A 144,179-nucleotide genomic window follows, 5' to 3' on the forward strand; every position below is an offset into this window, starting at 1 on the left:
CAGGGGAAGGTGTTATTTACTGAAGTGTGGGTAACTTACCACTCACTGGTCATGCCATAGAAGAAAGTGAGTCCTCCTCTCTCAGAAGCATTAAGTACCATTAACTGCTCGGGGCGGGGTGGGGCCTCATGACCCCCTCCCCCATCTGTGATAGAATGGATGGTATTTGGTCTCAAACTCTTGGCAAACGGCCGAGATGCCTATTAAAACTGAGGTGCATATCAAAGAGGACTCTGGCCACCAGGTTCTCCCAGCTTCCCTCAGTTCTCCTTGCCCCCTCCGTACCTTGCCCCCTGCTCTGAACTCCCCAGCTGCCTGTCCCCCAGCTGCTATTCCAACCATTTTGGCTATATTGGCCCTTTTTGGTCCCTTTAGCCTCTTGGCCTTTTGGTCTTTTGGCTCTCCCTCTCCCTCTCCCTTCCCCCTCTCATCACATGGCCCGGCTCAGTGTGCAGGTCATGTCCACTGTGGACTCTCCAAGACGTTGCTGCCTTTGCCTGTTTTCGTCCTTAAATCGATAATAAAGAATCTCAACCCCTGAGGGTCAGTCTTGTCCTCCCTTTATTTCTATTCTTTTCTTTTCATTCAGATGGAATGGTGGTGAGTTCAGTCTTGTGCAGAGAGAGAGAGCCATAGCTGTTGTGGGTTCATGGTTACAAAAGTGGCTTCACGACCGGAAGACAGTGGTTTTTGTAGAATTCCCTCCTATCTTTTGGCTTTGACGTTCTTTTTGCTCTCCTCCCCTGTCCCCCACCATGGTGTCAACTGGGACACAGAGGGGATGCTTCCAGATGTCTTGCTTAAGCCTGATGTGCCTTAGTCCCCTGGCTAATGACCACCCTCATCTGCCTAACACTTCTGCTCCCTAGACCCGATTCACCTCAAGTCTTTCTGATTTCATCTCCTCAGGAATACCACTTTCCCTTCCACTCAGGTTCTTTGGATTACAAATTTCCTCATTCTGGCCTTGCCCCGTTTAGGGGGTCCTGGGGCTTTCCGACATTAGTGCATAAAATGCATATTAGACCCTAATAATCTGTCCTCTGCTAATCACTTACTGAGATCAACAAAATTCTTCACAGCATAGTTGGTTAACACAGCATAAGTGTATTATCTTCCTGTTAAAGTTATTTTTATATAACTGTGTTTGGTTCTCTTAGTTTCTCCCTTAACCTGGCTATCACACATATAATTGAGACTCTTTAATGACTGTTTAAAAATAAGCTCCTGAGCAGTTTAGAATCTGTTCTTAACCCTCTGTATTGTCCTGGCTCCATCTTTGCCACAATCCCCAAGTTACTTGCCTTTTAGTTCTTTCTTTGTTCCAGCCGAATCTTTTTCATCTCTCCTGTAGCTCTGCCCGTGCCAGCCCTAGTTTCTCCCTTGCTCAGTGATTGGCTGTGAACTGCTTTATTGACGTATCAGGGGGACAGTTGGGGAGCAGTGCTTATAGGGCATTAGAACAGGAGGTTATCAGAACAAGGATTGCAACCAGATATGGGGGATAGAGAAATCAGCATTTGAATTACCCAGCGACCTATGCCTACATGTCCCAGTGTTCTGTAGGGCAGGAATCTAGGGGCAGCCTGGTTGGTGAGCGTGCTCTACAAGGCTGCCAGGACCATGTTTTGGTCTAAGGATTCAAGTGATAATGCTTCAGTCATTATTGTCAGACCTGGGTCTTTGCGAACCGTAAGGTCACTCATAATGGTCCCATAATTGTTAGCATCAGTGGCAGCTGGGGGGCACCATGATGGTGACCCATGTCAAAGTGTATCCCCCCACGCCATCCCCGTCCCAGGAGTTACACCATGCAACAGATCTGGTATAAAGGAGGTTTACTGGGGAGAAGGGAGGGGGCCTGGTGGAGAGTTAGAGACAGCAAGCGAGCTATGAGGGCAGATGGGGTGGGGAGAGGGAGAGCAAGAGAGAAACACTGGGAAGGGGGGGCTGGAACAGAGGAGGAGGCAGGGAGGGAGAGAAAGGGGGCACCCAGGACAGAAAGAGAGAGAGAGAGAGAGACAGAGACAGAGAGAGACAGAGAGAAACAGAGAGAGACAGAGAGGGGGGGAGAAGGGCTGGGGACAGGGGTGGGGGTGAGGTGGGGATGTGTTCTCATATCCTATACACACCCAGAAGGCAGGCCAGCTGGATTGTCTGTACACTAACAGCTGCTTCAGAGTATCCACAGCTGCAGCTGCACCCCCTCTTGGGGCTCTAGTATTTATACCTTCTCAAGAGTCCTCAGAATTCTAAGCATCATACACTTGTGGAAACTCTCTGCAACTGGCAAAATCAAGTTCCCTGTCAGAGTGTGAGGCAAATCACAGTCGGCTGCCATGGACAATCTGAGGTAGCCCCATATCCCACACCTGAGATGGAATAAAAGCGTATTCCTATAATATTTCTGTGTTTTTGGAGAAAACAAGATTCTCACGACAGGGATTGAGAGAAAGGAGACTTATTCAATGTTGGGAAAACATAGGAAGGAGGAACAAAGAGGTGACTCTCTAAGCCCACCTTTGAGGGCCTGGCATGAGGTTTGGCTTTAAATAGAAATCTAGAGGTATATGTCACTAGGTATAGGCACAGTGTCCCCTGGCCTCCATCACCTGCCCTCAGTGTCTCAGTGCCAATCTCTCCTGCAGAGTTGTCAGAACTATGACATCAGAGACAAATGCCTCCTCTACTGGCCCCAGGCTTTGGCGGTTTCTTTTTCTTGGTATGAGATTCCTGGGGAATCTGATTTCTTGAGACAGCCATTGTTTCAGCCAAAATGAAGGGCACAGACGCCTTGAGAATGTTTTGCTTCTGCCAGGCTGGCTCCAGGAGGGCAGTTGACAAGAGGCCAACACAAATCACATTCTTTGCAACCTAATCTTGGAAGTGCTCCCACCTCTATTTTTGAAGTGGTAGTTGTTCCATCCGACCCATATTTCTTTCAAGAACACGGCAGAGCTGCCCCAGGCCTTGCTTGCTGCCCAGTGTGCTCTGCCCTCCTCGCTGGCCTCTGTACAGCCAGTGTATTCTTGCTGGAAAATGCGTGTTGATGGCTCTAGGTAGACCTCAACCTCTTCTTTTTTTTTTTTTTTAAGGTTTTGTTTAAACCTTTACAAGCAATTGCCTTTTACAAGCCTAGGCTTGCTCTAGATAGCCCCTTCAAATTGCCTCCAGCAAACTGTTACGGTGTCGTGTGATTTTTCCTGGGGAGACATGAGCAACATCTGTTCACCTCAGATAGGGCACCCGGGCCTTCTGCAGCAGAAGTCTTGCTCAGTAAGCCGGTGACTCCCCTGGTGATACTTATGGGAACACGGGCGAAGGGTTATGTTGTTATCTACAAGAGCAGGAGAGGCTTGCAGGAGCTGCATCCCTGGAGCTTCCGGAACAGTCTACAGACAGCTGAGCTCATGGGAGAGTCTCCTTCACAGCAGTTGTGTGACCTTGTGGGTCTTGTGGCTTTGGGGCCTCCCTTCTCTAAAGAAGAGGGGAAGTCTTGGTTTGGAAGAAGATGGCTCTCAGCGCAGGGCCTGGCAGCTAGAAGGCACTCTGCAAGCACTGCAGTTACCTGAGTGGTGCCCTGGGTGTGGGTAGTGTGCACTGCAGGCCCAGTCATTGTATTGTAGAATGTTCTTTACTGACATTTCAACCTCCCAATGCTTCCTGAAATGGTCTGGTTAAGGCTTAACTGTTTAATTTTTATGTTTAAAAGGGTTGTCTTTTGTTTTTTTGAGACAGGGTCTCTCTGTGTAGCCTTGGCTGTCCTGCGCTCACTTTGTACACCAGGCTGGCCTCGAACTCACAGCGATCTGCCTGCCTCTGCCTCCAGAGTGCTGGGATTAAAGGCACCCACCACCACTGCCCGGCTTTATTGTTTTATTTATGTATCTGCGTCTGTGCACGAGCACATGCATGTGGTGCCCGCAGAGGCCAGAAGAGGGCAGCAGATCCTCCCAAGCTAGAGTTACAGGTAGAGGGGACCCACCCTACTGTGCGTGCGGAGAACTGAACTCTGGTTCCTTGTAAGAGCAACAACCTTAAAACCTCTGACCCACCTCTCCAATTAATCATTAATTGTGAAAAGAACAACTTGTAAAACAGGAAGCATGACAGCTGTGTGACAAGACAGAAACAACTTTTGTTTCCAGATTACGAGAGGCCCTGCCGCTTGCAGAAGACTGTTGGAGCACAAAGGATGTTGTGTTTGTATGGACCTAGATTCTGCTTCTGTCACATCCCCAGGAGACACAAGGAAGTTATCTGTCCTGCAGAGCATGACCACAGAGGGTGTTGACTGATATGGGGTGGGGGATGGTGGGAGGTGGGGATTGTTTAGCATTTAAATGGATTTTTTTTTTTTTGGTCTGCTCCTTTAATATACAAATTCACCTAAAGGCTTATCAGCCACTACCTCCAGTGTCTTTTTTTTTCCATTTATGTATTAATTTAATCTCTTTACAGCCTTGTCCCAGCCCCCTCCCTCTTCTCCTCCCAGTCACGCCCCCTCCCTCTTTGCCCCTGTCCTTTTTCTCAGAGACGGGGAGGCCCCCAAGGGGTGTTAACCCACCCAGGAACCTCAGGTCACAGCAGGACTAAGTGCATCTTCTCCCTCTGGGGCCTGACAAGGCAGCCCAGCTAGGGGGAAGGGATCCAGTGGCAGGCAACAGTCAGGGACAGCCTCTACTCCCATTGTTACGGGACCCACATGCTAGATAAGTCTTTAGTTGACAAACAAATTAGCTTGGACACTCCTGCATCCCTTTTAGAGAGCATCCAAGGAGCGGAAGGGTGAGCTTCAAAAATCCCAGAGGTGGCCCACCATAGCAACTACCCACCCCTTACACATAGAGGAGAGTTCTATTTGGCCTGGCTCCGAGTTTGTCTGGTGGCACAATGGTGTCTTGTTTGGAAACGCCAACTTAGTGTTGCCCTGGCAGAAGGTTAGGGAGGGACCAAATAGATTCTTAAGGGTCTGCCGTTCTTGCAGCATCTGAAAGATATTCCAGCCTGCGGAGACAAGACGTTCAGTAAACGCACATCCAGTTTTGTTGTGAGTGCCCCATGCTAGAAATGTAGACAAGACATGTTTGTGTCTGTCTGAGGCGTCAGAATTTACTGAATACCAAGTTTACAAGGCACCGCGGTTTCATTGGCAGCAACTTGCCAGATATTCCTGCTTTCCTTGACAGTCCTGGCTGAGGCAAGCGCAAGCCCTTTTATTCTAACATTAAGTAATAATATTAACTTTCAGATCACACAATGACACAGAAATGTATCTACCTCTATCTATCTATCTATCTATCCATCCATCCATCCATCTATCTATCCATCCATCTATCTATCTATCTATTGCGTATCAATCATCTCTATCATCTATCTAATCTATTTATCACCTATCTATCTCTATCATATGTGTATCTATGATCAGTGTAATCTAGCCATCTATATCTATTTATATCTAACTCTCTATTATCAGTCATCTATCATCTACTTATCATTATCTATTAACTATCTAATCTATCCATCTGTATCTATCTATCAATCAACGTCATCATCATCATCATCATCATCATCATCATCATCATCATCATCAATCTAAATAGGGTTACAGGGTGATTAAGAAGGGTTAAGAGCCCATGGCGTCATTCAAAATGTTTCAGGAGCCTTGAGATCACAGACGCTGGCAGAAATGCAAATGCAGCCTGTACTGACACAACAGACAGAGCCCAACCTCGCTGCAAACTGCTGGCTACCGACTCCATCGTGGTCAAGCTGCAAGCCAGAGCTGCGATTCGGACGTGGGGCGAGTAAAATGCAAGAGCACAATGAAGGGGCGATTGGATGGATGGCGCGGCCAGGCAGCGGAACAGGAGGGCTGCTCAGTAACTTAAGTAGGCTTGCCAGCCAGCCTGAGGTTCCTGGGGCAGCTCTTCCCACACACAACGGATGGCCAGGTCATGGGAAGCCGTTTCCACCACTGAGGACCACGTGAAAAAGGTGGGACCCTTCCTCAGTCTGGTGTGTCTGATAAATTCTTGGGCCTAGTTCTGCTGCTATGATTTTAATATAACTGTGTCTTAGCTGCTGTTCTATTGCTGTGCCAGACACCAGGACCAAGGCAGCCTATGAGAGAAACTATTTAATTGGGGGTTTGCTTACAGTTTCAGAGGGTGTCTTAGACAGTGTTCTGTTGCTGTGAAGAGACACCACGACCAGAGAAAGCATTTAATTGGGGTCTTGCCTAGAGTTGCAGAGGTTTAGTCCATTATGACTATGGCAGGGACCATGGCGGCGTGCAGGCCGACACAGTGTTGGAGAAGGAGCTGAGAGTTCTACATCCGGATCTGCAGACAGCAGGAAGAGCCACTAAGCCTGGCGTGAGCTCTTGAAACCTCAAAGCCCACTCCAAGGGACACACTTCCTCCGATAAGGCCACTCCTCCTCAGCCTCTCAAATACTGCTTCCCCCCACTCCCCTACCCCTTCCATGCCCCACACCAAGCATTCAAATCTAGGAGCCAATGGGGGTCATTTTTTTTTTTTTTTTTTTTTTTTTTTTTGGTTTTTCGAGACAGGGTTTCTCTGTGTAGCCTTGGCTGTCCTGGACTCACTTTGTAGACCAGGCTGGCCTCGAACTCACAGCGATCCGCCCGCCTCTGCCTCCCGAGTGCTGGAATTAAAGGCGCGCGCCACCACGCCCGGCTCATGGGGGCCATTCTTATTCAAACCACCACAGAGTGTTAGTCCATAATCACTATGATGGGGAAGATGGTGGCAGGCAGCCTTGGTGCTGGAAGCTCTGCCTGGTCTGAAATCCAGAACGTGAGATGGTCCTGGTGTGGGAGGTTGAAGCATAAAACAAAACAAAGCAACCCCCATCCCCAGTGGCTCCCCTTTTCCAACACTCGCTCCCACAAGGCCACACCTCCTAATCCATCCGGAAGACTCCACCAACTGGGAACCAAACATGCAAACACCTGCGCCTGTGGGGCCATCCATGTTCAAACCAGCAGAGCCCACCTGTTGTCACAGTGCCGAAACACCCCATAAGTACACGTGTCTAGCCAAGTGTGGCCGCCCTTCTTCCTCAAAATGGAGTCACAATTTGCTTGAACCATGGAGCCACTCAGGGCAACAGACAAGCCTGAAAAGCCACTGGTTTATACAATATGGAGTCACTTAAGACAAAGTAGCACCTGATCTCAACAGGCTTCAAAGCATCCGCTCCCTCTGGGGACTTTGAGATTTAAAAATCAGCTGGTTTGTCTTTCCATATTCTTCCAAATCCTTAGTGAACCCTTCCCGCCCCCTACCCCATCCGTCCCGTGTGTGTGTGTGTGTGTGTGTGTGTGTGTGTGTGTGTGTGTGTGTGTGGTGTTTGTGTTGTGGGGGGAGGGGGAGAGAGCATTGTGTGTCTTTTGGAAATCCAATCCTGCTCCCCTCACATTTACTAGTGAGCTATCTCCAATGCAGTCGTGAACATTTTGATGTGTCTATTTAACAGCATTCGTCATGTGCTTCTGATACACCCAATATAACACAATGCCATGCGCTGGGAATAGATAGTGCCTGCCTGGAGAGAAAGGTGCTGTAGGGGCAGAACATTCTTAATACTGCAGAGGAAGCTGGGCATAATGGCACAGCCTATACTCCCAGCTACTTAAGATGCTGAAGCCAGAGTAAGCTTGAGGGTTGCCTTGGCCTCTTTGTGACAGCCTCTCTCCAAACAGAAGGTGAAAACAGGCTTGGGGGTTAGAACTGTTTGGTCCAGCACTTCTCTAGCAGACCTGAGGCCAGAAGTTCAGTCTCCAGTCTCGACAATAATAACATTAATACTGATGACAATGATGAGAACAACAGAGAGAGAGAGAGAGAGAGAGAGAGAGAGAGAGAGAGAGAGAGGGAACTCGATCAAGACTTTGGGCAGCAACTGAGTTTAAACAAGATCCAGACTCAGGCGATCAAGGCCAAGGGACAGGACGGGGCAGCACAAAGGCAGACAGAGGGGAACAGCACACTGGCAGAAACAAAGCAATACATAGAGCAGGAGGGCTTTGGCGCCTCCCGGGGAGCTTCATTGTGAGCAGTTGTTAGAGAGCAATCTTTTCACAGCCCCTAGAGGCAGGTTTGGGAGGAAGATAGTCTGTGCTTGGGAACCTTTGAGATGCTGTTTAAAAAAAAAAAGCTATGCTGGTTAGTTTTTCATCAGCTTGACACAAGCTTAGGTCATTGCATCCCTTAGGAAGAGGAACCCTCAGCTGAGAAAATGCCTCAGTCAGACTGGCTTGTATGCAAGTCTATGGGAACATAGTCTTGATTGATGAATGATGTGGGCGGTGCCTCTCTGGGCAAGTGGTCCTGGGTCATTTAAGAAATCAGCTTGAAGAGCTGGAGAGATGGCTCAGAGGTTAAGAGCACTGACTGTTCTTCCAGAGGTCCCGAGTTCAATTCCCAGCAACCACATGGTGGCTCACAACCATCTATAATGTGATCTAAGGTTCACTGTATACATAATAAACAAATCCTAAAAAAAAAAAAAAAAAAAAAGAAAGAAAGAAAGAAAAGAAACCAGCTTGAGCAGGTCACAGAGAGCAAGCCCATGACTAGTGTTCTGTTTCAGTTCCTGTCATGACTTCCTTCTACGATGGTCTCTAACACAGATGTTTAAGATACAGTAAAGCCTTTCCATCCAGGCTGCTTCTGGCCAGTGTTTTATGACAGTGAGAGAAAGCAAACCAGGATGAAGACTAATACTGAGTGTCTGCAGTGAGCTAGGTACAGGGGCAGGTGGTTCAAGGAGCGGGACTGCTTCTGAGTCTAAAGATGCTGCTCTTGTCACGACACGGGAGCAAATGACGACTCCAAGTTGTGCGAATGGCCTTGCGGACCAGACTTCTTTCCTTCCTCACAGGCGGCCCACAGTTTAGCTGGACTGCGTTTGGAAACTTTTTGCCCTATGTCATCCCTGTGATGAGTTTAATACAACCAGCAGACAGATTGCTGGTGGCTTATTTATAACCGTGGTGCTTGGTTGCTTGGTTCAATTAAGTAACCAAAACCTGTTTTGTAACGACTCAGTCTATAAGTGTTCAGAGGCTTGGTAGACAAAGACAACTTAACATTAATCATAGACAAATAGGTACAGTGGGACAGGAACAAAATATCCAGCCATTCCCGTTTGAACCTAAAGATTCTAACCGTAGGATTATAGCCAAGTAGACAAGCTATCACCCTTGTCAAGGAAGAACTCTGACGGCTGGGCATCTGGCATCTTATGTCTTTGGATCACGCGCAGCTTGGCTATGGACAGCCCCATACAACAACAAACAAACAAACAAACACAAAACCCCACAAACACAAAACCCCCAAAACAAAACAAAACAAAAAATGGCACCAGTATGCTTCCTAGTTAGTACGATCTTGTAGTTCTAATAAAAGCAAGTGAAGTCATTTGTGTATGTGATATGGCTGGTACTGGAGGAAGTGTACAGACTGGAGTAGAAAATCTGAGAGTAAAACAGGTGGGTATACCCGTTGTTTAAATACTGGTTGCGGGGCTAGAGCAATGGCTCGGTGGTTAAGAGCACTAGCTGCTCCTCCAGAGGACGTGTGTTTGGTCCCCAGCATCCGAATGGCAGCTCACAACCATCTGTAACTCCAGTCCCAGGGAATCTGATGACCTCTTCTGCCCTGGAAGGTGCTGCTTGCTGGTGGTCCACAAACACACATGCAGGCAAAACATACACACGAAGTAATAAAATTTAGAAAAAAAAGTGACTTGATATCATAGCAACACTGCTGTGGTTTCCTTTGGTTTTCTCTTCATTTGCTGGACAATACTAACAGCCGGGATGCACGGATGCTATGAGTCAGCAGTGAACTGCTTTGGGTCTTAAGTGGGTGGACACCTGGGAAGTAGGCGAAGCAATGACACCTTGTGTTTACCCTCTGTTTCGGTGATAGGTTAACGAGAAACCAGAGTCTGTGACTTAGCAGGGACAGTTGTTGAAAACAGCCATTACCGTCTGAGTCTTCATCAGACCCTGACACGTGAAGATTTCAGAGTCAGACATATGCAAATTAGATTTCCCTTCCTAAGCCAAGGTTAAATAAAAGGGAAAATTATGACAGATTGTTTATGGCAGCAACGAGTTTTGAGGACTCGAGGATGAATTTCGTTTAAACCCAGGATAGATCACATTGCCAAATAAGCAAGGAATAAAGCGAAGGGGAACAGAGATGTGGGCACGTTCTAGCCCAGCATTTGTACTGTTCCCGACCCTCGGCAATTACAGGTATTTTCCTGGGCCGGGAAAAGCATTTGGCGAGGGAGCAGAAAGAGGGCGTTGCCGCTTTTCCGTGTTTCAGATTGACACTGGCCCGCGTTGCAGGTCGAGCCAATCCGCAGCTTTGGGAACGAATGATTTGGTTTCTCTTCGGTTCAGCCTGGGATGGAAAAACCTATTTGAAGCAAGTTGAGGCCAGGAGACACAACTGGACTAGGGGAGATGGGAGAGGAAGCTGCAGCCAGGGCAACCACACCCATTGGCCAGGCTGGGCCACACGGCAATCTGTGTACCCACGTTATGTGTCAACTCCACACATACACTCCACGAATAAGTTCACTACGCCATTCCAGCCCACCATACCGCCCCACACTCAGCCGATGCAGTTAATCACGCTCACACACTGTGGCGTCCACACGCACAATCCCCACACACTCGACTCTACGACTGGCTCATGGTGTCAATGGCCATACATAGACATTACAAGCTACTCAATGCGCCCGCTCACCCCCTCTCCTCTCCCCTACACGTATCAAAACACAAACCTAACACATCCTCCCACCCCAGCGACCCGACGACGACGACGACGACGCTCGCACACAGAACTAGTTTTGGGCAGCTGACGCTGGGAAGAACCCGCGAGGTCTCAGGTCCCCGCCGGCTATCGCCCGGCAGCTCTAAGACCGCTGCGTGGGGCGAGTGTGCGCTCCGCTGGATGCCAGGGCACGCCGGGGGAGGGGGTGCCAGGGCCAGGCTAGACCGTGCGCGGAAAGGCGGCGGGAGAAGGCCCGGCAGTAGCCCGAGCCATTCCCGGAGAGGGCGGGCGCGTGCGGGACGTGTGCGCGCCACACCAGGGACTCGGCTGGCCGTCCTCGCGGCCCTCCCACCGCTTCGAGGGGCGTGTGGCACCGACTCGCGGGGGCCAGAGGCGACGCGGGCAGCGCCAGCGCGAGGGGCTGGGCTCGCAGAGGGGCGCGGCGGCCGAAGTGTGCGCGTGCGCGTGCAGGCGTGGCGGCCCGAGTGGGGAGGGGGGGTGAGCAAGGAGGACGAAAGAGAGAGAAGGGAGGAGGGAGCAGAGAGGAGAAAGAAAGGAGGAGGGAGCAGGGAGGAGGGCGCAGAAGGGACCAGGGCACGGGGAGGTGGCAGGCCCGGCCCGGTCGCTGCGCCCTCCCCGGGCGACTCCTTGGCTAGCAGGTCCCCGCCGCGCCTCCAGCCCGCACTCCGCCCGCCTGCCCGCAGCCCGCCCGCCCGCGCCTTGCTCGTCCCGCTCCTCTGCTCCCAGGCTCCGGGACCAGCTCCGCGCCGGGAGAGATGAGTGCGGCCACGGCGCCCGAGCGCGGGTGGAAGAGCGAGAAAGTGGACGAGGCGCAGGCCCTGGCGCGGAGCTGCGCCGCCCGCAGACCCGACTTCCAGCCGTGCGACGGGCTGTCCATCTGTGCTACGCACAGCCACGGCAAGTGCTTCAAGCTGCACTGGTGCTGTCACCTGGGATGGTGTCACTGTAAGTGGAGCCGCGTTGGCCTGCTGTCGCGCGCCTGCGGGGCCCGGTGCTGCCGGGACGACGGGAGGAAATCCCCGAGGGGGGGGCCTAGCTGTAGTCACAAAAGGAGACCTCTCTGCCCAGGGGACCCCGGATCTAGTTAGCGTTTCTTTTCTTTTATACACTTCCTTAGAGGTGGAAGAGCCGCCAGAGTGAATGCCCACCGGCAGGGAAGCCTTTTTAGCGGTGGGGGTGGACACAGACATGCCCCTTTCACTTTGTTTCTGGCTGCTTTTTAACAGAGCTGGAAGAAATCCCATTTATTTACTGTATACAGACTGGGAAAGAACCAAAGTATGAAGGGTGGCATCTAAGAAGTTAAAAGGAACAGTTTGAAGAGCGAACTCCTTAGACACCCAGTTACAGCATTTGAGCCAAGCCAGGGCTAGCCTAGCCAGGCCCTTTCTATTTATCCTGCGAGTTTTAAATAGATTAAACTTAAGTAGCCATTTAATCAGAATTCCACAATTTGATTACTTCATGGCATTTAGCTTAATCTGACTGATGAATCATTTCTTTTAAGAAACATTCTAAAGTCTGTTTCTACATAGACTTAGATTAGGAGGGCTTTGGAGTGCTTAAAACACATTTTCCAAGTGAGCTTCAATCAAACATTTTTAACCCCTCTTATTTAGGAGGAGGAAATGGTTCCCAGGGAGAGATGCAATATGTAGCGAATGTTTATTTGCATTTAATCAAGAATATTTGAATATCTTAGTCAAATTTATTTTAAAGGGTAGGACATCCTTGCTTTTTTCCCCCTTATAGATTGAAGGTATTTGGAGAACAAACATCCGTTTTTGTTGTTCCCTCTGCTGATGGGGCCAAACAGAATGTTCTTGTTTCTCCTCACAAGCATGGCTTCAGTTTAGGAAATATGGGTGTCAAAGTACGCAAGTGGGATGGGGTTAGTGGGAGCCGCCTCCTGCACAAGTCCTGTTCACACTGAGGGATGTGAAGAGGTTAAGATGGTCCCAGCCATCTCCTTTCTTACTATCTCTTAGTAGGGGTGGGGGTGGGGTTGACTCCTGGGAAGTTTGCACCTAGTCAGACCGATTTTTTTCATTGATGAGCCTTGATTCTCACAGTAGTCTCCTTACAAGGGGACAGACTCGAGCTTACTTTCTCTATTCTTTCCTCGGCTCTTTACGTGTGCCTTATGAAATCGTGTGTGTGTGTGTGTGTGTGTGTGTGTGTGTGTGTGTGCGCGCGCGCGCGCGCGCGCGTGCACACGCATATGAGCCATGACTCACTTGTGAAGGTCAGAGGACAACGTTGTGGATTTTGGGGAATCCAACTTAGGTTGCCAGGCTCATGATGCTAATGCCTCCAACTCAGGGAGCCATCTTGCTATCTCCTTTCTTACTGTATCTTAAACCACAGTCTAATTCTTCTCAAACCATGCCAGAGATGCATATCTAAATATACTAAGAAGGGCTTACGTACAATGGCCATTACAATGGCCATTTCTTTCTCTCTTGGGTCAAGTAGGTTTTCCAAAACAGCTCTGAGATTTATGTTCATTGAGTGGCTGGAGAGAGATGGCTGCCATTTTCCACTGGGGCCACTGTTTTGTCCGGTTTCTGAACCGCCATTCCCTTCTGTCCTCCCTCTTATAGAATGGTGCCCGGGGACTTCGCTGTCCTGGCTAGCCAGTTTGTTCCGAACACATATATCCGTTGATGTTACGTGAGGTCCGGGCTGGCCAGTGTGGCCCGGGACGCTGCCTTTCACCTTTGCCTCTCGCCCTTTGCATAGCTGTGTTCTCACACCTCACCACACCAAGCTTGCTGCTGCCCCCTCCAACTCAGCTTGTCGTCTAAAGCCACTGAGTGAGCTTTAAACACTGTATGTGGCAATTAATCCACAGCTTGCCCTCCTCAAAGCTGTGTGTGTGGCTTGGGAGGCAAGTACTGACACCTTAGGGTTTTGTTTGTTTGTTTGTTTGTTTGTTTGCTTTTCCTGCTTTTTAGGTGAGTCGGCCTGAGTTACTGTGAGTTTGCTCTTGGCTCTTTTGTTGGGTGTGCATACTTTTTGTATATCTGCGTATTTACGTTATTCCTCCCGTGATCACGGCGTTGCGCCCGGTACAGTAGACTTCCGTCTCTTCACTCTAGTTACTGATGGAGCGGTTAACAGGAGAAGGCCACCGAGTCCTGAAGCCTGCTGCTGGGCCTGCCCTGGATGCTGACAGCAGTTCGTGACGGAGCGTTTGTGAAGGCTGTTCCACAGCTGCTTAAGTTCACTACTATCCATCCTGTGTTGTTTATGTCCCTCTGGGTAAATGAGGACTTGGCCAGCTAAATTGCTGCAGTCTCACCAACACAGGGGTCTTGCTGCTGCCTCTTGATTTGTGCTTTATCTATATGCAACCCCCCTTTAAAAAAATAAATTAGATTGAGCTCAGATACCCCAGATTGGTTTTACGAAGCTTTAGTGTTTTCTTCTCCAGGAGACCAGGGAATGATTTTAAATAATCCAAATTTAAGAAAAGATTGTTATCAGGTCTACTGATGTTGGTAGTTCTTTATGATTTCCCTCTCTCTCTCTCTGTCTCTCTCTGTCTCTCTCTCTCTCTCTCTCTCTCTCTCTCTCTCTCTCTCTCTGTGTGTGTGTGTGTGTGGTGTCTATGTCTATACACATGTGTGTGAGTGATAGTATATGTATGTATGGTATCTGTGTGTGCATTCATGTGTGTAATGCCTATGTCTGTACATTTGTATGTGTTTGTGTGAGAGTGAGGGTGTGTGTATAGTGTCTGTGTGTGTACCTACAGTGCGTGTATCTGTGTGTGTGCCCTTACATATGTGTAATGTTTATGTCTGTACATACGTGTGTGCTTGTGTGTGAGGATGTGTGTGTAGTATCTGTTTATGTGTGTGCATACATGTGTGTGGTATCTGTGTCTGTACATACCTATGTGTTTGTGTGTAAGTGAGGGTGTGTTTGTGGTATCTGTGTTTGTACATACTTGTGTGTATGTGTGGTGTCTCTGTATGTATGCACATGTGTACGTAATGTTTATGCCTGTATATATGTGTGTGTTGGTGTATGAGGGAGGGCATATGTGAGTCCCTGGGTCTGTCTTCGCTTTCCACTTTGTTTGGGTCTGAGTCTCTTCATTGTCTGCAGACTGGCTGGTCTGTGAGTGTCTGGGGACTCTGCCATCTGCACCTCCTGTCTCATGGTAGCAGATGCAGGCTTTCCCACTTGGCTTTTATGTGGTGCCTGAAGTTTTGAACTTGGGTCTCCTCACTTGCTCACTGAGTCACCTCCCCAGACCTTGGTGCATTCCTTCTGATCCGTGCCAGACGCCCACGCCTGCTCTGCCTCCTGTGCTGGCATTGGACCAGGGGTCTCATTCATGAGCAGCTGTGGCACTCAAAGCTGCCAGCTGCTCAATTTCTGTCTCCTCACTTGCTTGGGCATCATTTCTTCCTACATTTTTACCAAAGTATATTTTTTTTCCTTGAGTAGAAATGGTTAATGTATTTGAGAACCTTATTTTCTGGCAAGATTCTTTTAATCTGTTGTCTGTATCTCACACGTTTTCTCTTCATGACTACAGCTGCATCCCCCCCTTTACACAGAGTCTAAGGGCATGTATTTGTCTTTGTAATACCTTTAACATCACACGTGATAATGGAAGAGGGCAACATTGGTTTGTCACTGAAGCTGAGAATGCAAAAAAAAAAAAAAGGGGGGGGGGAGACATTCCGTCACTCTTGAGAAAGAGAGATGCAGAGCAGTTTAGCGAGTTCAGTGTGTACGGTAGATATTAAAACTAGGAACTTCATAACCACATAAAACAGAAAAGGCTGAAAATACATACATGTTTACAGCAGGCATGTGAAATATATACTCAGGGAGTGCACTCTTGAATAGTGTGTTTGGATAATGACTTAGCCTTTTCCTGTAAGAATGGTATTGAGTTAAATGAGTGAGTGAGTGAGTGAGTGAGTGAGTGAGTGAAGGTTTCTAAGATGTGCTTCTTTTGTTTTATTTTGGAGTTTTGGTTTTTAGTTATTTGACGCAGGGTTTCTCTGTGTAGCCTTGGCTGTCCTGGACTTGCTTTGTAGACCAGGCTGGCCTAGAATTCACAGAGATCCGTCTGCCTTTGCCTCCCAAGTGCTGGGATTACTGGCATGCATCACCATGCCCGGCTCTAAGAAAGGTTTTGACAGAGAGAGAGAGAGAGAGAGAGAGAGAGAGAGAGAGAGAGAGAGAGAGAGAGGGAGAGCGCTTGAGCTCAGGGCTTAGCCACAGAAGGGAGAGGGGAGAGAGTAAACCATATGGCGGATTTGAAAGTAGACTTTTGTCCTTGGAGATGGATATAGGTGGGTGAATTGGAGAGGAACTTGAGGTGACATTTATGGGTGTGGGAGGACGAATGGGAAGCTAGGCTTCTGTCCTTTCCAGCTGGCATGAGATGGGAGACGGTCATGAAGTTGGGTTTGGATCTGTTGAGTTTGTGCTCAGTCACCTCACAGTAACATCAGGAACCAGTTACACTACACACGGGGTTCCAGAACCCAAAGGGAAGGTTTTGGGCTCGGGAGTGTGTGAAAGTTTTCTGTATACTTACAGGCTGAGGTTGGAGCCATGGCGAAGGACGGTGATACCAAGGTGGAGAAGACAGCACAAGGAATTAAAAAAAAAACCCTTAGGCTTTCTATTCAGGCCAATGCTGAGAGTCCGTGCATGAGGATGCACTGCCAGAGGATCTGAGATGGCGAGAGAAGAAAAATCTTCCGAGTAGAGTACAGGAGGGGGCTGAGGGTGGTGAATACTGGAAGAAAGAACACGAAAGATGAAGCCAGTATTCGTCAGGCTGTTCCTTAGATACAGCTGGCTGCACTCATGGTTTCTTTCTTTCTTTCTTTTTCTGAAGAAGAGGATGAAAGATTGAGCCTTGGACCATTACTTCAGGAGTATACTGAAGTATTCATGACAGCCATTTGAAATGGATTCCTCAAGGCATAGACATCGGAGTCCCAGGAGCTAAGGATTAGGAGCCAAGGGTGATTGCTCACGGTGCTTCTGCAGTTACCTTGTGGTAGACTAATCGGACTATGCTGAGTGCACCCTGACTGTTAATGCCATTTATGCCCATTTTAAAGTTGACAAAGACCTAGCGAACTCCAGTAACTTCCCCATTGGTCAGGAATAGAGCTTGTAACTGGATCCAGGTATGCCTGATGCTGGAGTCTTGACTCAGAACCAAAAGAGAGACACTTAAAGTTAATAAGCAGAACCAACAGCCCTCGGGCCCGTTAGAGCCAGCGGTGGATGGCGAAAGCGTTTCAGAAGCCGGCTTCTGAGTGTCATTCACAGTAACGAATTCCAGAAGCGGGAGAGCAGTAAAGAGGCCACCGGAGAATAAAACCGAAGAGCAGGGTTATGAAAGAGAGAGTGATTAGGAGGTGACAGGCAGGGTTGAGTGGGTGTACGTGAGATGCTGTAGGTGCCACCAGCAGAACTGAGAGCTGCCTTCAGAAAGCCGCACAATAGATGAACTCCATCTCCTGCAGAGCGTATCTCAGAAGACGTCTGTTCCTTTCAGGTGGAGAGCAGCCGGAGTGGGACTTGGTGTCACCTGGGAGGGTATTAGCACGTCTAGGTGAAAGTGGAAAGATGGAGACGAGAGGCTGGGCTGAAAGTGCTTCTCAGGACTCTTTCGGGGAGGGGGTACCCTGCCTAAAAGGGTAGGCAGCCTTGTCTTCTGGCAAGCTATCTAAAGCACTTGGGTGTCATTTAATTCCTATGTATTGATTTCCTATAGAGATAAGGAGCTGATTTGAGAATTCAGCTGGGTAAACTTCAGGGCAAATACACTTTGCTAGTAAGGTGGCACTGGAGGTTTTTTTTGTGTTGTTCTAGTAGTCCTTTTCCCTATGTCCTTACCACTAACTCTAGGGAATCTTATAAAGCCACTTTCTGATGTCCCCAGTGCCCAGCTGCTTCTCCTGGCGGATAGCTCTGTCATACCCGCACTGTAGCTGCAGGGTGTATGTCCCAGAAGGTGGTAGTGAGACGTAGCCAGAGGAGAAGAGGGTAGGACAGTCCGTTTCAGGTCTTTCTGCCTAAGACTGAAGGTCCCGACCGTGACTGGTGGTTGAAGGAGAAAGCTCGGTCTTCAGGGGGAGCTGTGGACGGATGCTCTGCATGAGGAGGCTGTTTAGAGTTGTCAGAGCTGGACAAGGCTGTTAGGCGTCCTCACATCAGGCCTGTGCTCAGCAGTGTGTCAGCCCCACCCATAACCTAAAGTGCCTGTCTACTGCAGTCTCTCCTTTTGAGTCTCTGTGCTACCTCACCCACCACAAACAGTGCAAACTGAGCAATGCTGAGATCAGGCAGACCCATTTGGTACCATGCCCAGCTGGTAAAACAACAGAAGTAGGTTTTTCATACAGGGCCTATGACCTCTCTATGTTCTGAGCAGGTTTATAGTATATTGCTGTGCTAAATGCCTTGACAAAAGGGTGCTGGTTTGAATGAGATGTCACCCGTAAGTCTCAGGCATTTGAATGTTTGGTCCCCAGTTGGCTGGTGGCTGTCTGGGGAGGGTTAGGTGTGTTCTTACTGGAGGAAGTGGGTTACCAGGGACTTGGAGGCTTCAGGAGTCACTTGCCATTTTGAGTTAGCGCTCTCTGCTTCCTGTTTGCGGTTGGAAGTGCCTTTGCTCAACTATTGTAGACGCTAACCTTCTGGAACCATGTGCTCAATTAAATGCTTTATTTTATAAGTTGCCTTGGTCATGGGGCTTTATCACAGCAGCAGGAAAGTAACTAATAGGAAAAACAAGTGAAAGACGGAAGAATTAATTTTACCTCACAGTTCAAGGCCCAATCCATGGAAGTCAAAGAAACGGGGGGGGGGGGGGGGGAGGGGTTAGGACACGTGTTCCTGTCACGTCTAGACCAAGGAGACAAGAGCAGCCCTCTTTCTCAGTTTCATGTAGTCCGGAATCTACTGTCCAAACAATGATCCTACTCACAGTTAAAAGGAGTCCTTCCGCATCAATTAGTATAACCAAAATACTCGCTAGTCGCCATATCTAGAGGCCCATCTCCCAGATGATGCTAGATTCTGCCAAGTAGAAACTTAGCCATCACCCAGGTGTGGTTTCAGGTACGCATTTCCTCCCTCGGGCCTTTAATTCAATCACAGTGTGGTTGGTTTCTCCATAACCATCATGCCTTTATTATTGAAGTGGACACTTTTTGCCTGGCAGGTCAGTATATTAAATGCATAGGTCTGACAACAGGGTAAGACCATTGGTGACTTACATGGACCCTCCTGGCAGTGTGAAGCTGGCTAGCAGGAACGAAGCTTCCATCTCCTTTCCAGTGTGATTTTCCTAGGTCTTGTAACCAAAATGTGTGGCATCTTTATAGCAACATGGTCTCGTCGAGTTCTTATTGACAACCAAGAGCATTGGCAATAGCCTGTATTGTTTTGGGGACCTATGGGGCCTTCATGACCAGTACTCTATAGGGAACGTCTCACACCTGGCACTGGTAACTCATGACTCTTTGGGAGAAGCATTATCTACCCATGCTGTGTACTTCCATTCAAACCTTGTTGTTGTTGTTGTTGTTGTTGGAGTTTTTGTTTGTGTTGTAGACAGGATTTCACTTTATAGCTGGAGCTTCCTATGTCAAACAGGCTGGCATCAAACTCACCACAGTTGCCTTTAAATTGTATTTTTAAGTTAGTTTATAAAATATGTTTCCATGTGAGGTTTTTCACTCATCCCTAGTTTTGTCTAACTCTCCCAACCTCTCTTCTTGCCCATGCTCCTGTCTCAATATTCCTTCTCTGACCTTCATAGCACATGTGCTGTGCTGTCTCCCTTCCCCAGCTCCCAACAGTGGCCTCTTTCTAAAGTCAGTCCAAGATAAACACGCAAATCTGAAATCTGAAATATCTAGGGTCTGCATACGAACGGAGGCATGGAATTTGTCTTTCTGCACTGTGTTTACCTCACTCAGGATAATATTTTTCAGCTCCATCCATTTTCCTGCAGATTCATACTTTGGTTTCGTGAACCACATATTTATTATCCACTCTCCAGTTGGTGGCATCCAGCTAAACCAAGCTATTCTGAGCCGAGCAGCAACGAACACGATGTGCGAGTGTCTCTACAGTAGGAAGTGGGATCCTTCAGACGCATTCTCAGGAGCGGTATAGCTGAGTCATATGGTACTTCTATTTTTAACTTTTGAGAAACTTCCACACTGATTTCCATAGTGGCTACACAGTTTACACTCCTGCCAACAGTGAATAAGGATTTCCCCTCTCCACATCCTTGCCAGCATTTGCTCTCATTTGATTTCCTTATTTCAACTGAAAGCATTTTTAGTGAACACATGAAGACTGTGTTGACATCATTTTCATCTCTCTCCCAACTCCAACTTCTACTGTGGCCCCCCGCAACTTCATCTCAAATTAATGACCTCTTCTATAATTACACCCCCCCCAAACCAACCAAACCAAACCTAAAAGCCCCTCAAATCTACTGAGCCCACTTAGTGTTGTTCTCGTGGGATGACCAGTTGGGACTGGATAATTTTTTAGGTTGCTTGTAACGGAAGAAGATTGATTCTTTCCCAACTCAGAAGCCACTGCTTGTAGCTCCTCATCTGCGCGTGGGGTTTTATGACATCCCCCCTATCTGCACGGGCATCCTGACTGCTCTGCTATCCTGCAGATCTTGTTTGGGAAACCATATTGTTCAGACTCCCTGCCTTGTCTACAAGACACTGCACAGCCTCAGGCATCCCTGTCCTCTGGCTCTTACAACGTATCTGCCCCGTCTTCTGCCATGTCCCTTGAGCCTTCAGGGTAGGGGACGCATTGTAGATGTTCTACAGGGCAACCTATTGCAGGCATAGTTTTAAAATCTTTTTTTTTTTTTTTTTTTGGTTTCTTTCTTTCTCTCTTCTCTACCCCAATCCCTTCAAACACCCCAACATCAGACAGGAGAGAAAGAAGGTTAGTGGGGAGAAGGGGTGTAGTTCTCTTTGCCTACTTCCTGTTGTTTAGGGTTGTTGGGTTCTTTGGGGAAATACCAATCTCTGTTATCAGGGTATTCAGCCAGCGACAGCCTCCTCTTCCTTCTCTGACCGACTCGGTTTTCTCACATCTCCCGTTCCTCTTTCTCTCTGAGTTCTCATTTGTTTGTTTGTTTTTAAAGATTTATTTATTTATTATGTATACAGTGTTCTGTCTGCTTGTAATGACTGCACAGCAGAAGAGGATACCGGATCTCATTATAGATGGTTGTGAGCCACCGTGCGGTTGCTGGGAGTTGAACTCATGACCTTTGGAAGAGCAGCCAGTGCTCTTAAACATCTGAGCCATCTCTCCAGCCTGTTTGTTTGTTTTTGTAAACTGGCAAAAACCAGGTCTCTGCACGAGACAGTTTCCTGAGCAGCCCCATATCCCACACCTGGGGGTAAAACAAAAGCATGTTCACATAACTGAGTTTTTAAAGAAACCAAAACTCCCACAACACTCCACTGCCACGTCTCTAGATCCTGGCCAGGGTGTATGGTCTCTGTCCACTGCAAGTACAGGCTTCTTTGATGAGGGGTGGGGTCGATAAGTATAAGGATACATGCTTATAATCCAGTCAATCGTATTGGTTTATGAAAATGACAGTAGTAGTTTCTCCTCTAGGGTCTATATCATTACAGCAGTGGCTAGTTGTGTTGGTTTACAGTCCTGAGCAGGCTTTAAGTCTGGTTAGTCAGCTGTAGTCACTTACTCCCAAGATGACTGTGCCACTATTGCGCCCTAAGGATGCCTTGCCGAACTGGTTATTGCTGTAGATTTTTTAGGCTTTACAACTCAGTGGGACTCCTGGTTATTTGACTCCACTGGCAGCTTGTATGGCACCTTCTGATGCCATGAGAGACATTATTCAGTGTCCAAGTTAGTGTTCAGACTTCAAAGTCGGTTCCAGCTTAACTCCCCCAAGTCCTATGTCAGAAGTAGGTGATGTCTTCAGCAGTGGGCCTTACCTTCAAGTTCTGGGAAGGCCATGGCGATAGCTTATGTTGTTTGGGGAGTCTCTTGGACCCACTTTGGTGAACAACTTGAAGGGAGTTTCTAATGCCTGACACTAGGGTTGTTGATATTGTCTGTGACTCTTGGGGGGAGCATTATCACCTCCCCCAAGGCTTAACTCCATTGTATGTATGTATATGTGTTTGTATACATATATATGAATTTTTAAGTAAGCTTATAAAATAAAGGCTTCTTCCAAGCATCCTTCATGTTATTTATCTCTCCTTCCTCTTTTCCTTCTGTATTACCCTCCCTTCCTCCTCCTCAGTTGAAGACGTGCCCCCACTATTCCCCTCTCCCCCTCTATCTCCCTCTGGAGCTCCCCTGACCCCATCATCCCTTTCTACCTCCCTGGCTTCTGTATCACTTAGTTCAGGTTTGTACTTAAACCGAAAGGCTCAGAAATAGGACCAACAAATAAAGGAAAGCACATGGCATTGGTCTTTCTGGGTCTGGCTTAACTCAGTACAGTAGCTTCCATTTGCAGTTGTGGACATCTGAGTTGCTTCCCTTTCCAAGCTGTTGAGACTAGAGCAGCGGTGAGCATGGCTAAGCGAGTATCTGCATAGGAGGCTGCCACGCCTTTGGGACTGGCCCAGCTGGGTCACGTGGCTGATCTGCTTTGAGCTTTTGGAGAACTCCTCAGACTGATATCCATAGTGGCTTCTCCAGTTTGCAGTGTCACTAACAGAGAGGTTTGCCCGTTTCCCTTATTCTTGTCAATATTGTTATCATTTTCTTTATCTTAGCCATTCTGACTAGGCTAAGATGAGCTGTCCAAGTAGTTTTAATTCCCATTTCTCTAATTGCTAAACGATACAGACACTTTTTAAGGCAGGGCTGTCTGTATGAGTTTGGAGCCCACCATTGGCAACCGGTGGGCTAAAACAGGGGGTACACAACTGAAAACAGTGGTTCCCCCTTTCACAAGATAACAACAGCCGACAGTTCGGAAGCAAGGGCAGAACCTCATGAGCTTTTCCCCATGCTCAAGTGACTGTTGACGGGGCCAGTCTTGTGCTCGCCCCGTGGGGGTAACTACAGCTGTGGTGAGTTTATAATTGCAGTGGCCATGCCACGCCTAGAGGATGCATTCAGCGGCCCTTTCCCTATCTTCTGACTCTTCCAGTCTTCCTGCCTCCTTTTCTACAACACTCCCCGAGCTTTAGAGATGGTGGCTGTTGTACAAGAACTCCAAGCCACACTTCCACCATCTTCATGAGTTCAGCTGTGCCCACAGGCAAACAATCTTCACAGCTGGCCTTGGTCACTGTTTACCTTCGGTCATAGAGGGGGGATGGGGAGAGTGATGAGACCCCCCCCCCACCAGAGTACCCAGCTGCTCCTTCCAACCAGTTTCCCCTTAATTGCATGTGGTCTTGGGAAGGACCCGGGGGGCAGGCAGCATCCGTCTGGGTGTAAGCCTTCCAGAGTGGATGCTTTAAGGCCATCTACACTCCTGCCCTGTGACCCCTCACTATGCTCTGTAAGGAATCCTAATAAATGCATGGGTTCTTCTGAGTGAACGTAGGTGTAATCAGAACTCCATCTGTCACGAGACCTTAGGAAGAAGGGTAGATGTTATTTATGTCTTGCTGAGGGAAGGAATTGTAGCACCAATGTCTTGAGGCCAGGCCGTTGGCCATTATTGATGCTTAGCATCTCAGGCAGCCATGAGTCTGCGTTCACTGTCGTTTACAGCTTAGGGGAGCCTCTCTGATTAAGGCCGAGAGTTAAGTAATTTTTGTCTGTGGGTATAAACAGATATTTAGAAGGAAGTTTGATGTTATGTCAAGTTAAACAGAAAAAATAAGCTCCACCCCTTGGGCCTGTACCTCCCTAAGTGTGGGTTAAAAACAGTCTTAAAATTTATATGGAAGTGCAAAGCAATTCTGAACAGAAAGAACACTGTGGGAGGTATCACTATGCCTAATTTCAAGTTATATTACGGAGCCAAGTAATAAAAAACAGCATGGTGCTGGCATTAAAACAGACACATAGATGGATGGAACAGAAAACCTGGATAGACGTTCTTGTAGCTCTATAAGCTGCCTAACTTTTGGCCAGAAAAAGTTGCCAAATTATACACTGTAGAACGGACAGCATCTTTACCTGTGCTATATAAACATGTAGAAGAGTGAAAATAAATCACTCTCTCTCTCTCTCTCACCTTGCACAAAACTCAACTTGAAATGGGTCAAGGGCCTCAGCATAAGACCTGATACTCTGAAACTGCAGCGTAGAAAGTAGCAAGTAAGCCTCACACTGGACAGGGGCAGAGAGGGTTTCCAAATAGGACCCTGGTAGCTCAGGACGTCCTAACACTCAACAGTGAGAGCTCGTGTGTCAATCAAGTGAGGAGGCAGGCCACAGAGGGGGAGAAAACACCAGCGGAACGTCAGACAGAGGATTAGTGTTTAGACCATACAAAGAATCAAAACACATAACATTGTGGAAACAAGCAACCCAGTTTTAAAAATTGGCCATGCAGAGATCTCAAAAGAATAAAAGGAAATGGCTTAGGAAACACTTGGAAAGTATTCAGCCTCCCCAGCCACTGGGAAATGTGAGACGTTTCACAATATTAGCACCCCCAGTTCATGAGCACGAGAGGCCTTCCTGTCTTGGAGTGTCTTCCTCAGTTTCTTTCCGTAGGACTTTAACTTTTTTTATTGTATGGGTTTTTCACTACTTTTATATTAGGTTTAGCAAATGTACACTACTATTTAATTTTGAGGCTGTAGTAAGTGGCATTATTGTCTGGTTTCTTTCCCAGTGTGTTTGGTGACGGTAGATTGGAATGGTATTGATTTCTTTTTTCAAGGCATGGTTTCTCCTGGACTCACTCTGTAGAACCAGGCTGGTCTCGAACTCAGTGAGATCTGCCTGCCTCCACCTCCTGAGTGCTGGGATTACAGGCGGGTGCCGCCACACCTGGCTGGCATTGGTTTTTGTATGTTAAAGTTCTGTGCTGTACCCTGCTCTTTTCTGGAGGCATCTTCAGGGTTTCTCATGTGTGGGTCATATTACTAGGAAACACGGTACTTCCTGTGTCAACATGGGTACTTCCTTCTTCTGTCTTACTGATCTACCTAAGACTTCAATCACCACGTTGACCAGGAACAGGGAAAACTAACACCCTAGTCCTGTTCCTGGTCTTAGATGTTTTGAAGATTTATTTATTTATTTATTTATTTATTTATTATGTATACAGTGATGCCAGCATGTACACCTGCAGGCCAGAAGAGGGAATCAGATCTCATTATAGATGGTTGTGAGCCACCATGTGGTTGCTGGGAATTGAACTCAGGACCTTTGGAAGAGCAGCCAGTGGCCTTAACCTCTGAGTCATCTCTCCAGGCCCCTTAGATGTTTTGAGTCCCCGTCAACCTCCCCCCTTCCCATTTAGCACAATTTTAGCGATAGGATTGTCACATATAGCCGCCATTGTGTTGAGATGTGTCCCCTGCAGACATAGTCTCTCCAAGGCTTTCGTCGTAAGAAATGTTTAATTTTGTCAAACGGCTTTCCTATGTCTGTTGAGATGATCACACTTTCTGTCTTCAAGTCTATTTAAGTGATGGATTGCATATGTTGAGGCAGCCCTGGATCTCTGGAATGAAGCCTACTTGATAATAGTGAGTGATCTTTTTTCTCTTTTTGAATTCAGCTTGAAAGCCTTTTATTGAGAATTTCTGCATCTATACTCATCAGGGAGACTGCTCTGTAGTTTGGGGCTTCTGGCTGCCTTTATGTGGTTTTGGTATGGGGACAAGACTGGCTTTGCAGGAGGATTTAGACGTGCTCTGTTCTTATTTTACAGATCCAGCTTAAAGTTGCTGGTGTTATTTCTTTGCAGAGCGGGTTGAGCTCTTTAGCCCGTTCACCTGGTCTGGGATTTTCTTAGTTGGGAGGGTTTTTATTGCTGATTCATTCTTGCTTGCCAATGTTGCTTGCTTTGAATCTGTTTAGGTTATTTATCTCACTGTTGTTTAATTTGGCGAGTCATGGGTATCTTTAACATTCATCCACTTGTCTGGTTTGGTAGAAAATAGCTTTTAAAAGTACATCTCGGTTTTCTGAATTTAATTGGCACACATTTTACTGCCTCCCTTCAATCTCTAATTTTATTAATCTTGGTCCCTTTATTTCCTATCATTTTGCTAAGGGCCTGTCAGGTTTACTTATCTTTACAAAGAATAAAATCCTTCATGTCACTGATTCTTTTCAGTTTTAATTTCTCATTCCTAGCTCTTTGAATTTTACCCACTTCTAATTATCTCTTTCCATCCATTATTTTGGGGTCACTTGTTCTCATTTTATTTTCAAGGTATCAAAGCGCATCATTAGTTATTTGAGAACATGCCTGACTTGAGTTACCTTGATGTGGTGCGTGTGCATGTGTGTGTGTGTGCGCGCGCGCGTGTGTATTCTCTTCAGGCCTCTCTGCTCTGTTAGAGAGTGCTCCTGTGTTCGGCACACCATGTTGTCTGCTCCCTGGTGAGCATCAGCAAAACCTACCAACAACCCAACGCTGAAGCTCACACTTGCATGTTTGTGTTCAAACTGCGTCCTAGGAAGGATGGGTAGTCACAGTGTCACATGCAAATGTTCCTGGAAATGTCTTTCTGTGTGGGTACCGGCTACATTCAGTCATTTCTCATTCTGATCAAATTTTGGATTTGCCTTTTTCTTTTGTTTTGTTTTTGGGTTTTTGAGACAGGATTTTTCTGTGTAGCCCTGGCTGTCCTGGACTTGCTTTGTTGACCAGACTGGCCTCGAACTCACAGAGATCACCTGCCTCTGTCTCCCTGAGTGCTGGGATTACAGGCTCAGATTTGCCTTTTTAATTAAACTTTCATTTGGAGGCACTTTCACATGGGGTCACGAGAAACAATACAGAGACACCTTATGCTTTTCCTCCCACAGGTTGACACTGATACAATCAAGGTAAAGCTTGTGCCATTTATAACTCATCAGACCTTGTGAAGTGTTTTCATTATAAACCTCACTTAGTAATGTAAAAACATTATTTGAATAACAAAGAATCATTGAAGTCATTTCTTAGTGCAGCTCGAAGCTATGTTTTAGAATTAATGTATATTTCATACTGGCCTTGGAAAACAAGAGCTAGGCCTTTAATGCTTATCTTGATTTTTTTTTTAAAGCTGTGGTCATTATTTTGGATTCACTTTCACAATTCACATATGAGCCTCCACAAAAGGTTCTGTTTTCAATTTTGTCTCAATTAGAATGTAAAAGTGATTTTGTTTGTCACTTAATATTGCATTGCCCTCAAAATGCAATTTAAGGGTCAAGTTATATAATCAAAATGTTCTGTTAATGACGGCTAGAGATACGAAGTCAGAAGTTGTGATCCGTGAACTAGCACACAGTGGGCTTGTGTTAAGTAACTGAACTCAGGCAATATTGTCTGTAATTACTTGATTAAATAGTGTACGTTCAGATCTGTCCCAGTATTTGTGCCATGTTTTTTCAGCAAAACCAACCATATTAAGGACAGTCAGTAAACAGGTTGGTTTTGTAGCTTTGTCATATGTTGGATACAATCACATTCACTGTGATTTTTCGCCTCACACATTCATTTGTGATAGGAATATAGCCACTAGTGTATTTCTTTTCCCACGACCTGTTCTGGACCCCCTCGCTACTTCAGTATCTGTTTTACATAAAAAGAAAGTTAGGAAAATCATAAACTTCACTATTGTGTTTACTCTGTGTTCTTCACGGGGGAACTCAGACTCATTCATTTTCAGAAAAGAAGATAGAGAAATCAAACTCACTAATTATGATGTTTGATAAATAACACGAGCAGAAATCTCTCTAGAATGCATGAGTGTGTGTGAATGTGCATAAGTGTGTGTGTATGTGCATAGTGTGTGCTTGTGCATAGGTATGTGTGCATGTGTGTATACATAAGTGTGTGCTTGTGTGCATTTGTGCATAGGTGTGTGTATGTGCATAGATGTGTGTGTGCTTGTGCATAGGTATGTGTGCATAGGTGTGTGCTTGTGCATAAGTGTGTACATGTGTGTTCCTGCTTGTGCATAGGTGTGTGTACATGTGCATAGGTGGGGGGAGGTGTGCAAGTGCAGGCACACACATGCCTGTGGATTGTCACTGAGACAGAATAAGAAAGCCTTGACTTTCCTGAAAAGCATATGTGTGTTCCCTTCCAGCAAGACATTCTGGTAAGGGGTCAAGCATTGATGCAGTGTGAATGCATCTTAGGGGCAAGACACTAGAGACATGAATGGAAAGAGCTTACAACTGGGTGTGAGCTAGCCTGGTGCTGGTAGGTGTGAGCTAGCCTGGTGCTGGTGGGTGTGAGCTAGCCTGGTGCTGGTGGGTGTGAGCTAGCCTGGTGCTGGTGGGTGTGAGCTAGCCTAGTGCTGGTGGGTGTGAGCTAACCAGACGGGGCAGGTGGATAACCATGTGAGAAGGACAGGGCTCTGGGAAGACAATACACAGTCACCCTTTTACATATTTTTGCATCTAATATAGCTAAAAGCAATAGACTTCATTGTGTATAATGGTGACTTCTACCTGTTTGAGAAAGGAGACCACCCAGACCTCCCCGTTGACAAGGAACTGGGCATGAGCTAACCAGGACAGACAGTAGTTGCCTCTTGGTCGCTGTGATAGAGTAGTTCCCTGATGGGGTAAGCCACAAGCTGCTCATGCAAACGCGAGAACAAAGACAGCATAGCCCTGGTAACCGAGAGCAGACATGGGCAAGGTCAGCCCAACTCGAAGTGTTGGCCTGGGCTAACAGCCATCAAGGCACGCCAGAGGTGGACAGAAGGGCGTTGCCTAGGGCCCTACTAGGGGCAGGCAGGGAGTGAAGAAAGGACAGACACACAGACACAGCACAGTGAAGCTGGGATCAGACTAGCCCTATGGCTACTACGAAGAAATTGGAGGCTCAGAGTGCTTGTGTGTCCAGCACAGGGGAGGGGCCAGCCCTCTGGGTGGGAGGTCTCTTTAGGAGGAAGCCATGGTTGCTAGTCATACGATCAGTCGTTCATAAATCCTCATACGTGCACCCAATGCCGTTCCTCTTAAGCCAGGTCCATATAGGTAATGGCGTTGCCACATTGTTCCATGGGCCAGTTGGCCCACGACATGGTCATGCCAAGATCAAAACACGTGGTCACTGGGACCGTCACTCACTCAGGGCTTCCTCCGCCCCCGCAGGTGTCAAAGCACGCCAGCTCCCCTGATTGAACAGACAGAACACCAACATCTCCCTGGTTTGGTTAAGGTGACATAAATCAAGCACGTCAGCTTGATTTGCGAAATGCGCAAAGAATTAACCAAAGAGTTACTCATTAGAAATGACTTTGTCTGGTTCCGTCCTTAAGTCGGGTTTGCCGTCAGCTCTGCCAGCTCAGCGTGGTTTTCCTCTCTCTTCGAGCCCCCTCTGGAGCTTCGCTTAACTCTCTGGGGCTCTGTCTCCTGCCTTAGATCTTTCATCTTTCTGTAAGACTAAACCTCCTCTAAAACTTGCCCCTCCATCTTTGAATTCATGAGATGAGGACCCAGAACCATTTGCAACTTCACTTATGCACACCTTAGGCTGCCGCAGGGTGGGCAGGGACCGAGGTTGTATTGGAGTGTTACTATCATTTTCACAGTCCCTGAGCCTGGCATTTGTGGCTGTGAGTACCGTTTCTACCTGAAGTCCCTTCAGAGTCAATAGCAACCGTAGGAACTGTCGATCAAGAGCCCTTATCTTCCTGATCTGGCGAGTTGCTCCTTTTAAGTGCCCAACAACTGTTCGGTGAAACTGAGTTTCATCTGTAAACGTCCTGAGGAGACTTTACTCCAGTTATGGGAGCCCCAAGGAGACTTCACTGAAGCCACAGAGACCCCTGCTGCTGTCATGGCTGCCGCATCTGTCCCAGAGGCCGCCATCTTAATAATGACTACACTAGGCTTTGGCCATTGTCCCTGTAGCTGCTCTGCTGCAGCTCTGGAAGATGCTCTCGGGCCTTAACCACCTTTAAGGATCCTACCACTCCGCCTTCTATGTCTCCACCTATTGCAGAAGTCTCAGTACACCCCAGAAAGAGGACCCGCTCGCCCATGTCCCCAAGGACAAGCAGACCCAGTGCACCTTTGCAGAATAGGATGACTAAGCAAAATGTGGAGGCTGTGCCGAGCATGCTTGGCTACCTAAGCAGCCGGCTTCTAGTTGTCCTCAGGCTAATCCACGCACCTATGCGCTGCCCGCTGCGCTGCAGCATAGCCTTACAGCAGGTGGCGTGGCAAACCCGAGGACTTTCAGGTAGAGTGGACTGAGATGGTTGGACGATGGGAGAAGCTGCTGGATTTCCTGAGAGTGGCTGGGGCCAGAGACTGTTGCAAGGGATACAAGCCAAAGAGTCCTGAGACTGCAGAAGGCAAGGATTCTGGAAGAGCTGAAGGCCCCCAACCAAGGGAAGAGGTCCATCCAAAGCCTCTGAGAGTTCCCAGCCCCACCTGCGGAAGGGTCTGGAGGCCAGATGCTGGCACTCCGAGCATGCGCGGTAACACTGGGTGCTGAGGGCTGTTGGCACTCAGAAGTTTGGAGCAGTAGCTGCTAAGAGCTGAAGGCTATTGCTAATCCATGCGGGAGCCGCCAGCGCTGAGGGAGCCTTAATTTGCATATTCATGATTCAGTAAAGGGACCTTGGTGACACTGAGGGTCAAATTCAGGGTCTCCTGTGTCTGCTAGGCAAATTCTCTACCACTGAGTTAACCTTTCAGGGTTCTGGTTTATTAATTTGCCACATGGTAGTCATGTATGGTACAATTGGGAGAATTAGGAATTGTATTGCAGTATTTCCAACTGTCTTGATTTTTCTTGTCTTTCGGGTCTTGAAGCAGACTCTGAGCAATCAGTGACTTAGCAATAAGAACTTAGCGTCCAGGGCCCGTGGTTTGAGGGTTCTGGAACATGAGCTGAATTACTCCACTCTCCAGGAGAGGGCTAGATACTAAGAATAAAGGAGTTTCGGGAAGCTCGCAAGCCGTTGTAAGGACTCAGTTACCTCAAATGCCGCAGACACCCTAAACACAGTATCGTGTGGGCGTTTGTGTTCCAAGACAGAGCCTTGAGCCTTGAACTGTGTGCTCCAGGCTCGCCTCAGACTTACGGCTGTCTTCCCGCTTCAGCTGCCTGCATGCTGGCCTTACAGGTGTGCGCCCCGTGCCTAGTCAGCCAGCCCATACTCTGCCCTACAAGAACGGGAAGTTTTAGGTCTGAGCCTTTGATCTCAGCTCCTAATATTAGGCATCACCTTGCCAGTAAGAGATACAGCAGGAATATAAAGAGAAGAGTATGTGGTAAGCAAAAACCTCTGACATCATATAAATCTAAGCGTCGCTTACTCCTCTGGTCATAGAGGAGGTGAGGGAGCCAGTGTGAGAGGGAAGCATTTCTGGCTGGTGCTTTGGGTGTGCCTGCCTGGTGCGCAAGGGTTCCAATCTAACATACATCTACGGCCCCAGCACCTGGGAGGTGGAGGAAGAGGACCAGAGGTCCAAGGTGATCCTTGGCTACATTGTGAGTTCTATTCTAGGTAATCTGAGGCTCCTTGAGACTCTGCCTCCTAGAAAATGTTACTGAACATAAAAATCTTAATGATACCTTTTTTTTTTTTGGTTTAATTAAGGAATTCTTAGGGTAGGAATAGATAAATTATCAGCTCTCCTGTGGGTTTACTAACCCTTCTTAATATAAGAATTGACATAGTTTCTTCATGAACCTTTTTGAGTTCTGACAAAACTAGACTAGGCAAAACAGATACATATGTTAAAATGTTATAATTTATTTACAATAGAATGAAATTTAAAATGCATCTCTGGTTAGGTTCAGGAAACAGTTTTACATTCTGTGGGGGGGGAGCACGTGGAGGCTAGGTGCCCTCAATCTTATTTTATTGTTTAATGTGTGTGCTGCACATGCAATGCGCATGTGTCGGTGCACATACATCATGTGTGTGTGGGTGCACATGCTGTGCCATGCATACGGAGGCTGGAAGACAGCTTTGTGAACTTGGTTCGCTTTCACTTTCTCATCTTCAGCTTGCTCCTAGGTTCTGTGACTTAACCTCAAGTCACCAGGCTTACACAGCAGGTGCCTTTATCCACTGAACTATCTTGCCCACCTGTTCTGCCTATTTTATTTTATTTTTATTTTTTGAGACAGGCTCTCTCAACTGACTCTAGAGCCCCCGAGTTTGTCTAGTTTGGGGAAGTGCCAGGCATCCTACGATCTCTGCCTCCTGGCCCTGAGATTACAGACATGTGTTGGAGGGCCCTGCGTTTTTATTTTTTAACATGGTCTAGAAATTGAACTCAGGTCACCACGCTTGCATAGCAATAGATTTCCTGGCCCTGTCACCTCCCCAGCTCCTCATTATCTATTCTTACCTGTAGCTAACAGATGTCACAGAGTTGTAACGTCTGCTGTCACTGCCTAGAATCTCTTCGTGAACTTTAGCTGTTGTTTGGATCTTAAGTGTCTGTCAAAGGCTCCTGTGTTAAAGCTGTAGTGTGACCTTTAACAAATGTGGTCTAGCTGGAAGTCTTTGAGTCACTGAAAGTGTGCCTGAAAGGCTATTATGAGTCCCCGAGGTGGCTAATCTTGATTATCAATTTGATGGGATTTGGAATCGCTATGGAAACAAATCTCTAGGCATGTCTGCGAGCGATTGTCTAGATTGATTTAATTGAGGTGGGAAGAATCATTCTAAATGTAGTGCCATTACATGGGTTAAGGTCAGGTACCTTGTTGCAGCAACGGATACAGAAAAATTGGTGCTGAGAAGTGGGGCCATCTGCTAGGATAAACCTGGCCATGCGTCTTGCGGGACTTCGGAACTAGTTTGGATGGAGCAGGTAGTTTAGTTTGGAGCTTTGGGCTTGAAAACTCCTAGAGTGCTTACTGGGCCATTGCAACAGGAGTTTGGAAGAGCAGAATGCCAAGAGAAAATGGAGACAGTGGAGCCCAAGATCACAAGGTTTCAGAGGAGAACAGAGACTCTTATGAGGAGCTGGGCTAGGGCCATTGCTGTTGTATGCTGCCAAAGAGCCTGCCGCAACCTGCTGTCTCCTGAGAACCCTAGGCTGGATTGAAAGGTAACGTCCTACTGTGCTCGGTGTGTACAAGTCAGGATAGCGTACGGGCTGTCATGGTACTGCTTACTGCTCTCACCCGGGGCTGCAGTGAGAGCGAAAACGTGGAGCAGGTCTGGGTTGTTGCCTTGATGGTAAGATCTTGTTGCTGTAGATACCACACATGTGGACACAGGGCACGAGAGAGCAAGTTGGTACTGAGCAGACAGCTTGCTCCCTACTGGCCAGCATCCGTGGCATCAGAAGGTGCTGTGGGGGTACTTGAGGAAGGAAGTCACCAACAGCCTTACCCAGCTGTGAGCCCTATAAGCTACAATAACGACTGGCATGGCAGGGTATGCCCACGGGAGGGATAGCATCCTGAATGTTATGGGAGTGAGCAACCCTTTCCGGTTGGTGGTAGGACTCACCCCCATGGGAAGAAATGCATGCTTGGCTGGCCTTGTTCTTTCCAAAGCTGTCTTAACTGAAGTTCCTTTGCCTTCAACATGCATGTTAGAATCATAATCTAGATTTGGGATTTGATTTTGGTTTGAGTTGAGTCTGTAGGTCATTTGGAGGAGATCTGATTTTCATTTAGGTATCTTGAAGCTCTGCTGGTTGGTTTATGCACACAGAGGATGGTATATATTTCCTGGCTATTTGACCCTTATAGTCACATAATGAATTTATATTCTTGGGTAATAGTCTTTGCTCCAAAACTAATTTTACGTTAATTTGGTAACTCTGCCGTTCTTTGGAATAATGTCTGTGTGGTAAATTTCCCTTATAGCTTTACCTCTCAGCAGTTGGCGTCTTTATGTTTAACGTGGGTTTCTTGGAAAGAGCATACTATTGGGTCTTGCCTTTGTAGACATTCTCACATCATGACTCAAGATTGTGGTTGTAACTAAGGAAATAAGCATGATTCACATAAGGAGGGACTTTTCTGGCCAGGCAAAGGGCCCAGGCAAGAGATGATCCTGTAATTAAGAATGGGCTTGTAGAGCAGGAAGAGGAGTTAGGAGTGTATCACGTGAGGCGGGGCTGGTAGGAGAGGGAGGCTGCCCCCAGGGTACGGGATGTTCACAACAGGAACACCAGAAAAGACAGTGATCGGACAGAAAGGGTCTCATGTGTTCTACAAACGGAATCAAGGCTAATCTGATGGGAGAGCAGAGCTGATGAGGGAGAACGGAACTTGGGAAGTTACAGGAGAAAGGCCAGGACATGTCGGACATTCAGAGGGCGTTGTTGCGTGCTTGAGTATGAGATGACAGGCTACTGGAGTAGTTCACCTGAGCAGGCATGATGGACATGGGGGGAAAACCTGCAAAAATTACTATAAGTACAATATACTTTTTGTTATTAAGAAAAACAAACAAAAAACCCCAAGTGATCTGGCCATCGGTTATCTCTTCACATTTGTTTGAAAGACTGTGTTGCTTTCAGTGTTGCTTTGGTCCCTTGTGATGTCCCCTTTATTGGTTCCTATACCCGCCATTCCCATTTACCATTCAGTTCTCACTTTGTTCCGTTTAAAAGAAAGTTATGATGTAGACAAAGGGCAGTCTCTTGATTATAGAGGTATGATTATTAAACCTCATCAGCATGCGCATCATCTCACAACACCGACTTCATAAAAAGAATAAGGGACCGTAAGAATAAGGAGATGTAAACATGGTAAGGCTGGGCATGTAGAGCATGCCTTTAATCTCTGAGTTCCAAGCCAGCCTGGTCTACATAGTGAGTTCCAGGACAGCGAGAGCTACATAATAGAGAGACCCTGTCTCAAAAAGAAAGAAAGAAAGAAAGAAGAGGAGGAGGAGGAAGAGAAGGAGAATGGGGAAGAGGAGGAAGAGGAAGATGATGATGAAGAAGAAAAAAGAAGAAGAAGAAGAAGAAGAAGAAGAAGAAGAAGAAGAAGAAGAAACTGGTGTAAATATGTGCGCACTGAATGCTGTTGAACTCTATAAGATAAGCCGTAAAGGCATGAAATGACAGGTCCTGAAAACATTAGCGGGACCCCTCAGTACTCCACTGTCGTCTTTCAGCAGGTGTTCCAAACTAAAACTCAGGGCTAAATCACCACATAGATTAATTCGTTTTTAACAGATATCCACAAAACATTTCCTCTAAAAGATGTGAAATACACGTCCTTTTCAGTGGCCCACAGACTCTCCTCTAAAACTGATCACACTATAGGCCACAGAGGGAGCCTTAACAGATGCAAAAGTAACTGAAACAATCCCCTGTATTATCAAATTATAGTGAAATAGAAGTAGTAATCAACAGCAAGAGCAGTCACAGAAACGACACAAAGCTTAAGTACTGAACAGTATACACTGGAATGAACAGTGTCCTGGAATCAAATGAAAGTGAAAGAGCAACTCAGCGGAGCCTCTGGCTGCAGCTAAGCGGCTCCCAGAGAAGGGTTTGTGGCTAAGAGCCCTGTGCATTGCACAGTACAGGAAGCAAGTGCAGGATGCAACTCAAGGCTTCAGAAAAACGAAGCCAAGCTGAACAAAGCAGGAGGGAAGAAGTAATACCGACTAATAGAAGTAGGTGGAATAGAGACTAAAAGGATAATATAATCAAACGGAGTTGGCTATTCAAAAGATAGAGTTAGAGATCCTTACCTAAACTACCCAAAAGAAAGAGGGGACCTCGCTTCGTTACTCTTTTATTGCTATGAAGAGACACCATGACTAAGGCAACTTATAAAAGAAAAAGTTTAATGGGACTTACAGTTCCAGAGGGGTAGCGTCTGTGGACGTCATGGCAGGAACATGGCAGTAGGCGGGCAGACGCAGTGCTGTAGCGGTAGCTGAGACCTCACAGCTGAGTCACAAGCATGAGGTGGGGTGGGCAGGAGGAACTAACTGGGAACATTGTGGGCGTTTGGAACCTGAAGCCCACCTACCTGCAGTGACACACCTCCTCCAACAAGGCCACACCTCCTAATCCTTCCCAAACAGTTCCATTAACTGAGGACCAAACATTAAAACATGAGCGTATGGAGGCTATTTCATTCAGACAACCACAGGACCCAAGTAAGAGTATTAGAGATGCTAAAGGAGCTATTACAACAGACGGCAGTGAAGTCCTGAGGGGTCCTAGGGAATACTTTGAAACATACACTCAAAAAACTGGAAAATAGGAGAAATGAATAAATCCCTAAACATGTGTGACCTTCCAAATTTAAATTGAGAGTGTAAACAGTGCAAACACACCTTGATTGAAAAACCAGCATTGCCTTGATACCAAACCTGGATAATGACAGAGTCTCTCTCTCTCTCCATATATGTTTATTTTATAGCATATATATGTGTGTGTATACTAATTTCTCAGATGAACAGAGATTCAAAAATTATTTTAAAAAATACAAATACAATTCAAGACCACATTAATAGGTTCAAATGTCATGGCCAAATTGATTTCATCCCAGGAATTCAATGTGGTTCAACATACACAGATCAATAAATGCAATGCAACATACAGATAGACATGGAAAGAAGTCACATGATCATCTCAATAGACACAAAAAGGGCATTTGATGAAGTTTGTGTGAAAGTGAGTCTCCACTCTCCACTCAACTGTGGAGAATGTCCTGTCCATTGGCTAGATCTGGGTAGGGGTTTGAAGTTTACTGCATATATTGTCCTTGGCTGGTGCCATAGTTTGACCGGGACCCCTGGGCCCAAATCTGCCTATCATAATGTTCTACTTGTAGGTTTCTAGGACCCTCTGGATCCTTCTACTTTGCTATTCTCCCATGCTTCTCTCATCTAGAGTCCCAATAGGATGTCTTCCCCTCTGTTCCCGTTTCCTGGTAAGTGAAAACTTTCATGGGACATGCCCCTTGGGCTAGTATGCAGATATAAGTGAGTATATACCACTTGACTCTTTCTGCTTCTGGCTTAACTCACTCATTATGATCATTTCTAGTTCAATCCATTTGTCCACAAATTTTGGGAATTCCTTCTTTTTAATAGCTGAGTAGTGTTCCATAGTGTAAATGTACCACAGTTTCTTTATCCATTCTTCTACTGAGGGACACTTAGGCTGTTTCCATGATCTGGCTATTCTGTTCCTAAGCAGACTAGATGAGGCCTCTCCACACAGAAGCGTCTACCTATCAAAGGCCACCGGCTTGAGTGTCAATTATGTCCAAAACCATTTTCCAATCTGCCACAAAATTAACTTTCGTTAACTACCGAGCAGCAAGTGACTAGTTAGTTGTGTTTTTAAGAAAGTTACCTTTGAGAGAAAGTCCTCTCTGCCCTTATCACATTTTGTGAGTCTGGGTGATTTCATGAGAAAACTATAGATTTTTCAGAGTTATTAGCCATCACAATGAACTCTACGAGACAAATCGTTTTCAGCAGAATGAGGTCCACTTTTATCCAGCAAAACAACAAAAAGCCTCATTAATCTCTTCGCCTGGATCTGTCTTACAGTCTCACTTGCCGTGTAGATTCATGGCTGCTGTGGGAACTCGCGGAATCCTGCGTGGTCCTTCATTAGCGACTTAGTTTTTAATCCTCAGTTGGTGCCGCTTTCAAAAACAGCAGGAGACCGCTTAGGGCCTCATTTGTAGTCAGACTGTTCCCTGGGATGGCGTGATTTGCTTGGATTAACCCAGGCACATCCTGAGCAAATGCACCTGCTGGCACGCTTCGTCCTTTCTGTGGGGCCCGGGGCTTTGTTTCTCTGCGAGGTGTGCATTTGCTCCAGCACTCCACTTTCTCTTGTTCTTTCAAGTGATAATATTAACACGTACAAGAAAAAGATCTTATGTAGCTTTGAAAATCCTTGCGGTCACGTTCCCACATCGCTGGTGCATCCGCAGACCAGAACTCTGCAAATACTGCCGTGGTCACGCATTTTCTCAGGCCCAGTGTGGCCCTCCCAGGCCCACAGCCCGTCAATGCTGCTCCTGCTGCCTTTGTTGGGGCTCACATATAAGTCGGGGTGCTGTCTTTTGTGCGGGGGCCCTGTGTGTCACGCAGGAAGCTCTTCCCAGTCCTTCCTTGGGCCTGTCCTAGCCTCTGGGTAGAAGAGCTTTGCCAGCCTCGGCCCAGCCAGTGTTCTGTCATTCAGGAAGCAGCGGAACCCTACTTGGGCAGCATGCCAACACTTTTCACTCAGGAATACAGATAAATATATGCCAGTCTCCTATGAAGGATGAGTCCAGAACCCTACTTATTCAGGAAACATTTGTAGTTTCGTATGCCATTGTCTTAGAGGAGAGTAGTCTTCCATGTATTCAGTAAATGATTTCTTTGATTTTCTTAATTTTTTTGTCATTATTTGTTGATGGAGAAATAGCAAGGGCAGAGGCCATAGTCTTAAAATAGATTTTAGAATGCATTATCCTAAGTTCTTGCCCCATTAATGTTAAACTTAATTATTAAAACTATTGATTTATTATTTGTCATATTTAAGCACATAAAATATTATTTGTAGTTATTAAGTAACACCCAGCCCTCATTAGTATAGGTTCTACATACCTATACTAATGAGGTATACTAATGAGGTTGGTTTGGTTTTAAAATGCTGGCCTTGGAGTCCAGGGCTTTACACGTGGCAGGAGAGTGTCCTACCATTGAGCCGCATTCCCAGCCCAAACTGCTGCGTTTTTCCATAGACAGTCAGAAAATGGCTATTCTTCTAGAAACCCACCATTTCACAGCCATTGATTGAACCAGTTCACTTCCAATCAAGGGAGACTGTAGGCTGAACAAAGAGGCCATTCCAACTAACTAAAGGATCCAGCGGCCTACGAAGTGATTACAGTTATCTGTGCTTCCCAGGGACACAAGGACAGACTTGTGAGGAGGTTCCCTTCCCAAGGCTGGGGTCAGGCTTGGAGATGGTTAAGTTTAACCCTGGCATAGCTACAGAAAAAGTTGCAGCTTTGCTGTGGGGGTCCACAGTTCGAGCAGGTCTGCAGCTCGTGTGAGTCTGCAACTCGAGCGGGTCCGCAGCTCGTGGGGGTCTGCAGCTCGAGCGGGTCCGCAGCTTGTGTGGGTCCGCAGCTCGTGTGGGTCTGCACCTTGAGCGCATCTGCAGCTCGCGCAGGTGGCAGCTGACTGTATTGAGGCAGCAGAGGATTGGTGTGGACGGCAGGCTTGGGCATACTGCTTTCAACTGAGAGAGGGTCTTGGGAGGGCCACTGCTGGACCACGTTTCTTAGGTTGCCAAGGAACTGTATGGCCTGAGAACGTGGCTGCCGTATTTCTGTCAGACCCCTGGCATCAGCAGGAAAGCATCTTCTTCCTGTAGCAGTCATCTAGCTCTTTCTGAGAAAAACATCACATTGTGGGAGACAGAAAACCCTTCATGGAGTTCAGGGCACCTGCGGTCGAGCAGAGAGACCACACATTGACAGCTAGTGCGTCTGTCCTCACACTGGCCTTCGCACCAGGCTTTCCTGCTTAACGTGGCTGCGGAGTGACTCTGCATAGCCTTCTTGCTGCAGGAAAGGACATCCTCACACAAAGGCCCAGCCCCTTTGGCTTTTGGTGTCTCTGCCTGGCCTTCTTTGTCCTCATGTCATAGTGGTTAAATGGTTAGTGAAGTGGACACACTGTTTAGCTTTTAAGTACTAAACTTGTTACTTCTTGTCCCTAATTCTTGAGGTGCCTCCAGTGGCACCAATTTTTTTTTTTTGGTTTTTCGAGACAAGGTCTCTCTGTGTTAGCCTTGGCTGGCCTGGACTCACTTTGTAGACCAGGCTGGCCTCGAACTCACAGTGATCCACCTGCCTCTGCCTCCTGAGTGCTGGATTACAGGCATGCACCACCACGCCCAGCTCAGTGGCACCAATTTTTAAATTGGCTAACCTAACTACAGGTTTTAAGAGAAAAATACAGGTAATTATTACATCCTATTGAAAACACACACACACACAGCATGATGAATATATTTTCCTTATTTAGGGACTATATAATTTATGCACACAAATGGTAATAGTTTGGTTTTAAAACAATAACATGACCTTTTAATTTAAATTTTTATTTTTAATATTTAAAAATTTTAAATTAGATCTATACATGTTATTTTATATGTATGAGTATTTTCTTTTGCATACATGTATGCATGTGTACCACATGCATGCTTTGTGCCCGAGGAGGCCAGAAGAGGGTCTGGGATTGCATGGAACTGCAATTACGGATGGTTGTGTCCCACCAGGTGGGAACTACAAATAACCTCCTAGTCTTCTGCAAGGGTAACCAGTGTGTTTAACGGCTGAGCCGTCTCTCCAGCCCCTGAGTTTTAAAATCTAAAGTTCCAGAATGCTATATTAGTTTGTATAGTTTTGAAAATGAGGTTCATAAATAATGAACAGACGTGGCATCTATAAAAAAAAAATAACCTTTAACAGAGGTATATTTAAAATGCAGCACACACGCTCCCGGCGCCATGCCAAGCCACGGTAAGCACAGACCCTTCAGATCTTGCTGTTCCTGAGTCGGCCTGTCGAGTAAACGTCCTTTGCTCGTGAGTCTCTGCACTTCCCATCCCCAGATCAATAAAGAAACACAGCAGACATCTCGTGCCTGTTTCCCTGGGCTTCAGTTTGTCGGTAGCTTCTGTCTGTCGAGTGAATGGTTCCGGCGACATTGCTGGAGGTCTTGGAAGTCTACAGCCGTGTGCTGCTGGGGTGGCAGAGAGCTACCCCAGGACTGCCAGCCTTGGCTTCTGCCTTGCTTCCCACTGCGGGCGTTTCTTTGTTTCTAAATGGATTTTTCCAGACTATGGTCTTAGAAATCTTCTGTCCAATTCGAAGACTCGGGCTCTGAGGAGAGGGTTTGAACAGAATGTAAGAGGCAGAAATGGTCTTAGAAAAATGCCTGTAAGGTTGAGATATTATTTTAGAAGATGGGACAGTGCCTTTCTGCTTTAGGATTCCTAACATCACGCACACATCTTTTCTCACCCTCTTATATTTCTCTTTCCCTTCATCACATTCCTGAATGTGTCTTTATCCACTATAAACCGCCCTACTAGCTGCCCTTTCTCTGAACACATGCTTTTCATGCTCCTCACAGCCCCAGTGACCAATCCCGCAGACAGGACTCCCTCAGCTCTGTTTTCTAGCCCCTACTCTATTCCACAAGCTCTTCAGATAGGTAGGACTTCCCAGGATAAGTGGAGAGAGGCGGATGTAGTCAGTATACAAAACCCCTATCTCCCTGCTGTTCTGCGTTCGCTTCTTTTTGCTGTGTGGCATAGCCTAAACAAAGACAACTTCGGAAAAGGAAAATATTTCTTTGCCTTACAGTTCCAGGTTACAGCCTGTCGCTGAGGGGAAGTCAAGGCAGGACCCCAAGCAGCTAGCCACGACATATCCATAGCCAAGAGCAGAGAGAGGCTGCTGTGACTGTATTACCTGCCTGCTCATTCAGCTAGCCCTCTTCAGTCACACAGTTCAGAGCTCAGTCTAGGGAATGGTGCCGCCCATAATGGGCGGGGTCAGTTAACAATGAAGGTCATCCCCCCACAAGCTGACTTCAGCTAGATGCTTCCTTAAGTAAGACTCTTTTACCAAGAGATTCTAGGTTATGACAAGGTGACAATTAAAACTACCCTGCGTAGCTACCTAAGGAACTAGAAATGAGTTCTCACTCTGCTCCACCCATATATGGCCTGTTTTAGCCGAACTTACATAGTGTGGTGACTGTGCCCTCTTCTAACCGAATTGCCTGTGTCTATGTAGTACCAATTTATCCAGCAGAGCAGCTTTGTTGGGCATCCCACCCTTCACAGCAAGGAAGAGTTTTGTGCTTTCTCAATATTCTGTGTGGTAGGACTGGCCTTGGTCACAGGAGAGTCCACTGCCCTAGGCATGTTCTGCTCCTCACACCCCTTGTTCACCCACACTCCTCCCCCCCTGGGCATCCTGCATAAGGCATGCCACTGCCCTTCTTGATCTTAGATGCTAGCTTTCCTCCAGTTTGCGGTCTGTGTTTTCTGTGGGGCCCTTTCTAGGCCTTTCAGCCTTGGCTTTGCTCTCGACGCTGTACATAGTTTGTAGCCACACTCATTGCTTCCTCTTCTGCAGTGTGTGTGTGTGTGTGTGTGTGTGTGTGTGTGTGTGTGTGTGTGTGTGTGTGTGTGTCCATTGTATACCTCTGCTCCCGCTCCCCCCAAACTCAGCACACAAGTTTTTGGCATGCGTGTATTCCTTGAGTCCCAGAGGCCACACAATGCGCCTTCATGAAACCCTGAGCAGTCTGCTGACTTTAGCACACCTAGTCCCTGTCAGTCGGCTGCAGTGAATCCCCAAGTGAGCTGGGCAGCGCCTCCATATTTGGCTTGGGCAGGCCTCACTGGTTACTTTCGAGGGGTTGAATGTGGCCCAGAGTGGTGCGGGTTGCAGACATCCACAGCTAGGGGGCTTGCCCCCATGTAGGTTGCTTTGTGGTGCTTGCTTTTACCACCTCCATCTTCCTCTTGCCTATTTGACTGAAGGCCAGATCTCTCTCTAAGTTGGATCCTGGAGAAAGGATGTAGTTTGATGGCTGATGGGATTTTTGGTTATATCTGTCTGTGGCCTTTGGTGAGAGGCTGGAAGGTGGAGGAAGATGAAGGCACGTGGGGCTACTTCTCCTTAGAATGGATTCTCCAACTGTCGGTGTGGTCTGCACTGTCTGGCCTCCACCAGCCTCTTAGCCCAGCCACGGCAGTGCTCTGTCCTGAGGTGACATGCACTGAATTCTTTCTCCCCGATGTCCTCCCTGGCTGCGCAGGCCAATCAACGGCACAAGGGCCTCTCCATGTGGCTGAGCCTTCCTAAGGCTCCATGCTCGTCACTCTTAATAGTCTGCAATTATGTCTTTTCCTGTGGTGATTCGTTGAGTGGGATCTTTCCTAAATTGAATACACAGTGACTCACTGTGGCCACTCATAGCCTTGCTCTTTAGCCCCGTGTCCCCAGTGCCCCGCACACAATTAAGGTTCACTTTATTAGAATGAAAGGGGGGGGGAAAGGCAGCACAAGTGAAGAAAGAGGGGCGTCACAGCTCCGAGTCAGACAGTTGACTGGAAGACTGCACATGGGGTATAGCAGGGTCTCAGAGGACTGAGGCTGGTCAAATGGTGGCCTGGCAAGGTGGGCAGCGCTACCTTCTATAAACAGAAATGGCAGAGGTTTCCTGTGCTCTGGGCACTGAGCTGAGGCCTGGGGACATCTTCATGGTTACCCTGTGTGAGGTAAATATCATCACCAGGGAGTGTCAAACGTGAGAATACTAACTACTTCACGGAATCCAAGGACAGATGAAGAGCACAGTGGGACTCGCGTGGGCTGTCTTCAGTCTTTAATCACCCCCTGAGGGCGGCTACCTTCCCGGGGTACGTCTCCGGTTTTCTTTTTCTCCACAGCTTAGATGAGAACACCAGAGTCCGCCATCTGTTACTGCCCTTTCTTCGCTCCCGGCGGTTCCTGGATCATCAGCGCACATTTTCTCTGTGTCTGTGTGCCCTCCCTCACTGAGGCCTTCAGCGGTTCACCGTGGTTCCCACACTGGGTGCCCTGGCCTTGCGCTCCAGGACCCACCCAGCCATGCTGAACTGCTTGGTGTCGCTCAGCCACAGTCTCCCCAGCCTTGACAGAGATCCCCCCACCCCCTGAGCCCTGACATGTTCCTCAGCTGTGGCAGAACCCTTCTAATGGTCCTATGCTTTGTGTTGCCCTGATGTGGCTTTTCTTTCTTTCTTTCTTTCTTTCTTTCTTTCTTTCTTTCTTTCTCTCTCTCTCTCTCTCTCTCTTTCTTTCTTTCTTTCTTTCCTTTACATTCTATCTCAATCCAAATGCGTCCAGGAACACCACTGCCTCTTGTACTGCGCGTTCCTTCCCCTGTGGCGTTTGACTCAGCACAGACAGTGGCTGTTCGGTAGGCACCGACTCACTGAGTAGATAGGCCATGCCCCTGCTGGTCTGCCCATCATGGTAAGTGGGATCCACTGAAGGTGGCATGGGCCGTAAGTGAGGAAGCTAGAAACTTTCTTACGTTAGTCTGTGATCATCAGAATTATCCTAGAGCGAAGGATGAAAAAGCATACAGATGACTTCAGTGGGCAGGGTGGGAGTCTTCACTCACTCTTAGTGTGGGGTTCACTTCTCAACTCAATGACTGATACACACAGTAAAAAGCACTAGATGGCATTTTTTCCCCTTGAAAATACTGAGTAGACCAAGCTAACATAAATAACTGTGATTTGATGAAAAGCCGGGATCCGAGCTGGGCACGCAGCCTGCCTCAGGCCACCCTGGCTCTCCTCCACTTACTTACCTTCCTGATCGTATTTTGCTTGGGCTAATTTTAAAATTACTCTGCATTCACGAGAGCGGGGTGTTTCCTGTGCTACGGGAGAGGCACATTTAACAAGCATTAACTTATCTGCAAAGGCAAAATGCTTGTATTTCCTCCCCAGAAGATTGTGTTTAAAAAAAGTATCAAGTGTGCAGCCATGAACGCAAGGACATACATGTGACCAGGAGCAGACAGAAGGCTCATGGGACATGTCAACATATGTGGCTGACCTGGATTTGTTTTGTTTTGTTTTTCTTGCCTTGTGTATAACCAAGAAAAAAAGAAACAGCTTTAAAAAAATGCACTATTTCTGCCGTATGATCACACTGTGTTGTGGAGTGTCTGGGGAAGTGGGTGGTGCACTGACAGCCTGTACTAGCTCACAGTGAGCCCCTGAGGAGGAAGGGTCTGTGGCCTCACTCCCGACCGTCACCCACCTTACACATGAGTGGGCCTGGCAGTGTGCTGCGCTTTTGCTTCTGTTTACGCATAAGCTCACGCAAGTCTCTCCATGCACTTCTCAGTACCTCAGTGAGGTGTTGTGAGGAAAGTGTCCACAGGGTTATTGCCCAAATCAGAAATATTATCAACACAGACTTCCAAAGACTCACGGGAGTTGTGCAGTGGTTCTGATAGACCTTTGTGGGAATGTTGAAGGCGACTCCTCCCAAAGAAGTGAGATGTCTGAAATACATTTTTCACCTGTTGGTCACAGTTGCTTTTTTGTGCATTTAATCATGTCCCGTGTTTAATCAGTTTCATTATTTAAAAGAGATATCTCCAGTTTTTCTTTTAGAAATTATTAATAAAACTGTCTCCTGTTTTCTGGTCAGCCTTTAAATATATAAGTTTCTGGAGCCCAATGTGACGTTCGGTGTGCTAATCAGATTAGACTGACGGCTGCATCCGTCACCTCAGACATCTTCTTTCTCTCTGAGAACCCCACTAGGCATTTTGCAATGGTCAGTTCTTGTCAGCCACAGTGATTCCACTTTGAACATCAGAAGGTGCCACTCACTACCCATCCTCCATCTGGCTTCTCAGTTTTCTGCTACTGCTGTTAGCAGTCTCTGCTTCTGCGAAACCAGCTCTTTATCTTCCACATACAGGAGCGACTGGGCCACATCACCGTTCTATGCCTTTCTTTCTTTCTTTTTATTTTTTAAAATATTTTATTAATTTATTCGTATTACACCTAAATTGTTATCCCATCCCTTGTATCCTCCCATTCCTCCCCCCCTCCCATTTTCCCCCTACTCCCTTCCCCTATGACTGTGACTGAGGGGGACCTCCTCCCCCCTGTATATGCTCATAGGGTATCAAGTCTCTTCTTGGTAGCTGCTATCCTTTCTCTGAGTGCCGCCAGGCCTCCCCATCAAGGGGATGTGGTCAAATATGGGGCACCAGAGTTCGTGTGAAAGTCATTTCCCTCTCTCCACTCAACTGTGGAGAATGTCCTGTCCATTGGCTAGATCTGGGTAGGGGTTCGAGGTTTACTGCACGTATTGTCCTTGGCTGGTGCCATAGTTTGAGCAGGACCCCTGGGCCCAGACCCGCCCATCATAATGTTCTTTTTGTAGGTTTCTAGGACCCTCTGGATTCTATTTCCCCATTCTCCCATACTTCTCTCACCTAGAGTCCCAATAGGATGTCCTCCCCTCTGTCCCACTTTCCTGGGACATGCCCCTTGGGCTAGAGTGCAGATATAAGTAAGTATATACCATCTGACTCGCCTTTCTTTCTTTACTCAGCATCACCTCACCCCTTGCACTCTCTCACAGCTAAGAAATATGTCACTGGAAACACATGTCACACTTGCTTCCTTCGCTCACCTACCATTGGGGTCCCCAGTTCCATGTCTTGGCTGCTGTGATTTGGGCTGCGGTAACCATGCAAGTGCTGCTCTCTCTTCAGTTTGCCGATTCCCAGCCCGCTGGGTGTCTGCAGGCAGCAGTGGGGTTGCTGGGCCGTGCACAAGCTTATTTCTGCCAGGCATGGTGGTGTAACACCTCTAATCCCAGCACTCAGGGGCAGGAGCAGAGGCATGCACAGGCATCTCTGTGAGTTCGAGGCCAGCCTGGTCTTTGTAGTGAGTTTCAGGCTGGCCTGGCCTATACATTATGATTCTTTCTCAAAAACAAAATAAAACAAACAAACAACAAAAAAAAAACAAAAAGCAAAATAACCAAAACCAAACCAAAACAAAAAACCCACACACAAAGAAATAAGTTAATTTTCAGTTGGATTTTGTTCTTCCTTGCTAGTGATTGAACCCAGACTACCACACGGGCTGAGCATGCGTGCTTCCACAAACACGCTCCTTTGACGCACGGTTTTAAAGGAAAGACCGTCCCTTAACCAGTGTTTGAGTAACTAACCTCCATGCTGTCTTTGTGATGATTGTTTTAATTTTCATTCCTATTAGGAGTGTGGGAGAGTCTTGCTTTTCGGCATCCTCACCAGTGTTGGCTATATACCTGTTTTCTCCTTTGATAGCAGCCGTTGCAATCAGGGCGATGGGTCTTTGCCGTTGATCTGTGTGTCCCCAGTGAGGAGTGTCATCGGGCACTTGTCCTCACACATGTTGAACAGCCGTCACCACCTTCCATCCATCTCCGTATCGCTCTGCATCCTTTAGACTGAGATCACTTGCTACAATTCCTTCTTAGGCCCTGCCCCTGGAAACCACACATGGTCTAGTTTCCATCCCTATGACTTTGCAGTGGGCATCGCACGTGTGAGGAGTGATCCAGTCCTCTTCCTGCTGAGCCTGACTTACTTCCCTTGGCACAGTGCCCTTCAGAGCCCACCCATGTTTGGCATGCTGAATGTCCCATTAGACGTGTACAACGTGGCTTTCATTATCCGTCTGTGGACGAACACTTCTCCGGGTAGCACTGCATATGTAAAGATGTGTAGACGCTGCTCCGCGACACCTTGCTTCTGCTACTTTGCTGTGTGTGTGCAGAAGTGAGCTCTTCTTTAAGTCAGGACTTTCCTATGAGCTATTGAATTCTTCTTCTTTTTTTTCCTATGGGCTATTGAATTCTTCCCCCCCCCCCCCCCCACTTACTATTGTGGCTCTGAAGATGGAGCCCAGGGTCATGCGCCTGCCCAGTGGGCAATTTACCACTGTGCCACACCTCCAACCGTACTGGCATTGTTTCTGTAACGAAATCAAACAATGCAATGTTATGTGATAATTGGTCTTGGAGCTGCAGCCTCTTTCCCGTCCTTTTGTCTTTACATCTGTGTTCCCGGATCACGGACTTTGCCTTGCTGAGAGTGGGGCAGGGCCGCGCTCTGAAGCACAGCGCATCTCCCAGCTGGTTTCTTCCTGCCGTTGCACAGATAGGTCAGTTCGGACTGCTGTGATCCAATGCCATAGACTATGCACTGTCAATGCCATCACCTATGCTATGCAAGGTGAACACCTGAGTTTGGCTCTCCAGGACCCACAGGGAAAACCTGGGCACGGCTGGATGTGCCTGTAATCTCCCAGCATTGGGGAGTGGGCGGGGTGGGGTGGGGGTGGGGCTGGGGGGTGGAGACAGAAAGATTCTGAAAGCTCATTTGCCCGGCAGCTTACCTGACTGAAATGTTGATCTTCCATTTCAGTGAGACAACCCGTCTCAAAGCAGTGTGGCAGAGAGTGATAGAGCAAGACTCTTGGCCAACCACTCTGCCTCTGCATGCATATCCTGCCCACTCGTGCGCATGTACACACCCACACCCCAGCCCAGCCCACATACGCACCACAGAAACACATGTAGTACATAGCAACACACACACACACACACACACACACCCCACACCATAGACTGCATGACTTAACTAACATCTTTCTTCAGCCTGGCTGGGAGTCTAATGAAGGGTTAGTGCACTGTTGCGTCTGTTGCGGACACGCATCCCAGGTACAGAAGACAGAGCTGGCTCTGGGCTCATTCTCTTCTTTAAGGACACGAACCCCACTGTGGGTTCCGCCTTCACGGTCTCCTGTAGATCTGTTTATCTTGTGAAGATTGCGTTGGTTATTAGGACTTTTATTAACGTGGAGTTGGGGTGGGCAGCATTCATATTTCCTCAAGAAGGGAAAACAGCCTTGGAGGAAGGGAGACTAGACGGAAAGCTAGAACAGCCAAGAGGGAGAACACAGAAATGAACGAAGGCCACAAACGAGGGAAGGAAACAGAGGAAACTTTAATCCTAGTACTTGGGAGGTAGATGCAGGTGGCTCTCTGTGAGCTTGAGGCCAGCCCAGTCTACATAGCAAGTTCTAGGCAAGTCAGGACTACAGAGTGAGACCCTGTCTCTAATAATAACAACCACAACAGTATAACCATTATCATTTTAGACGTGCAAAGTGTATAGTTTTGATCTATTTCCTTAGCATTTGGCACTTGAAAGACTTCCTAAATGTATGAAAGAAATAAAGAGAACGGGGAAAGGGACACCTAAGGCTGCTTTGTACCAGGCTGGACTCTGCGGAGCAGCTGAGGGCTGAGAGCAGAGGAGAAGAATTGGAGATGAATGGCTGGGCTTGGTGTGTGCGTGTGTGTGTGTGTGTGTGTGTGTGTGTGTGTGTGTGTACGCGTGTGTGCGTGTGTGTGCACGTGTATGTGTGTTTATGTGTGATGTGTATGTGTGCACGTGTGTGCGTTCATGCGTGTGTGTATGTGGGGTGTGTGTGTGTGTGTGTGTGTATGTGGTGTGTGCGTGTGTGTGTGTGTGTGTGTACACTCGTGTGTGCGTGTGTGTGCACGTGTATGTGTGTTTATGTGTAATGTGTATGTGTGCACGTGTGTGCGTTCATGCGTGTGTGTATGTGGGGTGTGTGTGTGTGTGTGTGTGTGTATGTGGTGTGTGTGTGTGTGTGTGTGTGTGTGTGTGTGTGTGTGTGTGTGTGCCTGGCTTGCACCTGGCTTGGGTTATGGAGTAGCGTATAAAGTAGCACCGCAGCATCGCTGTCTGGGAGACATCTCCTCCTTATGCTGGTCCAATCACCTTGGGTCTTTAGACAGATTCAACCTCAGCCAGCTGATCAGGGTGGCCAGGACAGTCCGGTAGACTAGGACCTGCTAAATAAATGTACACATAGTTACTAACACAGACCATCCAGGGACTTGGCTGTAGTTCAGTGGTAGCACAGAGTCACCTCTGGGTTCCTTCCCTGGTGCTGTAAGTGAAACAAAGTCAAAACAGAGAACCCTAAAAAGGCAAGGCCCCCTATATTTTTGGCATTATATTAGTACCTCTAGTTTTTAAATATATTAGCATGTATTTGCCTATTGTCAGAGTTTTAATTAGTAGAGATAAAAATGAAGTTACAATTCTGTAGTATATTGTTTTCTTTTAAGCTTCTGTTGGCCGTATTGTTTCTAGGCACTGTTTCAGTGTTGCTGAAAATGAGGGCTACAGGCTTATCTTTCCACTACAGAGTCGTAGGAGCGGTTCTTTCTTACTTATTTATTTATTTATTTATTTATTTTAATAGCACCGGCGGCTGAATGCAGGGCCTCACGTGTGCTTGTTAGGCATTCTATGAGAGTGCCTCCTAAGTTAAATTCAGAATGTGTTTTGGGTTTCTTGCATGGAGTTACTATGACAGACTGGGTCTGAAGTGGCTATGACAGTGCCAGGTGGTGACGTGATACTCTTTCAATCGAGATGAGATGTCACCAAAATACTTAAAGAACACACACTTCAGAGCCAGACCGTTGTGGGTATGCTGACACGGTCTGCGCAGTGGGCTTAGATTTCAGCTGTGTCTTGTGTATCCCACAGGCAAATATGTGTATCAGCCTATGACCCCCGTGGAGCAGCTCCCCAGCACGGAGATCCCCGCAAGGCCACGGGAGCCCCCCAACACCATTCAGATCTCGGTCTCACTCACTGAACACTTTTTGAAATTTGCATCGGTCTTCCAGCCTCCGCTGCCTCCCGCCTCTCCAAGGTACTGTATGATTTCCGATCTCTTCATTGACAGCTATCAGGTTAAGTGCATCAACGGGAAGATGTGCTACGTGCAGAAGCAGCAGGCGCCCCCTTCCCAGAAGATGAGCCCCGAGGAGGTCTCTGCACATGATGCCTTAATTTCTAAAGAGGGTGACACGCCAAAACTGGGTCACTGCTCCTCCCCTTCCAGTTCTGAGGACTCGGGGATCAATGCAATTGGAGCTCACTATGTGGAGTCCTGCGACGAGGACACGGAAGAAGGGGCAGAACTGACTTCTGAGGAAGACTACAGCCCTGAGAGCAGCTGGGAGCCCGATGAGTGCACCCTTCTCTCGCCATCTCAGTCGGATCTGGAGGTGATCGAAACGATGGAAACCACTGTGTAGTCAGCGGGGAGCTGCTGCCAGCGGGACCCTAAGCCCCCACCCTCACCCCGAGCTTCTGTACTTTGATTTGATGCGTCCTTTTCCAATCCTTTTGGCATTTTCCAAGCCCTGTTACCAACCGTAGCAGTCCAGCAGCCTGCTACTGAGTGTTACACTTACAGTCCCTTGTAACATTGTTTCCTTTTGTATCTTGCTTTCTATGTAGTATCTGGTGTCACCAGTTGTGACCCAGCCTTAATTTCACTGAGAACTTTGAGAGTGGTGGTGATGACCACACAGAGTATCCGTGGGTCACATGGAGGGGCTACTCAGAGCTGAGGTGACCGCATTATGCCAGTAGCTCAGCTCCCCCTTTGGCACGTCATGTTATACCTCTGTCCTGTTGGCTTTAGGGTAGGGGAACACCTAGTTCTCTTCAGGAAACACTGCTGCTGGCAACGCTCCCTCCCTCCCTCCTTCCCTCCCTCCCTCTCCCCCCCCTTTCTCCATCCTTCCCTCCCTCCCTTCCTACCTCCCTCTTTTGCTTGCCACCCACACTGGCTCAGGACAAGAGAAGCCTCAGCTACTTCTAGGAGGCCCTCTTGGCCCCTGGTGACAGCCGTGTCACATCCTCTGTGACCGAGGAGAGATGGACCTCTCCAGTCTGTGTCCAGTCCCACTGTAGCTATGTATGAACCCCCGTGCTGCAGGGTGGTGGGAACACGGGAGGTCCCAGTCCTGGCTCTCCCCACGAAGGGGCCACATTGTAGTGCCGAACACAAGCCATGCCTCTCACAGTGCCGGGGCTCTGGGAACCTGGAGAAGGAGCGGTGGGCCTGGCCTGGGCGAGCTGAGAAAGTGGCCCAGGTGATCTTTCGCAGCATCCACTGCCCTTCTTGACTGTTTTCAGGTCAGGGAAAGGCACTTGAGTTTTGTAGGTATTATATTTAGGAGGCAGCACATCTGACATCTTAAGGGGGAAAAATACACAATAGTTTTAGTTAGCATGGAAATGCTAAGAGACAGACGTCCCTTGGGGCTTAGGGATGAATCTAATAGGTTTGGTTAATTCTGCTTCGTTTGGTTGTATGAAGCATTAGAATGGCTTAGATGAGAAATGAACGAGAATTTTTGTACGATGCATGGATTTTATGCAAATGCAAAAACAGTTGAGACAGCTCACTGCTGAGTCAGGAAGACGTTTTATGTAACACTTTCACTTTACTACACTGGAATTCATACACGTTGTGTGTATTCTTACACACACACACACACACACACACACACACACACACACACGAGTAATTTGTTCTTGGGTAGCTTTCTTCAAAACTCTGTTTCTAATTTGCTCTCTACTGTGTATTCTCATGTGATCTTATTTTCTGCCATTTCCCCAAATCTGTCTGTGAGGCGTGGTACAGATCTGGGAGCTTTATTATACACTGTCAAAAAACAAGAGTCACAGGGCTGCAGGCAAGACGCGCTCCGAGCTTGGCGGTCTGAGCATGCGCCGTGGCCTCGCTGTGTGGTCAGCACCTCCGCTCACCCCTTGTCTGGTTAGTGTGTACCCAAGGCAAGGAGCCGACTCCATTTGGGGTTCTTCACTGTGTACTCAAGGAAGAATCGGCTTCCCTAGTTGGGTATGGAGTCCCAACGATTTACTCCTAGAACCTTCTTTAGGCTGAGGAGCCCAAAACATCAACGCTGTTCAGAAGGCAGAATACGTGGCGTCCTTCGGGAAGTGTTAGTTAAAGCTTCCTGTGCTAGGTGAGATTGTAGCAAAAATCCCCACTTCCTGAAAGCGGAAGACTCAAACCAAGAAGACCCAGCAGGCACAATGGAGGGCAGGTGGGAGCAGCCTCGTCTTGGCTGGAGGGTCATTCTGCCGGCCTGGGGTGGCCTGGAGACCTCTCGTGAGCCCTGCCTGAGGTGGAAACCAAATACCACAAGCCACGTGTCTCTTAACCTGCCGTAGAGGCCGCGATGGCATCAGCGGCACCATCTTCAAATGTTGGCCGTGGGCGAGCTCCTTGGATCCTCAAGTGGAGCGGCAGGCACACAGTAGGGCTTCTTTCTGCTATGGGACCACTGCCACGAATACTAAACTAACTGGGGTCTACAACCCAGGCCCCAAAGCCATGGAACCACGTAGTCAGAGCCACAGTTCTGAAGCCTGGCTGGGCTCTTTTACAAGTCATATTTATGACTTTTGTCCAGGGTCCTGTTTCCTAAACCCGTGAGCTGCCTCTCAGATTTGCCACCAAATATGATGGAATTTTTTTTTTGGATTTAATACCAATTGATGATCACATTAAATATTTGCACAATATCTTTATAATTAAACTTACTAAGTTTCACTTGCCGTTTTATATAAAATTGGACACATCCCCTTGCATTCTTGGATCTAAAACAGCCTTTTCTAAAGCACAACCAAGAGGTTCTTGGTTTTTTTCTCCTAACACTGTTCATACTAGTAACTGTCTGACATACGATTAAGCCGGAATTCTTTCTCTATGCTTGCATTCTGAAATCAGCTGAAAAGAATATAAAAATGTATCGCTTAACTTCAATTCTAGGCCTATTCTGTTCTATGTTCTATGAAAGAATTTCTCTATAATCCTGATATTATAGTGCTGACTTGTACACGTGTATTCATAGGCACTTTAGAAATACTTAGCTGCAACGTGCACTGTAGACAGTAAGCGCAGTTGTGTTCAATAGGCTTCTGACTAACACTTGTACAGTGAGAGAGATGAAAGCCCACAATCCGGACCTTACAGAATGCTTGCCTGGAGCAAGGCTCGGACCTCGCGGCTGGTTTTCCATGGAAAAGTGGCCCTGCTGCCGCTTTTGAGAGGCTGTCAGGTCCCAGTGTAATCTTACTAATTGTGGAGCATAGTTTCCTTACCTAACCAAGATTTTAAGTTTCAAATGTGTCCATAACTTTTTGTGAGAAACAACAAAGCAATTAAAGTCCTATTTTGGTATAACTATTTGATATCTTTTTTAAAAAACAAGGCTTTACTTTAAAACCTAGGGTTTTGCCCCCTTGGAACATTTAAAGAATAAAATGGACATTTGAGGACAACCCTGAAGAAAAGTAGTTGCTTTCCTAGAAGAAAAGACATAGACATCGAGGCAACACAGTACAGAACAGACTAAAACCTGAACCACAGCGTCCAAACATAACAACATATTACAATACAGAGCAGACTGGTAGTCTCCTGGGAATACTCCTTTAATTCTTAACCTCACCTGCTTGTCTGTTTGAAATATCATACTTTTCTAGGGTTGGCCAGAACAAATTCTCATGCAAATTTGATTGCAACCAGACACTTTAGAAAGTCAAAATATCTGTATATACACGGTAGTGTAGATACTGCCATGTAAAGAAAAAAAAAAAGCACACATTTAAGCAAAATACTATTTATGTCACTTGCTCTTGATTGCCCCTGAATTGTATTTGCTGAACTTTATTGTCACGTTTTTGGCTTTTTTATTTGAGGGAAGTATTCCAATCGTTCTTTCTTTCCCCTTTATCCAGCGGTGCTGTGAACTAGAACAGTGGGGCCAAGGCTCGGTGCTGCAGGGTTTTGTGGGGAGTGTCACTGCGCTCCCCACGGAGGGGCAGGTGGGCCGAGAGGGGGCGCCACTCGCCCTTTCTGTACCATGCAGCCCTGAACGCCGCCGCCGTCTAAAACCTCAGTATAAACACAGGGGCCCTTCTCAAAATGAATTTGTTTCCAAATCTCGCCTTGCAGGAATTACGGTGCCTGAACACGGGTGTGCTGGAAGGGCGGGCGCAGTCCACGGAGGAGCTGTTTGCTGCTGAGGGCGGAGCAGCTGGAAGCCTGGTTGGGGGGTTTCTGTGTTTGCACACGGGTTAAGGCTGTCCGTACCTTGCAGTAGTCACGTACCGTGCTGGGTTCTTTTGAACCTATTTTGAAGTTTAAGCACAATGTTGACCCTTCTGTAATTTCCTAAACTTAGATTCTGTTTTCCTAAGACAGCTCAACTTTAGGAAAATATTGCTGTACAATAAATGTGGTTTTCTTTTGTACCAGAACAAAATCGCTTTGGGAGATTTTTTTTTTGTATTGAGTGTTTACTGAGTGCAGTTCATACCTATAGTGGATGTAAACATGTTTTTGTTTTGATCCCAAGTGTGAGATGGGGAACAGACTTGTGAGAGAACAGGTGGTGTTTATCCAACAGAAGATGAACCACCTCGTGTGGGGCCTTGGTTTTTGCCAGCTGAAACACATCCTAGTACAGACTCTGAGAGGGTGTGTGTGTGTGTGTGTGTGTGTGTGTGTGTGTGTGTGTGTGTGTGTGTGTGTGTACACACAACATGAGCCCAAACAGGAGCCTAGGGCTTTTTGGGTCTTGGTATTATTTGGTTGTTCATCACTCCACTTCGAGATGCTCCTACAGAGACTGCTCCAGAGAACGCTTCGGGGCTCCAGATTTCTGGCTGCTGTTCCAGGTTCCAGCAGCAACTTTGTTTGATTTGCTGGTCTGCTGAAATCCTGCCGACTACACTAGGGGAATCTCTCCCAGGAACTGAGTCCAAAAAGGTCTACTTCTGTTCCCATTAACCTCTTTTCTCTCCTATCTAGGGTAGGTGGGTTGGAAGGGAGGTATAAGCATTAAAGAATCTCAAATAAAGTAGGTTTGAAAAAGGCCAAAGCCTACAGGCGGCGCCCAATGTGCTTTGGGCATAATGGGTAACTTAACTTCCAGTGTTGTGGGGAGAGATAGGGGTTGTGAAGACATTGATAAGCTGTTTCAGGGTGTCAGCAAAATCACAGCTGCTGTTGCAGAGCTCTTTCCTGCTTTATGCCCAGAGGGAATTTTCTGTTTTTCCTTTGTCTTTTTACTGTGTTACATTTTTTAAAAGATTGGGAGAAAGACCAATAGGATACAAAAACTAGGAGGGTCAGTAAATTCTATCATTCTGGAAAGGATTTCAGAGTTGGCTGTACAACTAGAGAATATGCCTGTAGAGGTTGAAGCATTTGGAAAGCAAAAAGTGCCATTGGTAAAGCAAAAACACCTGGTAACTGAGAAACGTGTTTCCCACAATTGCTGCCCTGCCCTGCTCCACAGGACAGGTATCCCGAGCACAAGCGTGCGGAAGGGGGCGGAGAAATAAAAAAATGGGACGCCTGTAAAGATTTTAGTGGAACAGGAAAGCAGACAGGCCAAAAGGGCTTTGGAGCCAAGCGCTGCGACAGAGGAATTCTGTAGGGCTACACAGACACCATCAGCTTTTCCAGTCTTTGTGCAACATGTCCCTGCTAATGATGGTGATGAGGCTTATGATGAGAAGGCATGGCGTCCAGTAGATATGGTAGATTTAAAGCATTTTAAAGAGGCTATTGTATGATATGAAATGCATTCATCTTTTGTTAAACAAATGTTAACTGGGCTACGCAGCATAGACTTATTCCCCAAGATTGGAAGGGATTGATGTCAGCTGTGTTAGAAGCTGCTCAGCAGTTACAGTGGTTGTCCTGGTGGAGAAATGAAGCCACGCAAATAGAACAACAAAATATAACAAAGGGTATAAATGTTATGAAGATCAATTGCTTGGTGAAGGGTACTATGATGACTTAAGAGAACAAACCCAATCTGAAGATGTAGTAATTGAACAATGTCGTGTTGCAGCCTTAAGAGCTTGGGACATGGTTGAGGAGCCTGGTAACAAAACCACCTCATTTACTAAGGTATTTCAAGGCCTTGGAGAAGTCTTCCCAGAATTCTTACAGAGATTGGGTTCAGCTCTAGATAGAGCCCTACCAGATCCTGAGACCAGACGGACATTGACACTGATCATGTATGAGAATGCAAATACTGAATGTAAGAGAGCAATTAGACCACTAAAAGCACAACGATCCCAGTAGATGAATGGGTGAGAGAGGCAGTTAATATTAGCTCTCAGGAGCAACAAAACAACATCACAGGACAAGCTATAGCTGGAAGTCTCAGATATCAAAACATCTGGTGCTTTAGTTGGGGTAAATTTTGCCATTTACAAAGAAACTGTAAGGTTAATAGCTCCAGACCTCAAAATAACAGGCACACCAACTTTGGAGTAAATGGTACTTGTAGAAGAGTACACGGAGCTTCTGGCCATGATGGTAATGGTGTGCCAAGACTTCCAGGGTATTGTAGCCGCTGTGGGAAGGGAAAACATTGGTCTAGGGATTGTCAATCCAAGAGAGACATACAAGGTAATCTCTTGCCATTGGGAAATGAAAGGAGGGGCCCGTTAGCTCGAGACCCTGCAGCAAACAATATGAGCCGTCTGTCTTTGGTCAGCCAGGAGTTAATAAATTTGCAGGAAAATGAAGACTATGTATCAATAATTTAGTGCATGTTACTGAAGGCAGCACAGCTTTGGGTGTGGCCTCAGATAAATCTCTTACACTATCCCCACAGGCTGAATGTTACAAAATAACCACTGGTGTTTATGGTCCTTTACTTTTAGGGACAATGGGAATAATCTTGTGAAGAAGTGGATTAACTTCTCAAGGCTCTATTGTGCATCCCGGTATTAGATGAGGATTGTAAGGAAGAAATTAAAATTATGGCATATGTAAAGAAGGAGATACAAATGAATGTATGGGATACAATTGCTTAGCTGTTACTGTTTCCTTACATCAAGGGCAATGTCCCTCTAGTAGAAAGAACAGGTACCTTTGGGATTACTGGAAGACATGTGTTCTGGCAAACAATGGTTAATGATCAGAGACCTAAATTAATGGTATAAATGAATTGTATTTAAATAGAAAGTTTGGTGGATACAGGAGCAGATGTCATGATCCTTTCTCAAAAGTATTGGAATCCAGATTGGCCACTTCAGAAAGTTAGTACCCAATTTATAGGAATTTGTAAATTATCTCAAATAAGACAACGTGTACGGTGGATTAAGTGTGTGGGACCAGAAGGGCAAACAGGGAAGCTGAGACCCTATGTGGCTGACATGCCCATAAATTTATGGGGAAGGGATCTTTTGTAACAATGGGTATTCAAATTAATATTCCTGTAATCACAGAGACAGACAATGAGGAAATTAGGGTAGACGCTTCTGGGGAAGGTATTGACATGTCTAATCAAGAACAACCACAAGCTGTGCCCATTACCCAAACACAGAACTTCACAGGTGTTGAGTTTCCAAATTTATAAAAAGGGCCACTGCTAATATACCAACAGCCTTGCCCCTAAAATGGATATCAAACAGACCTGTGTGGCAAGAGCAGTGGCCCATAACAAAAGAAAAATTGCAGGCACTTCAACAACTGGTGCAAGAGCAGCTGGAGGCTCACATATAAAAGAGTCTACCAGCCCTTGGAATTCCCATGTTTGTTGTAAAAAAAAAAAAAACTCAGGAAAATAGAGGATGGTAACAATTTAAGAGCAATTCAACCAGTGGGTCCTTTACAGCCTGGAATTCCTTTGCCTTCTTTGTTACCTAGGTCATGGCCTATCATAGTAATTGCCTTAAAAGATTGTTTTTTCACAATACCTTTGCATGAGCAGGATAGGGAAAGGTTTGCTGTCTCCATGCCTACTCTAGACAGTAGTGGTCCAGTGAAGAGATAACATTGGAAGGTCCTTCCCAGGGAATGTTGAATAGTCCAACTTTATGTCAATACTTTGTGCAACAACCACTAGATATAACTCACAGGCAATTTCCTCAATCTATCGTTTATCATTACATGAATGATATTTTGTTGGCTGACTCTGATGCAGATACTTTAGGGAAAATGTTTAAGGAAACACAAAGAATTCTGCCATGCTGGGGGTTACAGATTGCTCCAGAAAAAATACAAATAGGAGAGTCAATGACCTATTTGGGCTATAAAGTAGCTCAAGAAAAAATTGGCCACAAAAGGTATAGATGGCTAAGGCCTATAATTGGATTAGCTACTTATGAGTTAAGTAACTTGTTTCAAACATTACAGGGGGATTCAGATTTAAACAGTCCAAGGTATCTAATGGCTGAATCAGAAAAAGAATTAATTCTGGCAGAGCAAAGATTACAAGATGCATATGTGGGTAGAATTGATCCTAAGCTTGATTGTATTTTGGTTATTTTTCCTTCAACTCATTCTCCTACTGGGCTCCTTATGCAAAATCACAGAATGGATTTTCTTACATAAGTAAAGTAAAAAATTGAAGACATACATAGAAAACATTTCTGAATTAATTATAAAAGGTAAAATAAGACTGCATCAACTGTCAGGAACAGACCCAGTGGAAACTGTAGTGCCTCTTACTAATGCTGAGATTATGTCATTATGGGTAATCAATGAAGATTGGCAAAGAGCTTGTAGTAACTACTTGGGAGAAACTAATAACAAATACCCAAAAAGCAAACATATTTAGTTTATACAAAGAACTAATTGGATCCCTCCTCAAATTGTACAGAGAACAGCAATTCCAGAAGCACCAACCTTCTACTGATGCAAACAGGATGGGAATGGCAGGTTGTGTAAGCTAGATAAAATAGCTAAGGTGATCAAAAGCCCATTTACTTCAGTACAAAAATCAGAACTGTATGCAATCCTTATGGTGTTGTTAGATTTACCTGATTCTCTTAATATAATTACTGACTCTCAATATGCAGAAAGAGCTGTTTTGCACATAGAAACTGCTGAATTTACTCCTGATAACTCAGAATTGACTTTGTTGTTTATGGGCTTGCAACAGGCCATCAGAAGCAGAAACCATCCCTTGTGTATTACTCACATTTGGTCACACACAGGTTTACCAGGTCCGCTGGCACAAGGAAATGAAGAATTTGACCAATTGCTACTAAGAAATGTGTTAGAAGCCTCAACATTTCATGAAAAGCATTATTCTAACAGTAAAGGTTTAAAGAAAAAAATTTTCTATTACTTGGCAACAAGCCAAAGACATAATTAAAACGTGTCCTACCTGATCTTTGTATAACCAAATTCCATTGCCTGCCACAAGTAACCCCAGGGTTACCAAAAGGAATGAAATCTGGCAGATGGGTGTATTTCATTTTGCAGAATTTGGAAGACTAAGGTACGTATATCATAACATTGATACATATTCAGGGTTTCAATGGGCAACTGTTGTAAGTTCTGAAAAGACGGATTGTGTAATTACTTACTGGAAATAATGGCAATCATGGGAACACCTGCACAAATTAACACTGACAGTGCTCCTGCTTATGTATCCAATGAGATGAAAAAATTCTTTACATAAAATAAAGCACATTACCGGTACACCACACAGTCCTACAGGGCAGGCAGTGGTAGAAAGAGCTAATCATACATTAAAATGTAAACTAAAAGGAAGGGTAAAGACCCCCAGGGACAGATGAAATAATGCTTTATTGACTTTACATTTTCGTAATGTTGGTAGAAAAAGGAACAACAGCAGCTGAGAGACATTGGATCATAGAAAAAACTGAGGAACTAGGACAATCAATATATTATAAGGATTTGTTTACAATGGACTGGAAACATGCAATAGTTTTGAGATGGGGGCGTAGTTATGTTTGTGTATTTACAGAGAGTGAAAAAAATATGGCTACTGACAAAACTTATAAAGATTAGGCCTGACCTGGGAAAACTTCCTATTACCTGAAACATGAATTTGTTCATATGGCAAGAGAATCTTAAGGGCCGCCTGGTCCTCATGGCATTCATTCTTTCATACAGCATGGATATTACAGCTCAAATGGATGTATAAAGTTGATGCCTTACAGCTGCTCAAAAATAGGGCATACATTTATCTTTAGATAATTTGTACACCTCACATATTCCATATATAATGTAGAAATGTACCTATACTAATACTTTTAAAAGTTTGCTTATTTTCAGAGCAAAAAACCAGATAATAATGAAAGCAAAGCAGGTAGCCCAAGTGATTCAGCCTAGAAATCTGCCTCAGCTACTGTTTCCTCATGCATGCATGTCAACTTTAAAAGGGCTAGCCCAAAGCATCGATCCCAAAAAGAAGGGACAGAAGCAGACATAGCTAGCTTTTCCAGCTGTTGGTCAATATCTTACTTTTATTTTTTCTTTTCTTTTTTTTTGGGGGGGGAGGGAGGAAGAGAGAGTTTATTTGTTGTACATATCCCAGGTCACAGTTCATCAAGAGAAGGCAGGAACTCAAGGCAGGAACATGGAGGCAGGAACTGAAGCAGACCTTACTAGGTTGGCTCTTTTGGCTTGCTCGGTTATTTTCTTAGACAAACCAGGACCACCTGCTCATGCTTGGCACTATCTGAGAGGGCTGGACCCTACTCTTTTTTTAATATATTTTTTTATTAATTTGTTCATATTACATCTTGATTGTTAGCCCTTCCCCTGTTTCCTCCCATTCTTCCCTCCCTCCCGTTTCCCCCCTTCTCCCCTCCCCTATGTCTGTGATTGAGGGAGACCTCCTCCTCCTATATATGCTCTAAGAATATCGAGTCTATTCTTGGTAACTTGCTATCCTTCCTCTGAGTGCCGCCAGGCCTCCCCATCCAGGGGATGTGGTCAGAAAAGGGGCACCAGAGTTCGTGTGAGAGTCAGATCTCACTCTCCACTCAACAGTGGAGAATATCATGTTCGTCGGCTAGGTCTTGGTAGGGGTTCGAAGTTTACTGCCTATATTCTCCTTGGCTGGTGCCTTAGTTTGAGGAGGACCCCAGGACCCAGATCTGCCTGTCATAAAGTTCTTCTTGTAGGTTTCCAGGACCCTGTGGGTCCTACTATTTCCCCATTCTTCCATGCTACTCTCGCCTAAAGTCTCAATAGGATGTCCTCTCCTCTGACTCACTTTCTTGGTAAGTAAAGTTTTTCATGGCACGTATCCCTTATTTTCTAAGGGTACCAAAAAGATGTTTTTACCCTAAGACAGCAAAAAGTAATTTTGAGTACATGACACCCCCATTCCCAATAGGTGGGAGGGTGGGTATTTTTGGTGAGTTACCAATGTTTGTGATTGTCTAGGGGGGTTGGTTATATGTTAGTAAAGGCTACATTTAGGGGTTCTTTTCTCCCCTCTATCCTTCTTTCTCTTCTATCTAGGGTAGGTGGGTCAGAAGGGAGGTATAACCATTAAAGAACCCCAAATAAAGTAGGTTTGGAAAAGCAAAGCCTACACATACCCTTTACTAATTTAAACTTTCTAAAACTTGATGAAGTACAGGTATTCCCATGCGCACACTGTGTTAATTCCCAGAACTTCATGTAAAAACTTTTGTGTTGATGTCTATCCGATTTATATGAGGTAGAAATAACATTTTTTCACACCATATTAGGCCCATTTTCCAGTTCACGCATGCTGTGCAGGAAAGCTATGACCATGGGTTGAGTAGTGAAGGGGGCTGCTACTCTGTGGGGTCCAGAGTTAAGCCTCAGCATGGCAAGTACGAAAACTTGTTTAAAAAAAATGATTTATTTTTATTTTATGTACACTGGTGTTCTGCCTGCATGGATGTCTGTGTAAGGGTACTGGATCTCTTGAAACTAGAGTTACAGATGATGAAGATGATGATGATGAAGAAGAGGAGGAGGAGGAGGAGTTGTTATCTCAGGTCTAAGGCAAACCCTATGTGAACTGCCACGTGGGTGCTGAGAATTGAACCTGGGTCCTCTGGAAGAGGAACCAGTGCTCCTAACTGCTGAGCCGCCATCTCTCCAGCCCCCAGAAGCTCTGGTTTGATTCAGCATACTAGCTTCTGGGACTGAGTCTGTGGGCCAGCCTCTCCAGGGACTGCTGTTAAAAACGCCATCAGTACTGCCTTCTCCGAGTTCCTGATGCCACCTTCCCACTTCCCATGCAATCCTCATAACCTGCCATGTGCAAACAGGAGCGGCACTATGGGATCTGAACCCAGAACCCTGGCCCAGGAGTCCACACCTGTGGCCCTTTGCTTGCTTTACCCCATGGCTGTCTGTGACCTAGTGGACACTGAGAGCCTAGTAGCTCTCCACACAGTGCCATAGACAGTGCTGGAGCAAGGCTGTGGTCTAGCCTCCCTTTTTTGTGCGCCAGATCACCTGCCGTGCATGGGTGCTCAAGTGCAGTGTTTCCTACGAGCTCAACATTTGGATTGGTCCATTGCTTTTTCCATTTCAGTCCTGCCTTGGCCTGTACTCCAGGCTGACCCTGCTTTCAAGCGTGCCAGCTTGTGTTCTTAGGGAATTCCTGCTGACACGGAATCTCTGCCACAGTCTGGAAGGCATCTTATTGTCTGTAGTCTTACAATTGCTGGCTGCCTACACTGTTCTGCAGTAAATTGGCCTAGCATCTTGTCCTCACTATAACCCGGGAACTCCCAGCAGCTCAGTGCTCAATGAAGAGGGTCAGATAGGACCTGTCTCTTGGCAGTTGAGTTGGAGGAGAGATGGTCAGGTGGAGGTCCTTAGGGACCGGGGAGACATGATGGAGGTGCATATAAGAAGCGAGACCTGGTAAGGATGCTGAGATATGCACGTGGTCTTTGTTACACTTTGGAGTTTTCTAAGATGAACCTGTACCTCCATGGCTATAAACCATTTAGTTTGAAAGTGAAAGACCTGGCCAACGAGGACAGGCAGAGCCTCATTTTACAGTGTCTGTGGTAGAGGTGGGGTGTGGCCCAGGCAATGGCCACATTACTGTGTATCTCAGTGTATCCGTTGCTGGGAGCCTGGAGCTAACTGACATCTGCTGAAGAATGAGCCTGTCTCAGGTGCTCCCACCATGGCTGGGCACTCGTGGGCCAGAGGAAGTCTTCCTGTGTTTCCAGCCAGAGAAATCTGAAGATGAAGAAATTAGAAAGCTTTGGCGTTGGGGACATGAGCTTGGTGGCATCTAGCCTGAAATTCCATACAACTCTCAGTGCGGAGATCCAGTTCCCTATAAGATGACAAACGTCAGCATTTGTAGACCTGTGGAACGCTACAGATTGTAGGTACCCATGCCTCACAAGCTTCTTGCCTCTTAGCAGCTTCCTCACTGTCCCTAACGGCTCTGGGGTGTGTGTGTGTGTGTGTGTGTGTGTGTGTGTGTGTGTGTGTGTGTGTGTGTGTGTGTGTGTGTGTATGTGTGTGTGCATTCATGCATGCATTTTGGCTGAAGCACAAGACTTAAATCAAATGTAAAGTTCACATGGCAGGCAAACAGTAGGGGTAGGGATCCCGATTCCCAGTGCAGCTCTCACTGTTCTCTCACCAGCAGACACCAACCAGGCAGTTCCCTATCCCCTCACCAGAGCCCAGCCCATGGCTGTTGTGACCTCACACTTGGGGCATCCTTGGGCACTTGGAGCAGCCCTGGTTGAATGTGGGGTATTGCAGGAACCTTGCACAGCCACCACTGTTGTTGCCAGGTTACTCTGGCTTCCTGCCAGGATGTCCAGGCCCGGGTCTGGTCTCAAGACTTGGATTGAGTTTCCTTTTGGGTGTGGCATCCGATCTAAGTGCTCCTTTTGGGAACAGAGCTTCAATCTTAGCATTGTGTGAACGAGCTGCTTGTGTTTGCCCCTTCTGCCCTCGCTGGGGCATTACCATTAGCTGCTTCCCTCCAATTACTCTCCAGTGTCACCACACTTCAGTGTCATTCAGGGTTAGGATGCTCCCGGGAGACTCCTCGCCTGCTTTGAGCACTTGCTGGAGCCTAGCCCTGTGCAGAAGAGCTGAGTTCTACCCTCAGTCTAGAATCTGCCCTTATAGACCGTGCTGCTGGCATTCACAGTACAAATGCCCAATGCCTCTCTCCATCTCTAGGGCCCAGAGAAGCCATGGAAGCCCATGTTAGCTTTTGTGATTTGCTTCATGGTTTCAGACATTCCAATCCAGGGCCGGATGGTTGTAATGACGCAGAGAGAGAGCTTCGTGGCAGAAGACTGTGGCAGAGGAAAAAGAGCTGTTCACCTTGTGGCGGCCAGGAAGCAGAGAGCCACAGGAAGGACCTGGGACAAGATACGTCTTTCTAGGCCATGCCCCCGCCTGCTAATAATGCTGTCACATGGGGAAATTATTCTATTCATTAGATCAGAGCTCCCAGAATCCAGCTGTTCCTCAGCTCTGCCCCCGAACATCCCTGCTTCAGAAACCAAGCTGCCAACACAGGGGATTTTAGAGGTTGTTCACAGCCAACTGTAACAGTATCAGCAAGGACACAGGCTGGACAGAGACCAAGAGCCCTTGGAAAGCCGCGGCCACATGGTATCTGGATGGCTTCAGAAAGGCCTGCAAGCCCAGGTGTGATGTGCACAGGGCATCTATTGTGCCTGTAAACCTGGGATAATGAGATGGCCCCAGCAGAATTTAGAGGCCACACTGAGTAGATGAAGAAGACGCCTACGATCTAGGTTTTTGAGCAACTTCAGACCTTAAGTGAATACATGGCCAGCAGCGGTGTCTGTGGACACCACAGTGCCAGGAGGGGTCAGTTGGGTCTAACTAGAATTTACTGTGGTTCCTTCGGGTTACTGGAAGTCTGGGAGGAGCTGGTGTACACCCCCAGTTTGTTCTTTCCCATAATCGACATGTCCAAGGGTCACCCAGAGGCCACGGATGCCTCATTGGTCCTGTTTCCCCTGGTCATCAGCGTGGACCCCAGCCTGTCTCAGCCCTGGAGGACCAGCAGTGGTAAATACGGCGATGGCAGGCAGGGAGTTGGCTGGTGAAGGGGAGTAGAGCATGGGGAGTGTTGAATGCTGGGCCACCTTACTCTTGTAGAGGAAGGGACCAGATTAGGCAAGCTACAAGGTCCTCAGGTCATGTGATGTCTCTTAGAACCATGTTCTCGTTCTAAGGGAGGAGATGCCAGCAAGGGTGCTGTAGTGTGAGGTTACCCAACCCCTCTGGTCCCAGCTGCTCTGAGCCCCAATCAGCAGCTTCACAGCGGATCCTGCCAGGCTCAGGGGCCAACCACTCCCTGGCTGATGACAGAGCCTTGTTGTTGGAGGTAAACTCAGGAAAGAAGTTTAGGGTAGATGGTGTGTGAACGATTTCCCCCGTCCATGCTTCCGAGGCTGTAACATCACATGGGCATTCAGAAAGCCACTCAGCTGATCACTCCCAAGTCCATGACTAATAGAGGTGCATGTATGTTCACAAAAGTCAGACACAGGAATGGTAATAGGCCAGCAGCACCTATTGCCCTAGGGGGCCCACCCACAATGGAATGAGTTAGCGGCCACGGAATGCTGTTCAGGAGTGAGTATATGGCATGGACAATACACCTACACATACACACAGAGAGACCGACAGAATCTGTGTATTATCCCCACTGATCATGCAAACATCTGTGCTGTGATGAGTCGGGATACTGGTCGACACAGGGGTGGAGAATCTGCCGTGCATGTCGCCTCTATGTGCTTGACCTGATCTGTTCGCACAGGGTTATACACAAGGTCTGTGAACATTTCTGTCCACGCCTGAGAAAAACGGTGACTTTAGGAAATGGGTAGTGACGCCTCCTGCTTGAAGCAGAGCCTGGCACATGCTGGCCACTCATCATCTACTGGCTGTGGTACACAACCAAAGCACCCCCCCTGCACTGACTGACAGCCCATGGGGAGCACTGCCAAGGTGAAAGCCAAACGCTGCTTTCCTGGGGTGGGGGTTGTGGGTGGCTGAGAACAGCTTCACAGAGGATGTGCTTCTTAGAAGCTGGGAGCAAAAAGGGGGGACCGGAGTGCCCCAGGGAGTAGGGGATGTGCACTTCCATGCTGGCGCGCCCCAGGAGCTCAGCTGCGTCCTGGCCTTACCCAGAAGGCCACACTGCAGGAGGCCTTTCTTGTGCTCTGGGCACAGCTGCAGCTTTGGGAACCATTTTCCACAGACAGAGCTGAGTGGAAACACTGCTCTAAAAGGATCTCTGAAGTTCTGAATTATTTATCCACCAGAGCAATCACCATGGATGAGTTGGCGTTCCTCTTGCAGCACCCCCTCCCATCCTGGAAGCCAAATTAGGCCATACCTTTGTTTAAAATTTTTTTCTTATGGGTCCCTGAGAGCTTTGCTATGGCTGGAGCTTTTCCGAGGTTCCAACAGCCTCCTTCAGCTTAAGGGAGCTGGGAGGGGCAGTATGGGGCTGAGCCTAAGCCTAGGTCCTGGCTGGCAACCCATTGCTGTCCCTGATGGTGTCTGTCTCTCTGTAGCAGCACTTTCTCTGTCTACCCTCAAGGCTGGAGCCTTACAACTGTCACAAGTTCTACAGAGGGGTCTCATGTGCCCCCAACAAAAGCTGTGACCAACACTGATGTTTCTGACCATGTGGCATGCCTTTGTCATCCCAGGTGCCACTGTGGCTTAAGTATAGACACAGCTAAGAGGCAGCAATGGTTCCCAGAAATGTGGCTGGGGGGTAGGTGTGGAGATGGCTCTGTGGGTGCCTGCTATGCAAGCGTGAGTCTGAATCTCCAGAGCCTATAGAAAATAGGTTTATGTGTGTATACATTTGTACACACATACACACACGGCATGGCTGCATGTACCTAACCCCACACGGATGGATCCTGGAAGCTCTCGGGTCAGTGAGCTTCACTGAGCTCTGCTTCAGGCAAAGCCCTGTCCTGAGGCAGTAAGACAAAGAGCAAAGCAATGGCTGCACTATAGAGAGATGGACAACTGGGAGTCAGCCCCACGGCTGCCTGCGCCACCTTCTGAGTTTGGCTTCACACCGCACGCCTTCCAGAAAGCTCCATCTTACCGTCCACAGAGGCAGCATTTGCCTGCTCCAGGACCTCCTGTTCTCAGCAACCTTTTAAATTGGAACCTCAAGACACCACTCAGTGGAACCTCTCTCTGGTTAAGTGCTAGGAGCAGGGACGGGGTGGACTTCCAGATGCCAGGGCCTGTGGCCTCATGTATGTCTGCTATGACATTAGCAAACCAGAGCATGGCACTCAGAGGCGACACCTCATCTATCCGAGATGCTCCATGGGGTGGGGAATCTTGAAACCCCACCCTACTGCTTCTGTGTGTCAGCTAGTTAAAGTACTTATCTCTGAACCCTGACTGCTTATCAGGGGATGTACTCCCCTCAGGCGGGAGGTACCACCCCACACCTTCTTCTGGGGACAGAGCCTTTGCAGCTCTTGGGAGCTACTATCCCACAAGCCTTGTTACCCAGGGCAGGAGCAGTGTCTGCTTCCTGTGTCCGCTCTGTCCACCTATTCCTCGTGGGTTGCTTAGCTGTCCCTGTGAGCTGAACCAACGGCACGGGCATCTGGGTCTCTGGGTATGGTGACCTGCCACGTCTGCTACATGATGACATAAATTCCAGGACCCAACATATCTAAGCCTTACTCTCCTTGGCTGCCCTGACGCAGCCACAGGAATGCCTGCGCGCTGAGGCCTGTGACAGAGTGCTGCTTGTCTCAACAGTGTGAGGGTCCCTGACTAGACAGAGTGACAGCTAGGAGACTGGCGGGCATGCAGGACTCAAACCTGAGACATTTATTGGTTTGAAGGGCAGCTCTTCTGCTTAGACGAGCTTTTCAGGAACACATCAACAGGCAGGCCTGTTTCCCAGACTGCTGCTCTCTCCTGGCCAAGCTTTGCTTTTCACACTGACAAGCTCGCTGCCCGTGTTACTTAACACCTAATGCCATTGGATAAATGCTATTATTATTTTTTTTTAAGACTGGGCAGAATGAAATATTATTCCAAGCAAAGTAAACCAGCCTGTCTGTTAGACTGATGCTGCAACAGGGACACTACATCGGGACGGAGTGTGGTGGTGAAGGGAGGGAGGGGGGGACCTCAAGGGGCCTCCTTGGGCCTCTGTGCAGGAGCGTCCAGGGGCCCTCTCCTGCCTCCTGCAGCACTGGGCTCTTCCAGGGAGGCCTCAGTCTTCAGTCACAGGTGGAGGCGCGAGCTGCAGCTGGAAGTTCTCATTCTGGAAGACGCTGTGGAAAGCAGGGCCGCTCTGGGAGCCGGCAAATGGCCTATAGCTGTCGCCGCTGCGGTTCTGGGAGAGTTCCATTAGGAGAGCCAGCTGCAAAGAGGAGACACACGTGAGGTGTGGGAGAACACTACCTTGCAGGAGGAGTGAGGAAGCTGAGTTTGGAGCCTAAGGTCATGTCTCATGAAAGGGGTGTGCCTCTGGGCTCACAGCAAGGCCCCGGGTGAGGACTACGCCAGGCACAGGGACCTCCCTGTGCACTGTCTCCCTGCAGACTCGACTCCCAGCACATCTCTCCCGTAGGCTTCAGAGTTCCCACTGGCTCCAACCTCTCTCTCTCTCTGGTAACCTGGACATCTGGCCACCAACACGGTTTGAGCTGTGGAGTAGCACTGGTAGGTCCCACCTCTCCTCGAAGCACAGCCTTCCTCCCTACAGCTGTATGTCCACCAGTGGCTTTAGTAATAGTCTGGAAAACCTGCCAGCCCACTAAAAAAGCCAGGCTGTATACTGCAGCTGCCTCCTGTCACCTAGCTGACTTTCTGCAAGTCAGGGCTTGGCAGCCGGGTTCTCAGATGCCTGTGACCATCAAAGGAGGTGAGTGTGTACCCGGATGAGACCTTGGCCTGCTACGCTCTCTCTCACAGTGCTAACCTGAGAGTGAAACTCAGGGCCGAGATACATGCTTCCTGAACAGTGGCTGGGGCCTGCAGACTGAGCATGGCGCCCCACTGCCACTCTTCTCAGGAGAGCCGCCAGAGCTGTACGGGAGTCTAATGGGGACTGCTGGGGTAAGTCAGCCCCGGGAATGCCTGCAAGGGCAGGACAGGCTGGGTGCTTTTCATGGACAGCATGCCTGGTGCTCCACAGAACCCTGAGGAGTGACTCTGGCCCGCTTGGCTATGAGCCACAGGGTGGGATGCAGGACTCAGCTTAACGTGGCAGTCTCTGTTCAGACAGGTTGCCTGTGGTTACATGCCCATCACCTGTGCCCTGCTTGTCTGCCCTGACTTCTCACTGGTCTGAATCTTCCAGGGCTCATGTTAGTGAAGCCCGCTAAGCTCTAAGGACCAGTTTATCAAAACTAACCCAGTTCTCAGTGGTGGCTCAGCAACAGAGCCACGGTTTCTCGCACACTCACTGTCATGGTCAGCTTCAGAAAGGGGGCAATGTTATCATTAGGACTACTTCCTGCTGATTAGGGGTGTCAAGCTCCTGCTCCCGGGATATCTAATTTCTTCTTGTTTTTCTTCTTTGTACATGACAACATAACAAGCCACAACCAATAAACAATCCACCAAAAATCTAAACCACCTCTTGGGCTCCCAGCATTTGTACCTGCTGAAAAGTTCCCAGAACTCCAAACACCACACAGGTGCAGAAACTATCTGCAGCTGGCAAAATCATGCCTCTGCCCGAGCATGAGGCAAATCATAGTTAGCACATTATTCTCATACCTGGGATTAAAATGAAAACATTGTTTTGTTTGTTTTTTGAGGTTTCCCTGAGTAGCCTTGGCTGTCCTGGACTCACTTTGTAGACCAGGCTGGCCTCGAACTCACAGAGATCCGCCTGCCTCTGCCCCCCGAGTGCTGGGATTAAAGGCGTGCGCCACCACATCCGGCTGAAAACATATTCTTGCAATGTTTCTATGTTTTTTTAAGAACCCAAAATTCTCACAACACCTGGGTGTGACCTGGAGTGGAGGCGCTGACAAGTTCTTGTTCCCTCCTTCAGGTGGCTGGGAGCCAGCATGCGCCTTGTAGAAGGGAAGGACCCAGAGAGGTGCTCACCAGTGAGACTGCGTGGCCTCTGTGGTCATGAGGAACGTTCCCCCAGAGCACAGGCAGCCTGAAGGGAAAATGCTTCCAGGGCCTCCTCAGGGTGAGGGCTGAGGCCAGGGTGCTGCCAGGCCTGCGCTCTCCATGACTGGATGGGAACACGAGCCATTCCTGAGGCAGCACTAGGCATGGAAGGGCAGGCTGGGAGCCCAGGGGAACACGCTAGCCCGCCATGGATGCCTGTGCGGTGCTGACTGCTAGTAGCCTCCAGGTCTGCACTCTCCTCCCAGTTTTAAAGACCAAGAGTCCAGCCCATTCCACTTCCCCCAGGCTGCACTGCAGCTAGCGAGGTGGCCACAGATCTGCCTTGCAGACAAGGGAAGTAAGTAGCATGTACAACTTCTAGCACAGGTCCTGAGGAGAGAGAGCTGGCCTCCCTTTGCTCGGCGTGCTGGCTGGCACGCAGAAGCAGTGCGCAGAGCTGGAGCAATTGTGCTGACCTGAGTGAGTTGAGCACAAGCTGCGGGTTTGGGGATGGTGCCCTGGCTTCCTGCATTTATGCTTCCATCTTGTTCAAGCCACTGTCGCTTAGTATTGATTGTTCAGGACCCAAGTAAATTCAACAAAAGCGGCTGTTGAGGGGGCCTGGCTGGAGGGCGGCCTTGGCAGTCTCAGGCATACACAAAGGCCTCCTGAAGGGGGAACAGGCTTCCGGCTTGCTCTCCACAGAGACAGGCCACACACACGGGCCTCTGTGTCCTCACAGCCTCTCTACTGCCTTTGTCCTTTTGCCAAATCCTGAGTGTTGCTGGGGCCAGGACTGGTGGGCCATGTGGTCAGAACAGGCATGACGGGCACCTTCCGAGCTGGAGCTGGGGGCAGGACTCTAAGAAAAAAGTGTCAACCACACAGACGTTACCCTAGAACTTCCTCGGTAGAGCCGGCAGAGCTGGTCAAAGGCTTGGAGTTGCTGTGGATCCAGAACCGGTTCGGAGTTTGCCTAAGAAACGAAAGAATGATCAGAGCAATAGTGACGCGTCCGTCCCTGAGCAGCCTCTGACCTTCCTCGCACGGATGACGAGAGGCACAGCAGTTCCCTGTGCGTCTGGAGAAAGTTGTGCTCCCAGCAACTGGGAGATTTGTTGAAGCACTGAGAAGGAACAGCCTGGCTTTCCAAAGGCCTGCTGGGATGCTCCTCCCAGCTTGGCCCTCTGTCTGTGGACCCTTTCCCTAGCACGACCTCTAATCTCCCCACACTCGTGACCTCCCTCATGGGCTTTGGTCCACCCATATCCACCACTTAATGTGGCCACTTCCTTCTTCATTATAACTCTGGCTGAAAGATCGGTCTGCTGCCGCTTGCAGCAGGGATGCTGAAGTGCTCCCCGCTCCCTCCACACACCCCCCCCACACTCCCCCCCCCCCACCCCCAGTGCAGGAGCCTGCCAGTGCTGCACTGGACCTTGCCTAGGAACTCCAGGGAACGAGCCTGGGAGTCGGCAGTGTATCAGAACACTAGCTCTTGTAGGGCGTGGCCCAGGAGGTGACCCTTGGGAGGTCACTGAGAGTTAAGCTAGATGGCACTCCGCGCCCTGTCAGGCAGGAGCTCAGCTATGCTAGCTGCTCTAACCACGCCTCAGAGCACTCTCGGTTAGAGCTGTCTGTCTTAAGTGCCCTGCATTTGTGCCTGCCTAAGACTTATAAACAGCTGTCTGCATTGCCGTGCACTATGAACCTCTCAGGCAGAAAGGAAAGGGGTTTCTCAAACACTCCCCCACCCATGGGCGACCAAAGGGCTTGAGTGTGGAAGCACATGGGTGTTGACGCATTGAGGCCTAGTGCAGATACGGCCTGAGCACAGGTAACCCTGGCTGCTGAGTGTCACCTGTGGGCCATCTCACCATGTCCTCAAAAGCACTCTGGGAAAGGTCCTGGGTGATGCACTTTCCCAGCAAGAAGGATATGAACTGTAGTTAATTAATTTGGGGAGTGTGTGCATGCCATGGTGCCTGAGTGAGGCCAGAGGACAGCTTATAGGAGTCACTTTTGTCCTTTTACTGTGTGACTTGTAGGGATGGAACCCAGCTTTGTCAGATAGTTCGATATACAGAAACTTTAAGAGATTTGCAAGTTACATTTGTCTTCTCGAAATGGCTGTTTCTTTCCCACCATTGGGAGATTTGGGCTGGGAACAGGCAGCACTGTGTGAGACCTGCCTTGCTGGCCTGGCCTGCAGGCACCACAGCGATCTTCTTCCGGTGGGAGGAAAGGAAGTCTGAAGCACCAGAAGGCAGCAGCTGAAGAGAAGGCGGCTCACAGGCCTGGGTTTCTAGGGTCCCATGTGACATAATGTCATAGCTGGTCTAGCTTATGGCTACCTCAGGTCTCGATGCACCTGACAGCATGTCTGGCTGAGGGGCGGCTCTGAGGAAGTGCAGAGCAGAGCCGGAGGACAAGAGGGAGGCCTCCTGGGCGCCTTCTCATTTGCCTATACTCACTTCGCCAGATCGAGCAGACAGAAGGAGCCCACTACAACCTGGGAGTGTTAATGTTGGATTGAGACTTTAAGAACTACTGGCCTTAGTATGTGAGAAAGTCATATCCCACTCTCCACTCTACTGTGGAGAATGTTTTGACCATTGGCTAGATCTGGGTAGGGGTTTAAAGTTTTACGGCCTGTATTGTCCTTGGCTTTGGCCATGTCCCCTGGAGGGGGAGACCTGGTGGTACTCAGAGGAAGGACAGCAGGTACCAAGAAGAGACTTGATACCCTATGAGCATATACAGGGGGAGGTAATCCCCCTCAGGAACAGTCATAGGGGAGGGGAATAAGGGGAAAATGGGAGGGAAGGAAGAATGGGAGGATACAAGGGATGAGATAACCATTGAGATGTAACAAGAATAAATTAATAAAAAAAGGAAAAAAAAAAGAACTACTGGCCTTGATACTATTTAGTGGGAAAGAGTATGTATCACATTTCTGACAGACTTTATAAGATGCTGAAGGAGGCTCTAGGATCTAAAGATCCAATAAATAACCAAGCCTGTGTACTTAAGCCCAAGAGGGAAATACCATCACTACTAAGACATACAACTGAAAAGCACAACCCAGCACCATTTTCACATCCCTTTAGCACTAGTGGCACAGGATGGGGTTAGAAGGCAGGGGGTGGGGGTAGGGAGGAGGCACACACCTTGCACTGGCCATTCTACACCCCTGCCAAATCCCATAAAAAGGATCAGCTCTGGTTACCCCGTGGCAAGGTGTCCTAGATTCATTTCTGTTGCTGTGGCAAACAGCCGACAAAAAGCCACTCAGGGCAAAAAGGTTATCAGGTTACAATCCAGGCTTCAGTCCATTACTTCAGCGAAGTCAAGGCAGGAAGCAGGACACAGCCAGGAGCAGGAAGCAGGACACAGCCAGGAGCAGGAAGCAGGAAGCAGCCAGGGGCAGGAAGCAGGAAGCAGGACGCAGCCAGGAGCAAGGAGCAGGAAGCAGCCAGGGGCAGGAAGCAGGAAGCAGCCAGGGGCAGTTAGCATAAATGTGTCATCCTTGCCTGTGCTAAGCTAACTTTCTCTTCTCTCACACAGCTCAGGAACTCTGGTCCACGGTGGGCAGGGCCTTCCTACATCAATTAACAATCAAGACAATCCCACACAGACCTGTCTGCAGGCTAACCTGATTGGGATTGACTCTTCATCAAGACTCTAGGTGGTGTCAAGATGAAAGTTAAAACTAACTAGCAGCAGTGGATGGGCTGAAGACACCAAGAGGTGTATCCATCTCAGCACGGTGGTGTGCTGGGGGGGTGCCACTATGATGAACAAGCATTTGGTAGATAGTTGAGAGAGAAAGAGAGGTAAAATGGTTTGTATACCATGAGAAAAGGAGGAACTGGAAACACGAGGGTGCTGAGGATTGGCCTGATGTGAGTAGCCCACAGTGCCACCTGAGGCCATGGTGAGGTTCCAGCCTGTGCTACTGCCAAGGGCTATGTCTGGGCCCGTGGCCCTGAAGCAGCAGGGTATGTGTCAATGTCTGTGGCCTATGTTACCACCAAAGGCCGTGCAGACCTCTGTGGTCTGGGCTTCTTCCTGGGATCATCTTGAGTTGGACGCACCCCTCACCCCACCCACACCTTTATTGCACAATGTGGGAGAGCTGACTACCCCATCCCCACCCCCTGCTCCTGCACCAGGGCTCGAAAGCTTCCTCTGCCCCTAGCTGGGGCAGTGCTGGAGAGCTGGCTTGGATGGCATGGGAGAAGGAGAGCCAGTTCCATCTCTTGGCCCCTGCCACAAGCAGGAGAGCTGGCCCTGCCCCTCACGTGGCCCTGGCGGTACATGCACTGGAGAGCTGGTGGGCTGAACAACACAGGCACCACCCAGGCCCAGATCCAGGACTCTCAATATCTACTCCATCTCATTATCTACTCCATGCACGAACTGTTGGAGTGTGTGAAGAGGTTGGCCCTACATATCCAAAACCACAGGATCTCCATGACACAAAGTAACCAAGGGTATCAGGGAGGAGCTAGACTGAGGATCCAATATTGACAGTGTAACAGAAGCCAGAGGCTTCAAACCACACCAATGACTCATTGCAATGGCCATTTCCAAGTAAAACTGTTGAGGCGAAAGGGTATACTGTGTGACACGCTGTGACTCACGCCACAGCTTCCACAGCAAGATTTTTTTAAAATTAAGTTAAATTATTTGTATTTTTTTCCTTCTGTGAGGGAGGTGTCAAGGGCTGAGGATGGATATGAAGGGACGAGGAGATGAGTGAGATTGGGGTGCATGATGTGAAATTCACAAAGAACCAATAAAAAGTTAAAAAAAAAAACAAACTTTGCAGAGGCCAAGCTAACACACAGCATAGCAGCAAGGCTAAGAAAAGCTGTTCCCTCATGGAGACACTTGTCTTTGGTCTTGAAGGGATATTAAATCATGCATCAAATCTCAGGAAACTGCACTTCATGTAGAATCATGAGATATCGTGATGGAAAATGCAGATGGTGTCGGCCACTTCCGAAGATCTACTGAGATTTCCCTCAGACCCTGTAATAAGAAAACCTATGTTGGACACTGTGATCTCTTTAAGTTTTGTTACTAATTGCGTTTCCTTCCTTCCTTCCTCTTCTATTCATCCCCCACCCCTCCTCAACTAGGTCTTACCGTGAAGCCAGCACTGACCTCAAACATACATTAGTCCCACCTTGGCCTCCTGAACAGCTGGGACTAGTGTGCGCCAGCTTGTATAGACTAGACTGCCTGCTGCCAGAGAAACAGTGACTGAACACAACTTGGTGGCTATTTCTGTCAGCTGTGATAAACATTGGTTGTTTTATATTATTTCTCACAGACAGGCAGTTTTTCAAAACCTAGATTTTTCTCATTTACTAGTTTTATTCTAGCAGATATATTTTGGATGCAATTAAGATCTTTTTTTTTTTTTTAAGGAAAGTGAAGGTCATGTCACAAGGTAGCAGAATGCTACTGCTACCAACAGAACCCCGCCATCACGCCCCTGGGAACCACTGGGCGGCATGTACGTCTATTCTGGGCACGGGATATCCCAGTGTGTGCCCTTGGGAGCTTGCTGGCCACGTCAGAAGCACAGAAATCTCAAATAAGGTTCATTTCTGACCAGCCCTTCTCAGACCTCAATGTGAAAGAGAATTGCTCACGGATGTTGTTAAATGCTGACTCCAGGGGAAAACCCCAGACTGTGGAAGCTAAGGCAGAAGGATACTTTGTTCTGGGATAGCCTGGGACACATGGTGAAACTTTCTTTTCAAAAAGTTTTTGTAATAAAAGCAGATTCTGGCTAGCAGGTATGAAGTGGGGTTTGAAGACCCACACCTCTGGCAAATGAGGGGCAGTGGTGGTGGTGACTGCACAGTCCCCTGAGGGTGACAAGACACTCTTAGATTACAGGTGTTTTATCTCCTGGTTCAACCGCGTCCAGCCAATTAATTAGCACTTGTTTTTTCCAAGGTGACTCAATTAGGTATGTTGCTTTCAGCATTTGCTAGGTTCACACGCACCTGGCAATCCTTGTTAGGAGTCTATAACCAGACCAGAGTGTAGTTACTACACAGTCTGTTTGCATCTTACTGGATAGAAGGCTTTATATTTTTGCCACATAAACAGGTTTATGTAAATTGAAGACAGTTGGGATGTTTGTCCAACAAATACATGTAACACACACATGCATGTGGAGGCCATTTTTCAAGTCACATAACATACCTAGGGGATCTGGCAGGGCTGGCACTGAGCTCTGGCCTTGCCAAGGTCCTTTTTCTCTATTAGGCCTTTACATTTACTGGAGATGCCAAGAGAAGGGGTTTTTAATAACGTATCTGTGGTGGCTGAACTGAGAATGGCCACACAGGCTCATATATCTGAATGCTTGGGCCCCAGTTAACGCGACTGTTTGGGAAGGATTAGGAGGTGTGGTCTTGAAGAAGATGTGTCACTGGGGTTGAGCTGTGAGATTTCAAAAGCCCACACCAAGCCCAGTCTGTCTGCTTGCCTGTCTGTCTGTCTCTGTCTCTCTGCCTGCAACTTTCAGATCAGATGTGACTTGTCAGTTACTGTCCCAGCACCTTCCTTCCAGGGACTAACCTCTGAAACTATAAGCAAGCTCCCAAGTAAAGGCTTTATCTTATAAACTGCCTTGGTCCACGTGTCTCCTCATGGTAATAGAACAGTAACTACGACAGCATCTTAGAACAGTGAAGAACACATAACTGAAAGTGATGGGCTCTTTCTCCTATCATGAGCCTGTCATTCCAGGTACCAAAAACCTGCCCTCCTGAGGTATTGCAGGTGCCCTGAGACCACCTAGAAGTAGAGCCACTGCAGGACAGTGATACCCTATGAATGACCAGAGTCACACACAGTGTTGGCGGACAAGCAGACAAGCGACTCCAGGGGAAAGGAGAGCTGTCTGTTGAAGCGCGTAGGACCTCTTAGGTGCTCGCCCGCCATCAAGCCCTTCCTGAGCTGAGCCACGAGCGTTTAAATGGTAGCAGCAGTAGTGCCCACAACTGCTGAGGTGAGGACCTGAACTCCATGCTCTAGTGGGAGGGCAGTGAGGGTAGACAGAGCCTCTGGCAAGCGGCTATGCACCAAAGGCTGCGGCTATGAGACTCCTGCGGTGCGGACTGGCTCCCCTGCCACTACCGCTGGCCTCATGAACTGGGATTCAGTTCTGTGGCTCAATAGATTGCTAGAGATCCTACCATGTCAGGCGCTGGGTACCAGGTCAGACAGTACTTTCTTTTGCAAGTTGCCTTAGTCCAATAGCTAGCTCCCTGGGCAGGATTTTTTATTTTTAAAATTAATTTTGTGTTTTAAATTTTATACAAGTACATAAAGCATTCTGATTCTTCTTCTCCTCACAGCCCTCTTGTCTCCCATCCCTATCGGCCCACCGGCTCTTTTCCTAGGCTATGGCACTGGTGTCTAGCCGGGGCCCTCTATGGGCACACCACTGAAGGCAACAGTTTCCTTACCCCTGAGCCAGCAGTGAGAAGGAGGCCTTTGACGGGGCCCACACCTGCCTCACCCTAGGCCTTACTTGTTCTATCCTTAGTGCTATGCACTCAAAAATGTGTTCAGCAAACATTTGCTAAACCCCCCTCATGACTTATTTTGAGCTGTCAGTTCCACAGCTGGGCTTCGGAAAGGTTCCTGTGGTTTTTGTCCTTGTGTGCTAGCCAAACCATCAATTTTATTTTATTTAATCAAGTTTGGGGAAAGTGTTATTTTTAAATACCAGGGGGGAAAAGTTACCAAACAAAGCCTGTGCCACCACTACAGAGGCCTGGGACTAAAGTCTATGCTGAACTGAAAACTGACTTTAACAACCACTAACCTCGCATCTTTGGGGAGTCACCCGCTCTCTCTAAGTGGATGGGTTGTTTTGACTTTTGGTAACACAGGGAAACTGATCAGAGCTTCCAATAGGAAATGGCTAAGAAGCTGGAAGGAAAGCCATGCCCAGGGCTCCAAGAGTTCTCTCCTGGCCACAGAAGACACAGAATGGCCTTCAGGCCCGGCATACAAAGTCTTCATTGTGCGACCTCATCCTAACATGACCAGAGACCCAGAAAGAAAGGGGGCACTGAAGAGCACTGCAGCGGCCACAGTGATGAGGCCAGGGAACGAGACGGGGGTGCTGCACGGGAAAGCGTGGACCAGGAGAATGAAAATGGAGGCCACACAAGGGCAGCCTGCTTGCTAGCACCGAGCTCAGCCTGGGCCGCCCATCTGCAGACCGGAGAGGTGGGGAAGGTGAGCAGCAGCATTTTCACTCCTTCCTCATTCAACAGCTTTCCATAATAAACCCTCTGCGATGCCGAGGGACATGGAACAGGGCTTCTGACAGCACACTCGGCTCATCCTAGAATCTAGCTGAGTTCTCTGGAGATACCTAGCTTTCCTCAGGCTGTTTTGATACTGTGAACCTCTACGTTGCAAAGTTATTGTGAAACTTACAGATCATATGGATCTGGTGCCCACTTAACGCTTAGTAAATGGTGACCGAGTGTCTTATGCTGGGAGTTGCCTGGTGGGAGGAACAGTGGGCTGGGGTCAGGACACCTGTGCTCTCGTCTGCTCATCAGCTTCCTGCATAACACAGTCAGCCCAAGCTCCAATCTGCTTCAGAGTATTGCTACAATGGACCACATCCCAGCATCCAAAGGATGGGGCCCAATGAGACAATGTGTATTTAGGGCAAGAGAGCTTCAAGGATCACAGTGGTATTTACTGAAGCCGATCGTGGCTTTTAGTGAGAATCAAAGGCAAACCAGGGCAGCCAACTAGAGGTGACAAAATGCCCCGAAGGGAAAGAAGATCTTGAGTAGAGATGATGCACAGAGAAAATGACTTGCCAAATCAGTGTTGTGCACAAAGGAGAAGTGAGAGCAACAAGAATTCCACCAGGAAACCTCTAGGAACGAGCAGCACGTCAGCAAGGGCAGGATACACACCCGTTCTACATGACAATAATAAGCCGTCTAAGGAACAGCCCACGGATGCACTTCCAGTCACAACAACCTCAAAGCTAAAACATCTATGGATGAACCTAACCGAAGAGGTAAAAAACATCTACAGGAAAAACTTTAAAACCTCTGAAGGAAGAGACCGAGAAGACATCGGAAGATGGAAAGACACTCCCCGCCCCAACCCATGTTCATTGATTGGTAGAATTGATCATCCATCCAAACACAGTGCACAGAATCAGCGCAGCCCCAACTAAAATACCTACAGCACTCTTCATAGAAGTACAAAACAAAAACAAAACAACATTCTAAAAATCTCCTACAACATAAAGGTGCAGGAAAAGACTTTCTAAACAGGACCCCATTTGCTGAGGAATTAAGGTTAACAGTTGACAAATGGGACTCCATAAAATTAAAATACTTCTGTCACAGCAAAGGAAGCAATCAAGTAGAGAGGACGGCCACAGAGCGTGAGGACCTTTGCCACCCATACATCTGACAGAGCGTTAACATCCAGACTACAAAGAACTGAAAAATAGTCAGGAACCAAACCAAAAAACACCCCCCCCCCCGCCCCGCAAAACCAAACAAGTCAGGAATGTGCTATGAATCTGAACAGAGAGGTCTCAAAAGAAGAAATAAAAATGGCTGTGAAATACCCTTGAAAATGTTCAGCGTGGGGGCATGGGGCACATGCCTTAATCTGTGAGTTAGGGGCCAGCCTGGTCTCTATATAGGGAGTTCCAGGCTGGTTAGGGCTACATAATGAGCTCCTGTCCTGACGATGCCCCCCTGCAAATGTTTAGCATCCTTAGCCATCAGGCAAATCCAAATAAAGACCCGTGTCCGGCCTGTTACCTCTCTGGAGGTCCTTCAACACGCTCTGTGGTTCCTTTCTGCTTTGCTGGCCTCTGTGGTTATTTTATAATATATACTCAAATCTAAAGATTCAGAGCTAGGATCCATATATGAGAGAGAGCACATGGCATTTGTATTCACTCAGTGCAATATTTTCCAGTTCCGTACATTTACCTACAGATTTCCTTTTTCTTTACAGCTGACTAGAGAGTATTCTGTAGAATAGATGTAGCACGTTTCTGTTATCTCAGCTGACAGGACCTTTAGGTTGTTTCCATTTCCTGCCTCTTGTGAGTACAGTGGGAATGAACACGTCAGAGCAAGTCTCTGTGGAGTCAGATGTTGAGTCTTTTGTATGCTGGGTCATATCTACTTTTGCATTTAAAAAAAAAAAAAAGAATTCACCACACTGACTTCCTCAGTGGCTACAGCAGTTTGTAACATGAGCAGCAGCAGATGAAGGTGTCTCTCCACATCCTCACCAACACTTGCTGCCACTTGTTTTATTGACTGGCTAACCATCCGGACTGTCCAATCGGACTGAAGGCCTCCTTAAGGAGGGAGTTCTTGCCCGGTACTAAAAACTTAGCCAGCTACCCACAGCTGGAGAGGTCACAGGCCCTGCAGGAGAACCTCCTGCTGCCATTTTCCTAAATCTGTATAACTTCTAACTGTATTGTTCAATGCCTAAGGCTCAGGGAAAATTAGCGAAGACGGTGTGGGAAGACTGTGGGAGCCAAAGACTCATGATGCCAGCTGTCAGCTGCAAGGCAGTATCTACTAGACATCTCGAGAAGGCTCCACCACCCCCCCCCACCCCTGCTCCCCGGTGAAATCCCAATAGTAAGGCTGCCTAAACAAGACCTGGTTAATGACAACTCCAGTTGGCATGCCAACATGGAAGGGGACAGCTCTACAAGACTGCACTGCAGATAAAAAGTTACAGGCAACCAATGGCTGCTGAGAAAGGAAGAATCAGTTTTCTCCAGTCCCTTGACAGGTTATAGAAAGTAGTGACCCCCTACACACATGGGCATACAATGACACTAAATGGCTTCTTCAGTAGGTTGTATGCGTGTGTGTGTGTGTGTGTGTGTGTGTGTGTGTGTGCGTGCGTGCATGCGCGCATCTATGTATACAGAGATTAAAGAAGAGGTCATAAATTTGAGAGGGAGTGGGATGCAGACGGAGTCAGAGGGGCGAGAGGGAATGGTGGAAGAAATGTAAATACTCATATGTGAAATTCTCAAAAAGAATTACAATTTAAATTACAAAGAAATTGGGAACAAAAAAGCCTGGGCAGTGTGGCAAGCCCTTCTTCATGTGGCCGAACCTTTTAGAGGAAGAAACACAGCAGCCCTGGAAATGACCTTGCAAAGCTCAGCATTAAAGTAAATCCAGTCGAAAATGAGGTTTTGGTGATCTGTGGGAGCCCTGGGGAGAGGCGCGTGGGGTGAGCACAGCGTGTCAGCATGCTGCAAAGCTGGGTGACTCACAGATGCAGTGTGAGTGAGAGCTGTAATTACATCCCCCAAAGACAACCAGCCAGGGCATTCCGGATCCACAGCCCTGCCAGCCACATACCCAGCCTCACTGCAGAAGCCACCCTGAGGGCCAGGCCCCCAGAAGAGCCGTGAGTGTGGGGGCCTTCATGTGAAACCTTCCACGCACACACAGGGGCCCTGGTGGGCACAGAAGGCTGCGCCCTGCTTGTCCATTTCGTGCTCACAATCCACATGCTAAGACTGCGCCTCCTAATCTGTCTTCCCACCTGACATTTCTTGGAGAGCCTTGGGTGCCTGGTGTACTGAACCAACAGAGCTGTGTCTTCATGGGTAGTTCCATAATTTGTTGGGAGTATGAACGCAACACAGACTGTATTTCTGCTTTTCTCCTGCCCGTCCTCATCTTCACTTTGAAATCTGTACAGTGAACGCTGTAATCTGCTGCAGTCCTCAGTCAGGCTTTTGCTACCATCTGAGCTGTTTCAAGCTGGAGGCCCTAACCATTCAAAGCTCTTTGTAAAAATAAAACCTTGTCCTCGGAGGAAGGAGCAAACTGCGGCTCCTGCTCTGCAAACAACAAGTGGCCTTCCTGCTGACCTGACCCTTCAGGCCATCTTCTGTCCTGGAGGCTCAGCTAATGATGAGTTAGATAATGAAATAGCAGCTTGCTGTTACGCTGCCCGAGAGAGGGATGGGCTGAACGTTTCCGAGAGGCAACCCAGGCTCTAGGGTGATGACCTTTCATAGCGGAAGGGGCAAACACTGGCAATGCTGGCTGAAGCTTCTGTGAAGTGACGAGCACAGCCAATACCAGCCATGGTGCAGGGTATTCTATGCATCCTCTCATCAGTCCCCACTGAACCCCAAGAGGGACTTCTGCTGCTGTCACTTTATAGTCAATAAAGCTAAGGTGCTGGGGTTCACGGATGCCAAGGGTCACTCTGGAAGTGGACTGCAGCTCTGAGCGGCGACCATCCAGATCCAGGGTTTGATTTTGCCTGTCATGGTCTCAGTGTCAGTCTGAAAGAAGCCTGACAAAAAAGTCACTTACAAGGAACACACACATAGTATCAAGAGCAGAAAGGGGCTGGTCTGGCTCAGTCAAACGGGTGATCTCTGATCTCTAGGGCGTCTGCTCTGGACCATCAGAGCTCATCCCATCGGACCCTTCACAGGAGGACTCGAGAGAAAGCTAGCTGGGAGGAAAGGAGCCTCACGTAAAGACAGCTGTGTGTGCACACTGGCGCTAACGATGACTCTTGCAGCCAGGGAGCGGCTCTGAACCTGGCTCTGACACTACACATTAGTGACACTAATTAGTTGCACTGCCGCCCTCGATAGTCATCACCTCATCTATAAAGCAGGAGGAATGTCTGCACAGCTGCTTCCCAAGCTGCACTGAGGCGAAGGGAAGGGAGGGAAAGGGCACAGGCTTCCTGTTGCCCAGAGGGCTCTTGGTCCCGTCAGATCCTTCCATGTTTAAGCATACAGTGGCAGCCCAAGGAGGAAACAGTTACTGTCTGTACACGGCAGGACACTGAGGATTGGATGTGCTAGTGTTTATACACAACAGAGTGTGCCACTAAAACACAACTGTGGCAGACATAAGGTGACATGAAGTTACAAGGTGCTATGGGTTTCCCACCAGTAAATTTGTCCAATTTGCTGGGGTGGGGATTCTGCCCCTGCCCAGTGTCTTCCATGTCACCAAGAGGCCAGTATCATTAAACGCTGTTGATTACAAAAAAAAAAAAAGCCCAGGCGTTTCTGTGTGGAATGCTGTATGGAAGCCTGGTCCTAATGTGGATTCTCTTAGCCTTTCTCCTCTTCTCAGCCTGCCACCCCCACACCCAGGCAGAGTCTCTTACTGCAGCCACTTCAGGGAACCACCTACTTCTGCCTCCCTGGAGCTGGGCCCGCAGACCTGCTCTGCTACTCGGCTTGCAAGTGTTTCTCGTCTGTTCTACCTACCCATGTTGTGCTCTCTCTTGCATACACTGAATGCCTCTGAATTAGTGTAATGCCTCTGAAACCCGTATGCCACCCATGCGCATGCTTGGCTACTCTTTGCCTAGCCTGCTGTGAAAGGCAACACCTGGGGAATGAACGCTCACAATCCTGTCACACCAGAGTGGATTTCTAAAGCTGTTTTTGACAATCTCGGAGCGTACTTGGAGGGTTTAGACATGGAATGCAGCACTTGGGTCACATTCATTAATGCCTGCCTGTCATCCTGGCATTAGGGAGGGCTGGCCACGACTGCTTCCTGGGTGTGGGGTGTGTCACCTTGCCACCATTCTGAAGGCAGTACTCAGTCACCACTACCAGTTATCATCAGCCAGCGTAACAGAAATGAAAAAGGCCATGGTGGCAGGGGGACTCACGGGGCTAGGACCCCAGGGCACTGTCTAAGCAGATGAGGTGTTTTGCCATGAGGTATATATGGCCTTTCCATAACCGCTTTCTGTTTCTGTCAGAAAGGGACATGTCTGAAAAAGATTTGTTTCTTTCTTTCTTTTTTTTTCTTTCTTTTTTTTTTTTTTTTTTTTTTTTTTTTGGTTTTTCGGAAACAGGGTTTCTCTGTGTAGCCTTGGCTGTCCTGGACTCACTTTGTAGACCAGGCTGGCCCTCGAACTCACAGAGATCCGCCTGCCTCTGCCTCCCGAGTGCTGGGATTAAAGGTGTGCGCCACCACGCCCGGCAAGATTTGTGTCTATGGGAAGCAGAGTTACAGAGAAGGCACCTTAGAGGACGGCGTTGTTCTACTCTTCAAAAGCCTTCTTTTTTCATCATTGGCCAAATGTTTGGTCTTGCTAGAGAAATGACTCAAAACAGGGAAGACTTAATTTTCATATACATAATTAAAGCCGGCTGTCCTCTGATCACTTCGCTGATTGTTTCTACTTTGGCTGGAAGAAGTCAGCCAGCTATCCTGATGGGCTGCTGAGGGCAGCGGCTGGGCAGGGCCTGAGCTCGGGAACACATTCAGCTCTAATATTCCTGCCCACCAGAACCAAACATCCCCCAAAGCAAGAGCTACAGAGAAGGACCCGGAATAATGGGCTTAGACCTAAAAATCAGTGTGGTGGTTTGAGTAAGGATGGCCCCCATAGGCTCATATAGTGGAATGCTTAGTTGTCAGGGAGTGGCACTGCTTGAGAAGGATTAGGAGGTGTGGCCTTGTTGGAGGAAGAGTGTTATTGGGGCTTTGAGGTTTCAAAAGCCCATGGAAGGCCCAGATCAAGATGTAACTCTCAACAACTACGCCAGCACCATGCCCGCCAAGCCTGCTACGCCTGCCATGCTGGCCACCCTGCTCCCTACTTTGATGTCAGTGGACTGAGAGTGGGGCTGTAAGTGAGCTTTCAATTAAATGTTTCTCTAATAAGAGCCGTCATGGCGAGGGTGTCTCTTCACAGCAACAGAAAAGGGATGAAGACAATTAGCAAAACCAAGTTAACAATCCAATTACAAATCAAAGGACAGTGCTCATCACAAGGCTATGGCACAGTTATTCTCAACAGGAATTTGCTGTCTGAAAGAGACAGAGGTGACTGAATTCTCTCTGTAGGACTTGGTTGTTGGCATGAGGGAAAGAAGTGAGTGCCCATCCACAAACAAACAAACAAACAAACACATGTAAAGAAGTAAAAGTAATTAAAAAAGGAACCAGGAGATCAGTACCAGCAGTGGCTAGAATTGAAGAGCAGAGAGTGGAGTTGAGCTCTCGAAATCAATACAGGATTTACTACTCCAGTCACTAGTGCAGGCGAGACTCCAGAGGTGTGGCAGAAAATGCTGCTTGGGACTCTGAAAGGCACGTGAAAGGCAACTCCAGATGTTGCACAGTGCCAGAAGACAAGGAGATACTAATGAACCAGACTGGAAAGAGTGTGGACTAACACTCGGTGATGGAGGAGAAGCCCAGGCCGAGGCACGTGTAGGATCTGGGATACTGTAAATCTACTCCCCAAACAGCTGAGAACAAATTCTCAAAAATAAATAAATAAATAATAAAATAACAGCAACTGACCAGCAAATTCAAAAGCCCCAAAATGAAGACAACAAAATACAGATGCTCAATAACACTGCTGTCGATGTACAGCGTGCAGCCCACAATTCCTAGACAGGAGGAGCAGAAAATGTGACTCACAGCCTAGAACACAGCAACTGTAACACCCAGAGATTCTGGAACTAGCACACAAAGAATTGGAAATTATTTTACAGCAGGGCAGTGGTGGCACACGCCTTTAATCCCAGCACTTGGGAGGCAGAGGAAGGCAAATCTTTGAGTTCAAGGCCAGCCTGGTCTGCAGAGGGAGTTCCAGAACAGTCAGGGCTACACAGAGAAACCCTGTCTTGGAAAAAAAATAATTTAAAAAAAATTTAAATATCTAAAAATTTAAATATTGTGTGTGTGTGTGTGTGAGAGAGAGAGAGAGAGAGGGAGGGGGAGATGGAAGTCAGAAGACAACAGAGGCATCCGTTCTTTCCTTTCATCACACAGGTCCAGCGGTGGAACTCCAATGGTCAGGCTTGAGGACAAAGAGGACAGAGCAGGAGGGCAGGGAGAGGCAGGCATGAGAGGCAGTCAAAGGAAGAATGGATGAAGAATGGGAGACCCACGACTTTGTAAGCTTTTTATTTTAAAGGGGCTAGCAAGATGTGTAGTAAGCTGAAGCATCTGCCCCAAGCCCACTGAGCCATCTCTCCAGACCAAAGGTTTTAAAGTATCTATTTTATAAATATATTTGAAGATTTAAAAGAAAAGATGGAATTAATAAAATACACTGTAAAAAATGCCACTAAATAAATGAAAACCATAAAAACAGAATTAACATGGGGGAGCTACTGAGGAGCTGTAAGATCAGAAGGTGGCATGGCCTGATAAGAGCTTATTCCTAAAGTGGTGGTGCACGCCTTTAACCCCAGCACTTGGAGGAGGCAGAGGCAGGCGGATCACTGTGAGTTCGAGGCCAGCCTGGTTTACAAAGTGAGTCCAGGATAACCAGGGCTACACAGAAAAACCCTGTCTTGAAAAACCAAAAAATAAAAATTAAATTGAATAAATAAAATTAAAAAATTGCTTCCTATAAACTCGCCCATGTATGCCGAGACATCTGGGCACATGGGCGTGTGAGAGCACATCAGAAGGCCAGGCCCAACAACGTATGAGACACAGCACGCCAACGAAGGGCATACATACCATCCTCGCCTGGACCGTTAGGCCTAAAGCAGACCCTGGCCACGCCCTGAAGGACAGCTTGGGCTCAGCTCGGCTGGAGTCTGACCAGGCAAGCAGGACTGCTGTGGGATAAACTGCATCTTACACTCAGCATTCCTCACCAACCTTGCAAAGTGAGTTCTGCCTTTTCTCCCTCACCTGCCCCACAGGTAACTACCTCCAGCAATGGCACCTAGCTCCCCATCACCTAAACCAAACCTGTGACAGACCACAGTCCCCACGCTGGTTCCCTGACTCTCCTTCTGCCTGTAACTCCCTCTGTTCCCCATTCTAACTCATGGGCTGTTCTGGCTTCCAGGCTCCCTCCCATCACAAGATGTGTCTTTAAAAACTGGCAAAGCTCTGTGGGAAAGATTAAGCTTTGTCACAGGTGGAAGTAGTCTTGGCGGGCTTTACCCTTGGGGCATACCATGAATACCTTGTGACAGACTGAGTGGAGCCATCCTGCGCCTGGAATTCAGGAAGCAGACCTGGGAACCCCACCTGGACTATTGTTTTTCTAAAGGACCCTCAACAGGAGAAGGAGACCGCCCTTCCCACGTGACTCAGGCAGGTGGGGAGGAGAGAGCAACAGGTTCAGCCCGGGCGGGAGTGCGTGTGGAGCAGCGGAGAGGCGGACCAGCACGCGGGCCAGAGAGACACCTAAGGACCCGTCCCGAGGAACGGATACCGGAAGGTTCGCTCTTTTGTCCCTTTAACCTTTTTTCCTTCTTCTATAAGCTAGTTGGGTTGTATGATAAAGTTTGGTTGTTAAGAAACAGAGCCAACCAAGCTCTCCCACCTGTTGCTGTTCTCTCCACTCCTCGTCCCTTGAGATAGCCGTGGCTGTTTGAATTTCCCCCAATACACCTTTCTTTCCACCCACAGCAGCCTAGTTTGATGGTTGACTATACCCTCTTATGGGCCACGCATCTAACACTGATAGTGATGGACGCCCTAGCCTGGCATCTGACCACCCAGTGTGTGAGGCAAGGAATCAGACCAACAAGGCAGAGAACTCCCAACTACCCCTGGGGCCTCAGCTTAGGCCTGCTCCCACTGCCCTCTCTGCACTCCTGCAGCAGCAGCGTTCCAGCTGAGTTAGCCAGCAACCCCAGAGTGACTCTTTGGACCTGCCTTAGCTCTCCGTCTCTATTCCAGCAAAGCCTCTTGGCATCTTTAATTGTTTTGCAGCCATTCTGCAAGGTACACATACGTACAATTATGTGATGCCGAATATGTGACCTGACATTTAATATTAATAACTGAGATGGAAATAAAAAGAAATCTGTGCTTACCAACAGCCAGCTAGAAAGAGAAGTCAAGACTGCTCAGCAAATGAAATGGAACCAATGTAACTTGTGAACTTCATGTCATTTGATACATTCTGACACTGTGCAAGACACAGATGCGTCTGTCTATGTTTTAGGGGTGGTGAGGTAAAGGATTAACAGTGGAGGAAAATAAGCTTTGACAAATTACTCTAACCCATCACTAAAACATAATAAAATAATAATAAACCCCGGGGCAGATGGACAAGCACACTGTTCTCGAATGTTCAGTTTCCGTTAAAAACCACAAGGTGAGCGGACACAGGAAATCGTCAACCAGGTACAAACTGCACACGAGAGGAGCCGGACACCAGATTTCTCACAAGGCTTCAGAACAGTCACCGCGTATGTGCTCACAAGGTGAAGGGAGCATAGGAAAAGAAAGGGAGGTGTGGCGGCTGCTACGGCCAATGGAGAATCCCAATAAAGCAGGAAGGAGACACATGAAGCTAAATGGAAGGAAATGCTGGAGTCAACGCCAGACTGAAGTAAAGAAGCACTGACTAAAGAAAACGTGAACTGGCAAAAGAGTTGATGGCCAGAGATCAGCAGAAAACTGTGAGTGTATGAATCCTAGCGCTGGACAGACGTTCAGTGTCTGGTTAAAGCACTTGCTGCTCTTCCAAAGGACCTGCTTTCGGTTCCAGCACCACACAGGTGGGTGGCTCCATCACTCCAGCTCAGAGCGATCAGATACCCTCTTCTGGCCTCTATGGCTACCTACATGCACACACACATATCCGTTCTTTGTGCCCCACATTCATATAATTAAAAAAATAAAATCTTACTTTAAAAGGTTACAGAAGATGAAAAGCACAGAAAGAAGAGTAGAAAGCAGCCTTGGAGAGACACATGGTTCCACCAGCACCACCAGCAGCAGTAGCAGCACAGCCAGTGAGTCTGACAGCAGGGGGTGAAAACAGAAGAAAAGTATTTGAACATTTATACTTTGAAACTTCCAAGTTCATTGAAAGTAGTAATATTTGCACCCATCTCAATGAACTCTAAGCAGGATATGAATGAATGATAAAACAGTAACATTTGCTGAAAGTGAAAAAAGACAAGGCGGAAACCTCTAGTCATTTCTATGGGACAAATGGGAAGAGCCCTAAGATCAACAGCTGCAACAATGTGGCCAGAAGTCAGTGAGGGAGTAGTCAAAACCTAAGGAAAAAAAAAAAGGCCTGGTAGCTGAGAATCCATACTGAGCAAAGCTGTCTTCTGAAAGTGGATGTGAAACAAGGGCTTCACTAGAGAAACAAAAGCCTTGGGAGGCATGCGGAGGTGGCTCGGCGGCTAAAGTGCTACGCGCAAGGCTGGCTACCTGAGTCGGTCCCTGGAGCCCATATGGAAGGAGAGCACCAACTCCTGGCTAGTTGTCCTCGGCCCCCATGTGGCACGGAGGCACACCCACACCTACCTCTCTCTCACATGATTCCAGCTATTTCAAATGCACATGGGTAAGCGAGGGGAACCAGAAAAGGTACCTGTGTGACCATAAACTACCCTATAAATGCCTGTTTAAAAAGTCCCTGTATAATATGCACATGATGCAAACAGGACCTGTAACAAGTCAGACCTATCCAACTGGAACTAACTAGCTGAAATCAGAAACAGGACTAGAAAAGTGGAGATGCGCACAGTAAACCGAAGAGCACCACAAACCATCCTCCCTGGGGGAAAAAAAACCTTTAAAACTAAAAACAAAACAAAAAGACCTAAACAAAGCAAGAAACCAATAGAGGTGTGATTAAAGAGTACATACAGGGGACAGCTAAGAAGGCCAGGGGAATCAGAACCTGGAGACCCAGAGTTCTTCAGATAGAAGGGGAGCAAAACAAAAAGCTATTAACAGAAAGCATAAATAAGACAGGTGTCATTGTCACCAGAAAAGCCGTCTGGTACCCCTCCCCCCATCTCACACACACACACACGCACACGCACACGCACACGCACACGCAGGCACCACGCACACACACCACTCTGCTCCCAGGAGCAGCTCCCGATGCTGAAAGCCGAGCTGGCTGGTGAACTTGAAGCCAATACACAGTGAACCGGCAGCTTGTAGCAAGGCACGCAGTTTGGGGCTGAGAAGAGGAAGACTCAGATTCCAGCATCCTGCCCATCGCCTGGACAAGCAGGGCCAGAGGAAGAGCCTGGCAGTGGCTGAACTCAGCATGCAGGGGGAGGAGAAGCCAGTGTCTGTGCTTCATGTAGTAAATAAGACACACGCTCTTCTCGGCGCCACATGGGGCATTCTCTAAAACTGATCACCAGTTACAATGGACACTAACTACCTGTTTTTCCAGTTTTGATTCTGTTGTGGACATTTTTATTTTGCCGGTGAAAAGCACATAAAATACATCTGATGCTGAGAGTGTAGACTAACAAAAAGCTGCATGGCTGCTGCTCTGAATGGCCAGGCTAACTGTGTGGAATTTCACTGAGTTGTACAGACTTTGTGGCTGCTTTATTTTGGTGTGATTTTTTTTGTTTATTTGCAATTTTTAAATAATAGATTCTATAAAAGTAAAGAATCGTCACATTAGTGACTGTTGCTGTGGCCAGACACAGGAAGGAAGGATGCTGCCAGATCTCAGGCCAGAGAAGCCAGAACTAGGAGCCAAACAACATTTCCTCTTGAAATTTGCAATCAATTATCAATTATTTTGTAGAGCTGACTGTTGGGTGAAAGATCCAAGATACTGACAACATGACATTGCAGAAAAGGCAAAACTACAGAAACAGCAAAGAGATCAGTAGTTGCCAAATGGTTGGGGGAGGACGCACTGTAAATAGGGGATGTAGAAAGATTTGGGGCTCAGTGAAACTCCCGGGGACAATCCTCAGTGGATTATACACTTGTCAGAACCCACAGAGCGCAGAGCATCAGCCTGAAGTAAACCACAAGCCTTGTAATGTACCAAACACACCTCTCATCCCCTGTAGTAACCACTGTAGTACGTGCCCGCAAGCTCACCCATCACCGACACTGGCACCTCCTCCACCTCGGGAACCTACTGACAATGCCCGTCCTTCCATCTAGCTCAGGGTCCTCCAGAGGTCTGAAATTAACTAGACTTCTTCATATTGGCATAACAATCCTGGGTAAAGTCTTCCCCTGAGCCTACGCTAAAGCAAGGAGCACATCATACCCTTTGCTTCTCCTAACTTTGGTGAAATCAACTGTTCATTCTTAGGGCTGGCCAGTTTTCCTAATTTTACAGAAACGGTAGCTTGCTTTCAATTTTTTTTCTTGTAAACAACATCAAAAGAGATAAAATCCAAAAAAAAAAAAAATTCATGAACAGGTTTTATTGTCTATATTCCTGACATGAACGGGAGGACAAGAAACTGGGGTCTCTCAATACCTCTCAGCACCACAACACCTGGGAGGAAAAAAAAAATTCCTCCAACAGGCTCAGCTCTTCGGGAAACTGAGAAGCAAGGTCTTAGAGGCCAAGAACTACCAATCCATCAGCTTCAGCCCTTCCCAGACCTGGCACCTCACCAACTGCCACTGTCCTCAGCCCCAGCCCGGCTTCTAGGTAGGTTATACTGAGATGTGGATGGTCCAGGGGCACCATTACCCAAGGGGTCTTCTGTCGAAGCAGAGCAGCTGACCCTCAGCCTCCTGCAAACACTTGAGCAGGACAGCCAGCTTTGTAAGGACATGCCTTTTCTGGGGGCTGTGCACCTAACAGGAATGAATCCATAGTGGGAGGTCCAGTGAAACGCGCAGTCAGTGAAAGACATACCATAGTGCCCTGGTCCCGGAGGCTTTAACTAATTCTCTAAGCTCCTTGGGTCCACTGTGACTGCTGTGGAAATTTGGACCTCTTCTAAAGACTCCCTGTGGAACGACTATTGTGTGGGCATACAGGCCACACGGCCCGGTTCTGACCATTCATAAGCACATCCTGAGTTGGCCCCAGGGACGCGTATGGACCTCCCAACTCTGTTACTGCAGCTATCAGTGGGAGCTGGTGAAGCAGAAACTTTATACACACAAAGTCTACTATATATGCAATACATGTTATAAATAAACTCTTGTTTGCTGACATTTTAATATCCAAATTCCAAGACCCCTGAGAAGATACAGGCAGTGCCATGTGCTGTACACTGACTGCAGGCAGGGTGGAAGACTGACCTTCTGGACAGTGACTGCTGTGTAAGGTGTGTAACCCGGAAGTCAGCAGAGCCCTCCACAGAGCACTGGCCCACGGCCACTTCTTCCTCTTTTGTGAACCCGACTCCATGCAGGCCTAGTGCTGACAGCGAAGTCAAATGCACACTTCCTTCAGTCACGGGTTAAGAGAGCCTCGCAAGCCCTGTCCTTTAATTCCAGAACTCGGGAGGCAGAGACAGGCGGATTGCTGTAAGTTTGAGGCCAGCCTGGTATACAAAGCACATTTAGGACAGCCAGGACTACACAGAGAAAGGCTACCAAAAAAAAAAAAAAAAAAAAAAAAAAAAAAAAAAAAGACAGCTCATGCCTGTGGGATCTCCTTCACAGACGGTTCATGCCTGTGGGATCTCCTTCACAGACGGCTCATGCCTGTGGGATCTCCTTCACAGACGGTTCATGCCTGTGGGATCTCCTTCACAGACGGCTCATGCCTGTGGGATCTCCTTCATAGATGGCTCATGCCTGTGGGATCTCCTTCACAGACGGCTCATGCCTGTGGGATCTCCTTCACAGACGGCTCATGCCTGTGGGATCTCCTTCACAGACGGTTCATGCCTGTGGGATCTCCTTCACAGACGGCTCATGCCTGTGGGATCTCCTTCATAGACGGCTCATGCCTGTGGGATCTCCTTCACAGACGGCTCATGCCTGTGGGATCTCCTTCATAGACGGCTCATGCCTGTGGGATCTCCTTCACAGACGGCTCATGCCTGTGGGATCTCCTTCATAGACGGCTCATGCCTGTGGGATCTCCTTCATAGACGGCTCATGCCTGTGAGATCTCCTTCATAGACGGCTCATGCCTGTGGGATCTCCTTCATAGACGGCTCATGCCTGTGGGATCTCCTTCATAGACGGCTCATGCCTGTGGGATCTCCTTCATAGACGGCTCATGCCTGTGAGATCTCCTTCATAGACGGCTCATGCCTGTGGGATCTCCTTCATAGACGGCTCATGCCTGTGAGATCTCCTTCATAGACGGCTCATGCCTGTGGGATCTCCTTCATAGACGGCTCATGCCTGTGGGATCTCCTTCATAGACGGCTCATGCCTGTGAGATCTCCTTCATAGACGGCTCATGCCTGTGGGATCTCCTTCATAGACGGCTCATGCCTGTGGGATCTCCTTCATAGACGGCTCATGCCTGTGGGATCTCCTTCACAGACGGCTCATGCCTGTGGGATCTCCTTCACAGACGGCTCATGCCTGTGGGATCTCCTTCATAGACGGCTCATGCCTGTGAGATCTCCTTCATAGACGGCTCATGCCTGTGAGATCTCCTTCACCGACGGCTCATGCCTGTGGGATCTCTTTCATAGATGGCTCATTTATTTGACCACAATTTTGTCAACCATCACATGACTCTCGTAAGAACAACGTAAGTAAGGTGACTTCTGCCCTCAGGAGGTGCACACTCTAGTGAGTCAAAGACCTGGAGTAAAGATGCAATGTCCGGTTCGGGTGGGGTGAGCTCCACAGACAAATAACTGAGGCTTACAAAGATACTGAGGAGTTTTCAGGGGTGGGGAGGGAAAGATGTCCCGGACTGAACTTATTTTACCCTTTTTAACTTCATTTGTGCAGCCTCAGATGGGGTATCTTTCTACCTGGACAACCGCGCTGTCCTTTCAGTGGGCCTTGCTGCCTTTTTCCAGACTGTGGGTGGAAACTCCTCCTCAGCATGGGAGCAGCTGTCACAGACTCGGCTCTGTGTGGTCTGGATCCCCACATCTCCCCGCAGAGGCTTTGCTGAGCTTTGTGTTCAAGGCACATACGACCTCTTCCATTCTCTGCACTAAGCACTGCTTGCTTGGGTCTTCCTGGGACACAGCTCTCCTCCTTTCAGAAGCCTCCCTTGCCTATCCTGGAATAGGTGCCTACACTGCACATATAATGCAGTAAAGAGGGGCTGGTACATCTAGGCTTCAAGTCAGGGGTGGTGACTTGCTCTCATTAAGAGCTTACATTTCCGCAGTGGCCAGTTAGCATGAAATCCCTGTGGCAACTTCCAAAAGTCTCTCAGCTTTTTTATATACCTACCAATACTGAGGATTCTAGAAACAAACTAAAAACAAAATCAAAGCCCTTAATTGGTAAAATGAATGGCTTGCTAACCAGTATGCTGAATGCTGGAGACAGACTCTCACTGATAAAGTAAAAGCTGCTTAAGATGTGCAGGTGAGAAAGAATTCTTGAGAAGTTGTGCCCGCTCTTGCACAGGGAAAGAACAGGTGTACACTCGACCACTTAAGAATGACACCAAAAGCCGGGAGGTAGGTAGTGGCTCACACCTTTAATCCCAGCATTTGGGAAGCAGAGACAGGAGGATCATTGTGAGTTCCAGGCTAGCCTGGTTTACAAAGTGAGTCTAGGACAGCCAAAGGCTACACAGAAGAACCCTGTCTCAGAAAACCAAAAAGAAAAAACAAATGAAGAATAACACCAAGGGCCACGTCTATCCAGCCACGCTTTGAGAAGTTTCTTTTTCCCTGGCTGGTCAGGAACTCACTACATAGACCTGCATAGACCAGTAGACTCGAACTCAGCGATTTGCCTGCCTCTGCCTTCAGAGTGCTAGGATTGAGGGTGTGTGCCACACCTCGGCCAGGAAGTTTCTTCAGATGAAGTAGCTTGGAAGAGCAGCAGAGCTGGTTTCTGTGGTGGGGCCCCTTTTCTGACCCACAATTACAGAGCTGAGGCATTACCAAGTCTGAGAAACAGGAGGCATCACGAGTGTTTATTTAATCCGTTCTTAGCTGTGTGGCATATTCTGTTTTCACTGCAACATGATATGAGGATATAGAGGAGTAACCAACCATTGCTCAGAGTTCTTCATTGGACTTTTTTTATAGACCAGGCTGGCCTCGAACTCACAGAGATCCGCCTGCCTCTGCCTCCCGAGTGCTGGGATTAAAGGTGTGCGCCACCATGCCCAGCTTCTTCATTGTACTTTTACTCACAAAGAACCTAAGATTGCACCAGACTGCTCAGCCATTTGAAAACAAGGTCCCTTCTTGGTGCTGGGCAGAGCATCCTGGACACTTTACTGGCATCATCAAGCTGTACAGTAACAGTGAGGTCACCTGTCTAGTGCTGAGATTCTTGAGGACAAAGCCTGCATTTTTACCCCCAGTCCAATGCTCAGCTCTGTATCGAGCATAAAGAAATGCCTGACAAACGAGCGACAACAAGAACCAACATGACCAACTGAAAAGGCACACGGGAGTCGCAAGGCCCATGCTAAATGGCAGCGTTTACCACAGCCTCAGTACGCACAACGTCCCCCTGTACTCTTCATGTTTATTAAATGAGACTAACAAGACAAGCTCTATTATGCCTGGCTGATGACTGGACCCAAAGGCTTATGAAGGTCATCGCAGCTGTGCTAGGAGTTGCTGTGGAAGTTTGGGAAGGGGTCTAACAGGGGATCCCCGAGTCCCTAGGAACTGTGGGGATCTGGTTTCATCCTCTCTTTGCTTTCTGGCTCACGGTATGACCAGCTGTTCCAAATGTGCTTCTGTCACAGCCCATCACTTTCTCTTAAGGTCCACACCCTCGAAGCTGCCAGGACATGAGCTCACACCCACACGCTAGATGAATCTCGTCTGTACGTAAGATGGTGTGAAGCCGACTAAGTGCTCGCATGGCAGCGAGGTGAGACGCCACCGTCCACACCTCGGTCCTGCCTGCCATGCTGCTTTGACAGAGCACAGATACCCTGTAGAGCACCTTTCAGCACTTTTCAGATGTTGTGTCTTGTTTCTATCCTTTTCCCATTTGAAAATGTCAGGGTCTGCAGGCTGAGAAAAAAGGACTGGTGTGTGTCACGCTGCTTTGAAGCCGAAACCCGCTGTTAGTAAACAGCAGCCAGTTGTCATTTTTATTCAACGAATACCTTGCCGACATCAATGCTAGCTAAAATTTAAAAAGGAGGCGGCAGGGGAAAACCAAAATAAAACACCAAAAAGCAGCGCCCCAGCTATCGGCAGAAGAAAAGTGGTAACAGAAGGCAGCGGGAAGCCAGGCTACTTACATCCTGCAGTGAGACAGAGAGGGGGGCTGTCAAAGCCTCAGCCCATCAGGGCCGCAGGGTTCACAGGCAGGAATGCTGGCACGGAAGACAGGCCTGGTCCCGCATCTACTGACAGCCCTTTATGTGGCTCGTGCTGAAAAGCAGCACCTCAGTATACCTAGACAGCTTATTTTGGGCTCAGCTATCTAGAGGGAAAACATGTCACTGACAAAACTAGACAGCCTCCCCTCAGAACACATTTCATCTGCTACTGTCCTCGGACACGAGGACGAGGACGGACACCAACCCTGGCGGACTGATGCTAACTCCACAAGGCTTACAGTTCTTGGTTGCCAGGAAACTGATTGCTGGGCCTGCTCGAGAAGAGGCAAGGAATCCTAGCAACGCATCAAAGCATCCAATCAGAAAAGGCCTGGGAACATTAGCGTGAGTAAACACCCCTGCTATTTAGAGAGGACTGACCACAGAGGAGCACACAGGAGGAGGGAGGGCTTTGGACAAGACTCACCTTCCTGGCAGGAAGATCCCCTTTGGACTGATGATATGATGGAGACATTTTTACCTGGGGAAAAAGGGAAACATTTCAGTAACTTTTTAGATATAGTTAAACTTTATTTGACCCACATTCCAAAATTTTCAACTAAATGGGTATAGCTGAGCTTAAAACAACAACAGCAACAAAGCAAAAAAAAAAAAAAACAAAAAACCAACCAACCAAACAAACAAACAAAAAAACCCAAAACAACCCACCCCCTGTCCTGCTCCGAAAATCCAAGCTTCTTTCAGGGGAACAGTGAATAGAATTTTGTGGAAAAAAAAGTTCTGGAGATCAAAAAGTCAATAATCAGGCAATATAAAAATATAAGGTGTGTGTTCATGTGATTAGATGTATATATGTCTGGAGGCCAAAGGTTACCCAGTGACTTCAGGCACATCTCTGCTCACTCACTACTGCCTGGAGCTCACCGGCTGGCTAGGCTGCCTGGCTAGGTTGGGGTAGGTTCCATGGACACACCCCAGGGCAGAGATTACAGGTGGGTGAGCAGGCACCTGGCTTTCTATGTGGGTGCTGGGACTGTGCCTTCGCCCTTCCCTCCAAGTTGGTTTTAATGAAAAGGTGAGAAACTACATTGCTATGGAGCCGCTTACAACAGTGGCCAATAGGAGCGCAAGCAACGCTCGGCGTGGCAGGGGCCACGGTGTAGGTGAATCAGACAAAAGGTGCCTAAGGCTTACAGCTCTATCTAACTAAAATCCTAGAAAACGCAAAGCAACCTGGTGTGACGGAGATCTAGTGAGTGTCTGCCAGTGGCTGGAATAAGTTCTCGGTGTTGCTGGGTGGAGGCAGGAGCATGACCTTGAGTGCGGTGATAGACTTCACTTCATTTGTATATTCCTCAAGCTGACACACAGTTTCTATAGTTTATGTCAATTGTCACATTAAAAACACTTAGGTTGTTTGCAGAATACAGCTACATCACTGGTTTAAAGAACTTTATAGCCAAAAAAGGCTTAAGACCAAGAATCTGCATTTCAAATTTGAGAAACTTAAAAAGAGGATTAAGATAAAAACCCAAACTAAGTAGAAGGAAGGAAACAATAAAACGCAGAGACACCTGAACAATACAGGCCAGTGCTGCAGGCTGCTCTTGGCTCCCGCTAGGACACGCTGGTAAGACCCACAGGCACTGCTCACGGGGCATGGGGCCTGCCTTCCCGGTACCAGGAGATGCTATGAAGGCCACTGGGGTTGGCGGTGTCAGCAGCAGCCTTACCAGTTGTGAACCCTGTGAGCTACAACAATGACAGATGTGGGCGCGTGGACGGTATGGGGGTAACCAGTCCGTTACTAATTAGAGTCAAGGCCTGTTTTGCAGGAGGAAAGCCATGTTTGGTACTTTAAGTCTGACTAAGAAGCCATAGTCTGGGAGCCCACAGGACCTGGGGAAGGACCCTTACTGTTACTTGTCTGGGTGGACACTCCATCAAACGTCCCTCTAAACTCTTATCCCCTTACCCACACTTTAGTGCAGCTCTTGGGCCGAGTCTCCGAAGTTTCTTTGCGCAGTGAGTGGCAGCTGGCACAGAAACTCAGCACAGCCAATGGGATAGCTATACCACTACCCACCCAACGCGCGGGGACCGTTACGGAAGAGGAGCAGAGAAATAATAACAGTCGGAGGAGGCCACGGAGAACCAGGGCAAAACTGTGTCTTCTGGACCCAGCAGGATTACTGCACCCACGAACTGACAGCTGTGGCTGCCTGTGCACGGCCAGCCTCGTCAGCACGCCAACAAGCACTGGACAGAGGCTCACGAGGACCCACCCCCCCAACTGAGAAGCTGCCAACAGCCGAGAGCTTCTGGAGGAGGCAGCATCGGTTCTCTTTAAAGATGTGGCCCCTGGTATGTTAACCACATTGCAGTGGATGGTCCCACAGGCAGGAGTATATGGGCAGGACACACTGGACTTGGAGGGTTATTTAAAAAAAGAAGAGATAGCCGGGCGTGGTGGCGCACGCCTTTAATCTCAGCACTTGGGAGGCAGAGGCAGGCAGATCACTGTGAGTTCGAGGCCAGCCTGGTCTACAAAGTGAGTCTAGGACAGCCAAGGCTACATAGAGAAACCTGTCTCAAAAAACAAAAAACAAAACAAAAAAACAAAACAAAAAAAAAGAGTAAGAAAAAGAGATAAATGTGGAAGAGGCCAGAGAGGAGGGGGTAGAGAGGAGGGGGTGGCAAGGATTAGGGGTTGGGGTTTAATATGATCAAAACACATCATATGCATATATGAATTTCTCAGAGAATAAAAATGTCACATTAAACATGAACAAGAGCCAGCACAGACCAGCACTGGCTGGAAATCAAGTCTGGAGACACAGCCGGCTGTGAGCAAATGAAGGCTGCAGTTTTGTGAGTTAAGTTAGGTTCAATCAGGAAACCAATTCAAGTTGTAGCCAAAATGAGCTAGAAATGGTCGAATGGCATAAAGAAAGAAGATACAAAACAGAAATATGAAATAAGACATGACAAAGAACCAAATTAAATGCGTAAGTTATCGGGTGACTGTGACTACAACGCCTCCCACAAGAGTGTGGCGACCGGCTTGCGCTGCGATTTAATACTTGAAGCTGGAGTCCCCAAGCAACCACACACGCACACGTGCACGCCCATGCACACACATTTTATAGTATAACTTCTGAGGTGTGTATGCGTGAAATTGTGATTCAGGATCTCATGCTGGAGGCTGGAAGTCATAACCTAATTTCCCCAGCACACGGAACAAGATTACTGCATCTAAGCAACTCCAAGTGTCCCAGGGAGCAGGAGCGTCCTTGAGGATTTTGAAAGCTGAGTGCATTTTCCAGAGCTCGCATTAAGAACAGTCAGCGCCCTGAAAAGCAAGTACCTATACAGACAAGTCCTCTGTCTGTGGAGTGCTTAGGAATTATATATATATATGTATGTATGTATATGTATATGTGTATATATATGTAGATTTCAAAGTGAGCAGTTCCACTTTACGAGACATAAGGGATGTAGCTACAATTATGCCTTAATACTTACATATTTGTGCTGTTTAGTGTTTGGTCAACATAACACAAACTGAGACATATCTGGGAAGAGGGAATATCACAGGAGAGAAATGCCTCCCTAAGACTGGCCTGTAGACAAGCCTGTCAATCATTTGCTGTGAGGGGGCCCAGACTACTAATGATGCCCATCCTGGGCAGAGGTCCTAGGTTGTAGAAGAAAGCAGGCTGAGCATGCCACGAGGAGCCAGTAAGCAGCATCCCTCCATGGCTGGTTCCTGCCTTGAGTTCCTGCCCTGACCTCCCCCAGTGCTGGACGGTGACCCGAGAGCTGTGAAAGGAAACAACCCCTTTCCTCCCCAAATTGCTTTTGGTTGTGGTGTTTTACAACAGCAACAAAAACGTCACTAAGACACCATCTTACTACTTATATGCAGAAAAGGAAACATGTAACATATTGTGAGATTTTATGTGCCAAGTACCAAAGTAGACTCACCATGGGCCCGATGCTGTTTACTCTACCCTGCCTCTTCTAGTGTGGCTTCCGTTACACATTTCAGAGATAAGAAAACTAAGTAAAGTGTTTGGGGAAGATGGCGTGCTTTGAAGTGCTCTCCAAACAGATTCAAGCTGCCTGTCCCTAGGATTTAGGCTTTTAACTGCTACATTATCTAATACCTTGGCAGAGAGAAAAAACGGAAGATGCATATATGAAAATGAGCCTCTTAAAGTATGTTGTTAAGTTTCTACAAAAGAGCTGCTTTCTATTTTACGTCACTGAGACCGTGAGCCTGTCACATACCTAAGATAACTTGTCCAAAGTTTTTCTTTGGTTTTTTTTAAAGATTTACTTATTTTTATACAGTATTCTGGATGCAGGTACACCTGCACGCCACAAGAGGGCGCCAGATCTCATTATAGTCGGTTGTGCTGGGAACTGAACTCAGGACCTTAAGCTCTGAGCTGTCTCTCCAGCCCTGTCCTAAGGCGCTGAATTAAATGAAAGATGAGTTTTCTTCAATTACCTTTTGTGGAGACCCAAAATCCAATACAGATTCATACATACTAAGAGTTAGAGTGCTTAGCAGTTACAGCCCTGCTGGTTTCATTCAAACTGTAATACGTCAGCCTGTGCTGATGATCTCTTTTCCAGCAGTGTCTGTGTGATGATTAAGATACACTGCAATTTGCTCTGTGCTTATCAATACTAAAAGGGCCACGGTGGGAGCACCCGATGGCAGGTAAATGCCAAAAAGGACAAAATTACAGCTCTGACAGTTCCTTCGTGGTTTACAATGGAAACCCCTGCCTCTACAAATTTTTGTAGTTTCTTTATATTTCAGCAAGGAAAAGTGGAATAAATACGATCGAACAATGAATACTACCTTTTTCTTCCCTCATTTTCTCTGACAATTTCATACATGTATATAATGTTATTTGGCAACAAGGGATATTTACCCCTTTATGGATTTGACATGCATAAAATCACTTCAAACCCTTAAAAGATAAAATATTCTTTAAGTTTGGACTGTTAAGTAGTCAAAGTATAATTGGTCTTTGCTGCTATATAGAAATATAATTATTTTTTAATAATACTGAATTTAATACAAAAGTCTGCCAACAATTACTTATAGATTCTTGTGGTACATTCTTTGAGAAAATTAAATAAAATCTCCAAAAAGAAAATATCAACAAAATTGATAATAAATTAAATCTAAAGGACATATTTCTTCAAATATAGACCTTTTAAGTAGAGACACAAGCACTATGAAACAGAACATACAAACAGCTTGTAGCTATTAAAGAAATTAAATTTCTTATAGAACAAAATTTCAAATCCAGCAGTGAATTCTAGCACATATTAGTACCCCACCTGTGAAGCTGGAATAGACAATATCGATTATAAACAGAACATAGTAATTATTGAAGGCTGGCCGGCTGATCCCAGGTTCTGCATCCAAATGATGGAGAAGCAGTCTAAGGAAGTGCGCTGAGTCCACATGCTCCACGGAGCCCCCCCAAGGGTCCCCCAGGCCGGGAAGCCTGCCGTGGAGTGGAGCACCATGAGGGTGTGGTCACTACTGTCACACGACCGTGGAAGCAGGAGCGCCTTCTCACTTTTGCCATGTTTTTGGAACACGGTCCAGGAATGGAGTCGTGTGAGGAGAACGTGAGTGACTGTGAGCGCTCTCCATGAACACAAGACAAGACTGTAGAGACCTGGTTCCTTTAAACACGGAATCGGTCTTGTGCTCCTCCAGGCGCAGCTGAGAGGTGAGTTTACTTCAGAGCACTCGTTAGCATTTGCTGCGGTTATTCGACTCAATGTTTAACCTATCCTTTGTGCATCCATAGAAAGACATTTCTGGCAAGTGTGGCTTGTCTCTGATTGTACACAGCGTGAACTCATGGGAACTTTATTCAGGTGACTGTTCTTAACCCTCAGAGTACGTTTGTCCGAGGCGCTGAATAAAGCTGGCTGTGGCACGAGCCTTTAGCCCGCCTCACTTATTGGCTCCATTTCCCCAGCTCCCACCATCTCTAGAGCCGTGACATCACGTGACTCTTAGGAAGTTCGGAAAGCATGACACAGATTAAGGGTAAAAAATGCCAGCTGTGTCTAGACTGTCAGGTTCAAAAAGTCTACACGAACTGGACTTGACAGTCCTTGGAGTGACGTAGTCCGGAAAGCACAGCAGATATATGGGGTAGCTTGCAAAAAGCAATCCATTTTTAACTTCTGCTATGTTCTTTTTGAAAAGGAAGAAATAGATTTTTCAAAGGAAAGTAGATATTTAAGCTTAAAAAATGACCTCATGAAAGGACCCGCAGACGTTTTAAAGCGAGCGCGGAACTAGACACGGTGGATGACTCACCAGAGAAGCCTGCTCTCTTGAGATTAAGTCTGGGAGCCTCTGATGTGCAACAGAGGAAGTTTAGCAGCCCCAGAGAGAGGCCTTACTTAAAAAAAAAAAAAAAAAGATTCCCCTGGAAATGCCCCAGGCAGCGCGGCTGTGCATCCAGGTGCACAGAGAGATCTGGGGATATGATGACAGGCTGAGTGATGGCCTTAATAACGCTGAGCGAGCCGAGCCTTTGTGAGCTCTACTAACAAAGCAATCCCTGACTCGGAAGCAAAACGGGAGTAGCATCACTTTCTTTGAAAAGCTTGGCTTTTCTGACTATATTAGAAGGAATATAAACGCACTGATGGGAAGCTAGAACCCAGAACAGAAGCAGTCAAACCCCACAGCAGGGAACCTGCAGTCACGTTCCTGCGATGTACACACTGAACATTAATCATTAGTTCCCTATGACAATATTTTTTACAGTGTGGTATTTTCCATTGCTACAAAGTTCATTTGTTGCAGAGAGGTACTATAACTAATTTAACCAACTGTGAGATACTAGGATATTTTGGTTCCTTTCAAATTTTTAAATATTAAAAATACTGTCATAAGCATCCAAGTATATAGCCCCTGGCACTCAGTGTGACCACCTGTTTGGTGTCTGCAGCCCCGTGCCTCGAGAGCACAGCATCTGCAGAAGTGAATGACAGATAGTCTCCAAAACCTTTTCCCTAAACCCCACAAGCTCTGGATCCAAAAGGACTGCTAGCCAAGTAATACAAAACAAAGCGCCATGGTTTCGTATCAAACCTCACCCTACAGCAGAACCTGACCTGAGCCACAGCAAGTTATGAATAGCTTTTACCAATCTCACGCGACCATTTGGTTAGGGGGCCCGCTAGGCTCATTCACACTGAGGCTACGGTGCAACACACCACCACGGCTCATGTTCTCTCAGCAGCAGCCGGCCCTCGGGTGTCCTCCACTCTGTTGCTATGCAATGCCACGCACTAACCATTCTGTTGGTGACCTCATCTTCAGTTTAGATGCTGCCATTTTAGTCTCCAGATGCTGACACTCTCTAACTTTCCTATCTCTAGTCAATATATTGGATCCTCCTGTAGCTTTTGAGCATATGGAATAAACACTATGATAACTTTAAATGTCCCCATTAATTCTATCTCCTGGATCATTTCTGGGCTAAAAGCTGTCGATGGGTTCTGCATCCTCCTTCTGACATGTTTTCTTGGCTCTCTGCTTGCCAGCGAGTGGGGGCTGAGCTCGCTCAGCACCTCTCCTCAGGTCTCAGTCCCAAGAGCAGGACCTCAGCTCATGACCCTACGTGACTCTAGCTGCCACCAGCACATGGACCATGGATTTAGCCATTAACACACCAACTTGGCAATACCACTTACAGATATGAATACACACATGGTCTAGAAGATGCCTCAAGAGAAAAAGCACTTTCCATGTTAGTGTGAAAGTGAGAGTTCAGATCCCAGCTGGGCAGGCATGGAGGCGTGACCATAACCTCAGGCATCAGGTGACAGAGATAGGATAGGTGTACAGGATCTGCTAGCGAGAACAGCTGGACTGGGGCTACAGCTCAGCACATGATGTCGCCTCAGTGAAAAGCAGAAGATGAGGAAGACAACAGACAGGACAGCAACCTGTGGCCTCCACACACAGGTACACCACATCCACAGACTCAGGCCCCACACAGACACACACACGTAAACACATACACGCATGCACACATATACACATGCATGCACACACACATGCAAACACACAAACACACACATACACACATGCACACACGTAAACACATACACACATATACACATGCATGCACACACACATGCAAACACAAACACACACATACACACATGCACACACACAAACACATACACAACTGCAAACATACACATGCAAGCACACACACAATTGCAAGCATATACACACATTCACACATGCATTCACAAAAAGAGTATTTTCAATGTGTGCAGCTTAGTAAGCATTATTAAGAACCTGCTAGCTTAGTAAGCTAAAGCAAAGATGTATTGCTATTTCAATTACACTTCTTTGAACATTGGTAAGATAAGTATTTTTACATTCTTGGGCAGTAGAATTTTTAAGTTCTTACTTTATATTTTCATCAAAAATTTAGTTATGGCAATGGCTGAAGATCCTTTCTGCACTAACGTCATTCTTAGGTGTCTTGGGCACACGTCTCTGCTGCCTGGTGGAAATGTTACACCAGTCCTTACAACAGATACGGAGAGGAGGTGCAGACAGGCAGGTAATAGACACAGCTCCATCCCCAGCACGGTCACTGAGCTGCATCAACCCCCCTTGCTTCAAAACTATCAGTGCTTCCTAAACCAAATGTATTCATCACCATGCCTTCCTCACCAGTTTGTACCCCCCACACACCACGAGTGGGAAGATGGGAAAAAAAAATATATATGTAAAATATATTCAGTGCAAATTACTGTTCAACCCAAATTACTCACCTTCTAACATTCTATTCACCACTCACGTCGACTGTGCACCTATGACAACTGAGAACTGAACACTGCTGTCCTAAGCACCCTCTCGCTCTCTTGCTGGTTACCCACCCACTACAGGGACTGGAGATACAGCTGAGCTGGTAGAGTGCTTATCTAACACACAGGAAGTGCTTACCTAACACACAGGAAGTGCTTACCTAACACACAGGAAGCTCTGGGTTGGATCCCCAACATCATACAAACCCTGGCACGGTGACATCCACCTGTGATCCTGGTGTTTGGAATGTAGGGGTGGGAAATGGAAGTTCAAGGCCCTTAGCTGCACAGCAAGTTCAAGGTCAGCCTGGGCCTAATGAGACCTTGTTGCAAACAACAAACCAAACCAAACCAAACCAAACCCATGCATGCTATTGTACCAAGAAAGACATTTGGCCCAAGGTAGGTACATATTAAATATTGGCTGGAGTAATGGACACTTAGTACTTTAGTATAACCAGATAACTGACAAATGGCCACTCTGTTATCGAAGTTTCACTTACAGTAGAATCACCAATCATCTCCATGTCCTTCTGCGTCACATGAACCCTCCTTTGCTTTGTGAGTTTCAATTGGAAGATACTTTTTTGAGAAATATTGCTATTACCAAACACTGAGGCCTCATTTTTAGTATGCGTGTCTTAATTTTGGCCTTTTTATAGCAGAGAGCTAATACTTCCTAAAGATGGACAAATAAAAACAAGCTTCTGATTTTACTAAACAGCAAGTTGGTTTGCAGTTCTACTGCATTGTGGGGATTCAGAATAAATGAGCAGTGTGCAGTGTCCAGAGAACCCAAACATCACATACTGAATAATTATCTGGAGGTTATAAGTTCTGCCCACTAACACTGTTTGTGAATTCATCCTCTAAGACAAGACACATTTCACCACTGAGAACAGAGAAATGAGGCCAAGCCCAATACCAAAGAGAAGCTTGTGCACTCACCCCTAAATGTGCACAGTCCTCTCTGTGTGCGTGAACAGGAAGCTCTTGGTAGTTAGATGCTGGGTCCCTACGGTAAGGGCTGATTTTGAACAATATGTTATAAAGCTCTTAATGTCTAAATGTCTTAACTTTTTGAAGTTTTAAAAGAATGTTTCTGGAATGTGATAATCTGCTGCTAACTTATTATCTGTTCTGAAGAAAGTCAAACCCTGGCTGCAGACACACCTCTGCATGTGCCGTGCAAGCATGAGGTCCTGGCTCTGAACCCCAAGTCAACACAAGCTGTGCACAAGGAGTGAGTGTCTCGTCCTAGCAACCCTATGAGGAGATGGATGGCAGAGACAGGAGGATCGCTGTGAGGTCACAGGCCTGCAGGCTGGGCACACAGAGGATAAAGCCCAAGAGACAGTGTCCCAAGCAAAGGAGAAGAGGGTCAATGCCCAGGTTGTTCTCTGCCTCCTGTGTGCACCAGGACAGGCAGGCACGTACACAGACATACACAGGTGGAGCACACATGCCACAGAGAAGAAAAACAACAACAAAGAGACAAAGGATAAAGAAAAACAAAACAGAAGAGGGCACCAGATCTCACTGTAGATGGTTGTGAGCCACCATGTGGTTGCTAGGAATTGAACTCACAGCCTTTTGAAGAACAGACAGTGCTCTTAACCTCTGAGCCATCTCTCCAGTCGTCAATCTTTTTTTTTTAATCTTGTACTTTTGTTACTTTGAATTTAATAAATGAATAAATTAAGATGAAACTGAAGCCGGTGTGGTGGTGCATGCTTGTAATTCCAGCACTTGGGAAGGCAACGGCAGGCAGATCACTGTGAGTTTGAGGCCAGCCTGGTCTACAAAGTGAGTCCAGGTCAGCCAAGGCTACACAGAGAAACCCTGTCTTGAAAAACAAAACAAAGCAAACAAAAAAACATGAGACTTAAGTTATTTGATATTATATCAATACATGAATAACTGCACTGAGATACTATGTAGTTGTTGGGTGTGGCAACTGAAACTAGTGTCTCCTGTGTAGAGAAACAAAGCAAAGGAGACAAACCACCAGGATGACATCAGCCCTGCGGCCTGCTGGGACTCAGGGAAGAAAAGGCATTTGGAGCATCTCTCTGGGCTTTACAGGGCCAAATCTTTTTTCCAGGAGGAAGCAGGTGTTCTGGAGATGACTCCCGTCACGCTCGTGTGGTTTGTTGGAAGACAGCTAGTATGTCAGCGTTACTGGGCTGGCTAGTGATTTTAACATATGAACAGCAGCAGGAGGCAGCACTTGACCTGCCAGGACCACAGGTTTGGAGGTAAGTATTGCATGAACTTGGGCTGGAGTCAGAAGCTGGAGAATTAAGTATCAGTTACCATGTTTCCCAAAAAAGAAAACGTTGCTTGGTAGGGCAGTGTTCCGGGGCAGTGGGATACTTCAAACGCATTCAACTATCCTATGTCCAGAGAGGAGCAGGTGAATGCCCAGTGGCTCCTGCCATGCCCTCTGGACAGACTTAACCAGGAAGGACAGATCTTCAGAGGAAAGTAAAATACTTAGACAGTGAAGTGTAGGGAAAACCACCATACTGTGGATTGATGGTTACTACTTAAATTTTTCCATTGCCCTTGAACACCATCCCAGTGGTAAGCAGTATTTAAGATGTACACTTTGCTGCTTTTAGCTACACAAAATTTGAAAGCTGGGATGCTGATGTAATCCGTTATTCCGGGGACATGCTGGGTGATGCCCTGGACTAGCTGTTGTTTACCATTCGTGTCCCAAACCATCCGCTCTGAACTCAAGAACCACGTCTGCCTTGGCAGCTCCTTGCTGAAATTACACCATATGGAGCTGGTAACAAGGGCTTTTACTGTTCTTTTCAGTGGAATCTTTTTGGTCAATTATAACTAGCTAGTATTACTTTTATATATTTCTTTACAGATGTATTTTCTTACTCATAGGCAACCTTATCTGTTTTAAAAACTTTGTAGCAAAACTCAGCTGAAATAGAATGTCAAGTGTTAGCAATAAGAGCAAGGCTGAAGGCCTCACAGAACTCTGCAGCCAAATTTCCTATAAACCAATGGAACTAGAAAACAGATGATGTATTTGTCACTGGAGCCAAAAGTAAGTGTAGCGTATTGCTAACCAGCTTTTCACTGAGGTAGGAAGACCACTCAGTGACGAGCAGCAGGCGGACGGAAGGGTGAGTCCCACTCCTGGTTCACATGCTGTACGCAAAGCCAGATACAATGAATTCAGCGGAAGCTTCTGGGTTTGGAGGTGGAGAGAGAGGCTGCATCCCAGGAGAGACTGGGGGGTGGGGGTGGGGGCTGTGACAGAGGTGACACCTGTGGGGGAGCTCTACACCCAACCATGCTAATGTTCTACGGCACACCTCTTCTGTTGGAGCAGACGTGTGTTCCTGATGGCTGCCTCATTCCTCTCCTTACCTACCTTTGCGCCTGAACTTGCGTATCTTATCCCCCAACACGCCCACTTAGTCCCCTGCAGGGGCAGCTGAGGCGACCTCCCATGATTCCGTGCACGTGATGCAGGCACACTCATTTTCTGTACTTCTGGCATGGTCCATCTGTACGTACTTGCCATGCAATAAGAACACAGACAACTGGCCTTTGTCCCTGGTGCCTGACAAAGAGCTCTTAAAAATCTTGGAACTGGAGCTCAGCTGCTAAGGGCACTGACTGCTCTTCCAGAGGACCATATTCAATTCCCAGCACCCAGCACAGGGCGGCCAATACCTTCTGTAACTCCAATTCCAAGAAACCCAATCCCCCCTTTCTGGCCTCCCTGGGTACTGCATGTACATGATATGTAGACGTATATACACTCATACACAAATAAATAAATACATTTAAGTAATAAATAAAAATTAAAAACCAAACCACTTTGGGGCCTCCTCCGAGAGAACCCCTTTTGTATGCTAATGAGATGACTGGAAGCTGGGGATGCGCGCTGGTTGCCAGGAAGGTTACACTAGGGGCCAAGTTACTTCTAGAGAGGAGAGGGGGCTGGAGACTGAGCCCCCTCAGTGAGCTCAGTCACAAAACACACAATAATTTAATGGACCCTGACTACATCATGGATTGTCAATGTCAGGCTGTCCAAGCTTTTGGACTGGTGAGGGTGTTGAAGAGGCTGCGACAGCGGGGTGCCCAGAGACTGGGGCCTGCCATGCTCAGCTCTCTCAACCTCATCTTAGGATGGTGAGACTGTCATATGACATGAGGGCCATCTTAGGGCTTGACCCTCGAGCTGTGGCATGTCTACCTCTGCGTGGCTAGAGCACTGAATGGCTGGGCAGTTAGCTGCTGTCCAGACAACTGACAGGACTGGAGTTAGGAAGGTACCACAGACTTAAAGAGCTGAGAACAATTATTCCAACTCTCCTTGTAATTCTTGACTATGACTCCCACAAGACACGCTTACCTACATAACGTTAGAGAGTGCTCAATAGAAACTGGGCAAATATAAACATTAATGACAAGAATGGAATTCCTGTCACTTGAGAACAGATACGTTAACTCGTTATATGGGGGAGGAGCCCATGATGAGATCATCCTCGCTTTGTTTCAGGGCTCCAGTGAAAATGGATAAAACCAAGTGGGTGACAGGCCCCAGCGTTCCCTATTAGAGATGGAGGTGAGCTGGGTTGTGTGATTCGGAGGACAGAGCGAGCAGCAGCAACTGTGCCACAGTTCAGTCATCCAGCTGCAGGCCGACTGACCCCTCACGTTACCCCTTCTGTCGTCAGGCTGTGCTCTCCACAGACTACGGAGCAGCAGAGAGCACCCTGCTCCAGCGCCTCTTTAAGAAATATAACTCATACAGTCCCTCGGTCTCCACGGGCAGCGAAACGTTTCTGAAGTGGACACTCTGCACCAAGTTCTTTAGGAAAAGAAGACATGCGCCCATGGCCGTGCGCTCCTTTGTCTATCCTCGCTGCCCCACCACTCGGTCAGAGGACCCGAACAGTGTACCTATCTTTTCTGATGCCAACCTGGGCTCCAAGCTTCTCAAGGGCAGAAGAGGTTTCTCCAGTTTGTCAGCACTGAGGAGAGAGGACAGGCTCTCGCGCTACACACGACTAAGCAGGAGACGGCGCACATTCAGTCTCCATAAACCGGAGGCTTATGGGAACTCACAAAACAGGCCACGGCAAACAGGCTGTCACAGCAGCAGGAGCCGACTCTTACCTGTGACGAGGTTATCTGTGCCTTCTTACTTTCAGAAGGATTCTCACTGAGTTTGCCTGCTTTGTTACTTGAGCTGCATTTGTAACATGTCCATCTTGTCTGACCCTCAACTTCTAGGGTGCATTCCTTGCTTTGTAGACAGAACGAGTGATACAAATGGCCACAGCTGTAAAATGAACAGGAACAATTTGTACTTTTCCACAAACATGAACTATGATTAGGGTATACTTGTATGTGGTAAAGAAAAAAATCTCAACTGAACTAGTGGCTGGCTTCTCAGGGACAAGAGCCAGAAGGGGCCATGAGCTCATTGATGCCCTCCCCTTCTGAGCAACGAGTCCTGCCTATCTGACCTCCTGAGTTGTGAGCAGTCAAGCCTCCAGGCTGCAGAAGCTGAGCTGGGCCAAAGCTCATCCTCAAACTACAGCATTCTGATGGTAATTTTCAGGTAGATTTTTAAAAAAATAATTAGGAAAAATAATTATTACAGTAGCTTGTAATAGCATGAGCGCCCTGGCCATATTCTAGGCAGACTGAGTTGGACACTGACAAAGTGCCACGCTCTAAAGCTTTAGCACTGTTCCTAAGGAGGCACTCCAGAGGCTGGGGACCGAGGATGCCACTGGTGGTCATTTCTGGCCCCCTTTCTCTAACCAGAAAGCCTGGCTGAGTCTAGAAGGCAGCACCTCCCCTCCTGTTGTCTGGTTTCCCTACTCAGTGCTGGTTCTCTGCATAGAACCTGTTTCTCGCACGTCTGTCTTTCCTCTACCTAGCCCTGCTCCCTCACTGATTATTTCCAGTTCCAAACCTTTACAATGCCCAGGCTCCTGACTCCCAGCCTTCTCCCATCAGTCCTGTCTCCTTGAGAACTCTACTCTGAGTACCCAATAGGACTCTTAATTTAACACATCCGAACCCAAGTTCCTAGCTTCCGCTAACCGAACTCTGATTGCACACTTTCATCTAACCGCCTACATCTCAATAACAGCGACTACATTCTTCCAGTTTCTCGGGCAAAACCTTGGAGTCGCCCCTGACTGTTCTCCCCCTTGCACATGATAAGCGCACCTGTAAGCAAACACTATCAGTTCTGCCTGCACATGGCTTCCAGAATCCTCACTTCTTAGTCCTCTGCTACCCACTGCACTGGCCATCTCTCACATGGGCTACTGACGCAGGCTTCCTGGCCACTCTGCTTCTTCCCTTGACCCTCCATACTCTGTTCTCAACACAGCAATCACTGACCCTCAATGTAGCACTCCCAACCTCAAACTACCCAGAGCCTTCTCAGAACCAAGTCCGGCTTTTGCTCTTCCCTGGGCATCCCTTCAGACCTGCTCAGCTACCCACTCACCGCCCCTGAAGTATGCCAGGCTGGATGCTGCCTGACAGCCTCCATATCTACAACCTTCGGCTGAGCACACCCATATGTTAGGCAGCCACTTCCCTGTGTCTTAAAAGCACTCAAACATCATTTAAACAGGGAGGCACTCCCCGTCTGTTCTCTATACATTAGTAGCTACCAACCTCTATACCATTTTATTTTTATTAATGTAATCAGTAATTACATTTTAATTAAGTTTCAAAGTTGTCTGTTAAGTCATATTAACAGAGAGGCATTCCTAACCATGCTGTGTAAACCACCTAACCTCTAAACGTCTGTCTGTCTCTGCATGTCTTATCCTTTTTTCCACAGTAGCTATCACTGTTTCTCATTTCACCCACGTGTTCATACTGTTCCTTAGACCTGGTACACAGTAGTGTCTTTGTTAGGGTTTCTATTGCTGTGATAAAACACCATGACTGTGATGGTTTGAATGCGAACAGCCCTCATAGGCTCATGTACTTCAATGCTTTGGTCCCTAGTTGGTACAACTGTTTGGGAAGAATTAGGGAGTGTGGCCTTGTACGAGATGTGTTACTTGGAATGGGCTTTAAGATTTCAAAAGCTTGCCAGATGTGGTGGCGCCTGCCTTTAATCCCAGCTCTCAGGAAACCCTGTCTTGAAGAAGAAGAAGAAGAAGGAGGAGGAGGAGGAGGAGGAGGAGGAGGAGGAGGAGGAGGAGGAGAAGAAGAGGAGGAGATGGCCATGCCACTCCCAGTTGGCGCTCTCTGCCTCCTACTTGTAGATGACTGTGTAAGCATTTGGCCACTGCTCCAACACCCTGCTGCCCCAATGCTCTGGCCCTGTTAATCAAGGACTCACCGTTTGAAACTGTAAACCCCAATAAAGTCTTTCTTCTATAAACTGCATTGGTCACAGAAATAAAAAAGTAACTAAGACAATGACTAAAAGAAACTTGGAGAAGAAAGGGTTTATTTCAGCTTACAACTCTCAGGCCACACTCCATCACTCTGGTAAAACAGCACAGGAACCTGGAGGCAGGAACCTGGAGGCAGGAACTGAAGCAGACGCCTTTGAGCAACACTGCTTGCCGGCTTGCTCCTCGTGGCTTGCTTAGCCTGCGTGCTTGCTTTTTCTTCCTTCCTTCCTTCCTTGCTTTCCTTCCTTCTTTCTTTTATTTACTTATTTGTTTGTTTGTTTTTATGTGTACAGGTGCTTTGCCTGATACCATGGAGGCTAGAAGAAGACATCAGAGCCCCTGGAATTTGAGTTATAGATGGCTGTGAGCTGCCATGTGGTACGGAGAACTGAATCCAGGGCTGCTGAAAGAGTGGCCGGTGCTCTTAAGCACTGAGCCACCCTCCAGCCCCAAGCCTACTTTCTTATACAACTCAGGACCACCTGCTCAAGGGTGGTACCAACCACAACACAATCACTAATTAAAATACTGCCACGGGCTGGCCTCCAGGCCAATCTTACAGGGGCATTTTGCATTTTCTCAGGTTTCCTCATCTCAGATAACTTTAGTTTGTATTAAACTGACAAACAAACAAAGCAGGTTCTCAGCAAACACCTTTTGAAGGAATATTTTTTCTGTACGCTGAGAACACTTCCTTCACTCACCTCCAGACCGGCCAATCTTCCCACACAGCTGGGGTTTACAAAGCACTTACTTATGCCAGGCACTTGTTGACTGATTACAGACCCTAGGATGTAGGCACTGTTACTATCTCAATCTATAACAGATAAAATTAACTTGTCCAAAGCCTCGGAGTCAGCACATGACCGAGTCAACACTTGAGCTCAGGAAGTCTTACTCTGGAGTCATACTGCTCTGCCTCTCCTCACGGATTTTGAACAAATGGTCTTTGGTCCACCTGTGTGTAAAATGTCCCCTCTCTTGGTATTGGGTTTAAATACTATTGGTGTGTTCCTGGTTCCTAAATGTCTAGTTCCAGTCTCAACATGGCTCTAGATTTCTGATGAGAGTACGTGCATTAGATAACCCTGTTCAGAACCTGGAGCCACCCTCAAGGTCACACCCTGCAGGACAGAGTTGCCGTTCTCACACTTCCTTACACTGGGGCCTCCTCAGACAAGTACCGTGCTCACCCAGTTTCTCAAGCCAAAGACCCGGTTTCCACCTCCACATCCAATGCACCACCAAGATGCTCACAGCTTTCGGATCTGCTCTGAATACAGATGCTCTGCACAGTCACCTCCATCTCTCATCCCCTTACTGTGCTTTCTTAACAGCATCACTCTCCAACAACACTTCGTCCTCTCCTCCTACTGTCTTGTGTTTAGTTTCACCTTAACTCTGATCTGCAGGACTTGCACCTGTCTGAGACCCTTAATCTCCCCGATTTGCACTCTGTGCAGACTGTTAGGGCTGTGGGGAAGGAACTCTGCCCATCTTGCCCACTGTTTTATCGCCGACTGGGGCTGCATGGTCACACATACTACTGCTTGGCTGCTATGACCACGAGAGTTAACATTCCTTACCTAAAGACAATGATTTCATCAGCCATTTCCTGGCGTCTTTTGTACTGCTGTAGACATATAGAACAGTAATCCTGTTTGGGGTTGAGTCCTCTGGAGACTGATGCTCTTAGGTTACACAGTGACCAGTGGAGATCTTGGTTCAGAAGGCTGGTTGTTGTTTCTAGCAAGGTCTACGGAAGTTGAGGGGGGAGGGAATGAGAGAGAGAGAGAGAATATGAAAGATGGGGGTTAGTGAAGAACACCACACTGAAACTGGAGCACGCTGCAGCTGATGAGAGAACCCAGTATCCAGACTCACAAACTCAGTCAGGAACCCTCCTGTGCAGTGACAATGGATGCAGATGTCACAATGCTCAAGTCTGCCATTAGCTCCTAAGTGATGTGTGATCTGCCCTTCTGTGGCTTACCTCAGTGCCGAGGGCTTTCAGATGCCTCGATAAGGCCACATCTACGCAGCATCTCGATGGCTGATGGCTGCGGTAAGAGCAGCCTTGATCCCTGCACGGGAGGGCTTCAATGCCTGCTCCTTGGGAAGCGAATGGCCATTATTCAGTGCTGATCTCCCCTGGGCAGGGATCTCATTTTCTGATCAGCACTTAAAAGTCATTTGAAGCTGCTCGAGACCCTGCCGCCTGTCATTAAGACATCTCGCAGCTAGCACATTAGGTCACTTTAGGGCTGCCGATGCTTGTGAAGTGCGCTCAGACCATATCGATTCTCAACCTTCACACGGGTCACTGAGACATGTAGTCAGGGAAGGAGAGCTGGCACAGGCCACCTCTTTGCTATACAGTTTAACTCTTAACTTTACCTGAAACGCACAACTTTTACTTAACTGTCAAGGCATGCTGCTTTCTTTTAGTTAGTCTCGCCTTCCTCTCATCTACAGTGGGTCAGACCCCCGCCCCCCCCACCCCCCGCCGCCCCAGTTCTGTTTACACTCCACTTTCCAGGGTCTGTGTCTGTGGGGGCACTGAATCCCACTGTGCCATCTGGGGTAAAACTTCAATTTTTGAGAAAAATTAATTTATCACTTTACATCCCAATCGCAGCCCCCTCCCTGCTATCCTTCCAGTCCCACCCTCCCTCCCTCTTCCTTCATCCCCCATCCTCCAAAAGGGGAGCCCCCACCCCAGCTCATCAAGTCGCATCAGGACTGAGCCTGGGGAGGCAGCCCCAACAGGGGATAGTGATAAAAAACCCAGTCCATGTCAGAGACAGCCCCAGCTCTCTTACTAGGGGGCCCACATGAAGCCTGAGCTGCCCGTCTGCTACATCTGTGTAGGGTCCGAGGTCCAGTCTACTCATGGCCCCTGGTTGGTGCTTCAGTTTCCACAGGCCCCTCTGGACCCTGGTTTGTTGGCCCTGTTGATCTTCTTGTGGAGCTCCTGTCACCCCCAGATCATTCTATTCATTTCCTTCACTTTTCCACAAGATTCTGGGGTGACTCTGAGACTCCTAGTAGCAAGGGTCAGGGGGACTGAAGAAGACACCCTATGACTAGACAGGACTCCTAGTGGAGGGAGGGTAACACCAACCTAGACACAATAACTTCAACCCAAAATGTGCCCTGCCTACAAGATGTGCAGAGATAAAGATAGAGCAGAGATTGGGGGGAATGTTCAACCATGCCTGCCCCAACCCAAGACCGACCCCATGGGAAAGAGCCAACCCTGTCACCATTGATGATTCCCTGCTATGCTCACAGTCAGGAGCCTAGCACAGCTGTTCTGAGATGCTACATCCAGCAGCGGCTGAAAACAGATGCAGAGACTCACAGCCAAGCACTGAGAGAAGTGTAGGGAGTCTTATGAAAACCTCAATTCTTAGGCCAGGCGTGGTGGCGCACGCCTTTAATCCCAGCACTCAGGATGCAGAGCAGGCGGATCCCTGTGAGTTCCAGGCCAGCCTGGTCTACAAAGTGAGTCCAAGACAGCCAGGACTTTAAGAGAAACCCTGTCTTGAAAAACCAAAACCAAACCAAACCAAAATAAAAATCACCAAAACAAACAAACAAAACCAAAAAAACCCCCAAACCTTCGATTCCTAAGGAAAACATTCAAAAACTCTACCACTCAACTTTTCTTCTCCTCACTCCTAAACTTTGTGGTTTTTTGTTTTGTTTTGTTTTGTTTTGTTTTGTTTTGTTTAGACAGGGTCTCTCTGTGTAGCCCTGGCTGTCCTGGACTCACTTTGTAGACCAGGCTGGCTTGGAACTCACAGAGCTCTGCTTGCCTCTGCCTCCTAGAGTCACTCCTAAATTTTTAACAGAAAGCAGAGACTTTATCAACATACCTAGATGGCACTTGGTACTTTCCCCAAGGAAAAGAATGAACAAAGTCAAGCTGGCTCTAACTGGACTTTAAAGGCTATAAGCAACTTGGAGCTAAGAGAAGACTAATGACAACTTTAGTCAGTAGCAACAATGTTTCAGAACAAGTCATTTCACCTTGCCATTTTTCTATAACTATACTGAGCCCTTATATGGATTAAAGACTTTTTTACTTAATCATTTTCCTAGAAAGTTTACCATACTTCCATTTTGAACACAAAATACTGGTCTGTACTTCAATATTCTCTCTCTTCCCCACCCCCATCTCTCTCTGTCTCTCTGTCTCTGTCTCTCTCTGTCTCTGTCTCTGTCTCTCTCTCTGTCTCTGGAGGAATAAATTAAGTTCACAAGTAGTAAAAGGGTCATATGCATCTCACTCTACCTTATTATAGTAAGTAGTAATTTTCAAAGACAAAAATATTCAAACAAAAGGAAAAGAAAGAATAGAAAAGAAAAAACAAGATTTTCCCCCTCTATCTTAAGACAAAGTAGGACACAAGAAGCTTACTCACTTGCTCATAGTTAAAGGTGTCCAGCATCCCCAGAACAAGGCCCTGGATTTCTCCAAGTTTTCCTTTTCCATAAATTGGGTCCTATTCAGAAAAAAAAAATGAAATAGTTATGGCTGTTGGCATTCTAACAGCACGTGGAGTGCTTGCTAGGCTGGTGGTGCTGCTTCCACGGTGACAGCACCTCACTCTTGCTCAGGCTTGGAGCTGTGAGACAGGCCAGGCTGATGTCAAGCTGCACTCCTCCTGAGGGCCAGGCTTGCAGGTGTGAGCTTCCTAGGCCAGCCACAAAACACTTGTTCTTCTGGGAACTGTCTCCAAAAGATGCTTAATTTGTTTCTCTTTTGGACTCTCCAGTGTTTTGGAAAATAAAATGGAGGTGACCCAAGACCCTTCTACAACCATCTTCTTTGCAAGTCTAATCTTACTTTTTATCACTTCTCCTCTCAGAAGCCTCTCTGTGTTAAACTCTGACTCTCCTTCTGATTCATACACCGCATGAGAACCAAAATACCTAAGACACCAGGATCTGTACAGCCATCTCTCAGCACCCAGATTTTGTCATCTCTTGGTTCTAACCAACTAATCCCCCCAGCTTTGGAGACAAACAGCTTTCATCGCGTTTGCTCCCTAATAAAGCCATACTGCAAAGTTGGAGCTAATTAGAACCCCAAGTTCCCTCTACTACCTTTCAAAGTATGTAGGCCAAGCTGCTTATTTATTATGCACAATCCCCTAAATACCAAGTGGACCAAGAACTCCTCAAAACCTCCAAACTGCAACCCACCCATCCAGAGACCCTGGCGCTTGGCAGCTACTCCCTCAGCCTGGTTTCTGGGAAGGATGAAGAAGATGCATCTCTTAGCATATACAATCTGATCATTTCATCTATTTTTTTACTTAGTGTTATATTGTGAATACCCTCTGACATCATCAAATATGAGTCGTGTTAAAATACAATGTTCTTCCTGACTGTTATGTCTGGGGCCTCCTCTTCCCAGCCCCACTCACCATTATGCAAGCTGATGACTGTAATCTTGGTCTGATTCTCTGATTCTTTCTTAAGAGCACATCTCCAGAAAGGGAAAGTCCAGACTAGAGGACATTTTTTTTATGGCTGCAGGTATATGCTATATTGACAAACTGTTCTATCCAGAATGTATTATGCAATTTCCATCTTAGAGCATATTTTGTATCCCTTCAAACTGTATCTTTGACTAGATTGGTAACTACAGTTTTAGGAATTGCTACCAGAGAGCATAGCACACTCTAGTATGAGGTTATGTATAACACAAATGATTTTGTCAAGTGGAGAAGTCCAGGCACACAACAAAGATCAAAGTGGGTGCTCCTTGTTAAAGGGTAGAATATGCCAAACACAGGGCAGAGCACTGTGTGCTGCCTGCACCACCCCATGGCCAGGCACAGACCAGATTGTGTCTGTACACAGACAAACTTTTGTGTTGTAACTGCTTCCTAAACAACATGGTCTGACCACGACTACTTACATATCATTTACCCTGTGCTAGGTGTGCTAAGGGAGAGCCAGGCAACTTGTGTTTCTAGTTCTGGGGAGGTTGAGGGAGGAGGATACTGAGTTTAGCTTGGGCTACAGAGACAGAAAAAATCAAACAAAATGTGTGGGCAGGATGTGCAGGTTCTATGCAAACTCATGCTTTCACATGAATGGTTTGAACGTGCAGACATTAGTGTCTTTGGGGTTCTTGGAACCCGACAGGACCGCAGGGTCACTGAGTACCTATCCCAGGCGTCCTTCAGGGAATGAAGACACTGAGGCTGAGAGCATGCAAACTCCATTAAAGAACCATTATGCCAAAGGACTGCAATCTGCATCTAAAAACTTCAGAAGCCACGTTTTTATAGTCTCCCACACTTATGCCGCCCTCCCAAGTATAGATACTAAAAAGCAAAACAAAACAAAAAAACCCCTTATTTTTGCTGGAAAATATGGGTAACTAAACTAAATGATAAGCTTAAGAGAAGAGTCTCCATCTTGAGCAGGTCCTGTCAGCTTAAGAGAAGAGTCTCCATCTTGAGCAGGTCCTGTCAGCTTAAGAGAAGAGTCTCCATCTTGAGCAGGTCCTGTCAGCTTAAGAGAAGAGTCTCCGTCTCAGTTGGAGATCACACCACTGGGCTAAAGATCCTTGTACTAGGCAACCACTTGCCAGTCAGTCTCATATCCACCAGACAACTTCCTCTTTTTATTTTCCTTGCATAAAAATAGATAAATTTAATGCCTTTTCTCCTTATTTAAGTATGCTCTGGTGAAGCTCCCATTAGATACACTTCCTAGCCACAGTGTCAATCAATAGTACAATATTATAAAAATCGAATTTAGGGGGCTGGAGAGATGGCTCAGAGGCTAAGAGCACAGACTGCTCTTCCAAAGGTCCTGAGTTCAATTCCCAGCAACCACATGGTGGCTCACAACCATCTGTAATGAGATCTGATGCCCTCTCCTGGCCTGCAGGAGTACATGCAGACAGAGCATTGCATACATAATAATAAATACATCTTTTAAAAAAATCAAATTTAACATCTACCCTAGCATGCCCACCAAGGTGCTACTGTATTAATGGTTCTGGAGTTTGATCAGAGACACTGAAGAGAAAAGATGTCTTAAGAGGTTAAATTCAGAGAAAAAGAAGATGTCGTTACAGATCATTTCTGTATCTTCTTACATTTTGCTTTTGCATACATAATTTAAGAGAGAAGCCAGCAAAACTACTCATGCTGAGGCAACACATCAATTGTGGACTTCGAGGCGAGCACAAGGCTTCAAGGACAGCACTCAGCAGCCACCAGCTCTCATAATTATTCCGCAGCATCCAGCTACTTCTCATTAAAAAAAAAAAGCTGCAGATTTTTCTCTATAACTTGCTGTTAACTACAGAGGAAGACACACTTGGTGTCCACATACAATTTCAAAAGAACACCAGAAAAAAACGAGGCTGCTGCTTTCCCCTACTGCGTTCCGGAACTTATTCTGTCATGTCTATGTGATTTGTTTCCCAACTGAGCATTATCTTAAAGTCTGAGCATGGCTCTATTAAAGAGTGCACACATCAGGCTCCTTGCTTCCTCAGAAGGAAACCAGGAAGTAGCCTTCTTAGAAATCAAGAATGACTTTAGTTATATGGCAGTGTCTGTTTAAAATTCCTTGATTTTATTTATTATTATCAGTGTGTGTGTGTGTAAGAGAGAGAGAGAGAGATGAGAAGCCTATGTGTGTGAGTGTGTGTGTGTATGTGTGTGTGAGAGGAGGCCTGTGTTTGTGCATGTGTGTGTATATGTGTGTGTATTTGAGAAATGGGAGGTCTGTGTGTGTGCACATGTGTGTAGGTGTGTGTGCATGTGTGTGTGATAGGAGGCCTATGTGCATGCATGCATGCGCATATGTTCACGTCCATGCATGTGTGTGAGATGGGTATGTATGTATGTGTACACACATGTATGCATATGTATTTGTGTGATATGGGTGTGTGTGTGTGAGAGAGAGAGAGAGACAGAGAGATGGGGGCATGTGTATGTGTGTATGTGTGTGTGGGGGGGGAATGCGTGTGCCACAGCATGTGTGCAGAGGCCAGGGAATACTTTATACAGTTAGCTTTATCCTCCCACATTTACTGGGTTCTGAACTGTCATGCTTGTTATGAAACTTCTTTCCCCACTGAGCCACCTGACTGTCCCACCTAACGATATCGTTCTAACCTAAGCGTGTACTGACATGAACATGTGTTCCTTAAGCGCTTCCTCACTCGCCAGCCACTGACGTTCCTAGAGAATCTGTAGAACGCAGGCCCCGGGGATCGCTCCGAATACACACGCACCAATCAGGACAATCTGAGAATCCTCAGCATGACCCATCTTCTGGGAAATTAACTTATTTCAGTTGTGTGGGGTAACTATGTGTCTAAAAAACCCCCCTCCATACCTTCTCCCTGGGGCACTGCTAGATTAATACGAACGTGAAAAATATATCGACTCATGTTAGTTACAGAGTAGAAAGCTGGAGATGCAAAGCCAGACCTGTTCTCACTCAGGAACAGTAAGCTGAGGCAAGCCCAGCAGGGCACCTTCCTCTCCAGAAAAGCGAAGCTTACTGTTCGGAGGACAGAAAAACAAGCACTCAAGGATGGGGTGTGGTTTATCACCCACAGCCTCATGTGCTGGACACTCAACTAAGTGGAAATGCTGGGATGTCATGGCCTCTGTAAAGGATCACTGTAGGTAACACCAAAAGAGTGAAAACATCAGCAGCACGAAGGCAGTTCCGAGAGAGCCCGTGCCTCTCCCCTGAGCACTGCGACTACAGAACTGCATCGACTTTGCCTTCTGGTCACTCCCTCCTGCCCAAGGCCTTGCCACAGGACGCCATACACTATGAGGTCTTCTCTGGGATGGAATGACATGGCCTGGTGTTCTACAGTGTGAGCTACATTCCATTCTTTTGTAAAGGTGCCTGGGAGGTCAACTGATGCGGTATTACACAGAAGCACAGTTGAGAGGGATTGTACATAACCCAGCTTCTGTCTTACCAATAGCTTACTACTCACAGTGGCACCTGAAAGACAAGCATTTAGTTACGCATATCATATATACACGAATATATGATGCATAGGAGAAAATATCTACAAAACATATACAGGATCATGGTCATTATCAAAATATAGAAAGAACCCTTCAAACTCACAGACATGGAAGCAAATACCTCAGATAAAAAGTGAGCCAAACTTCCCAAACAGACATCTCACTAATAATGCTAAACAGCGTAAGGAATATCCTTACCATGTCACCGAGGGACTACAAATTTAGAAAAGAAGATGTGACCCTCCGGGTCTAGGCAAGCTCTGCATGCCCTGCCATGGGGCCTCACCTGGGAGTCCTGCTGTCCTCACACCTCCCCAGTCTTCAGCTCTAGCCCAGGTCTCACATCCAGTGCCCTGGCCTGTGCCATCCTCAACTTGGGACGAGGACATACTTCATGCTGTCAGTTCATCCTCCCTGTGACCATCTGACATCATCTCTCCTGTACCACATCCAACCTCCAGACCCAGCCCATCCTGTTCTCCTGGTCACTCAGGGCAGGGCAGGCGGTCCTGACGATGACCTGTGTGAGCAGAGGGATCTGACCCTTTTCTCTCATGACAGCTCTTGTGGGGCAGACTCTCAGTTCAGTCACACAAGCAGTCAGTGAACAGGGTAAGAAAACCTAATGCGTGTTAACTAATTTGTTCCTCAAAAACACAAACTTAAATGGAGGAGTGCTTAAACGTTGTAATAGCTGAAGTGTATCAGGAAACAGAGACGCTGGAAGTGGCCCACGCCTGTCACTCAGGACAGGGTGCGCATTTACCTTCTCTATCCTTCGGCGTCTCTCCTTTGTCAGCAGATTTATTTTTATTTACTTTTCTGAGATGGGATCTGATGCAACCCAGGCTGGTTATGAACTAGCTCTGAAGCCAAGGATTGCTTTGAGCTTCTAAGCCCCTTCCCCCCCCCTCAGGGTGATGGCTATGCATGCATGCACCTCCACACAAGGTTTTGAGGCGGTGTTGGGTGCTGGGTGTTGGACCCAGAGCTTCTTGCATGCAAGACAAGCTATCAACTGAGCTGCTCACCTGCCCTGTCAGCAGAAATGTGTATAACTGCCTTCTCTATATCAAGAGACTGTTACAAAAAAAAGTATCTTTAAAAGATTTAAAATCTTCATACATACACAGGGGTAAGTTATTATAGCAAACAAAGATGTGTAAGTAAGCTTACGAATACAGCACCCTCCTGACTGGGGATGAGCTAAGGCGTGCTGCAAGCAGAAAGTATGACAGGGCTACAGAGAGGTCTGCCTTAAGTCACATGACGCTTTGCTAAGGAAAAGGCAGGTTTTGGTTATAGTTACATAGCACAGTGTCTGGCTAAAGCCCACGAGACGACGCGCATACAGGGAAGAACCCACTTTGGGACTTAGATCCCTGTCTTCTAGCCTCATGGAGGGTTACTTACATGTTTACAGAGCTTGTGACTAAGAGATATAAGCACATGGAAATAGTCTCCCTTGAACAATTCCTCAGTAAGTGATAGTTGCCAAGGACTGAATATGGTAGCGCACTCCTGGCTGTGGCAGCACACACCTTTCATCCCAGCAGGGGGTGGCAGTGAGTTCCAGGCCAGCAAGGGCTACACAATGAACTTGTCTCAAAATGCAAAACAAACAAACAAAGGAAACCCATAAACAATATTCACGGTTTTTTGTCCCCTTCAATACTGGTGATGCACAAAGGGCCCCACACTAAGCAAGCAAGGGCTTCACCGTGGAGCAATACCCTGAGCCCTAAATTCCTACAGAGAGAGCACTCTGTGATGACAGAGACCGCTGCATGCAGGGCCGTTCATCAGATGGACGCCCAGACGCCTCAGAGCATGCAGGAAGGAGCACTCGAGGGACCTTAGAAGGAGAGCTGGTGCAGACATTAAAATGGGGTAAAAACAGACCAGGGGTGTCCTGTCAATACTTGACTGTGTGTGTGTGTGTGTGTGTGTGTGTGTGTGTGTGTGTGTGTGTGTGTGTGTCTACTGTACATAAAGTGAGAGAAGAAAGCCTGGTGAGTCTAAGTCTAACTCCTGCTGTCTCTCCAAGAATGTTCACAGGTTTTTCTAAAAATACATCTCATGAGTATTTTTAGTGTTCTCTTTTTTATGAAGCTGGAAAGTTTCAAGTCTTTTTGGCAAAGAAAACAGGAGAAAGTGTTTCTTACAATAACTCTGGACAAAAGGCTAACTAGGATTTACAGCTGGGGTGAGTTTTCAACATAGAAGTATTTTTAGAATGAACTAGAAAACTGAAATAACAATCGTTACTCAGGGCGCCTACACTCACTTCATCTTTAGAGAACTTACTTTCTTTCTTTTAATCTGAAAGTATTATGATCAGCTGGAAATAAGTAACCACTTATTTCTAGGGGCTACAGCCAATAGGAAATGCGTATGTGAACCCAAGGAAGCAATGTCAAGTAAGGCCATACCCACGGGGGTGACAACACGCAAGACCAGTTCAAGGTCAGTTAGAAATTTAAGTAATTCCAAAACATCATCGATATAAGCCGCAGCCTCATTTACTGCTAAAATAACTGAAATCAATCGTTACTTAGCCCCCCGGCCCTTTGAGCTCACCTGCAAGATTCTCTGCAAGATGGACGGGAGGGCGATGAACGCTGCCATGCTGTTTAGAACTTGCATGGTCAAGGACTTCAGGGCTGGTGGAACAAAACGTTAGCACTAAGGCTACTTTTGCTTTTCTTTTTAGTTAGGGGGAAACCGTCACCTTACACAGAAACTTAGTGTTTGGTATCTTAAAATTGACAGTTGGTGTCAGTTGCAAAGACTGTACATTTTCTAGATAAATTACTTAGGCTGAGGCTGTGACAAGGGCCTTGCTCAGGGAATGACAGGAGCTTGTTACTGGGAAAGGACACTGCGGGGCAGGCCTGGCAGGCAGAACGTGGGTTGGTGAGGCAAGGGGCCCGGCCAGGGTGGTTCTGAGGGGTTTACCTTCACAGTGCTGAGGAGGAGCCGCTGAACTGCACAGCTTCTGCGGTGCCATCATCGCCTCCAACAGTGGAAACCAGAGGGCCTGTGGCATCAGAGGACCAGAACATTGGCACAGTGTTAACGGGTGAAATGTACCTGAGCTGGCAAACACCAGGCAACGAGGGAACATGAGCTTGATCGGGAAAGGACAAGAGGCCATCTTCATCATCTTTGGGAAGCACAAGGAGGAAGGTGTGGTCTGGAGGGTGCAGGGCTGGAGGGTGTGGGGTCTGGAGGGTGCGGGGTCTGGAGGGCCCAGGTCTGGAGGGTGCAGAGGTGGAGGGTGCGGGGTCTGGAGGGTGCAGGATCTGGAGGGTGCAGGGCTCGAGGGTGCGGGGGTGAAGGGTTCAGGTCTGGAGGGTACAGAGGTGGAGGGTGCGGGGGTGGAGGGTGCGGGGTCTGGAGGGTGCGGGCTGGAGGGTGCGGGCTGGAGGGTGCAGGGGTGGAGGGTGCAGAGGCGGAGGGTGCGGGGGTGGAGGGTGCGGGTCTGGAGGGTGCGGGTCTGGAGGGTGCGGGCTGGAGGGTGCAGGGTTGGAGGGTGCGGGCTAGAGGGTGCAGGGCTGGAGCTCTGTTTGTATCTGCAGAGTGTGGGCGAGAACAAGCCACAGCAGCTTCCTGCTAGGCTCTAACTATGGCCTAAGAAGGAGAAAGGCCGCTTGCCTTCAATTCTGTTATCTAAACGCTTTCCTACATTAAGAATTAGGCTATTTTTCCTCAGCCATTACCCATCAAGAATGGAGGTTCAGAAGAACTCGTTAACATTACCAGCTTCGTGAAGAGATAAACAGATTCACCCGCTATTATGACTTCTATTAAGACCTGACTGACCATCCAATTTCCTAAGGTCTAGCTTGAGGAAAATACTCCACAGTACTGGGTTTTCTGGTGGGCCTTCTCGGGGAAGACAGTTCACCATCAAGTTTTTGGATGTTTCAAATCTTCTAGTTACTTCACTGTCTATAGCCACAGTTCCTGCTCTCATTTTCTTCAATACAAAACAAAGAGAAACAAAGTAAACTCATAAAACTCCTCCAAACTGCAGGGCTCACAAGCCCCACCTCTAACTGAGGTGCTCCTGAGGCTGATGTCTTCTGGAGGAGGAAAAGGAGGTGGGTTTCTTTAGGGTCTAGCCCCTGGGAGGCGGAGCACACTCCAGTGCCTGGCACCATATGCATTAATGTATGGGCGGAACAAATTCGACCTAGTGGGTTGGGATAGAGGGAGGGACACAGTGGGAAAGGAGCAGGGAGGAGTTGGGGGGAGTACAGGATGATCAAAATACGTTCTGTGACATTCTCAAAGAGCAAAACATATTAAAAAAGTAATTCCCTGAATTTAGTGATTTCATAAAAATAAATTTACAGAAAGATGAGCATTTAAATATTTTGCTGTTGTCATGAAAGTTGTTCAGATATGAGGCAGAAACTAGTTGTTAGTGGAAGGAGGTGCTGAAAAGTACTAGCCTGGAAGGGTCTCCAACTGAGGAGGAGGAGGCCAACACAGGAGAAAGAATAAAGGACAAATAAAGTAAGGTTGTTTTGACAAAGCCTTAAGAAATCATTAAATTTATCTAAAACTGTAAGTAATGTGTGTACACACACACACACACACACACACACACACAAATGGCTGACAGTGTTCACCAGCTAAGGCAGAAGGAGAAGAAAATTTTCTCCATTCGCCAGTGAAACCTACATAACTAAGGTATATGGGCAGCAAAGGTTGAAAAAAAAAAAGACAAAAATGGTGTGGGTAGAGAAGGGACGGGTATGACAAGGGCTGTGACTATGGCCAGCACATTATATGATGTTCTCAGGGAACCGATTTTAAAAACCAGTAAGATATAAAGGGCACAGGTATATGCCCTTCACCACAAAACAGTGACAAAGAGTTAAAGTCAAATATGCATCAGTGACAGAGAAGGACCTGATGTAAGAAGGAAAACCCCATGGTGCATTTTCAACTAGCATAAGGGTCACAAGACTTTTCTGTAATTTCCTCTTGCTTTCAAAATTACTTATGACTGTGCCAATACAAACAGCATATTGGGGGGGGGGGCGCTGAGACCAGAACACCGTGGTTTAAAGTCTAAAGGAACTAAAAGGTGAGCAAACAAAATGGGGAGATCTGGGCGGAGGGGTGGTGTGAGGTTCCACCATCCTGAGTACTGAGCCAGTGGAAGAGAGGAAGAGAAGGCTCTCTTCAGGATTGTAAGAGTGACTGCTTTGAGCTCAGGTGACAGGCCCACCACTTTTCTGTCTTGGCTGGTGCCCCACCTTCAGGTTAAAAATAAAAACTGCTTTGTTTTCAAAACCATGCCCCAGTATTATCAACTAACTGAAGGTTAAATAAAAAACAAAGACTCAGGAATAGAAAAATTATGTTATGAGTTTGTATGAATTCTTCAATGGTTCGGCATCACAGTATCATAAAACATAGCTTCATTGATAAGCATAAAATATAATCCTAGCCTCCTGCAGTTACCCAGACTTCTGATGTTGGTTGGAAGGTTCATCGAGAGCTGAAAAGTTAAAGAGATGTTTATATGCAGTTTGGAGACTCCTCAGATCCTGGAGGGGATCAAATAGAGTATTTTTAAGAGGAAGCCTCTTTTAGTTCATTTTTTCCCCCTAAAACTTGTCAGCCTAGGCAGCGAAAAAGTATCCAGGGTGATGACATTCCCCACATGCTGATGATGGCACTAAAAATATCCCTCTGTGTACTTTCTACATTGCATGACTTTCTCTTTTTCTTCTTTTCGCATGTATGTGTGATGAGCGTGTGTGCGTGTGTGTGCGTGTGTAGAAGGCTGGTCCTCTAACACTTACCATAGGCACCCGGGATTCGTGTGGACCCTGGGGCTCTGAACTCCAGCCCTCTTGCTCATGGCAAGTGCTCTAACTGCTGCCTCATGCCCAAGGCTCCTTTACTGCAGGGTTTTTAAGGTATTTGTATTATTTTATCAAAAAATTTTAATGAGGAAAAAAATAGCATCTCTATATAAATATATTTCTTATGTACACTTTTTTTAATCCCTGGCAAAAGCATAATAAATTACAAGATAGTGAAAACAGAATACATACGGAGATGTATTCTTTTTATTTTAATATATAGAGAGAAAATGTATGTGAAAATTTAAACTTAGTTTCCCACTTCAGAAACCTGGGATGCAGGAAGAGTCCCTGAGCACTGGAGGGACAAGCACAGAGCGTGAAGCTGCGTGTGGTACTACCACTTAACTCTATTAGGTGGCTGAGCCCAGGCCCTCACACACGCTAGGCAAGTGCTCTGTCACTGAACTACAACCCCAAGCAACAACTTCACTGCTAAAACCACCAGAGAATTCAGCTCTCTGACCTACCATGCTGTAACGACCATGGTAGCCAGTGCCCATGGGTACCTCCCTTGGTTTTATGCTTTAACTTTGCTCAGTCTGTGCTGTTAGTAACCTTGGCTAGCTCTAGAATCGTGAACACGGGGCATTCGGACACACCGATCGCTGAGCCTCAGCCACAGCGACTGTCAGCTAATTAGATGGGGTACAGCACAGTAAGGAAATAGTTCAAAGCCCCCAGGCCACTCCGCGTGGTGTAGCCGAGGCTGAGACCCACCATATGACACCCTCTCTTCACCCTGTGAGCAGAAGAGATGACAACTGACAATAAGCACAAGGTGGCCACCCGGCACAACAGAAACCCCACCCCACAGACAGCGCCGGCACTCAGCACACCAACACCTAACACGCCGCAGCTGAGTCGATGGATGTGAGGCCTCTGTGAAAAGAGAAGAGCTGACGCTCCTGACAGTAACGTCAAGAGCCTTACACCCCTGGGAACAGCCAAAGTGATTAAAACCCAGACAATTAAACTCAGGTGTCTGAGAGGGCAATGGAAAGAGAATTAACTCCCAGCGTCCACAAAGAACACGTTTTTAAATGCCTGTGCAGACGCCAGCCTACCTCTCGTTGCTGCTGATTCAGATTCTGTGAGTTTCTCTGGCAGAGAGCAATTGTCTCCACCATGGTGTCTTCAATGCCTTTTAGCAGGAAGTCCTCCTTGGTATCTTGATTTGGAAAGAGGATGAATGTCACTTAAAGATATGACACTATTACTTCAGAGCTTCTGTGAAAAATGCACCTCATCGTGTGTGTGTGTGTGTGTGTGTGTGTGTGTGTGTGTGTGTTAGAGGGCAGTTTCTAAAAACTTTTAACTGAAGAGCTGGGAGACCCACCCTGAACATAAGTGTCAGGGAGGAGGAAGAGGAGGAGGAGGAAGAGGAGGACGAGGACAAGGATGAGGACGAGGAAGAAGAAAAGAAAAAAAGAAAAACCTTCAGAGTGTCAGTGCCCTATCTCTTCCTGACTGAAAGTCACGTGACTAGCTGCCTGACACCCTCCTCCCTCTGAAGGACTGCACCCACAAACTATGGGCTAAAAGAACCCAGCCCTCTTCAGTCACTTTGGTCAAGTGCCTCATCACAGAAAGGTAACAAACCAGAGCCAGCTGACTTCACTCATCTCAGATCTGCTTCTCCCTTAATATCCAAGGAAAGTGAAGAACACCACCTCCAACTCCCCGATTCATGAATCGTTCCCCTCATGGATGACCCCTCTCCTCTGTACCCCTCGCTCGCTCCTCCTGTGCAGCTGCCCTGACTCTCTACCTGTCCCCATGGCTCTTCACTCAGCTTGACTTCTAAACCCTGCCTTTCTGTCGTTTTGTACATGTCCAATCAGATCACTTCTCTGAACAGAACCACTAATGTCCCCTGATCCTTAAAGCCAGAGACTCCGCCTGCGTAACAGAGGAGAGAGCCAGGCTCACCTCACCCACGTTCTCCCTGAGGTTGCTGGCCCGCCACCTCCACACACTGCCGTCCTAAGCCGCAAAGCCCCTTTCCATGCTCTGACTGGTCCCTGAACGTTCTCAACTCCGTTGCCATCCCCACAGCACCCTGGACACACTCTGTTCAACTTTCATTACATGTTTTATCTCCCTGTGTCTCCTTCATGACACTAAACCTTCAAAGGAGGGAGGGCTGTGGTGCTGTGTGTGAGGCTGTCAGCGGGTGCCTACCTGTGTGTGAGGCTGTCAGCCAGGTGCTACCTGTGTGTGAGGCTGTCAGCCGGGTGCCTACCTGTGTGTGAGGCTGTCAGCCGGGTGCTACCTGTGTGTAGGGCTGTCAGCGGGTGCCTACCTGTGTGTGAGGCTGTCAGCCGGGTGCTACCTGTGTGTGAGGCTGTCAGCAGGTGCCTACCTGTGTGTGAGGCTGTCAGCCGGGTGCTACCTGTGTGTGGGGCTGTCAGCGGGTGCCTACCTGTGTGTGAGGCTGTCAGCCGGGTGCTACCTGTGTGTGGGGCTGTCAGCGGGTGCTACCTGTGCGTGGGGCTGTCAGCCGGGTGCTACCTGTGTGTAGGGCTGTCAGCCGGGTGCCTACCTGTGTGTGAGGCTGTCAGCCGGGTGCTACCTGTGTGTGAGGCTGTCAGCGGGTGCCTACCTGTGTGTGAGGCTGTCAGCGGGTGCCTACCTGTGTGTGAGGCTGTCAGCGGGTGCCTACCTGTGTGTGGGGCTGTCAGCCGGGTGCTACCTGTGTGTGAGGCTGTCAGCGGGTGCCTACCTGTGTGTGAGGCTGTCAGCGGGTGCCTACCTGTGTGTGAGGCTGTCAGCCGGGTGCTACCTGTGTGTAGGGCTGTCAGCCGGGTGCCTACCTGTGTGTGAGGCTGTCAGCCGGGTGCTACCTGTGTGTGAGGCTGTCAGCGGGTGCCTACCTGTGTGTGAGGCTGTCAGCGGGTGCCTACCTGTGTGTGGGGCTGTCAGCCGGGTGCTACCTGTGCGTGGGGCTGTCAGCCGGGTGCTACCTGTGCGTGGGGCTGTCAGCCGGGTGCTACCTGTGCGTGGGGCTGTCAGCCGGGTGCTACCTGTGCGTGGGGCTGTCAGCCGGGTGCTACCTGTGCGTGGGGCTGTCAGCCGGGTGCTACCTGTGCGTGGGGCTGTCAGCCGGGTGCTACCTGTGGAGACTAAGCAAAGTGCCATGCTCTTAGTAGACAGATATTTGGATTTCTTAGCACACTATCAACAGCAAATCTGAAGGCAGGAAGCTGTAACTGGACCAGTTATAAGACTGTGAACTTTGTAAACTGGTTTCTGGACGTGTTGCCTATGAATTACCACAGCAAGCAGGAAACACCCTTCTTAGTTTCCCTTGGGTATTCATATATTTGCAAAATTATTCTTATAACACTAAATTTAAGGTAAAAAAAATCACAAAATGTGTCAGATACAGCAAAATTAGATAGATTAAACATATACAGACAGTTCAAAAGTAATAATTAAATGTTTGACCAATGATATTAAAAGTAAATCAAGTATTTTCACAAGTTCCAAAAAGCCACAGTGCATGTAATACAAGACGGCTAAGGTACAGCACAAGCTGTGTTACTAGGACCCCAGCATCAGAGAGTATGAGCGAACTGTCTCCAGAGATGCTGGAGGAATGTGTGGAGGAAAGGGCTCAAGAGACATGTTCTTAAGAGGCGAGGCACGGCTCACCTATGAAGGGATTCCCTGACTTTCTGGCAAGGTGTGTTAGACTGTCAAGGAATATGAAAGTAAATACCTGACTAAAATGGATCGAGAAGAAGAGGAGACAAAAATGCTTCAATAGCCAGAACAAGTACATCAAAAGATACTCGGCAAATCAAAACCGCCTGATGACACAGACAGAAACTAAGGAAGGAGAGAGATGGGGAGCAAGGAGGCAGACAGGCAAGGATGAAAGCGGCAGAAAAGTGCCACGCAGCCAGCCTCACACACTGCTGCGAACAGGAGCTGTGCAGCGACGGTGGAGGCCCAATAAACGGTGCGAGAGCACTTCCCTGGCACAGGAATGAGGCTCTGGCTCCAAGTCCCAGCACAAAGTAGTCTTTAAAATTACCACTTTACTCAGCAATCCCACTCTTGTTTTTACACTCAAAAGAAATGAAAAGTGAGAACCCAAAAATTATCTATATGTCAAAGGTGTTCATAGCAGCATTATCCAGCTGACCAAAGGTGGGATAGCCCAGGTGTCTGTTAGAGGGTAAACAGACAATGTGGCAGACGCCCACCCACACAGCGGGACACTGCAGTTTCAGAAGGCCGTTCTGACATATTTTCAACATTTGTGAACCTTCAAGACGTTACACTAAGGGAAATAAGCCAATCATAAACTCAAACACAGGAGGAGTTCACTCTTATGAGTCAACCAAACTCAGACAGTGAATGCTGGAACTAGAAAGCGGACAGACGGGAGGGTGGAGGTGTTGTGTGTGTTGGGGGGAGACTGCTGCCGCCTATGGGAATAGAGGGTCTGCCTGGGAGACAAAAAAACTGGCACTGGATGGTGGTGAAGTGTGTATTGCAATATGGTAATATTCACTGCTGCTGATAGGCTTTGTAGTTTTTTCTTATTTTACCCAATTTTTTAAAAATTGAAAGAAATGTCAATGAACATGACAAAACATATCTGTGTCAGTGTCATTTGAGATTCTGAAAGGTCAAGTGTTACTGCTTGGGGCCACGGTCGACCAGAAGCTCTGTGTTTAGCACAGGACACCAAGTTTAAGCATGTTAGCTATAGACCTACACACAGAATAGAGTGAGACTGGGGAGGACCCAGGGCGGCGAGGGGTGCCACATTCCCTGCAGGGCTAGCCTCATCCCAGCACAGTGGCATGTGGCTTTCTGTCAGGCATCCTTGATAACCACTAACACGTCATCTTACATTAATGTAGATAATGAGTAATTATGAAAATGGCTTGGTGCACTTATTACTAAATTAAGGCAGTATATTATATAACATTTTTCAAATCATGAGATTAGTGGAGGAAAAGCATTTTACATGCAAGAACTTACTTTCACCCCGTTGTGTTATCTCTTGTAGCCTGCTCTGCAGTCTCTAGGAGACAAAAACACAGGAGTGACAAACACTTTGATACAATCTATTTTAGAGGTGACCCCCAAAAAACAGCCGGTGGGATGGCTCATTTCCTGCAGCAAGCCTCGACGACCTGAGTGCCATCACCAGGGCCTGCAAGGTGGAAGGAATGAGCTGTTTTCGGACCTCTGCACGCACACTGTGCTCGCACGTGCCCATATGGACACACAGATAAGCGAGTACATAAACAATGTTCTGTTGCTGTCATTCGGCATGACTAGTCACCCACACAGTTCCAGGGAATGGCTACGAGAGATCAGGTGTCACTGACTGCCCATGTGCTTCTCTGTACCACTAAGCAGTCACCAGGGATGTCCCTTAAAACAGCAGCAAGGGTCTAGATTTATCCATGCTTTGGATGAGGGTGTCAAATTCTTACTAGGCCATGAGAAAAATGGGTGTTCTGGGCAAGTAATAACAGAAGGACATGACGAGCCTAGCCTCATAGCCCAGGTCACACATGGCCTTAGGTCTAATGTCCCCTAACATCCAGTTGCCCTGTCTCCTGCTCTACTGAATTCTGAATTCTCACACTCCTTACCTGATACCCACAAGGCCCTCTTAACATACATCAGAGCTGGTCCTGATATGCCGCAGCCTAAAATCTCCTCCTTTTCTAAGGTGCCTTTTAGGCCAAAGTCATAGGACTTAGAATTGTGAATTTTAAGTTTATAATCAGGGTCTGCATTCACCCTTTTTCTTCCTCATTCCCTTTGTATCATATCATAACTGAATGATAGATAACTTCCCAGATTCACCCTCTTCTCTCTGTAACCACCGCTGTAGTGGAAAGTTTTGGTTTCTTTAAAAACTCAGTTTGCTATATAAACAGGTTTTTGTTTTAGTCCCAGGTGTGGGATATGGAGATGCTTGCTTTTAGTTTTTCCACAGCTGATAATAGCCTTGTGCAGCTTGGAGAGAGAGGGGTGTGGCCTTTGCCAGCTGCGGTTATAGTCTGAGGACTCTGAGAGGATATAAATATCAGGGCCCAGAGCGAGGAAGAAGGATCCTGGCTCAGTCGCTGTTGCTGCTGCTAGGTATCCTGATGACTGAGATTGGTATCTTCCCAAAGAACCCGACGACCAGCCGGAACTAAGTCTAAAGAGGCCTACATCCCTGTCCCTTCTAACCTTCTTTCTCTCCTACCCGGGGTCGGGGCCTTGGAAGGGAGGTAGAGGCATTAAGGAACCCCAAATGAGTTAGAATTTAAAATCTAACACCTACACACTGCCACATCCGTGTCAAAGGCTCTCATCAGCTCATACATGTATTCATGTGCTACTGAGAACGTGGATGCTGAGACAGCTCTGCAGGTGGATGGAGGCAGATGCACAGCAGCCTGACAACACTCGGCATTTCCGAATGGCACACTTGCTACCAAAGTGGCTAAAATGGTGAATTTTAGACATTATAATCATCTCTGCAATAAGATATGTTTCTTTTTAATTTGAGATAACCCCAAACACTAGGGAGAGTGAGGTATGACTCAAGCTCCTATATTGGGAATATAAAACGGTATTGCCTTTGCAGAAAGCACTAGCACAGGAGTGATGAAGACAATTTTATTCCCAGAGACCACAGTTCTAGAAATATACCAGGTGTCAATCAAGAGAATGGAGACACAGTGACAGCTTGCTCAGAACTCAGTATTACACAACATAAAATCACTGATAAATGCAATAGGAAAGAAATCTCAAAATCATTATGGTGACATAAAGAACTACACAAGAAAAAACACACTGTTGAGAAAATGTGTGAGTGGTGTTCTCTGACTGTGAAGCAAAGGTTATGGTAATGATCAGTATTTTCTTTGCATACTTGACACAAATATGTGCTTTTGTCAAAAGAAAAACATCAAATGTTATACTTAAAACTGTGGGGCCTTTTCATGTATGTAAACTTTAACTTTAAAATGGTGCCATAAACAAATATGGAGCTGTTCTCAGTGAGCCCCATAATAAGTTACTTCTGTCTGCATTTACCTCAGAACACAAAGACAAAGACAGACTGAGGAATGAGAGGAACAGAGGGGCAGGGAGCACAGCCAAACGCTACCTCCAGCAGCAGCAGGAAGGCACCGTGAACGTCCCCCTTCTTCTCCAAGAGATGCGCAGTGACTTCATGGAGCTGGTGCTTCTGTGTAATCTAGGGGAGAAGGGAAGTGCACCTATGAATTCTGCTTACAGCGTACGGCGAGCACAGCCATTAAGGAGTCTTGACAGCACATGGAGGCCGTCTGAGAGCAAACCCATCCGGCAGTTCTATTTCAAACAAATTCATTCCTTTGCTTATTTTCCAAACCTGTCACTCATCTGAATGATGTGCATCCGCTGAAGAAAAGCCAAAACAAATAAACAAACAATAATGATATAAACTAGAAAGTGTCCGCTATAACTCTACATAAAGCATTTAGAACAAAAAAATGAAAAGAATAGATATTAACTAATTGGTGTTTTATAAAAATAAGAATATTTAAATCAGTAAAAAAATATTAAGTATGTTCAGAATTAAAAGGGGAAAGTACAGAAAATGAAAGCAAGTGTAAACTACTAGAGAAATAGTGAGGCCTCACTGTGAAGGACTGGCTTACTGATTGTCTCAGTTTCTTTTGCCGCTGCTGTGATAAAATACCCAACAGAAGCGACTTACAAGGAGAGGGCCCACACTGCCTCTCAGTCCAAAGACACAGTCCCCACTGTGAGGAAGTTAGAACGGCTGGTCCCACCTCAGTCACAGGCAGGAGGCACAGCGGTGTGAGGAAGGCCTGCTGGTGCAAGGATCTCTTTCTCCACTCACACACTCCAGGATCCGAGGTCCTGGGCAGAGTGCAGATAGTTCTTTCTCTGCCTGTTAACCTCATCAGACAAGCGTCACAGGTGCCCAGAGGCTAAAGGTGCCTCACAGGTGTGCCTGGAGGCTGAGTCCCCAGGTGATGTGAGAGCTGGTGAAGCTGACAATGAACACTGACCATCACAGAGACCCGAGGAGAAAACCTCAAACATCTCAATACACATAGAAAATCACCTGGTAAAACACAACACCTTTTCATAGCCAAATAACCAATCTGAGCAGAACTTTCTTAAGAGAAGTTATCTATGAATATCCTACAATAAACACCATATAGATAGCAAAGTACCTGCCACATTTCCTTTAAATCAGAAGGAGGATGGAAGGCCCACCACCGTGGCTTCTGCTCAGTAGCGTACTAGAGCGCCCAGACATCTAAGAACAAGGTGAAAGACTGGACTGTCAGAAGCCCCAAACTGTTACTATTCTTAGAAAGCATTACTGTTATAAAATATGTAGAAATAATTTGAATTGAAAAAGAATTTAGTTGATTGCTAGGTGCAAACCAGTATAAATAATTCCTGGTATTTCAATGCCAACAACAAAAATGTCCCAGGCACGTGTGTAGTGGTGCACGCCTTTATGATCACAGCACTCTAGAGGCAGAGGCAGGACCTCTGTGAGACCAAGGCCAGCCTGCTCTACATACCAAGTTCCAGGCTAGCCAGGGCCACAAGCCAGCTTGTGGTGTTGCACACCTTTAATCCCAACACTCGGGAGGGGGAGGCAGAGAGATCTCTGTGAGTTCGAGGCCACCCTGGTGTAGAGTGAGTTCCAGGATGGCCAAAGCTACACAAAGAAGAAAAAAAAGAAAAAGAAAAAAGAAAAAAAAAACCCTGTCTAAAACAAAACAAAACAAAACAACAAAGCAAGCCTTATAGAAATGTTATAATACCTTACCAAGAGACACAAAACACATTGTAAAAGGCAAATCTTTTTGAATGTGAGGAATCTACCCAGAGCTGTCGATTCTCCCTGCACTGATGCAATTCAATGTCTTTTACAATCAAAGCTCCGGAAAGTCTTTAAAGAAACTTGGTATTGTGGTCCCTAAGTGATGCAGGGCTGGTTAGAGGCAGGAAGCTGCTGGAGGACTATGAAGAAAGGGAGGGGTTTCTTAGTTAGTGATTGATGGGAAGGCCCCGCTCACTGTGGGTGAAGCCATCCCTAGACTAGTCATCCTGGGTGCTATAAGAAAGCAGGCTGAGCAAGCCAGTAAGCAGCACCCTCCATGCCCTCTGCATCAGCTCCTGCCTCCAAGTTCCTGCCCTGTTTGAGTTCCTGTCCTGACCTCCTTCAGAGATGAACAGCTATGTGGAAATGTAAGCTAAATAAAGCCTTTCCTCAAGTTTTTGTGGTCCTGGCATTTTATCACGGCAACAGTAACCTTGACTTAGAGGGCCAGTGAGAGGGTTCAGTGGGTAAATGTGCCACCTAAAAACTGATGACCTGGGTTCAATCCCTAGATCGCACAGTAGAACAAGAGAAGTGACTCTTGAAGGTTGTCCTCTGGCTTTGCCATGTGTACTGTGGCACACTAGTGTGTGTATACATACATATGTATGTGTATGTATACAACACATATACAATGATAATAATATTCTTAAAGACCAGTAGGGAAAATATCATAAAATACCATAAATATGAGCCATTTAGCATCATGTAAGGAAGAAGATATAAGCCTTTTTCTTGATCAGCCTACAGATAGATTAAGGCCTAAAATATAAAATGTTAAACTACAAAAGCTAGAAGGGACACCTTTTGTGTCATTAAAACAGGACCGGAAATAACATCACAAGCTTAAACCTTAGAAGACGGATAAATCAAAACACAAGTAAAAGTCGTGTTAAAGAGGCCCCAAAGCAGAACGAAGAAGTGAAGCACACGGTCAGCAGAGAACAAGGGTGCAGAAACCACACAGACTGAGAGGGCAAAGGATAGCAGGAAAACGGCACCCACGTGAATACCCACAAGTGACGGCACTCATGTGAATACCCACAAGTGACATCATTATACCATCGGGGGAAAACACATGCTAAGTATATGCATTAGTAGAAATGCTTTTCCATTGGTTAAAAAAATAGGAATCATTGAGGCTGTGGGCAAATGACATACACCAGAAGTACTGCTGAGGACAAAGACAGGTGGGGGTGGGGGCTCGCGACACTAGAGACATCAGCACTAAGCTGCTCTAACAGGTGCAGCCAACCTGAGGTGCACAGGCCATGCTTGCCCCAGGAAACCTGTGATGCAGTCTGGTACACATTTAGAAGTCATGTGACGTGGAAGGCCACACCTGGGCGAGTCCATCTCCAGAAGGAAGATGTATGAACATATGCACAAGACCGCACACTTGCAGCTCTGATAATAATAGCAAAAAATCCCGGAAGCCTCTAAACACGTTTAAAAATAGAGAAGAAGCAGACTGGCAGATTTCTTTTGGTAGACAACTCTATCATCTTTAAGATGGACCAGGCAGACTTGAATTAGCATCAGCTAATTAACAACTAGAAAGAGGGCTGGAGAGATGGGTCAGAGTTAAGAGCACTATCTGTTCTTCCAAAGGTCATGAGGTCAACGCCCAGCAACCACATGGTGGCTCACAATCATCTATGACGAGTTCTGGTGCCCTCTTCTGGCATGCAGGTGAACATGCAAGCAAAATCCTATATACTTAATAAATAAACAAATCCGTCTTTAAAAAAAATAGAGGACTGCTCTTCCAGAAGACATGAGTTCAAATCTTAGCACCCACATGGCAGCAGACAACTGTCTGTAAGTCCAGAACCTGACACCCTCACACAGACATACAAGCAGGCAAACTACCAATGCACATAAAAAAAAACAATTAAAACAACAAAACTAGAAAGAGTTTTCAGCAATAGGACATCTTCCTTCTGACATCATTAATACAAATTTTAAGGCATATAAAACTATCATCTACTTTATACGCATAAACTATGGGCTGAAGGGTAAACACTACACCAAGCATTTGGTTGATGGTGACCTCATAGGAAAAGGGCAGCCAAAGGTGCTTTATCTTTAAAATAGGTAAGGATGCCGAAACTGACATTAAATTGTTGGGCACGTGTGGAGTTGATACTGTGCACATTCCTAAGTACCTGAAATACTTCATAATTCAACATTTTTAAAGTATGGAGGCAACTCAGGAAGTGGAAGCAGAAAACACAGGTTACTGTCTGCTAAGAGCAAAAGCAATGAAGGTTCAGTGTTACCTTTGGATTTTAAATGGGAAATGTGCTCGCCTCATAATGAGCATGTACACACACACACACACACACACACACACACACACAGTCTCTGTCTGTTTCTGTCTCTCTCTCTCACTCACTCAGAAGAAAACAGGTAAGAAAGTCAAGGCAAAGAGCATGCTGACGCTGCTGGGTTATTTAGCTTTCTGCACTCTTAACCATCGCTGTCTGCATCAGGAGCCTGCTGACTTCCCTTTCCCAGGCTGACTTTGCTAGTCAGAATTTCTATAAAACCGGAACCATCGCAGGGATGGTCGAGCACTTCTGAAAGCTGACTGTAACGACGACTCCACCCTGGGTACCAGCACTTCTGATGCACCAGCTTCTGCCAGGAACTTCACTCCTGGGTCTCCCTATGCCCACCCGGAAGGGAGAGACCGCAGCAAAGTCCCCTTGTCCTGTGCATGCAGCTGGCCTCACCTGAATGGTTTCCTCCAGACGGTAGCACTCGAGGACTTGCAGTGTCTCTATGACGTGGTCAGGGTTGAACTGACACAGCAGGTCAATGAATTGCTCTGTAACATGAGGCGGTATCTGCAGCAGTTCCTGACTGACATGAACACCTTCCCTGAAAGCAAAGGCAAGAGAGTCCTGAGTAAAAAGCTCTATGGAGGCACACCCATAGTCAAAGGCTGCAGATAGCACACACCATGTTAAAACAAGGTAATCTTTTGTGAGATAAAAATGCCCACTGTGTTCTGAATAATCAGTTGAAATACACTATACAAAACGTTAAGGTATGTATGGCACAGGTCTCAGCTCACAGGGATAATTAGCAAAAGTTACACTTCCTCCTAAAAGCAGTAAGAGCCAATTCAGCGTAAATAATGAGAACTAGAGCTGCTCCCCTAGCGAATGGCCTCCAGGCTCAGCCAGCGGGCCCCCAGCACACTCCCCCGCCCAAGCGCGACCACACCACTGCACTGGCTACTTTTTCATTAGCTCATCACAGGCTATGGTCCTTTGGGAAGTGAACTGAGAAAATGCCCCCATGAGACTGGCCTGTGGGGCACTTTCTTGAATAATGATTCATGTGGTGGGCCTTGTCACCCTGGCTGATGGTCCTGCGTCCTATAATAAAGCAAGCTGACACTCTGCCAGAACAGCCTGACTCCTACAACCTTCTCACCTCATCCTCATCAGACTCCTCACCAGGGAAGCTTCTCTTTATAACAAACAGAGACCACCACAGAAAATGACAAATGGACACAATGCAGAGACCAAAGGATGGTAGGGGGCCCAGCCCCGATGGATACAAGTACATCACAGCTTCTGCATCAATGGCTCAGGGAACATTATGGATAGGGGGCAGAAAGACTGTAGAAGCCAAGATATCAGGCGTCTCCTGTGAAACAATCCCTCTTAGAGCATAAACAAGGCTGCAGCAGTGGAACAAGGGGCACATTAGTGTGGAAGGGAACTTTACACAAGGCACTACTCCAGACAAAGAAGGAGAAGGAGAGCTAGCCTTTCCCTAGGATGGTTCCCTTACTGGTTGTATTATATATGCATGCATGTGCACGCACGTGTGCACACACACACACAGTTATATGTATGTAATAAATATAATTAAAGAAAAAGAGGCTATCCAGTGTCAGGCCTTAAGTCAACAATTAATAAATGGGACGTCATGAGACTGAGAAGCTTCTGTAAGGCAGGAGACACTGTCAAGAGAACAAAGTGACAGCCTACAGATTAGGAAAAGATCTTCACCAACTCTTCATCTGACAAAGGTCTAATATCCAAAATATATAAGGAACTCAGTAAATTAAACACCACCAAACCAAATAATCCAATTAAGAAATGGGGCTCAGAACTAAACAGAGAATTCTCAACAGAGGAATATCGAATGGCTGAGAAACACTTAAAGAAATGCTCAACATCTTTAGTCATCAGAGAAATGCAAATCAAAACAACTCTGAGATTCCATCTTACACCCATCAGAATGGCTAAAATAAAAAATTCAAGTGACACCACATGCTGGTGAGGATGTGGAGAGAGAGGGGAACACTCCTTCATTGCTGGTGGGATTGCAAACTAGTACAGCCACTTTGGAAATCTATCTGGTGCTATCTCAGAAAACTGAGAATAAGGCTTCCTCAGACCCAGCTATTCCACTCCTTGGAAAAAACCCAGAAGACGTCCATCACACAACAAGGACATATGTTCAACCATGTTCATAGTGGCTTTATTCATAGTAGCCAGAACATGGAAACAGCCTAAATGTCCCTCAGTAGAAGAATGGATAAAGAAACTGTGGTACATTTACACTTTGGAATTCTACTCAGCTATTAAAAACAAGGCATTCCCGAAATTTGTGGGCAAATGGATTGAACTAGAAATGATCATAATGAGTGAGTTAACCCAGAAGCAGAAAGACTCAAATGGTATATACTCACTTATATCTGCACACTAGCCCAAGGGGCATGTCACATGAAAGTCTTCACTTACCAGGAAAGTGGGGCAGAGGGGAGGACATCCTATTGGGACTTTTGGTGAGAGAAGCATGGGAGAATAGGGAAATAGAAAGATCCAGAGGGTCCTAGAAACCTACAAGAAGAACATTATGACAGGCAGATCTGGGCTTGAGGGTCCTGCTCAAACTATGGCACCAACCAAGGACAATATGTGCAGTAAACTTTGAACCTCTACCCAGATCTAGCCAATGGACTGGACATTCTCCACAGTTGAGTGGAGAGTGGGGACTGACTTTCACACGAACTCTGGTGCCCCATATCTGACCACATTCCTTGGATGGGGAGGCCTGGTGGCACCCAGTGGAAGGACAGCGGGCTACCAAGAAGAGACTTGATACCCTATGAGCATATAGAGGGGGAGGAGGTCCCCCTCAGTCACAGTCATAGAGAAGGGGAATAAGGGGATAATGGGAGGGAGGGAAGAATGGGAGAATACAAGGGATGGGATAACAATTGAGATGTAATATGAATAAATTAATTTTTAAAAGATAAGGAAAAAAGAAAAAGAGGCTATCAACTTGCAAGGGAAGGCATGAGGGGTTTGAAGGGAGGGAGAAGTGATGTAATTCTATTTCAATTAAAAACATTAAAAAATTAAACTTAAATACTTGTAAAAAGCAGGCCGAGAAAGCTATGGAGAGCAAGCCAGTAAGTAGCATCCTCCATGACCTCTGTATCAGCCCCTGCCTCTGGGTTCCTGCCGTGAGTTGCTGCGCTGACTTGCCTGGATGGTGGGCTACAGCTTTAAGCTAACTTGTACTAGAAGATTTAAGCGCCGATTTGATGCTATTCTTTTACTCTTGCTTGCTATATGCTTAATAAACTTACTCATTCAAACCCAAGAGCACAGCCGTCACAAGTCACCGCCTGAGCGTACAGGGCTGGTGTGGAAGGGCTCGTCTGCTCCCTCTCTGCACTAAAACTGGCTCTGCAGAGAGGCTTCCCAACCTCCCTCAGCACTTGCTTTAACCACCTGGAGTGGCTACGCTAACTGAGTCTGTCTGCTTGGAAACCCTCGCCAGTCCTTAGAGGTGGTGGCAAGCCAATGGCTACCACTTATGCTCAGGCTGAGGACTCAACTATATCTCCCAGTGCAAATTTTAATACACAGATGCAGACTTGTTTTTTCAGCAGCTTTTGCTCAGGTCAACTTGTTTCACACAGCCTTACGGCTGAAGTTTCAATCTGCCTGAAAATAAGACCTTGCCACAGATGTTACTGGTAGCAGAGATGAGACCTATAAAATCTATATGGAACTGGAAAACAGTATTCTGAGATCAAAATCTGGTCCTCACGCTTTTGTGACAAGTGTCTTATCTACTGAGCCACCTTCCAACCCTCCAAGTCTTAATGAAATTTGTTATGGCTATGATATTCATGAAAAGGGGTACGTGTTGTCTATCCTGCATGGACAAGAGTATGCACTTCATAAGCTACCTGCAGGAAGCTATTGGTTCTCACTATGAAGGACACTGAAAACTGCCCCCTGCTTCCATCAGGAGAATGAGACAGAGACAGACACTGCAAAATACACAAAGAAAGAATTGGTCCAAACCACATCTGGTACAGACACTATTTGGGCCAGTCCAGTGCTGTGCACACTAAATTTAAAACCCGTGGGAAAGGGAGGGCCAAACACACAAACGGCCCACAGGTCACTAAACCAATGATTCCAAAGCTCTATTAAATATGATGGTGCAAGCCCTGCAGTCACCCTCATCTCGCACATTCTCCTGAAGCCCAGAAAGGGGCAGCTCAGCACGCACACCTACACTGCTGCATCTTCCAGGTTCAGGTGTCATTCCTGTTCCCAGGCGACAGACCAGAGGCAGTTTTGTGACACTACCACAGAGACTTCCGTTAAAAACCTCCCTGAAATAGTCTGGGAAGTGATGCTGGGGCAGACTCCTACGCCCTGTCACTGTGAGCACGTGCCGATGTGCCAGCAGACACCCAGCTTCTGGCCTGCTGTGTACGAAGCAGAGAAACAAAGAACAAACTCAAAGGCCAATGATTCTTAGTTCTGCCCGAGATCGTAAGGCAGCGCAAGCTGGAGAGATGGGCGGGAAGACAGCGTGTGGGTTCCTACGTTTCTGAGTTTACCTGCAGGAGGCTCACATTGAGAACTGCCCCCACTCCCACTTTACCAGGAGAAGGGGAGAGACGGACACGGCAAAATACCGCAATGTGCTCTTCCCAACCAGGCCCCCATGATGGACAGAACCATGTCACACTCACTCTGCTCATGACGCGCTGTGAGACAGTGAGCTTCTGCAGCTGGAGTTCTTGACTTCCTATCGCTGCTGGGAAAGCAGCACACTTGCTCCGGAGGGGGTGCACGGGCTGGGGCTTGGCCAGCGCTTAACTGACCCCCAAGAAGCACAATGGCCAACTCAAGCCTTCCTGCCTAACATATGGTGCTGGGAGAGAAGGCTGGTGCTCCGTGAAGACGCCAAGGACAGGAGCTCAAAGACTGAAAGCCTACTGAGGATCAGTGTGCCTGCCATGCGACCTCCCACCACATCAACAGGCCATGTCACAGAAATGAGATAACACAGGGAAACTAGCATCTCAAACTCTCCTCAAGAAGCAGTCTCTAGGGAAGCCCAAAGGTGGGGGTACAGGGGGGATTTCCAACCTCAGACATCAAGCAAACCCTCAACAGTGACTCTTAGCCAGATGAACATAAGACCCCAAATTTTTTTATTAATTTATTCAGATTACAACTAAATTGTTC

The 144,179-nt window shown here is 47.2% G+C and overlaps 2 protein-coding genes across 3 annotated transcripts in view; one reads left to right on the forward strand and one right to left on the reverse strand.

Annotated features, from left to right (window-relative positions):
- The first annotated feature begins 10,865 nt into the window (after positions 1-10,865).
- On the forward strand, positions 10,866-54,757 carry LOC311608120 (UPF0524 protein C3orf70 homolog). Its single transcript, XM_084800395.1, has 2 exons — positions 10,866-11,786; positions 50,132-54,757. Exons 1-2 carry the CDS (start codon positions 11,597-11,599, stop codon positions 50,686-50,688), a joined length of 747 nt encoding a protein of 248 aa, XP_084656521.1. The 5' UTR covers positions 10,866-11,596; the 3' UTR covers positions 50,689-54,757.
- A 13,311-nt stretch (positions 54,758-68,068) lies between these two features.
- Positions 68,069-144,179, reverse strand: part of VPS8 (VPS8 subunit of CORVET complex) — a 215,049-nt gene continuing 138,938 nt past the window's right edge. For both annotated transcript variants that reach the window (XM_084801736.1, XM_084801735.1), the window contains 12 exons: positions 139,386-139,533; positions 134,902-134,991; positions 132,765-132,807; positions 128,831-128,934; positions 124,834-124,915; positions 124,456-124,538; positions 117,268-117,348; positions 114,424-114,593; positions 110,574-110,739; positions 96,991-97,044; positions 71,245-71,325; positions 68,069-68,637 (listed from right to left, as the gene is read on the reverse strand). In XM_084801736.1, the coding sequence (XP_084657862.1) occupies positions 68,488-68,637; positions 71,245-71,325; positions 96,991-97,044; positions 110,574-110,739; positions 114,424-114,593; positions 117,268-117,348; positions 124,456-124,538; positions 124,834-124,915; positions 128,831-128,934; positions 132,765-132,807; positions 134,902-134,991; positions 139,386-139,533 (1,252 nt within the window). In that variant the 3' untranslated portion in view covers positions 68,069-68,487. The remainder of the gene's footprint in view (positions 68,638-71,244; positions 71,326-96,990; positions 97,045-110,573; positions 110,740-114,423; positions 114,594-117,267; positions 117,349-124,455; positions 124,539-124,833; positions 124,916-128,830; positions 128,935-132,764; positions 132,808-134,901; positions 134,992-139,385; positions 139,534-144,179) is intronic.

Source organism: Acomys minous (assembly GCF_964271855.1).
Source record: "Acomys minous genome assembly, chromosome: 11".
NCBI lineage: Eukaryota > Metazoa > Chordata > Mammalia > Rodentia > Muridae > Acomys > Acomys minous.

What these genes read in the sequence shown, in the direction of transcription:
- LOC311608120 (XM_084800395.1), top strand. Translation starts at nt 11,597, where the DNA reads ATGAGTGCGGCCACGGCGCCCGAGCGCGGGTGGAAGAGCGAGAAAGTG. An exon ending in TCACCTGGGATGGTGTCACT is followed by an intron (nt 11,787 to 50,131) that starts GTAAGTGGAGCC and finishes TGTATCCCACAG; the next exon opens with GCAAATATGTGTATCAGCCT.